Source organism: Rhineura floridana, chromosome 1 (assembly GCF_030035675.1).
Source record: "Rhineura floridana isolate rRhiFlo1 chromosome 1, rRhiFlo1.hap2, whole genome shotgun sequence".
In the NCBI taxonomy this organism is placed as follows: Eukaryota; Metazoa; Chordata; class Lepidosauria; order Squamata; family Rhineuridae; genus Rhineura; species Rhineura floridana.
This window is the reverse complement of record NC_084480.1, coordinates 88,397,232-88,541,410: the sequence shown is the minus strand read 5'-3', so window position 1 is coordinate 88,541,410 and position 144,179 is coordinate 88,397,232. Positions and strand designations below refer to the sequence as shown.

General features: G+C 41.4%; 1 protein-coding gene and 1 long non-coding RNA gene across 6 annotated transcripts; one reads left to right on the top strand and one right to left on the bottom strand.

Moving 5' to 3' along the window:
* Positions 1 to 23,452: 23,452 nt before the first annotated feature.
* SYK (spleen associated tyrosine kinase) lies at positions 23,453 to 82,546 on the top strand. 4 transcript variants are annotated; one of them, XM_061625877.1, is made up of 15 exons: positions 23,453 to 23,872; positions 49,027 to 49,084; positions 51,475 to 51,925; positions 52,449 to 52,609; positions 54,227 to 54,365; positions 57,637 to 57,718; positions 60,969 to 61,009; positions 64,356 to 64,424; positions 69,788 to 69,899; positions 73,381 to 73,552; positions 74,789 to 74,998; positions 76,320 to 76,506; positions 77,027 to 77,167; positions 77,867 to 77,979; positions 79,171 to 82,545. In XM_061625877.1, the coding sequence occupies exons 3-15, from the start codon at positions 51,518 to 51,520 to the stop codon at positions 79,241 to 79,243; spliced, it is 1,908 nt and encodes a 635-aa protein (XP_061481861.1). In that variant the 5' UTR covers positions 23,453 to 23,872; positions 49,027 to 49,084; positions 51,475 to 51,517; the 3' UTR covers positions 79,244 to 82,545. The 4 variants fall into 4 exon arrangements, with proteins under 4 accessions (XP_061481861.1, XP_061481852.1, XP_061481877.1 ...); XM_061625868.1 differs by having other exon boundaries at positions 49,027 to 49,203; XM_061625893.1 differs by lacking the exon at positions 64,356 to 64,424 and having other exon boundaries at positions 49,027 to 49,203; positions 79,171 to 82,546.
* Positions 76,354 to 115,896, bottom strand: LOC133384040 (uncharacterized). Of its 2 annotated transcripts, none has more exons than XR_009762454.1 (3): positions 115,827 to 115,896; positions 103,081 to 103,279; positions 76,354 to 78,772 (listed from the first exon to the last, which is right to left on the bottom strand). It is a non-coding gene; the product is annotated as an uncharacterized LOC133384040 (long non-coding RNA). The 2 variants fall into 2 exon arrangements; XR_009762455.1 differs by lacking the exon at positions 76,354 to 78,772 and adding an exon at positions 101,091 to 101,495.
* Positions 115,897 to 144,179: the final 28,283 nt, after the last annotated feature.

Here is a 144,179-nt window from a genome sequence, read left to right as displayed (position 1 = left end):
TCTGAGGAGACAAGGAAAGACAAAGATGGAGCAAAAATAAAAATTACTCCAAAGGACTTTGCTGTCTATGAGCCTGGTCAAGATCCTCAAATTTACCTCAGCACCTTTGAAAAAGCAGCTCAATTGTGGGGGCTACCTGAAGATAAATACATGCAGTATTTATCAAATCTGATTAAAGGGGAATTGGCTGAGGTATACCAATATTTCCCCTCAGACAGGCCCGTCACCTATGCTGAATTCAAAGAAGCAGTGTTTAAAAGATTCAGACTGGGGCCTGATTATTTTAGAAAGCTTTTCAGAAACTGCCAGATACAGACAGGGAGGTCTTTTGTGGAACTGGGAGCAAAGTTGATGGATATATTTGGAAAGTGGATGAGTAGTGCCAAAGCTCAGTCAGTGGAAGAGGTGAAAAGCCTCATGATACTGGATCAATTATACCATCAGTTACCACCAGAAATAAGGCTCCTGGTCAAAGACCGTTCCCCTACATCTGTGCAGGAGGCTGCAGAGATGGCGGATCACTTCGCCTCCAATAGAACTGGCTGGGTGGGGAAAACATCAAGAGAGTTTAAACCCAGACCATATAGTGCTGGCAGAAGGGATGTGGTACCACAGCGAGTGAGTCCTCCATTAAAATCTGAAGGGCACAGGACACCCCAGAGTGGATCTGTGTACCCTAAAAGTGAGGAGAAATTATGCTACAAATGTGGTAGACCGGGGCACCTACATTTTCAATGTGAGGTTGCCAACCCCATTAGTAATCCTGCTCAGACAAGGGCAGTGAAAACAGAGCCCAAGGCTTTAGAAGCAGCGAAAAAGGTTCAGTTTTGCCAGATAAACTGGACAGAAGTAACAGACCTTGATTCAAGTCTGAGAGAGGAAGTGAGTGTACAAGGGGCAAATTATTGGGCATTGCTTGACACTGGTGCCGCTCAGACGTTACTGAGGCCAGATTTAATAAAATCTGAAGAAATATTACCTCAGGAAACGGTGAATATCCAAGGAGTGAGGGGTCAACCAGAGAGTTTGCCTGTGGCCCTGGTGAAAATGGAATGGAGAGGCCGAAAGGGCCAATATAAAGTTGGTATTAATGCCCAGCAACAAGAACCAGTAATACTGGGAAGAGATGTTATGGGGGCACAGGGGAAAATATATGTAGTGACCAGACAGCAAATTGGCAGAGAAAAAGAAGCCATATTAAGGGGGGCTGAAACAAACAGGGTGGAATCTGTTAACCAGCCTCAGGTCACCATAGCAACCACTAGCAGGCCTGCTGAAGAAGACAAACTGTATCAAGTGGTCTCTGGGGAAGAAGCAGATCAATTCAGGGAAGAGCTGCATAAAGATATAAGTCTGAAGCAGATAAAGGAACAAGCGCTGACCCAACAGATTCCTTTCACTGACAAACTGAGGAATCAAGTTGTGTGTGAGAAAGGGATTTTATATAGACTGTGGATGCCTGCTGAGAGAAAGGATGAATGTGAGCCAGTGAAGCAATTGATAGTACCTAGCAAATACAGAACCAGATTGCTAGAGGTAGCCCACGATGTCCCATGTGCAGGACATCTGGGAGTAAAAAAGACCAAGAGGAGATTGGCTGCACATTATTATTGGCCAAATATCTCCAAGGATGTAAAACAACATTGTCTATCTTGTGGAATATGCCAAAAGGTGGGAAAGAGTGGAGTAAAGACCAAGGCACCCTTAAAGCCCCTTCCTATAATTGGACAACCCTTTTATAGAGTGGGAATAGATTTGGTGGGCCCTTTTTCCAAACCCACAAGGCATGGCAAGAAATATCTAGTGGTGGTGGTGGATTTTGCCACCAGGTACCCAGACGCAGAAGCACTGAGATCTGTAGAAGCCCCTGTAGTGGCAGAGGCTTTATTAAAAATCTTTATGAGGCTGGGTTTCCCTCATGAAGTGCTGACAGATCAAGGCAGTGTATTCATGGGAGAAGTGATGCAATGTATGTGGAAATGTTGTGGTCTAAAACATCTAAAGACCACTACTTACCATCCCGCCACTAATGGGCTAACTGATTCAATGGAGTTTTGAAGGGCATGATCAGAAGCTATGTTCAAGATCACCCACAAGACTGGGATGAACGGTTGGGATGCTTCTTATTTGCATACACAGAAGTCCCTCAGGAGTCAACAGGCTTCTCACCCTTTGAACTCATGTTCACTAGAAAAGTGAGGGGACCTTGGGAACTGCTAAAAAATTCATGGGAAGGAACTCTGGGAGAGTACAAAACTTCTGTAGTAGATTTTGTATTGGAATTCCGCAATAAATTAACATCAATGATGGAAGTAGTGAAAGAGAATTTGAGTCATGCACAGGAGAAGCAAAGTTACTGGTATGACAGAACAGCCAGAGAACGTGTGTATGATGTGGGAGATATGGTTATGGCGTTCATACCCAGGAAACATGACAAATTACAGGCTAACTGGGAAGGACCATATACCATCAGAGAAAGGCTTGACACGGTGACATATGTAATCACCACAGACCAATTAAACAAAAGCAAAGTGGTTCATGTAAATATGTTAAAGCCTTACCATACCAGGGATGCAAAGGTGTTGCAAGTTACCTTATTCCCTGAGGGAAGTGGGCCTGAACTTCCAGATTTGGTACAGGAAAGCAAAGACAAAGGAGGGGTAGATCAAGTGGAATGGTCAGAGGAGGTGAAGGAGGAAGTAAAAGAAGAGATTCTGAGAGTTTTGAAAACCTATAGGAATCTCTTTAGCAACAAACCTGGCCGAACCAGTATAGTTATACATTCCATTGATACTGGAGATCATGCCCCAATCAGATCTGTTCCGTACCGTGTGAATGGGAAAGTTTTGAATGAGATCAAAAAGGAGGTGGAAGAGATGCTGGAATTAGGAGTGATCAGGGAATCCATCAGTCCCTGGGCCTCAAGTATTGTCCTGGTTCCGAAAAAAGATGGAACGACAAGGTTTTGCATTGATTATCGGCTAATCAATAAAATTACTGTCCCAGATGCGTATCCTATGCCTAGGGTAGACGCTATGTTAGAGTTATTGGGGGCAGCAACCATTATCTCTACACTAGATCTCTGTAAAGGATTTTGGCAAATGGAACTAGACGAGAAATCCAGAGCCAAAACTGCCTTCAGTACACCAGATGGGTTATATGAGTTTGTGACCTTACCCATGGGACTAAGGAACTCACCAAGTTCATTTCAGAGGCTAATCAATACTGTGTTGCGAGGCATGTCAGATTTTGCAGTGGCCTATATCGATGACGTGGCCATTTTTAGCAAGTCGGTGCCTGAGCATGTCCAACACCTGACAACAGTATTGGAGGCCTTAAGAAAAGCAGGCCTCACAATAAAAGCTAAGAAATGCCAGTTTGGACTAAAGGAAGTAATCTATTTAGGACATAAGGTGGGGAGTGGGAAAATCATCCCCTTATGGAGCAAGGTGGAGGCAATACAAGCGTGGCCGATCCCCTTAACCAAAAAACAAGTAAGGGCATTTCTGGGTGTGGCTGGATTTTATAGGAAGTTTGTGAGAAATTTTGGGGAAATAGCAACCCCCTTGCATGAATTAACAAAGAAGAAGTGTTCTGAGCATGTGGTATGGACGGATGAATGTCAGAAGGCTTTTGATCTACTGAAGCAAGCCTTGTGCCAAGGACCCATATTAATAGCACCAGACTATGAGAAACCATTCATCGTGGCTACAGATGCGTCGGACCTGGCGCTGGGAGTCGTCTTGCTGCAGGAGAGAGAAGGCACCAGACATCCAGTGGCGTACCTGAGTCGTAAGCTGACGCCGAGGGAGAAAAACTATTTGTCGGTCCAGAAGGAGTGCCTAGCGGTCGTGTGGGGACTGAACAAGTTGCGCCCATACGTGTGGGGACGAAGATTCACAGTGACTACGGATCATCGGGCCTTGTTATGGTTGCAGACTATGAAAAACCATAACACTATGCTGCAGAGGTGGTCCTGGGCCCTACAGGACTATCAAGTGGACTTCCAGTTCATCAAAGGCAAGGACAATGTACTGGCCGATGGACGTTCCAGGCAAGTGGCTGGGACTGCAGTGACGTGACCAGACAGAGGAACAAAGAAAGACATTTTCCCCGTAGAGACTTTTATTTGTTAATGCGACGTATAAATCCTGGAACAGGAATAATACTCTGCCGTTGTTTAAGGGGGGGGGAAATGTGATGTTCCTATATATTAGTGTATATATGGTAAGTGCTGGTTGTTTAGAGTATACATGGTAAGTAGTGAAAGAGGAGGGGGAGTGAATGGGCAATAGAATGCTTGATGATTGGCTGAATGTTTAAAATGGCTGACAGTATAAATGAAAGGATGACAGGTAAATCTGGGTGAATGTGAGGTGGTAAATTGTGGAATAGGGGAGAAGAGAAAGAGTGGATTGCTTGGTGGGGTTTGAGAGAGTTGTTTGTCAGGAGAGAGTGAAGGAGGAGGGAGGTGGAGTTCGGATTAGTATTGAGTAAAACCATATGCTTATGTGCCTTAAGAAGAAATCCTGTTAATCTTGTTAGTTTTGTTATCTGTAATAAATACTTAATTTGGTTTACCAAAGGCCTGATCCTTGGCTGGGGTTTCACAGACCAGAAGAGAGGGTAAGGTAATGACCAAGGCTGAAGGGGAACTGTAACAAATGGTGGCAGCGGTGAAGAGAATAACAATACCAGTATTCAGAGTCTCTGGGAATACTAGTATTGGGACGTTACTGGTGGTTGCCTAGCAGGGGGATCTGTTGAGATCTGTGCTAGAGCGGATAGGTAAACCATAAGAGAGTGCGGTCCGGACTGGAGGAGTCCCTGGTGGTGCCTAGAGACAGGCAGTAACCACGAGCAGGTAGGAACCTGACAGGGAGAGCCAGGGAAGGAAGCATCACATTGGCTGCCGCCCATTAAACTTCTGTTAGTACCGACTGATCTAATCCCTGCCCTTTTTTAGCCAATAAGTGAAGTTAGGGTCATGATTGACAAGATTTGTTGACCTCCAGGCAATACCTAAACCCCATTTCAAGTTCTGAGAACAGTTTCCTTTCCTGCTTGTCTCACATCAGGAATTCAGTAAATATATAACTTCCAGAAGCATAAAGAATACTTTCTCTGTACAGGATTGGGACTTGCTTCTGAGTAAACATGCATAGGATTGCACTACAACAGAAGATCACAGCAGAATCTTGGTGGGCATACACAGTAAACAATTTTAGTTATAATTATAAATGTGTACAGGCAGGTTTTTTAAATTACTTGCAAAAATAGCATATTAAACATTTTATCTTTCAAATGATTTTTTGAACAGAAGTTTTAAAAAGTATACATGCTGCAGTGTTATACTTTTCTAATTAAGAAGTCAAACAAGTTTAAACTTTACTGGACTGTTGAAGAGGGCAGTTTATTCATAACCTGTTTTGAAAAATTTCCCGATGTGAAGCTTTTCTAGGAGTAAAGCTGCAATGCTAATTCCACATACCTGGAAGCTAACTCCATTGAATTCAGTACGACTTACTTTTGAATAGACATGGTTAGGATTGTGCTGAAAATCAGTGGGACTTTTGAGTGAACATAGACAAGGATTATGTTGTAAATCTTTTTCTCCCCCTCCAATCCTTTTTTTGAGTAGTTAAGCAGGGCTTGCTTAGGTGTCACTGCTTTTATTTGGCATGAAACTAATACTTAAAAAAATGTTCTGCAATGGCCAACTGGTTTTGACAATAAACTTTTATATGGGGTGTATGTATTTTTACATTTCCAGTGTATGTATGCATTAAATATTTCCAACAACCCTGTGAGATAGGATTGGAAACCAAGGCAGCTCACAACAAGAAATAAAGCCAGTTAAAATCCAGTAACCATAAAACAAATATAAAACAGTTGCAAAACAGCTTAATGTGGCATGATTCTGAATTTTGGATTGGGTGAGTGAAGTTTCTTATCACTGAATTACAGTCCTGTGCATGCTTCCCTGTGTGAGTAAGCCCCATTGAATACATTGGGACTTGCTTCGGAGTAAATATGCACAGGATTGCACTATAATTATTTTTACAGGTTGTGTAAATAATAAACATCTTTGACATTCATGCTTGTATAAATATTTCTTCATACTATGTCTTGATAAGTATCTGATTTCACACTATGGTTGCAAATTATTATTTACAAATTATTATTTCCTCTGCATTTTAAGTGTGCCCTTCTTCCCTGGGGTGGTCATGGTCTCCATGGTACTTTTTTTAAACAGGGCTGTAGCTCAGTGGTAGGCACATGCTTTACATGCAAAGGTCCAAAATTCAATTTCTGGAAGAGACTATTGCCTGGAATCCTGGAGAGCCAATGCTGGTCCATGTCATCAGTACTGAGCTAGATTTATTTTATTTTATTTTTATTTTATTAGATTTTTAAACCGCCCTATAGCTTTCTAGCTCTCAGGGCGGTGTACAAAAGGTAAAAACAGATTAAAATACAGTAAACATGATAACAATACACTGTAAAATATAGAAACAAAATCAAGACAAAGACAATTAAATTAAAATGCCTGGGCAAAGAGGTAGGTCTTTACCTGGCGCCGAGAAGATAATAAAGAAGGCGCCAGGCGTATCTCATCAGGGAGGGCGTTCCATAACTCGGGGGCCACCACTGAGAAGGCCCTAGCTCTGGTTATTACTCTCCGGGCCTCCATATGTGTTGGAACCCGGAGAAGGGCCTTCGATGTCAAACGTAGTGAACGGGCAGGTATATAGTGGGAGAGGCGTTCCACCAGGTATTGCGGTCCAATGCCGTTAAGGGCTTTATAGGTAAGAACCAACACTTTGAATCTGGCCCGAAAACATATTGGTAGCCAGTGCAGCTGGGCCAGGACAGGGGTTATATGATCATATTTTTTAATCCCAGTAAGAACTCTGGCCGCAGCATTCTGCACCAGCTGAAGTTTCCGAACCGTCTTCAGAGATAACCCTACGTAGAGTGCATTACAATAGTCCAATCTAGAGGTTACCAGAGCATGGATAACTGTGGCAAGGTTCTCCCTGCCCAGATAGGGTCGTAGTTGGGCTACCAGCCGAAGCTGGTAGAACGCGTTCCGTGCCACCGAGGCTACCTGAGCCTCCAGAGACAGGAGCGGATCTAATAAGACCCCCAAACTACGGACCTGCTCCTTTAGGGGGAGTGTAACCCCATCTAGGGCAGGTTGGACATCAGCCATCTGGGCAGAGAGCTCCCCTACCAACAGCATCTCAGTCTTGTCAGGATTGAGTCTCAGTTTATTAGCTCTCATCCAGTCCATTATCGCGGCTAGGCAGTGATTTAGTACATCAACAGCCTCACCTGAAGAAGATGAAAAGGAGAAGTAGAGCTGCGTATCATCAGCATATTGCTGGAAACGCACTCCAAATCTCCTTATGACCTCACCCAGCGGCTTCATATAGATATTAAAAAGCATGGGGGACAGAACCGAACCCTGCGGGACCCCATATTGAAGTACCCAGGGATTCGAGTAATGCTCCCCAAGCACCAGCTTCTGGAGACGATTCTCGAGGTAGGAGTACAGCCACTGCCAGGCAGTGCCTCCAACTCCCAAATCCGCAAGCCGCGGATCCAAGGAGGGTCCAAGGAGGGTTTTTTTAGGAGTGGTTTCACCACCGCCTGTTTCAGACTAAGTGGTACCACTCCCTCTCTGATACCAGATGGCCTGAGTTGGTATAAAAGAGGACAGAGACCCAAGGGCCACAGTGACTCCAAAAATTATTTATGTATTTATGCATGATTGCAGGGGAGCAAATACCACTGAACTCAGTAAGCATGCAAATGATCAAACCTGCCCTCCTCCCCCCTCCTCCTGCCTGCTCCCCTCCCCCTCCTCCCCTCTGCCCTTCCTCTTCCCCTCCCTCCTCTTTCCCTCCCCCTGCCCTTCCTCCTCATCCTCTCCCCATTCCCCCGTGGTCTGCTTCACCTATCCTAAGCATGATTGCACAGGAGTAAATCCCACTGAACTCAATAAGCATGCAAATGATCAATCCCTTTTCAGCAAACTTGCACAAAATCCCATTTCTAACCTCCTGGATTAAAAAGCAGAGAAATTCACTAATAGGCAAAAAAAACCCTTGCGGTTTAAGAATGTATCTATAACCAACAGATATTTCTATCAAACTTTAAAAAGCAGGAAAATTGGGCAGCTATAGTGAATGCACTAGGGGAGCAGGAGACCTGACCTCCTCTCTGAGATACTGTACTGCCCTACAAATTTGTAAAAATACAAACACAATTTGGGTTGGTCTTTCACTGTCCAATCCACTTCCTAAATTGCTTTGGGATATCTCCTCATTTCATATTTGAAGTAGCCACTATCGAACACACACAAAAAGCATATGTGGTGGGTATGTAATAAAATCCAGACTTTTTGGAAAGAAGTTTGTTTTAGTAACTAGATAAATAACATCAATAGTCATCCCAATAAGTCCAATAATTTTTCTTCTGGGTTTAATGAGTGATTTTGTAGCTGCAAAATTGTATGAACTTGTAATCAAATAGAAGCTGATAGAACTGAAACAGCTGGTAAGCAAAAGGCAGTGTAAGAGACCAAGTGAACATAGATACCTGCCTTACTTTTCTATCAGTATTGCCTAGAGAATGACTGGCAGAGGTTCTCCAGGCATTCAGATGGGCGTCTTAGCTCTTTCTGGATGAGATACTAGGGACTGAACCTAGAATTTCTGCATTCAAAGCATGTGTGCAACCACTGAGCTATAGCCTCTTCCCAAGTGTAGCTAAATAGCTGAATAAAATAAGGGAGGGTTTGGGGTTTGGTTTTCAATGACATTGACACATCTGGATATTGAGAAGGAAGGGAAAACATAAATAAGAAAAGACGCTACTATAGCACATGAAATTGCTCCCTGACCTTCTGGAATGCACATTATAATCAAAATTCTTCTTTGATTATGCTTGATGTTTGAGATGGGAAACAGACAAATGAGACCTGCAACAAAATGTTGGAGTGTCTCCTCTTCACCTCCAAACAGAAGCATATTGTTACAGTTCCAGCTATGCTCTCCTCCAGGATTCTATAAACTAGGGATGGGAAAACTATGGCCCTCCATAAACCCTGTCCATTGACCATGCTGGCAGTGGCTGATGTGAGCTGGAGTTCAACAACATCTGGAGGGCCGCAGGTTCCCCACTCCTGCTCTCAGCTATTAAAGCTTCAGACAAGACATTGCACTTTCCTATCCCTAATCCAGTTTTCTATTTTTTCTTTTCAATTGACGTTCTATATGCCAATGGGCTATGTTGGGGTGTTTTGCCCTCCCTTTTAAAAAAGGTTTCCTTGAGCATGCTGATCACTCTTATTACTCATTAGCACTGTTTTGGCCCCATTTCTGTGAACACTCACCACCTGAGACCACTATTAGAGGAAATGATAAAAAAATGTGGAATTATGGAATACAATTTATTAAACTGTTAATTTATTGAAATGTTTTCATAGTAAACTTAAGAAATTGTTGTTGGGGACGTAGCCCATAATGCTGATTCAGGCTGCAATCCTATGCACATTTATCTGCTGGATAAGTCCTACTGAACTCAGTGGGGTTTGCTATTGACTAGACAAGTATAGGATTGCACTGTCAGTTGCTTTCTGCCTCAATACATCTTTACCATCAACTCCTGACTCCTCCACGAAGAAAATATGAATTGTGAAACTTCACATAAAATAATTTTGTATGGCGATAGTAGCAGTGAACAATTTAAAAACCTGTATTCCAGGCAAGAAAATGTGATGTGCACAAGTTTATGAAAGCATCAAGCTGAAAAGGATTTTTAAGGCATGCCATTTTTATCCAGTGGCTTGTGATGACGTTTTCATACTGGCTAGAAATATAGTGTCGCATGTAGTGGTACTGGTGTGTGTGTGTGTGTGTGTGTGTGTGTGTGTGTGTGTGTGTGTGTGTGCGAGAGAGACAGAGAGAGAGAGAGAGAGAGACTGTACAACAAAACCATAAATGTTAAAATTGATGCTGCTTACAGCTTGCTAATGAAGATGTCCTAAGCAACACAGAAAAAGAGGAAGTCATTTGGAACTTTTCTTAAATTAGGGTGGGATCAATGCATTGCCCTGAAAGCTAAATATTAATGAGCAAGAATGCTATGTACAGATTGCTAATAAAAGAGGAAGAGGTTTTATTCACAGCAATCTGGAAATATTTATTTTTGCATAACCTTAAGCAAAGTGATTATATGTCATCTCACTTTATCTGTGAAGATGCCAGTATCACATGAATTCTTTGACTTATTATCAGCACTTCCCTCTCTTTATAAAAAACAAAACCCACATTTATTTATACATTTATTTATTTGACCTCCATGGTTAGCTTCAGCAGTAGAACTGCCTCCAATGCCTTCAGTTAATGTTTATACTTCATAACAGTACAATGGAGACATTTGATGTTACATGCATCTCATTTTCACAGCCCTGATATTCAACTTATCTTTTACTTCCTGTTTCATGAATCCCTTCTTGTCTGGCTTGTCCAATCCAGAGAAGTGGTATTGCACCCCTTCTTTGCTTGGTTTGTCTAAAGGCTCAGGATATCTGCATGACTGAAAATAACACAGAGCTACTTTAAACTGCACAAACCCATTTGCACCTCGCCATTATGTATCCACTGAATCTTAACTAACAAGTTAACTTAGCACACATCCCCAACAGCCTCATCCATTTCAAGGCATAACTCATGTTGGCAGATCCATCTCTGAATGATGAATGAGATGCTAAAAGTACAGGCAGCCTGCTGGGGGAATGCAGGAGTGTTCAGAAAGTTGTACAGTGAGGGGTGAGGGGTAGTAGAGGGAGAATTTGGACATTACATGAGATGTACAACTTGCACCAAAATTGACCAAACATTTAGCACATTTTTCTAGGGTGTCACATGTGATGGACGCAAGTCAACTTCCTTTCAGATCCAGGGGGAAAGGCAAATAATATCTGCTCAGTCTCTGATGGAGGGAAAAGCAACCTTGTGACTTCTTTTCAGGAATCCTAGAGTTTCCACCCCTCAGATATTCAAGGAAATTCCATGTAATTATAAAGTGTGATGGAGCATAAGTCTGCTGAAAAGAGGCCACTACAAAACTGACAAAAGCACTATAACAAAAATGGTTTACTAGACATCTACCTCCCATTTAAGTGGCTGAAATAGAGCTGCAATCAACTTTCTGGCATTTAAGTTTAGTATTTGCTTTGTGTTCCACTTCTGTTACTAAAGAGATTAGTTATCCAACCTGTCAATAGGTCCTTCCCAGATCTTACAAAGATAAATAAGAATGGTTTTGGGAAGGGGTAGAAAATATGAAAAGGCAGGTGGGCAGTAGTCTTGCGAAGAGAGAGAGTGGATTGAAGTTGTGGTTTAGGAATGGTTGAATTAGTGATGGCTTCAGCTCAGTAGAGAACCCAGTTGGGTAAAAAAAATTAGAGGATAACAGGAACAAGAGTGAAAATAGCTTTTAAAATATAAATTAAGTTTCAAATTCCTACCTTATTCCATATTGTGAGCTTTTTGAGGGTAAAGGTTCATCTTGTCTGTGTTTTGTGAAATAACACAATTTATCATTCAAATAATGTTTTCATTATAATTTATTAGTTCCTTTCCACAAAAAGTCTCCAAGTGACTTAAATTTCTAATACACAATACAAAATTGTCTACAAAATAGACAAAAAAACTAAATAAAATTGCAGTTGAAAGCAATCCCTAATTTCTCTAAAAATGAGTGCAATAATTCTACGGTTCTGAACTATTCCCAGTGAACTTTGAGACCTTTTAGCAGTAACTTAGAAGCCCAGAATGTAAACAATGTGCAAGTGTGAGGAAAATGGCAGCTATCCAATACCATCCACTGGAACACACCACAAAATCCATCACTTGCTGTCACTTACAATTCCCAATTAAAACCACTCAAATCCATCATCAATAATCTACAGCCCATCCTGGATGACACTTCCCACTCACAGGCCTTGGGTGGCAAGCTTATATTTACTTTCAGGCCAGAAAATATAGGTGACATAGGGGACAGATCCTGTGGCCTACTCAGATGCCAAGTCTATGCCCATATCTGCTCTGGCAACATTATTCCAGGACCCAATAATGACATCTATCATATCAGGGATTCAGTCACCTATACTTTCCAATGTGATATATGCCAGCATCTGCTAGCAGTGTCCTTCTGCATTCTACACAGGATGAACAGGCCAGTTTACATTGATACAAATCTAATATCAGAAATGACAATACCCAATATGAGTGGAGGGATATTTCAGTCTCTTTGGACATTCTGTAATTGACCTTATAGTCACCATTTTTGAACAAAGGAACTGAAAGGAGTCTGCAATAAGAAACTGCAGAATTACAAAAGTTCAGCGCTATCATTTTTTAAATTAATGTTATTACCCATGTATTAATTGGCTTATCAATGCCAGAGAGTCAACCATTAAAAACACAAAGGTTTTGTTTTGTAAATGGCCACTGTTAATAATATATCACCATTAATACTTTCTGCATTTCGTTTTTCTGACTCCCAGTTTACAATTCTGCCTCCACTTCTATACAGTATATTCCTATAGCTCAATCTAACACTTCTTGCATCTGACAAAATGGACTGTAGTCCATAAAAAAATGTGTTGTGTTACCTTTGTTAATCTTTAAAGTGCACAAGATTCTTTGTTGTTTTCATCCAACGCTAATCAACATTTATCAGACTGATATAAGCCACAGAAGGAACAGTCGCCGGAAACCCAATAACCCATACATTTCAGCAATTATAGCCATCACTTTATTAGGAGAAGAATATAACGTGACAACTTATGTGTCTGTAACCACTTTGGTTCTTTTCAGAGTAGAGAGGATGTGAGCCCTTTACATGTGGTTAAGCTAGCTGGACACTCTATGGGCTTGTAGTTTCCATTCTCATCATCAGCCCTTTAAGCAGTATAATGTCTGATTACAATAAAGATTATTTTTCATTTTAACTCTAGCATTCAAGTTGCTGCTCTAATTTTCTTTATATACTTTATTTGAAAAATGAGGAAAACTCACACATGGTCTTATACTTTCATACATATGCAATTTAATTCATGGGATGTAAAATTTATTTTTTGCTATATAAAGTACTCTCACTGCCTTTCCAAATAACATATTCTTTAAGGGGAGTTTCAATACCAACTTAAAATAACATTGCCAAACAGTTCAATGTAATGAGAGTCAGCCTGAATAAGCATAATATGTTATACGTTGCTTGTCAACCAAAATTTTAAAAAATGCTGTTTGAAAGAATCTTCTGAGATTTAAGTGGGCTGTCTGAAAGAAGAGTCTCAGAAGAAAGCTATTCATACAGAAGAGATCCTGTTCTAAATTCCAATCCTCTGTTACATTCCCTTCCCTACTTCTCTGTGCTATGTAAAGTTGTGAATCTAATGGCACAGTCTGAAAACATGCCTACATCATATTCAGAAGACTCTAATGGGCCATGAATGTTTATTTTTTTATATATAAATATATTTGTATACCGCTGTTTCATTTCAAAAGACATCAAAGCGGTTTACAACAAATAAAAACTGTACAGTAAAAACCATTGTAAAAATACAGTAAAAACAAAGGTCAGCTACTGCAAAAAAGACATCTTAACTGCCTTTTCAGAAGGCATTTCAAGGTTTAAACAGGAGGCGTCTGCAGAATCTCGGTTGGCAAAGCATTCCAGAGAATTGGGCAGATAACACTGAAGACTTGATTTCATGTCAGTGTTAAATAAGCCTTGTCAACTTGGTTGTTGTAGTGTTCAGCCTTTATGCTTTTTAGTCAAGTACCTCATCCCCCCCCAAATTCTCCTATTGACACCAAGGCCAGAGCTTGGAAAAGTTACTTTTTTGAACTACAACTCCCATCAGCCCCAGCCAGCATGGCCACTGGATTGGGCTGATGGGAGTTGTAGTTCAAAAAAGTAACTTTTCCAAGCTCTGATAACCATAATATTGCTCCCAAATCTCTCAAATATAGGGACCAGAAAGTCTTTTAAGCAGCTCAGGTATGATATTGTTGGAAATCTAAATTGGGGAAGGGCCATAGCTCAGTGACAGAGCACCTGCTTTGCATGCAGGAGGACACAGGTTCAATCCCCAGCATCTCCAGGGAGGAAAAAGAGAAATTCCTGTCTGAAACCCTGGAGGGCTGCTGCCAGTCAGTGTAGACAATACTGAGCCAGATGGACCAATGATCTGACTTGGTATAAAGCAGCTTCCTATGCCCTTCCTTTGCTCCTGTGGTAAAGTTCTCCTGGCAATTTCACCCTGAGAACAGCCACTCTTTGTTTTATGAAAGGGGCTACAGTTATAAGCGGCAAAATAGGATACCTGTCTTTAAGACATCAGGGATTTCTCCCCCCCCCACACACACACAGAGAGACATTGTTACTACTAATGTTAATAGTACCTTTAGGGAAATCCCCTGTTCTGCTTTACTAGAAGATTCCGCACATCCTCCGCATCATCAGAGAAAGGGCCTCAATGAGATACAGAATGCCATATTTTAGAACTTCTTCACATTCTGCAAAGTAGGCATGGGTGGCATGATACTGTGAGGGAAAACAATACATAATGGCATTCTTCTCCTTCCTCCTTTTCAGCAATGGCTTTCTTGATGTATTCTATGGTGGAATTGTATTCTGTGGCCGGGGCTATTCTTAACCTTCACCCCCCCAAAAAATAAATCCAAGTTCTCAGCATTATAATTCTGCATTCAACCTCAAGCGTTATAATTCTGCATTCAAAATAAATAATATTTATTTGTACAAAATGTGTAAATATATTTACATATGATTGCAATAGATGCAAACATTGTTGCAGACCACCCCAATATCTGAGTGGTGTGAGACTTCCAGGGTTTCCTGTGCTTATGCAGAGTTTGGTTTCCGTGGAACGGTCAGCAGAGGCTATAGTGTTTTATAGGATATATGTTTTTTATTTACACATATTTGCAACTTAAGCTTAAGATGGAGGGGTTCACAACATTAGCAGCATCAGGCTTGTAGAGAGGCACCCCAAAGCCACGGTGCAGACAGCAAGCCTCTTTGTGCCTCCCTAGTTCTCCATTTCTCCAAACTAGACTAAAAACATAATCCTCTCTTTGGCTCTAGGATGGGGGGGACGGAGAAGGAGGGTAGCTGCCCTGAAAAGAGTTCCAAAGCCACAGCATCTCTCTTTGACCCATCCCTTTGGATACGCAGATTGACTATTCAATAAGTCTATCAACTCACAGGCTAGCTTAATAAAGGAAACTAGTCTGACCAGCAGAGCAATTTTCTTCCTTTGCAAGTTGTATCTCTTACAGGCACACAATTATAAACTAGAAAGGATCTCACAGATATCATTCAAATCCACCCCCACAATCCTATAACAGTATTTAGTATTAGGATGTTTGCTTGCTTCGTTTTGTGAATACGGCAACAGCTGAGGCCTGACAAACCTTGCCACTGCTTAGTCTCCTCTGTAAATTAAGAGTGTGCCTTAGAATACACCACCCAGAACCCTTTGCAACTTAAAGACAGTTCATTATGGAAAGAGTTCTTTAAAGTATTTAAAGACTGAAAGAGAAGACCCAATGCATCCCTTTCAGCTCTGATGGAACTGTGCCAGAAGAGCTCCTATTTAGCAAGGATGTATCTTAATTTGAGCTAATCTTGTGGAATTTGAAGGAGTTCTCACTTTTCAACAAATGGATGGTATGATGGCAACAAAATCCAAATGTCAGTAAATTTAACACTGTGTACCCACTAAAAGACTTCACCTGAATTGGTCATGCTGAACAGGGTGAGGTCTCAATTACCTCAGAATCCTGAGGGGAAACATCTGTTTGTGGGCTGTCAATGAAATCTCTGTATAGCAGAGAAATAGGTAATGTTTGAAGAACTATACAGGGAATGCATTTTAGAAATGCATTTATATAGCAATTAAATTATAGAGCCTCAATGTCAACACAGTTTTAAACTCTAGAGATAAATTTTTTAATTGATATAAAGTTTAAATAGAGAGCCAGTATGGTGTAGTGGTTAGAGTGTTGGACTATGACCTGGGAGACCAGGGTTCAAATCCCCACAGCCATGAAGCTCACTGGGTGACCTTGGCCAGTCACTGCCTCTCAGCCTCAAAGGAAGGCAATGGTAAACCCCCTCTGGATACCGCTTACCATGAAAACCCTATTCATAGGGTCGCCATAAGTCGGGATCGACTTGAAGGCAATCCATTTCCATTTTAAATAGTTGCATTTGGTTATCGTAGGGATCATCCACACCAATGTTTTGTGTGCATTTGAAGTTGCTTGCATCTCATTTTCCCCCCAGCATCCACACATCTTCTTCATCCAATTAGGAGACTGCACTTTTCCAATTAATGCAGTTTCCCAACCTGTGGATAGTTTGATAAGGGAAGAAAATCCAATACAAAATCAAATGATAGCTTGGAATCACTGAAGAGCATTGTGTGAGTGGGTTGTTTTTTTTTCATGTGTGGTGATGTTTTGTTGAGTGCTGTCTATTACTACAGTACATCTTCTATTTCCATTTGCGCCTTGCCTGAGCGCAATTTAGCCATTTTGTTTCCATCAACCCTAAGGAAAGGATGCAGCATGGCTATTTCCGTTGGTGGTTACTGAAGGCACATTTGCGGTATTATTGTTTTATTTTTTTAAAACAACTGTTTTTCTGCAAAACCGCTCTTGTACAAAACAGCTGTATTAAAAATAAAAATTACCCTGCAGGTAGAATTGGCAGGTGTTGGGGGCATTTATTCTTTGTGGTGGTCAAAACAATGCTTATTTCCAAGCATGTCCCTTTCCAATTGCTGCATGCTAAGGGGATATTCACAGAACATAAACTAACTCTTTAATTAAATAATAATAATACAGAGGTTTTGCACGAGATTGCTTTTGCACAAAACCTCTGTATTAAAAAAATAATACAGGAATCAGAAGCTAAGCATGATTTGGGAGTAATAACACATAGGAATGAAGGCATGTTTGCAAATCCTAAATCAGTCTTTTTTTAAAAAAAGAAATTAATATAAGGTATTTTGTGTCTGTATGTTTTTATATATAGGAACTGATTGTGGCAATATGTAAACAGATGACAGATCCAAGAGGGGTCTTCTGCAAAAATCTGCTTTTGTCCCAGAAAGAGATACGATAGAAAATATTTTTGTGTATTTAATTAATTAATTAAAACATTTAGAAACTATACTGTGATAGGAAAATTTACCAAGGCAGTGTACTAACATAAAAGCATAGTACTACAATAATAACAGTAAAAAATTAACAACCTATCAGTGAAAACTGGTTGGCTAAAAAAAATCAAATTCCAAGGGCCTGCCTGAACAAAATCTTTTCAAAGGGCATCTGAAAGAAAACAGGAATAACTCCTGCCAAACATCTATTGACAAGGAATTCCACAGGGCAGCATCTGCCACAATTGATACCTTCTCCCTGGTAAAGTCCAACTGAACCTCAGGGCATGGGGGGACCAAAGGTGCCCTATTCAGAAGATCTCAGCGATTGAGGTGATGCATAAAGAATCAGGTGGTCCTTAAGATAATTTGGGCCCAAGTTATTTAGGGCTTTGTGAATTAACACAACACTGAATCTAGCAAATCAGCAACAGTGCAATGTTCTCACCAAAAGAGTAATATGTTGCCAGTAATTTGTTTTTATGAGCAGTCTAGCTGCTGCATTCTGCACTAGTTGCAGCTTCCAGACCAGATACAACAGCAGCCCCACATAAAGTGCATTACAGCAATTAAGCCTTGAGATTACCAATGGATGGACCACTGTGGTCAGGCTATCCTGGTCAGGGCCGGCGTAACACAGTAAGCAAGGTAAGCGTGGCAGGAGGGCCCCTAAGCCGGGGGGGGGGGTGGAATTAAAACGCCTGGAGAAAAAATTTAAACGCCTGGAAAAACGCTCTTCTCACGCGCCCTCCCTCGCTTCTGCCTGTCCGCTCGCAGTCGCTCTAGGTCCAGCGCTGCCAGCCCCCTCCGGCAGCTCCTGACATCAGCTTCGCCTCCTCCGGGGTCTGCCGAAGCCGATGGGGAGCGGAATGCCAGAGGCGCCTCATCCCAGCCCTAGCAGCGCATCCCCTCGGCGGCCGTCTGCAGCCTTGGGGCGTGCGGGTCTCTCGGTGTTTCTCACTCGGCAGAGGCTGCTTGCCGGCTGGTTTGCGCTTTGCGCGTAGGCAGGAACGGAGGCAACATCAGGAGACAAGGGATGGGGAAGGTTATGGGGGGGGGAAGAGACCTGTACCTTGGGGAGATCGGGGGCAGGGTATTGAGTAGGAAAAGGTTCAGATAAGGGCAACCAAAACGATCAGGGGGATGGAGGGACTCCCCTATGAGGAAAGGTTGCAGCATTGGGGGCTTTTTAGTTCAAAGAAAAGGTCAGTAAGAGGTGACATAATAGACGTGTATAAAATTATGCATGGCATAGAGAAGGGGACGTTTTTCTGCCTCTCTCATAAAACTAGAACTTGTGGACATCTAAAGAAGCTGAATGTTAGAAGATTCAGGACCAGTATTGTAGTGGCATATTCAGAGGTGTGGGGTCTCTTCATGTTAGTCACAACCACGCTCCCCCCCTTTTTTTTATGCTGCTGGGTTGAGAATAACATCCTTGTTAACACCTTCTCCCACAACAACAGAAGTCCCTAGGAGCCAATAAGCAAGAAAGAGTGTTAGCTACTGAGAAGAGTGTTCTCAGTGGCTGACTTACCTCCTTTCACTCTGATTGGCTACAATCAGCAGTAAAGGGCAAGGAAGCATGTTAGAAGACTCTTCTCACTGGCTAACACATTCCCCTTTCATGTTGGTTGGCTCATAGGATGCTGGAGACACAGGGACCCTGCTGGGAGCCTGCTCCCCAAAAGTAAGGGGTCTAAGACTCCCTGAGACCCTGGACAAATACACTTCTGTTTAGGACAGAAAAAAGAAAGTATTTCTACACACAGAGCATAGTTAAACTATGGCATTTGCTCCCACAGGAGGCAGTGATGGCCACCAACTTGGATGGCTTTAAAAGAGGATTAGACAAATACATGGAGGATGAGGCTACTTATGGCTACTAGCCATGGTGGCTATGTTCTGCCTCCATGGCCAGAGGCAGTATGCTTCTGAGGGGAGAGTGCTGTTGAACTCGGGTCCTGCTTGTGGGCTTCCTATGGGTATCTGGTTGGCCACTGTGAAAACAGGACGCTGGACTAGATAGGCCACTGGCCTGATCCATCAGGGCTCGGTTCTTATGTTCTCTCTATGTGTGGCTTTACTGACTTAAATTGCTCCCACCCACCTGAAGCTACTACAAGCAGCAGAAGGCGGATGGTGGTGGTAGACAAGTACCTGTAGTTTATTTGCCTCCCAGCCCCCATTAATAGGTTTAACAGAAAACCTGTCAACATAACCATCATCCAAGTGTATGCTCCAACAGCATAACACAGAAGAAGAGGAATTGGAGAGATTTTACACAGAAGTACAGGAAGAAATTGATCACACACCAAAACAAGATGTGCTGATAATCATGGGGGACTGGAAAGGAAAAGCAGACAAGAACTAGAAATTGTGGGGAAATGGGGCTTAGGAGATAGAAATGAGGCAGGAGAAACACTTATTGAGTTCTGTGAAGCCAATAATTTGTTTCTTGCAAACACCTTTTTGATCAACCAAAAAGACGACCGTACATGTGGACAACACCAAATGGTCAATATGGGAATCAAATTGATTATACAATTGGGAGCAGAAGATGGAGAAGTTCCATACTTTCTGCAAAAACAAGACCAGGAGCAGACTGTGGTACAGATCATGAACTGGTCATGTCAAAAATCAGAGTAAAGCTAAAGAACAGCAAAGCAATCATAATGTCAAAATACAATTTAAATAACATCCCAGAAGAATATAACAATCAAATAAAGAACAGTTTTGAGGCTTTAAACTTAGTTGTCAGAGAACCAGAAGAACTATGGACTGAAGTCAGAGACATTATCAGGGAAGAATGCAAAAAGACAATACCTCTAGTTAAAAAGAGAGAAAGACCTCAATGGATGACTGAAGAAACTCTTAAAATGGTTAAAGAGAGAAGGAAAGCAAAAGCAAAAGGAGATAGAAACATGGTTAGAACCCTAAATGCAACAATACAGCGACTAGTACATAGGGACAAAGAGAACTATTACAATAGTTACTGTATAGAAATAGAAGAGGACAACAAAAAGGTAAGAACAAGAGCCCTAATTCCAAAAGATAAGAGAAATGAAAGGGAAATTTAAACCGAGAGTAGGGGTGTTGAACAATCAACAGGGGAACACATTGACTGACCGAGATAAAAGGAAGATGGAAGCAATACACTGAAGAACTCTATACATAAAAGAGATGCAAGGATGACAGATTCATTCACGGAGGAACCATATGATCAAGAACCAGAAATTTTAGAATGTGAGTTGAAAGCTGCTCTTAAAATACTTGGAAGAAACAAATCACCAGGAATAGATGGCATACCAATAGAGTTGCTACAAGTCACTGAGACTGAATCTGTCCAAATTTTGACAAAAATTTGTCAACAAATATAGAAAACTAAACAATGGCCCACAGACTGGAAGCACTCAATATATATCCCAATTCCAAAGAAAGGGGATCCCAGGGAATGCAGTAATTATTGAAGTATTGCCTTAATGGCCCATGCAAGTAAACTAATGCTCCAGATTCTACAACAAACGCTCTTACCATATATGGAGCGACAAATGCCAGATGTCCAAGCTGGATTCAGAATGGGAAGAGGTACCAGAGATCATATTGCAAACATACATTGGAAAATGGAATGGACCAAAGAATTTCAGAAGTCACCCTGTGCCTTATAGATTACAGAAAAGCCTTTGACTGTATAGATCACAAAAAACTATGGAATGCTTTAAAAGAAACAGGGGTGCCACAGCATCTGTTTGTCCTGATGCGCAACCTATACTCTGGACAAGAGGCTACTGTAAGGACAGAATATGGAGAAACCCACTGGTTCTCAATAGCAAAGGGTGTGAAAATGATGTGTGTTCCCAATTAAACATTAGTGAACTAATTCATAAGTTCGCCAATGAATGAAAATTCATAAGTTCGCAAACATGAAAGCATGTATGGCTAAATTCATGTAACTATGTATCTTTTTGCTAAATAAAGGCAATACAAAAAGGTCGTTTCCTTTTTACTTTATTTTAGTATTCACACAAAACATTTTCCTACTCCACAATGATTTTCTTATTTGTCCTTATTTGCCTTGTTACATTTTTATAACATTTGAATTGAAAAATGAACCAAAAAAATTATAAAAGCTAAGGGCGCCGATTTATAATTTGCAGGGAGGTGCCGAACACGCCAGCACCGGCCCTAATCCTAGTCTAGAAATGGTTGCAGCAGGCATACCAGTCAAAGCTGGTAGAAGGCACTCATATCCACAGAGGCAATTTAGGAATATAGGAAACTGCTATGAACTGTGTCAGACTAAATAGTCCATCTAGCTCAGCACTGTCTACACTGACTGGCAATGGCTCTCCAGGGTTTCAGTCGAGTCACTCCCAGCTGTATCTGGAGATGCCAGGGATTGAACCTGGGACCTTCTACATGCAAGGCAGATGCTCTACTCCTGAGCTACAGCCCTTCTCATTGGGCCTCTAGAGACAAAGACGGATCAAGCATTATCCCAAACTGTGAACCTACTCCTTCAGATGGAGAACAACCCCATCCAGAACACGCAATTAACCTATATTCCCCCCAGCCCTCCAAAAAATCCACAAGCCTTCATTTTGCCAATTGTGAAAAATGCTGGTAATGTTTGCTCTTACACACTTTCTGGATATATTCAAGGTTTTTGTTTTTGTTTTAAATGGTGTGTGCACATTAGTAAAGAAATACCTCAGTTTGGGGAAAAAAGGTAATGGTCGACGCATACTAACTGAAGGAAGGAGACATGCACTCACCCCGTGGATACATCCAATCAAGATCCACCAACAAGCGTGGATGGGAAATGTTGGTTTAGGAAACAGAGGCAGAAAATTTAAAGAGCTCATCTGTGGACACCCTTGTACCAATGCCACATGAAAAAATTGGATCTGAGCTACCCATTGTGCAAGATAACATCCCCATATAGGCACAGCATTAGTCTCTTCATCCCAGTCTATTTCCTGTAGAGTTGTCCTCGTGGATCTCTTAACTTTCCAAATTACTAATTATTACACAATATCCAAGGGAGAAAGAAAGTGACTCATCCTGTTGGATGGAAATTCTACATGTGGGGAAATTTGACCATTGGCCATGCTGGCTTGGCTGATGAGAGCTGTAGTCCAACAACATGGGGGGGGGGCACAGGTTCATCACCTTTGTTCTAGATGGTGAATTACTCTATTTCTTTGTCAAAACAGAGCAAGTGAAATAATACGTTTTATTTGGAACAGCTTGTATTTATAAAATGGCTTGCACCCAGTGTGAATATAATCTGAAGTTGGTTGATTCATGCAGTGGTGTGATATGTCTAGCTGCTACAAACGCAACGTACTTCCAACTCATGCCTCTGCTTCCTCCATTCAGATATGGAGTGAGCCCATTCAGATATGGGCATAGTGAGCCCAAATAGGTTCACATCACATGCGTGTACCATCCCTTTATTACAGGCATGGAAGTCCACAGTAACGTCATTGGCCACATTTAAGAGCAGTGCTCTGAAAGGATTTGACTTGCCCAGGGTGATATTTGATGCACACTCCTTTTGAATACACATTGTGCATTGTTCCTGAAACTCTCTCCTGATAAAGACTGGGACATATGCTACTGGTCTTTATCGTGGCATTACTTCTGGTGGGAGAAAGTTCTACAGGCCTCATATGAACAGGCTGAAGCCTCCAGAAACATATGAACTAGATGTGAGCACGGGTGTCAAAATAAACAGTGCGTCAAAAATTCAAAACATTCACAACAGCAATCCTATGCATCTTTTCAGACGGAAGTCCCTCTGTGTTCAGTGGAGCTTTTAACTTCAGGGTAAGCATGCATAACATTTCAGACTAAGAGATTCAGTAAGCAATGACTGCTGCGTGTCCAAAAGCAGAACCTCAACAAGAAGCAGCTTTACTTGGCATGGAAATAAAAGTGATGCAAAGAGTGCCTGAGGCGCCAGGTAAATTCCTGCCCATCATGCAGCTGTATAAAGACACAGGAGCCGGGGAACTGGCGGCAACACGAGTGCGATATTCAAGCAGCTCCAGAAGCCGTCAGGGAGTCCAACCTTTCAGAACACCTCAGCCTCCCCAAACTCTCTATGGTCCCACGGTGCACGAAAAGCCCGAGTCAGTCAGTCAGGAGTCTCTCTCTCTCCTCTCTCTCTCTCTTCCCCCCGCCTCGATCCCTCGCCAGAAACGCTCTTAAGCAAATGAAAGCAAATGCACCTCTGCCCGACAATGAGGAAGTATTGCTCAGCTGAAACCCGGCGCTGAAGAAATAGCTGGGGCTGTGAAGCAGAAAATGAGGAAGCGAGCGCTCCAGTCATCCTGAACGGATCTGGGGCTTTAGCGGGGGCCCAGCAGGCGTGGCAGAGCAGAGAAGGGCGCCTGGGTTTCGGAACGAAGAGTTCAGCTTTCCGGCCCTGGAGCTGGCGCTGAAGCAGGAGAAGCGCCCGTTGCAGGATTTCACCCGGGTGGCGTGGCGGGCGCCCGTCTGGGAAGGCCCCTTTCCTCTGGCTGGGAAGGCCAGGGCTCAAAAGGAGAGGCCCCTGGTCGCACTTCCCGAGTTTTCCCTCCCGTCCGTGCCTCTCAGGTAAGAGATTCTTCTCCTTCAGCTCTAGGAGGAAAATACGCACAGTCCCCTCAACGAAAGTAGCCACTATTATTTGGGGCTGGTGAGCTTCAGGGCCCAGGAGGTTGCTAGTCTGAAGAAGTTTCAAAGTCACCCAGGGTCAGGATTCACTTTGTAACAAGTGGGGCGGGGGGAGGCAAGACCAAAGTGGTATAATCCTCATAGGAAATGATGCAGGGGATGGCAGAGCTTTAAGGTAGTTCAGGGAAAGAGGTCATCGCCAAGCATAAGGGTGACAAAAGGAAGGTTTCACGCGTAAGAGAGGGCATTGGGTAGGCTGTTCGCCCTGCATATCTTGGGCTGCCATTGATGGATTTATTTATCTTTCCTGTCATGACTGAAGTCAAGCACGGTTTTCTCCATCGCTGCTCTTCCTTACTAGAAAACGTTTGTCCCAGGATGCTGAAAATAATTACTAGATCCCAGTTCGTTATTTGCTTGGAAAGTTCAAACCACTGAAGGAAAGTTAACAGCTCCCTTAAAGCCAAAGTTGTTTTTATGCCCCTGAACCCTGAAATTACAAATTGGGACACCCTGATTCGTATCTATCCATGAACAGGGGACTCTCCCTTTCAAGCACAATAATAAAGTTATTGAATCAAAATGATCAGGCTTGAGAAATGCTCATAAATACATGATGACATTGTAACATCATAAAAATAAGTAACAGGGGGTGCCCACCCCAAAATATGCTTTGGGCCAGGAGAAATCATGCACTCAAGCAAACGGGAGAATGCCCTCTATGAGATGCCAATGCATCCTGCCTGGCCTAGAGCTCCCTGTGGGCACATGGCACAGATAAGTGTATCTATGCATAACAAAAAATAGCCAAAGTATATAGAAAAAAAAGTAACGGGGGATGCCCAACCCAAAATATGCTCTGGGCGGGGATAAATCATATACCCAAGCAAAGGGAGATTGTTCTCTACAAGATGCCAATGCATCCCACTTGGCCCAGAACACCCTGTGGGAACATGGTGTTGATAAGGGCATATATGCACAACCAAAATAGCCAATGTATGTAGAAAAAAATAAGTAATTGTGGGTACCCACCCCAAAATGTGTTTTGGGCTAGGACAAATCATACACCCATGCAAATGAGAGAATGTTGTCTACGAGATGCCAGTGCATCCCACCTGGCTCGGAGCTCCATGTAGGTGCATGTATGTTCAAGGGCATCTATTCACAACAAAAAGAACCAAAATATATAGAAGAAAAATAAGTAACTGGCAGTGTCCACCACAAAATATGCCATGGGACAGTGTATATCATATACCCACTCATCCAGAGAAGTTTCCTTTGTGAGACTCCATTGGATCCCACATGGGCCAGAGCTTCCTGTGTGTGTATGATCTGGTCAACAACATCTATGTTTAACAAAAATAGCCAAAATATGTAGAAAAAATAACTGTGGGTGCCCACTCCAAGAGATGTTTTGGGACAGTGCAAATCATATATCCACACACAAGGGAGAGTGCGAGATGCCTTTGGATCAGAGTTTCCTGTGGACACATGACGCAGGCAAATGTGTTATGTGCACACAAAGAATAGCCAAAACATGTTTTGGGGAAAAAGAAATGGGGTGCTCATCCCAAAATACGCTCTGGGCTAGCAAAAATAATACACTGACACATACAGGAGAGTGTTCTCTACAAGATACCATTGGATCCTGCCTACCCAGAAATTCCTGTGGGGTGCATAGCACAATCAAGTGCATCTATGCACACCAATAATAGCCAAAAATGTGTTAAAAAATAAGGAACTAGTGGGTATTACCTGGACACTTGCTTTGGGCTACCACAAATTATGCATCCACCTGTTTGTGAAAGTGCCCTCTACAAGATTATGTTGAATCCTGCCTAGCCCAGAACTTCTGGCACATGGACACATGGCACAATAAAAAAGAATGCACAACAATTCACAAATGGGAGAAGGTGCTATTAGTTACTATTGTGGTACTGGAAACTTGCAGAGAGCGGTTCTAAGGTCCTGGGAATGGCAAATGGGTATTGGAGACCCTCCTTTTATAAAGTGAGCAGTTAGCACACAAACCTTCTGTTCCTCGTGGTCCTTGTATCATTGAGAACTGAATACACTTAAGAATTTGGCATCCCAAGGGTTAACAAGAATAACAAAGCTAAAGTACACTTTACTGTATCAAAAGAAAATTAGTATATGTTTGTGTGTGTTTCATTTATACCAGTTCCTGGGAATCTCAGGTGATAAGAGTACTGTTGCACTCATGTCCTACTTGCAGGCTTCTCATTGGGGCATCTGATTGGCCATAATGAGAACAGGAAGCTAGACTACCATTGGCCTTGATCCAGCTTCACAGTTATTTTTATGTTCTTATTTTAAAATAAAAATGGAATGTATAACACATCTGCTGTGAACATTCAAATATTTTTTCTGATTATTTCTTTTAATGTTTCACCAATCATAATAACTATATTAATGACTTCCTAGCATTCAAGTAAAATTGAAAACAAGGCATGTAGAGAAATAATATCAAGTAGACAACATTGTTCTCAAACTATGAATGTTTGATCTCTGGTGACATGGCAAAGAGACAGTTGACAGGGTCAACAGACAAAGATTTAGTTAAGATTGTGCACAAATGGTATTATTCTCCATTAAGATGCCACAATATTAATCCACAAATTTGCCCATGTTACTGGAGGAGATGTGATAATCTAGGGTCATTTTTCCAAATGTGGTGGACCTGTGACATAGTCAAACAATTTTGGAACAGGTTTTTAGGAACACAAGAGCAATAACTGAACATCTAAAACTGGCATTATTGACACTCTTTATTGATGAACAAAAAGATTTGAAACATAAGGAACTGATTACCTTTCTACTTGTGACATCATGCCAAACAATAGCCTACCACTGGAAAAATGCAAATAATCTTATTCTGGAACCATGGATGCAAAACATTTGGTACACAGTTTTAATGGAAAAACTTAATCACATACTAAAATCACACAAAATACAAGTGGACATGGATAAATTTATTAGTACCTGGTATTGCTTTATTCAGTATGTAAGCAACCAGGACCCCCTGAAGAATCCACCAGCCACACATGGACTGTTATGGATTGGCCTTCTAAGATGAAATGTGAAATGGAAAAAGAAATATGATATTTATTCTTATTTTTTTCTACATATTTTGGCTATTTGTAGTGTGCAAAAATGCATATGAACATGCCATGAGCCCACAAGAAGCCCTAGAATGGGTGAGATACATTGATATAGAGGACACTTCTGTAGATGTGTGTGTATGATTTGTGATGGCCCAAAGCACATTTTAGGGTAGGCATATTAAGTTACTTATTTGTTCAACATACTGTGGTGTTTTGTTGTGCATAGATACCCTTATCTGTGCCATGTGCCCACAGGGAGCTCTGGGCCAAGTGGAATACATTGGCATCTTGTAGAGGACCTTCTCCCATTTGTTTGGGTGTACGATTTCTTCTGGCCCAGAGCACACTTTGGGGTGCCCCCTGGTTGCTTATTTTTTATGATTTTCTGGTGTCATAATACATTTATGAGCATTTCTTAAGCCTGATCATTTTGATTCAGTAACATTACTGTTGTGCTTGAAGGGGAGAGTCCCCCTGTCGTGGAGATACATGATACAGGATGTCCCAATGAGTATTTTCAGGTTCAGGAATGTATAAACTTTACTAGAGTTCCAGGAGGTATGAATTTTCCTTCTTTTTCGGTGTTTTGAACTTTCAAGCAAATAACTGGAAACTAGTAACCAACTTCAGCACCGTGTTTTTCCTTTGAATGTAGCTAATGCAGGTGCAGGAGCCCTATGGGGACTATGGATGGGATATGCTGCGGAGAGGGATGAGCAAGGCAGATGCACCCTTCATCTATAGAAGTAAAATGTGCACCTGACTACATCAGATGAGTGGAGATTGGTTTGCTTTTATAAACACATTGACAGATTTTTGGGAAAGGCTCATATCGCACATATTATTTCTTCGAGGCTCTCAGACAACCTTGCATGGGGTTATCCATTTTATCATTGCAATAATTCTCTAAAGTAGAGGAGGCTGCCAGAGAGTTATTTGTGGAAAGCCACCCCTGTGAGCTTCTTGGCTCAGCAGAAATTTCCTGAACTTGGAGATTTGTCCCTCTTTACCACCTTGACTATCAGATGGAGCAATCAAATAATCTTTCTTATTTAAGTAAAACATATGCTATGATCCTATATACACTCCACTCTTACAGGGCTGGTGACAGGCATGACTGGGCCCTTGGACACCAGCCTGCCCCGGGCCCACAGCGCCCGCTCGCACCTCCCTCCCTCACTGTGGTAAATGCTGGCCATGCTGTGCGTGCATGCCCACCATCAACCAAGATGGAAGCTGAGGCTTCCCTAAGGGGCTGATGCCTCTGCCCCCATCTTAGTTGATGGCAGGCATGTGCACAGCCATGCCAGGATTCACTCCAACGGGAGAGGTAGGTGGGATGTGCAGGCGGGTGTTGTGGGCCTGCATGGTTGTAGTGGAGTGCCTGGGAGCCCCCTGTTGTGTGATCCGTGGCAGGGTCAGGAGCCAACGCTGCTACGGATTGGGAACACTACCCGCACACGCTAATGAGGGGCCCTTCAGGGGCCCTCGCACCTGCGGTGCCGGCCCTGCTCTCTTACATGGAAGTAGAGAACTCAGTGGGACTTTCTTTGGCCCAAATAGGCATTCCTGAATTGGGCTGTCAAGGCTGCTATCAGCACACTAACTTCAGAATTAGTGGGATTAGGACCATGTTTTAAAGGCGATTTAAATCTGTTGTCCAAGTACATGTATGGTGGGGCATATGATCTTCTACTGTTATACTCTTATATTAAATTAGGAACAAATCTTAACTTTACATTGCTATGGGCTTGATAGAGATGGATCTAAATTTCTGTAATAACAAAAAAGGACTGCTTCCCTCCCCCCCCCATTTCCATCCAAAGTAATGATGATACTATACAAATAAAGAACCTCCTTATAGCCATTCCTTTTTCTCTGTGCCAGTCTGTGGCCATTCCTTGTTGTTGTTCCTCATTGTAGTTCCCTGTAGCGAAATCTCAATAAAAGATATGCAAATACTTGGAAAGATTTCATAATTTATTCTCTTGGTTTTGGTCTCAACACCACCGCAGATTATTCATTTTGAAAGAAATAATATTTTGTTTTAGTAACGGTACGGTAATTCCCTTGCTGACACCAGAATCTTCTTCAAACTGGATGCATTGCAAAGTCAAAAAAAGGGAAGGAAAGCTGAGCATGACACCCAAAGCCTGCAGTTTGTAACAATCTTAAAATGGAGTGCAGGAGGTGTTGTGCAGACTTTGGTTAAGATTGCTGGATGCAAAACAGATTTCAGATTTCACTACTAAGACAAAGAAACATCATGGTTGTACCTCCTTAGCTTACTTGCATTGAATTATCAAATAAAATAATTTTTAAAAGGTCAGTTTGAGTTTGTCACACTCCATGATGATATCCATAACCTGTGCTACACAGTCAGTGTAGTCCTGGTGATTTCAGTTTGGTTAAACTGGGTTATATCGGTGTAGTCCAGTTTGGTTTGCATTTAGGACTGTGTGCCAATATTAATACTCCTTTCAAGTTACTGTGCTACAAAGATTTTATGAAAGCCTGAAAGATGACATTGATGGGACTTACTTTCTCATAATATATGTAATGGCTTTGAATACTGAGTGTTACCAAAAAAAAAGTACCAGCAAATTACTAGGCTTTTTACTTTTGTTTTTTTGTACAGCAGAATGAGATTTGTTCCATTGCAACAGAAATATTGTGAAATTTATCCTGTGCTGCTTAACAAAACTTTAAGAAAGCTGTTTCGTTTAAGCTGGCATGAATCCCAGAGATAACAGGTACAATATGGAAAGGAAAGGATAGAATTAGCATTGTACTAGGAAGATACTTATTATAAAATTACACAATTTATAATAGTAACTACAGAAACATTTTAAACACTGCATTTACAGACCTTAATGAAGATATGTAGCATACTTAATAGTTCTAGGGCTGCCAAGACTTATTTCTATACAAAATATACTCTTCTAAAGGAAATTATTTGAGAGGTCTAGACACAAGCTAGCATGAGAGAAAGGCCACTGACAGGTAGCACACCAAATTTTAGGGATGCTATATTATAGATCCACAAATGAACAAATTCATCACCTACAGAATTTCATTTCAGAATTTCTTCAGATTAGGAACCATACAGCTCCAGCCTGCACAGTACTTCACATGGCTGTCTGCTAGCATGACCAGAAGACATATAGTTAGCTTCTGTCTGCTTTCTCTCTGCTTTCTCACAGCCTGTGCATGTCCAGCAAAAATTATTAGCACATAAACCCAATGGAACTTAAACAAGTTGAAACTAATGTTCACTTCCATTGCCATTGGTATGGCTTAATTAAACTCAACTGCTGTCAACATACTTTACTTTTTCTTTGGAAAATCCTCAAGTGTATCTTTCCCCCTCAGCACTGAGAACCAAACCACACCTGACACAGGGGATCTGTGACCAGATCTCTTGATATTGTGAGGTTTTAACTTTAAAATAATTGCAGGAGAGTATGAATTCATTTTTATAAAGGGGTTTATATCCCACCCTTACTGTTGTGTTGTAGTGATGTTCTAATTTTTATGGAGAATGATGGTTATTATACAGCCACGAGTGTGGCTGTATACTATAGCCAGTGGGGATTTTTCATATTCTGCAATGTTAAATTGAAAATACCCCCCATGCCATTCTGAGGCTTCTCATAAGCTCATTTCAAAACAAAAACTTACAAAACTTATAGTCCTGAACGCAGAAACGCTTGCTTAATAACGCTGTCAATTTTCATGGCGATATACAAAACAGTCACAGAGAATAGACAGTTCAAAGTGTAAAAAGAGAGAAAAAACCTCAGAGCCCTTTTGGACTTTTTTCTCTGAGAGTTCTCATAATCTGTTGAAATTCATTAAAAATGAGCCATATTCACAGAGTACCTGAAATCCTAATACTGACTTTGCTCCATACTCTGATCTTCATCTTCTGCAGTTGAAAAGTTGAAAAAATGCCTGGCTGATTTTTAATTAATTTAATAAATTTTGGCTGGAACCCATTGATAACGCGAAGCATGCTCAGTAAGAACCAACTGTCAGAGTTCTAAAAGCCTCACAGCTGCTGAGCTTAGCTAATCAGGGGGCCACACCCACACCAGACTTTGATTTCATGTGAGACAGTCGTGGCTTCCCTCAAAGAATCATGGGAAGTGTAGTTTGTGAAGGGTGCTAAGAGACTCCTATTCCCCTGAGAGAATGGTTTAACAGTCAGCCACTCTGACTGAAGGTCTGTGAGGGGAACAGGGCATCTCCTAGCAACTCTCAGCACCCTTCACTAACTACACTTCCCAGGATTCTTTGAGAGAAGCCATGACTGTCCAAAGTGAAATAAAGGCCTGGTGTGGATGTGGCCAGGGAAAGCTTTGGTTTAAATTTGGGTGGGAGGCTACATGTGCCTGTTGTAGAATAAAAAGGTGGGGGAAAGCCTGAAAAAGAATGATTCTGTTTAGAAGGTTTTCCTTTTGGAAAGGAAAGGGGCTTCCCTTCTGCCCAGTGCCCACCCACCCAATCTCCTCCCCTCCCACTCCCTGCCCCTTCTCTGTGTCAGTGTTGGACTACGACCTGGGAGACCAGGGTTCAAATCTCCACACAGCCATGAAGCTGACTGGGTGACCTTGGGCCAGTCACTGCCTCTCAGCCTCAGAGGAAGGAAATGGTGAAATCACCTCTGAATACCGTTTACCATGAAAACCCTATTCAAAGGGTCGCCATAGGTGGGGATTGACTTGAAGGCAGTCCATTTCCATTTTCAAACATGATTGCATAGAAATAAATCCCATGGAACTCAAAAAGTATGCAAATGATCAAACCCACCCTCCCTCCTATCCCCTCCTCTTGCCCCTCTCCTCTCCCTTCCTTTGCCCCTCCCCTCCCCCTTCCTTTGCCCCTCCCCTCCCCATCCTCTTCCAATCCCCTCCATCCCCCTCCTCCCCTCCCCCTCCCCTCCCTCCTCCCTATGGTCAGTTTTACCTATCTTAAACATGATTGCACAGAAGTAAATACCATTGAACTCTATAAGCATGCAAATGATCAAACCTGCCCTCCCCTCCCCCTTCCTTTGCCCCTCTCCAATACGCTCCTTCCCACTCCCACTCCTCCTTCCCCATGGTCAGTTTTACCTACCCTAACTAAGATTGCATAGGAGTAAATCTCATTGAAAATAAGCATGCAAATGATCAGACCTGCTTTCTCCCTCTCCTCTCCCTTCCTCCTCCCCTGCCCACTCCAGCCCTCCCTCCCTCCCCCCCCCGGTCAGTTTTACCTATCCTAAGCATGACTGCACGGGAGTAAATCGCACTGAATTTAATTAACATGCAAATGATCAAACCTGTCCTTCTCCCCTCCCCATCCTGCCTGCTCCCCTCCCAGTCCTCCCCTCTGCATTTCCTCCCCTCCCTCCTCCTCCTCCTCCTCCTCCTCCTCTCCCCCTCCCCATCCTCTGTGGTCAGTTTCACCTATCCTAAACATGATTGCAGGGGAGTAAATCCCATTGAACTCAATAAGCATGCAAATGATCCATCCATTCTCAGCAAACTTGCACAGGATACCATTTCTTACCTCCCAGATTAAAAAGCAGGGAAATTCACTAATAGGTAAAAAACCTTGCGGTTTAAGAATGTACCTATAGTCCACAGATATTTCTACCTAACTTTAAAAAGCAGGGAAATTGGGCAGCTATAGTGAATGCACCAGGGGAGCAGGAGACCTGAACTCCTCTCTGAGATACTGTACTGCCCTACAAAGTTGTCAAAATGCAAACACCATTTGGGTTGGTCTTTCACAGTCCAATCCACTTCCTGTGTAGCTTGCAAGAATTTGGTAACGTGTGCCTCTGAGCATATGGTGAGTCGTGGCAACACCTGTAATCAGCCCAAATGATAGAAAGAAGATATGTCCTGTGCTGATCTTGTTTTAGCCGGGAGGAAGCAACATTATTAAGACAGTTGATATAGTTCAGATGGTCACTTTAAATATGTCTGATTTACTTTGCAATTTTAGTGCAGTTTTCTATAGGAAATCATTTTCTTTTGCTTTTGTTTCTATGAATATGTGAAGTACAGCAACACTTTGCAAAATTTATACTAAAAAAACTCCAAATATAATTGTGGAATAATGGCATTGACTTCTGCAAAATAGTCTCCAGTGGACCTCAGAAGTGTCTCAATTTCCACAAGATAAAACAGTGGGAGGTGAAATATATTCTAGCAAAATTCTAGGTGTTTGTAATTGATCGTGTTTGTAATTGTAATTGATCATGAACACCTTGCCTTAAATAAAGTGGTTTAAACATAGCCGGCTAAAAACATGCATCCTCTTTTTTCCAACAACTAGAGTCATTGCTAAAGTAGCAGCATATTGTAATCAGTCTGATTTTACATTAAACTGCAGTTTCAGGTCCAACTGTTAATGCACCCAAAATAGAAATAGACCATAACCTCCAGTTTGAAACAAAAAAGGCTATCTATCTTCACCATCATATGACATTGACCAATAAAAAGGCTTTGAAATTAATAAAAATAGATTTGACACAGATTTCTAGGATGAATAATGAGGGAAATAAAATTTTCTAGTTTAGATTCTCTGTAGAAACATTAATAACACAGGAAAGAAGCAAAGTAAGAAGAACACCAGCAAACATACAAAAATATAATTCTCTATCTTTGGAGATGGCAGGTGTTGCCACCACTCACCATATGCTCAGAGGCACATGTTACCAAATTCTTCCAAGCTACACAGGAAGTGGATTGGACTGTGAAAGACCAACCCAAATGGTGTTTGCATTTTGACAAATTTGTAGGGCAGTACAATATCTCAGAGAGGATTTCAGGTCTCCTGCTCCCCTGGTGCATTCAGTATAGCTGCCCAATTTCCCTGCTTTTTAAAGTTTGATAGAATAGCTGTGGGCTATATTAACATTCTTAAACTGCAAGGTTTTTTGCCTATTGGTGAATTGTATTAGACTTGTTTGTTTTCTGCGAACCACTTTGAGCAGAAATACATGGTCATAGGGGTGCATTTTCAGAGAAATACAGGAAGTGTCAGCATTGACAAATACTACCTGATACTTGTAAGACTGGAACAAGAGTATATTTAATTAACAGGCAGACTAAATGTAATAAAGGCTTGAATATAAATGTGTTTGCATTCAGCACTAAGACTCAAGTACTGTATCCACTTCTTTCAACTACACTTTAAGAAAAATATAGATAAACTGAGGAGGGCAAGAAGATGGGAGTGGTATGTAACAGGAAAGAAGTCCTATGAGGAAAGGTTAAAGGAACTGAGTATGTTTAGCCTGTAGAAGAGAAGACTGAGGGATGAGGCATGATAGATAGCACTTTTTAAATGCCTAAAGGGTTTGCACGCAGAACAGGGCAAAGTTCTCCGCTGCTGCAGAAGGCAGGACTAGACTGAATGCGCTTAAGTTACAGGAGGGTAGATTTTGGCTAAACATTAGGAGGAATGTCTTCACAGAAAGATCAGTTCAGTAATGGGATCAATTAGCTGGATAGCATGGGAGGCTCTCCCTTGCTGAACGTTTTCAACCAGAGGGCAAAACAGCCAATGTGTTGGGAGTGCCCCAGCTCTGAATTTCTTACAGAGAGCCTAAGAAGTAGGTGGCTACAAGACTCCCTTAATTCTGTAGCACAGCCTTCCCCAACCAGATGCCCTCCAGATGTTTTAGAACACAATTCTCACCATCCCTGGCCATTTGCCATGCTGGCTGGGGCTAGGATGGGGTTCGTTGCCTAGTTCTGACCCATTTGTATTCCAATAGTCTGTCGTTCCATCCCGATCTGCCCCTTTTTTTGTTCCAGCTTGCTTTGGTGCTTGCTGATTCGATCCACTGAGGATTTTTGGGGTTGTGAAAATAAATTGTGTAATTTTTAATGTAAATGCCTATGTAAATGATCATGGTGTTCCACATGGTTTATTTTTTCCTATTTATCATACCTCTACACTGTTGCGAATGCATCAATTTAGATGCAATTATGAAGATAATTATGCAAAATTGGGGAAGAAATCCATACCAATTACAGCCGTGGCCCACCGCAAAACATCTGTGCAGATTGCAGCTGCAGCCTCCCACAAGAAACCAGTGTTGGTTCAAAAAGATACCAGACTGTCAAATTCAGTCGGAATCAGGTACCAAGTCCGATTTAGTGGATATTCTCCCCCATCCCTAGCTGGGACTGATAGGAGTCTGTGAGAAAAAGGAAAGGAAAAAGCAGAGATTTCATTTCTACCTGTTTTATAGGCAAATTGCTTTCTCACAATTTACTAGGTTCTGATATGTAATAAATTTGCCTAATTTATGCCAATAAACTGCAGCTCAGACATTTGGTTCAAAGTTCTGTGGTTCTAGATCTAGTATTTACCTTTATGCACCTTAGCATAAGAGTTAACCTATAATCTGGACAGTGTGGGAAGAAGCTTTTTTGCTCTATTTTTTTCTGCGTTGTTACTACTGAGTTGCTTTTACTTTGGCACAGCAAGTGTGTGTACATCCTTATAGTAACCTCTTCCAGCCCAATGTCACTGGACTAATCTTGCCACTGCTCCCCCCACCCAATAATATACAATGATTGGGAAGGCTGTTGGTGGTGCTGTCGGGCAAAGAGAAACCTCCACTGTGTATCATAAAGCACTCAAGTCCTCATTTACCCATCCTTTGCTTTGCTTCTTTCTAAACATAAGAGAGTGAGTGTTTCCAAGATAACTTTTGTGGCACATTAATACTATGGGTCAGTGAAAATTGCAGATGTGCAATTAATAACAGGTGACATGCACAACCTATACTGAAAAGGCTGCTATTCCCTTGCTATTCTGCTGTCTTATGAAATTTCTAGCTCTGCGTATGCCACCTCAGCTTCTTTGGCCCCCAAAGACCTACAGGATGCCAGGCAACACATTTAGCCCTCTGTCTGCTTTAACAGACCAAGCAAGCATAATGACTCTTGTGCCATGCATTCTTGCATGGAGACTGGGGTGTAAACTGCAATACAGTGTAAACTAATAGGGACATAGGACGCTGCCTTAGATTGCAATCCAATACACACTGAACCCAGTGGAGCTTACTTCTGAGTAGACATGTATTGAATTGCAGCCTTATACTGAGTCAGAGCATTGATCCATCTAGCTCAGTATTGTCTGCATTGGCAGTGGTTCTCCAGGGTTTCAGATAGGAGCTTTTCCCAGTTCTACTTGCTTGGGTTAGCCAGGGTATGGTGCAAATATGGAAAATGTACCTCCAAATTCCATAATTTTGTATGGCTGGCATTCAAAGATACACTGTTGGAGTGCTCAAGGGCTCTGGCATTCTTGGTGGCCTTTTATGTTGAATGACAAATCCCCATAGCTCAAGTTGCTTTTGAAATGTATTGCCCCCAGTTTCTAAATAAGTTTGCCATGTAGCCTGGTGTCTGGTATTTCAAGGGCTGCCTGGAACGATGTCCAATTTCCATATGTCTAATACTGGACTTATGGAATTATTATTATTATTATTTATTAAACTTATTAGTTGCTTTTTTCATAATGAACCCAAAGCGACATACAATGAAAAGATTAAAACTAATATAAAACTAACAAAAATAAAAAGTGTTAGGGATAAGACGAGGTGGTTGGTTGGTCTTTCCTTAAGGCAAACATAAGCCAGCAGCTGAGCTGGCACTGCTGCACCACAAACTGAAGGTTTTGGATGGTTTTGCTGTCGCCCATCAATGCTGCAAAGCCAAGTTTGTGCATGATAGTTTTTAATTGGGAGATGCTATGCTGCTTGTCTTCCCAAAGTGTATTACATCCCTGTGGGATATTCAAGTTTATCTTTCTCGTAGGATGTCTTCTCCCCCCTCCCCCTCTTTCTTTCTCCTCCCCCTTTGTGTTAGATCCAGAAAGTCTTCATCTCCTTTTGAGGCCTACACCATATTTCAAATTGAATGCATTGCTGTGTCCTGTAATAAGTCCTGGGTGAAAACTCGTGTGTGTGTGTGTTTTGGGCCTGTTTTTCTTTTCTGTTTGTGAAAACAGAATGGTTGCAGCCAGGTCTGTGCAAACTAATTTGATCATTAAGGCCTGCCCCTCAGCTTTGGAAGAAAAAAAAAGGCTGTGTCTGTGTGTTTAAATGCAGGGCAAGTGGGTGCAATAATGGCAATTCTGTATGTTTTTTTTAAGCTAAGAAGGCTGTGCTGTTTGACAGAAACTGAATTTGTAGTATGGTGGTTCTGTTAGAATAGGTCTAGAAATGGAAATATTTTGTGTATAACCTTTCCCAACTTGGTGCCCTCCAGATGTTTTGGACTATAACTTGCATCAGCACAGCTGTGCTGGCTGGGACTGTTGGGAGTTATAGTCCATAACATCTGGAGAATGCCAGATTGGAGAAAGCTGCTGTGTTGTATATATAAAAAAGTAATGGTAATCGTAGGGAATAGTGCATTTTAAGTTTCTGCTTCAGAGTTGAAAAACTCAAAAATTGATATGCATAATTAGGCTGGAGTGTCATTATTTAACTCCTTAATGCCAGGCTTGTGTTCTCTACCTTGCCCCCCACCCCTGGTTGCAGTAGACTGTCCCTAGGTTAAAAATAGGGTTGCCATATTCCAATTCCACAAATCTGGGCAGGCTGATTTGCATTTTATGCAAATTATAAATTAGTTGCATAATTTGCATATTATGCAAATCATGTCCTGATTAGGCAAATTAATCATATTAAAAGTTGCATTGTCCAGTTTTGTTTTGTGCCTAGCAATTACCATCAAAAACTGAGGGAGGATTTGAAGATTTTAAAAAATCCTTCATTTTCAACCTTAAATGCCTATTATGGAATATTTATTTATTGAGGATTTATATCCTGCCTTTCCACTGTTAAAAACGGAGTTCAGGGCAGCTTACAAACATAGTAAAAACAATAAAAATGCACAATCAATGTAAAAACAATGAAAACAAAACAAACATAAAACAAGTCAATGCAGCACTATAAAAATCATACAACTTTTAACGCAGATAGAAATCAAGGTTTCAATATTATCAGTTCTGTCAATCATCTTATCTAAAGGGAGCATGTCTGAGCATGTAAGAAGTGTCTTTAGTACACCGATTCTCACATATCCGATCAGAGAGAGGGGAAATGGAGCCTTCTATGATAAAGGCTGGAACATGATGGAGCCCTGGGTGCTGGCACCTCTTTTTTAAAAGAAAATAAAAATGCAGTGAATTCTAGAGACCTGGCAAGCTGTGGTAGCGTTAGACAGGGTAGCTGTTCCATTCCTATTAGTCTTAAGGGGGGGAAGGTTACACCCTCCACTGCACTGAATATATGCATAGAGAGAGGGAGCGCCTCTGTGTGTATGTATATATATATACGCATGTGTCGGTATACGTACACACACACACACACATCCATCCCTGGGGAGATGGAAGTAGGGTGATCTTTGGTGGAGAGATGCCTGCCAGTCATATTGAAGAAGGGTATGTAACAAAAAATACTTTTTAGCCTTTTCTGAATTGCTGAACAGAGGCTCTGTCAGGCAACAGGGTGAGTGAGGCTGCATTCCAATGCAACTTTACTTAGCAGTAAGCACCATTTAACAAGGTGGGTGCAGGGCTGAAAAATGCAAATGCTAGTATTACAGCCTTTTCTGTAGAGAGGTTTGCTTTTATATCTTGTAACTGTTCAGGGGAGGGAGTGTTTGGTGGAATCAAACCCTTTTGTTCCATCCTCCATGATGACAGGCAGACCCTCCCATTGCATTCACCACTTAAGACACATATCCTAAGAAACAGGCAACTGAGATGAAAGCTGCTTCTCCTTGCTGATGCAACCAGAAAGTGTATGGGTAAGGGGTGGAGCTGCATGTGTTGATCAAGTGGGCATGTGCAGTTTTCTAACCTGCTAGATTCTGCAGATGCAGCACGCAAGCAGACTAAAATTCTTCATTTTTCCAGGACAACTGTGGTGTCCCTCATTGGCTAAGAACAATGGAAGGCGGGAATTAGGGTTGCCAGGTCAGAAGCATCCCAAACCCTGAAATTTCAGGGCCAGGCCGGAGGGGGTACTCCCGAGTGATGTCAGGGGGTGTGCCTGAGTGATGTCGCAGGGATGAGCCCTAGTGCTGTCATTAAGCATGATACATTAAGCATCAATCACAGTTGTTTAGAGCATACAATGAAAAAAAAACATTTCTCAGATTGGAAATTAAGATAGAAATCTTAGCTAAAATATAGAGCACGGCTGTTGCTGCTGAACTGCCTTCAAGTCGATTCCGACTTATGGCGACCCTATGAATAGGGTTTTCATGGTAAGCATTATTCAGAGGGGGTTTACCATTGCCTTCCTCTGAGGATGAGAGACAGTGACTGGCCCAAGGTTACCCAGTGCGCTTCATGGCTGTGTGGGGATTTGAACCCTGGTCTCCCAGGTCGTAGTCCAACATGTTAACCCAGCCTTTCCCAACCAGTGTGCTTCCAGATGTTGTTGGGCCACAATTCCCATCTTTCCTGGCCATTGGCAATGCTGACTGAGGCTGATGGGAGTTGTGGTCCAACACCATCTGGTTGGGAAAGGCTGCCTTAACCACTACACCACACTGGCTCTCGTAGGGAACATTTAATCTAGCCCATATGCTTTCAGCAAGAAGGGTTTAAGTGCCCCCAGGCCAGTCACCAGAAGGCCATTGTAGGAAGAAAGGAGCCTAGTATTGTGGAGATGTTAGATGGGAACACTCAGGAGTAAAGATGGATGCCCCCGAAGGCTGCAATTCTAAACACACTTACTAATGGACTAAGCACCATAGAACTCAACAAGACTTACTTCTGAGTAGATATAGTATGGATTGTGCTGTTGGTAAACCTTGACTATGGATCCTCTGCAAAGACATCCATATCCAATCAGGGTTGGCAACCCCCTGCCTGCAGTGCCCTGCCCCTATCTTTTAACATGGCTGATCCAAAATTCTTAACAGATTTTACCCTTCAGAAAGAGGTCTGAGAAATGAGTAAGAGTAAGAAGATTCTCTACTCTTTCTGTCTACCCTGTGGGCTGCTATAAACTCACTTTGACAGCCAACCCAATTCCAGTGAGCAATAATGGACAGTGAGAAAACACACATGGTTTGGTCTACTTTCATAGGCAGCAGCTTGGGAACAACAGTTATAACAACACTTCCAAATATGTGAATTCTCTTTTACCACTATTGGGCAAGAAACAAGCTGTCATGCAACCAACAAGGTGCATCATCAATCGGTTTAAGGGGGTTGACCTGAGCACATGGAACCACAGCTGTTGCTTCTATGGCTGTAACGGAGTGAGGTTAAAGATAAGTGAAATGCAAATAGAAAAAACAACAACACAAAAGGCAGTAACACTTTCCTAAATGCAATACCATACCAACCACAACAAGATTCATATGAGTAAGGCAGAAAACTCAGCATCCCACAACCAGTCAGGATTCATAACCAAAAACCCAAACTAAAAAAATTGTAGCAGCCAGTCAGCCAAGGTCACAGAAATCTCCACGCAGCACACCCTGACCTGGGGACTGCAGTTAATGCAGAATGCTGCAGCACAATTGCTGACATGAGTGAGATCCTATCAGCACATTACACCTCTGCTCTGAAATCTGCATTGGTTGCTGATTTGCTACCAGGCTGAGTTCAAGCTGTGCTTTCCATGTTATGGGTGCCACATAGTACTTGTTCTGCTCTTGTAAGAAATCAGTCTTTTTGCGTGGCATCACCTATGCTTTGGAACTCCTTGCCTATTGACATTAGGCAGACGCCTCTTTTCAGCACCTGCTAAAATCAGTTTTCTTGAGGCAAGCCTCTCCAGGCATGTAGAAGCTATTGTGTTTTTAAATCTGTTTTTAACTCATTGTTGGTTTTATTATTTTGAATGTTTTTAAATATCTGTCCTTAACAATTTTGCCAATAATTTTGTTTTAATTACTTCTGTAAAACGCTTTGAGATTTTTTTTACAATAAAGCAGTATATAAATATTGTAAATAAAAATACATAAATAAATGTTGGAGTCACTGTGGCTCTTGAGACTCTTCCCACTTTTAGGAACCAATGAATCTGCATTATACTGACTCAGGCCATTTCGTACCATCTAGCTCAGTACTCATGACATGGACTAGCATTGGCTGTCCAGGATTCCACGCAATAGTCTTTTCCAGGAATTGAATTTTGGACCTTGCATGCAAAGCATATGCCCTACCAATGAGCTACAACCCTCCCCCTGTTTAAAAAAGTATCTTTTAAAATGGTTCTTTGCAATTCACTCTTGAATGCACATCATACCTAGGGCAGATCCATACCATTCATTTATAGCACATTCAACACACATTTGAAGCACATGAATCCCACCACAGAATCATGGGAATTTTAGTTTGTTAAGGGTGGTGAGAACTATAACTGTGAGGGGGAAACTACACTTCCCAGGATTCTTTAAGGGAAGTCATGCGCTTTAACTGTGAGTTGGATGTGCTTTAAATGTGTTGATCCTTAATCAACTTTGCCTGCATGTAAATCATTTTAATTAATTTTTCAAAATGGAAATGAGCTATAAAGTGTACTGGGTGACCATGTGCTACTCACCATCTCTCAGCCTATCCTCCCCTCAGGATGAAAACAATGGGGTACCATGACCACCCCAAGGAAGAAGGGCACACTTAAAATGTAGAGGAAAAAATCATCTACAACCATAGTGTGAAATCAAATACTTATTGGGATACAGTATGAAGAAATATTTATATAAACATGACTATCAAATATGTTTATTAATTACACAATCTGTAAAGGTATTTATAGTGCAATCCAATGTTTGTTTACTCGGAAGCAAGTCCCAAAGTATTCAATGGGGCTTACTCTAACTGGGAAGTGTGCAGAGAACTACAGCCTCAAGTGATAAGGAACTTGTTCTTTCAACAAGCCTTTTAAGTTGAGACCTTATCCCAGTCTGAGTCTGTGTTGGAATTGCTTTTTAATATGTTTTTAAGCCTTTTCTTTTTTTTCTTTTTTTTAAATGTTTTTTAAAGCTTTTAAAAATGTTTTCAAAGATTTTTAATATATTTTAAAGTCTGTTTTTTATGATATTTTAAAGTGCTTTTAGTGCTTTTGTTTGCCGCCCTGGGCTCCTACTGAGAGGAAGGGCGGGATATAAATCAAATAATAAATAAACAAACTTCATTCACCCAACCCAAAATTCAGAATCATGCCTCTTTAGGCTGTTTTCCAACTGTTTATTCTTGCTTTATTGTTATTGGATTTTAAAGCGATTTATTTCTTATTGTGAGTTGCCTTGGTTTCCAATCACCAACCCTACCTCACAGGGTTGTAGGAAAGACTCCATACACACACTGCAGATGTATAAATACATACAGCCCATATAATGACCAGTTGGTCATTGCAGAAAAATCAGTATTAGTTTTTTAAAAATCAGTATTAGTTTCCTACATAATAAAAACTGTAATACCTAAGTAAGCCCTGCCTAATTGCTTTAAAATAGGACTGCAGCAGGACAGAAAGATTTAGAACACAAACACAATTCTTTTTTACATTCACTCAAAAGTCCCATTAATTTACAGCACATTCATAACCACGTCTACTCAAAAGTTGCTTTTACCCCCACAAAAGCAAGTATTGGGAAGGTTTTCAAAACACTGCCCAGGATCTGACTCCTGCACACAAGAGGGGAAAAAAACTGAAATGTATATACTTACCCAATTTATGAGATTTTCAGATAAACGGGGGGAAACCACCATTTTCTGGCATTGCAGTGAGGTTTTCTAGACACTGCCACAGGTCAACCAAACGCAACCCTGGCTTCACTTATTGGCTGCAATCCTGAATGGGCGGGGTTGGAGCTACGAAGTGCTATACCGGACAGATTTGTTAAAAAAAAAGATTAAAAGTAGGGGGCGGCTGACGTTTTGATGTATATCTCCAGAACCGGACCACCTAGAAACTTAATTATTTTTTTAAATTAAAGCTGAGAATCCAGGCCACCTAATGGGCTAAGTGGGCACCAGTTGGCATGGAAAGAATCCAGGTAAAACCCGGCTAACCGGGCAATATGGCAACCCTAGTTAAAAGGCGCTAGCTTTTAGGCCTAAACAGATAGATATCAAAACCCTTTTTTAGGGTGTGCAGTTTGTCTGGTACCTGTTTCTTCCTGTACCAGTTACCACCCCTTCCTTAGTTTCTTGGAATTGTTTTGTTTTGGGTTAAGTATAGGGTTGCTGGGTCAGAAGCATCCCAAACCTTGAGATTTCAGGGGAGGCCTGAGTGATGATACGTTAAGCATCAGCCACAGTTGCTTGGAGCATACAGTTCAAACAAAATCATTTCTGTGATTGGAAATTAAGATAGAAATCTTAGCTCAGAGTTGGAGCCTGGGTAGGGAACATTTAATCTAGCCTATTTGCTTCTGGCAAGAAGGGTTTAAGTGCCCTCAGGCCAGGCCAGTCACCAGAAGGCCACTGTAGGAAGAAAGGAGCCTAGTGTTGCAGAAATGTTACATGGGAGCACTCGGGAGTAAAGATGGATCCCCTGAAGGCTGCAATTCTAAGCACACTAAGGCACTAAGCCCCCTAGAACTCAATAGTAAGGACTTACTTCTGAGTAGATATCCATATCCAAGCAGGGTTGGCAACCCTCTGCCTGGAATGCCCTGCCCGTCTTTTAATATGGCTGCTCCAAACTTCCTTACAGATTTGACCCTTCACTTCAGAAAGAGGTCTGAGAAATGTGTAAGAGTAAGAAAATTCTCTACCCTTTTCTGCAGGGCCAGCTCCAGGAATGCCGAGGCTCTTGGGCATCAGCTTGCCCTGGGCCCCGGCGTGTGCTCACATTCGCGTTTGTGTTCATGCTCGCGCACACGGGCAGCCCACCCCACCTACCTGACTCCTGTCTTTTACTATTGCCATTAACCAAGATGGTGGCCACGGTTTCCCTAAGGGGATGAATCCTCTGCCACCATCTTTGTTGATGGCATGCATGCGTGCTACTTGCGCGCATCTCTGCCATCAACTAAGATGGCAGCAGGGGCTTCAGTACCTTAGGGAAACCGTGGCCGCCATCTTTGTTAAGGGCAACGGTAAAAGACAGCAGACAGGTAAGTGGGGAGACGTGGGGGGACGGCAGATCATGGAAGGGGAGCAGAAGGGCGGCTGAGGGGCCCCCTGTAGCTCCAGGGGCCATCGGGCCAGTGCCCAACCTGGCCGCCCTTTAGAACTGGCCCTGCTTTTCTGTCTACCCTATGGGCTGCTATAATTGATAATAATTGACAGAGGGAAAACACACATGGTTTGGTCTACTTTCACAGGCAGCAGCTTGGGAACAACAATTGCAGCCAAACTTCCCAGTATGTGAGTTCTCTTTTACCTCTATTGGGCAGGAAACAAACTGCCATGCAGACGACAAGGTGCATCATCAGTGGGTTTTAAGGGGGTTCAGCAGAGCACATGGAACCGCTGTTGTTGCTTCTATGGATGTAAGGGAGTGAGGTTAAAGGTAAATGAAATGCAAATTGAAAAAGAATAACAAAAGACAGTGATGATTTCCTAAATGCAATACCATACCAATCACAAGATTCTTATGAGTAAGGCAGAAAACTCAGCATCCCACAACCAGTCAAGATTCCTAACCAAAAATAAAAAAATCCTGGCAGCTAGTCAGCCAAGGTCACAGAAATCCCCATGCAGCACAACCTGATCCGAGACTGCAGTTAATGCAGAATGCTGTGGCACAATTGCTGACATGAGTGAGACCCTGTTAGCACATAATACCTCTGTTCTGAAATCTGCACTGGTTGCTGATTTGCTACCAGGCCAAGTTCAAGCTCTGCTTTCATTCATTCATTCATTCATTCATTCATTCAATTTGTTAGACGCTCATCTGGCTGGTTACCCAGCCACTCTGAGTGACGTACAATACAGCATATATACAATACAGCATATAAATAATAATAATAATAATAACATGCTTTTCATGTTATGGCTGCCACATAGTATTTGTTCTGCTCTTGTAAGAAATCAGTCCTTTGGTGTGGCAGCACTTGTGCTTTGGAACTCTCTGCCTATTGACATTAGGCAGTCGCCTTCATTGTACTCTTTTTGGCACCTCTTAAAAACATTTTTGTTTAGGCAAGCCTCTCCAGGCATGTAGCAGCTATTGTGTATTTTATCTGTTTTTAATTCATTGTTGGTTTTATTATTTTAAAGGTTTTAAAATACCAGTCTTTAACTGGTTTTGCCAATAGTTTTTTTTTAATTCCTTCTGTAAACCGCTTTGAGATTTTTTACAATAGTCTTTTCCAGAGATTGAATTTTGGACCTTTGCATGCAAAGCATGTGCCCTACCACTGGGCTATAGCCCTCCTTCCCCTGTTTAAAAAAGTATATTTTAAAATTGTTCTTTTCAATTCACTAATGAATTCACATCATACCTAGGGCAGATCAACACCATTCATTTAAAGCACATTCAACACACATTTGAAGCACATGAAGCACACCACAGAATCATGGGAACTGCACTTTGTTAAGACTGGTGAAAACTATAACTGTGGGGGGGAGGAATGACACTTCCCAGGATTCTTTAGGGAAAGTCATGTGTTTTGAATGCGAGTTGGATGTGCTTGAAATGTATTGTATGGATCTACTTAATAAACTTTGCCTTCACGTAAATAGTCTTAATTTCTAAAATGGAAATGAGCTATGAAGTTTACTGGGTGACCATGGGTTCCTCACCATTAGGGTTGCCAGGTTCAGGGCCTGAGACTGATCCTGTATCTTTAGGAGAAGAGAAAGAATTCTCCCTTCCCTCTGCACAACTTTTAAAGATACAGAAGACCTCTTGGAGGCCGGGCCTGGCAACCCTACTCACCATCTCTCAGTCTATCTGCCCCTCAGGATGAAAACAACAGAGGGTAACCATGACCACCCCAAGGAAGAAGGGCACACTTAAAATGTAGAGCAAATAATAGTATACAACCATTGTGTGAAATCAGATGCTTATAGGGACATAGTATGAAGTACTATTTATATGACCGTCAAAGATGTTTATTATTTATACAACCTGTAAAGCTATTTATAGTGCAATCCTATGCATGTTTACTCAAAGCAAGTCCCAATGTATTCAATGGGCTTACTCAAACAGGGAAGTATGCACATGACTGTGTGGAAGGATACACAATTGCAATCTCAAGTGATAAGGTACTTCACTCACTCAACCCAAAATCATTCCACTTTAAGCTGTTTTGCAACTGTTTATACTTGCTTTTATGGTTACTGGATTTTAAAGGGATTTATTCCTTATTGTGAGCTGCCTTGGTTTCCAGTCAGCAATTCTCCCTCACAGGGTTGTTGGAAAGACACCATACATACACACACAAAGGAGATGTAAAAATACATACACCCCATATAATAGTTTGTCAAAACCAGTTGGTGATTGCAGAACATAAAAAAAAATCAGTATTAGTTTCCTACATAATAAAGGCTGTGATGCCTAAGTGAGCTCTGCCTAATTGCTTAAAAAATAGGATTGGAGAACACAAACACAATTCTTTGCTATGTTCACACAAAAGTCCCATTAATTTACAGCACAATCATAACCATGTCTACTCAAAAGTAAGTCCTATTGAATGTAATGGGGTTTATTCCAAGTATGTGGTATTAGCATTGCAGCTTTACTACCAGAAAAGTATATATTGGATTAAAGCTTCATATTGGGAAGGATTTCAAAACACTGCCCTCCTCAACAGCCCAGGAAAACTCAAACTTGTTTTTGTCTCTTTGGTGCAGGAGTCAAAGGTTGAAAGGTATATACTTAATTTATGAGATTTTCAGATTAGCAGGAAAAAACAACAGTTTTCTTGCCTTGCAGTGAGGTCTAACTATTGCCTGGCGGTGAGCCAATCACAACCCTGACTTCACTTATTGGCTAAAAACCTGAAAGGGTAGAGTTAGAGCAGCCAGCTACAAGCTCATTAAACAGAGGGGGGGGAGCTGATGTTTTGGTGTATATCTTGTGAACCAGACCACCTAGAAACTTAATTTTTGTTTTAACATGAAAGCGGGGAGTCCAGAGTTTAAGGTGAGTCACCTAGAGAGAACCCCAAAAATCCAGAGTCTCTGGGTGAAAACCAGAAACCTGGCAATCCTAGTTAAAGAGTGTGATGTGTAGTGGTTACAGTATTATGAGATTTATTTTATGCCAGTGTGATGTAGTGGTTAGAATGTTGGACTAGGACCTGGGAGACCAGGGTTCAAATCCTCCTTCCATCAAGAATTTCACTAGCCAACTTGGGCCAGTCACAGTCTCTCAGCCTGTCCTACTTTGTTTATTTGTTCTGGGGATGTGTAGGTGTTTTGCTTCTTTTTGGGGTGATGGGGGAAAACCTCTGAGCATTCACAGTTTTTCTTCTATGAAATGGGTATTTAGTGGTTCATGCAAGAGTTTCCTAGATTTCCAAATGTTACCCCCAGACCAAAAAGGTTGGGGGTACCTCCTCTACAATGTGTTGCAAAACATAAATAGTAATCAATTAAATTGATAGAATACAATTACAAGATACTAAGTAAGATTGAAGTAAAACTGCTGATTATAACAAAAAGGCAATTACAAATAATAATGAAAAAGGCATTTACAAATAATTTAAATTTTGCAACGCAACACATCTTGGAGGAAAGTTGACAGAATATTCTGTACATTGTATTGTAAAAAGGGTTTAATTATATGGAACTGAAGTCCTGTTGCTAGCATCTCCCATCTTTTGTGATTTAAATATTTACCTTTTTAAATAAAATAATCCTTAAAAAGAAATTGGTTATGGAGTTTGAAGAAAGTCAGAATGATTCTTGGAGATAACTGAGTAATTTGTGTTTTGGGCAAGTTTCTGAATTTTATTATCTTTTGGTTGCTTGGCTCAAAATTATAATGAAATCATATCAGTCACCATAGAATAATTGCTTTGCTGTAAAAACTTTTTAAAAAAAATTAGGAAATGAAAAAAGCTACAGTATGATGAACAACATGTCTGGATTTCCAATAAAGCCAACATTTCACCCTTAATGTGGCTTATCATTTAATTTGGGCACAATCCAGCTATTTTAATTGTCACGGATTTCAATTGGGGGGGAGGAATACATGCAAGTGCTTATTTGGGGCTGTATTATGCCTTTAATTTCTATTTATTAATTAAATATATTAACCTTCCCCTCTTAAACTCAAAATAATTTACATATAAAAATACAAAAATCTGAAGTAAAAACACATGCAAAACAAAAGCCCCAAACCACAGGCAGCACAATTAAATATCTTACCTCTGATGTTAATAGCACCTGAAGCAAACCTCTCTTCCAAATGATCTTAGGCAATGGAGAGTAACATAATAATAATAATATTTATTGACTGTCCTTCACCCAAATGTCCCAACATGGGTCACCACAATTTAAAAATACATAGTTAAAAGCAGTTAAAAACCACCTAAAATCACAACACAAAAAATAGGGTGGATCCTAAAAATATACATCTTTTATATATACCTTCTCTTTACCCTGGCCTTTGACACCTGTGAAGTCAAAGGGAGGAGATGCTCTTGAATGTACACAGAACATGGGATTTTAGGGTTTAAAAGTGATCAGAGGACCCAGTAAATGATGCTCATTCCTGGCTTGCTATCTGCTTCAGGAAACATTGTCCTGTGCTGCACTCCAGTTCAGTATGGATGGGCAAACCTGCTTTTGAGGACTTCTATTCTTCCTTTTCAGGTGCTGTTTTTACTTCATCTCTTGTGTGCTTTGCAGATCATTGTCCTTTTGGCTTCTCTGCATGGAACAAAAGGGAGCTTTTACCTTCTTACTGCAGCTGAGGTCCTCCCTTCTTTGTTTTCTGGTGCTGTGCTACCCTGCAGTTCAATTCAGCTGGGCAAAATTTGGGTTCTGCAACTGAGGGCCTCTCTTCTTACTTTTCAGGTTATGTACTGTACTTTGGTTTAATTCTGCTCTGCTTTGAGGATCAATCAACCAGAAGGTGAGAAACAGCTCACAGAGGCAAGAAGAAGCTATATGCACCATTATTTCAAAATGACTGGTGACACAATGAAGAAGTTAAAGACTGAATTGTGAAAGTTGATGACATAACTGCCAAGTGTAGGTATTGTAATGTTAGCTTCACCTTCATATATGTTGGCATCAAAGTAGTCCAGAAGCATCTGGAAAGTAAAGGACACACTAAAATCACAAGAATGGTGAGGCAGAGTGCTGCCATGTCTTCCTTCTTTTCAAAGACTAACAATCCTGAGGCTGTGAAGGGTGCTGCTGCAGAGGTTGGCAGCATATATCATGCTTTTATGCACCAGCACAGCTACATGAGCACAGATTGTGGGATAAAACTTGATTCTGCATTGTTCAAGGACTTTGCTATTGCTAGAAAAGTGTACTGTGGAAGAACCAAGGCAGAGTGCGTTATTGAAAATGTGTTTGGACCCAAATCAATAGAAAATGTTGCATGACACTGGATGGGTGTTCCACTAAACGAAGTTCCTTTTTTGATTGCCATGGATGCCTCCAACAAAGGAAAACAGTAAAATATTTCCTATGGCTGTGCATTACTTTGATGCTGACCTTGGAGTCCAAGAGAGATTGATAGACTTCTATGAGTTACCATCAAAGACTGCTGTTGCCAGCCTTCTGAAGACTTTGACTGATCTGGGGTTATCCACTGAAAATATGAGTAGATCCATTGAATCAATGGGAACTTGATAAGTCAACACTTATGCAAGTTCCAGTTGCTTCAGTTGGTCTAGTCTAGTTGGGACCAACAGTTGGATTGGATTGGTTAAGTAACCTCCTTCTGTTCTCTAACATAGTGGCTGTGAAATAAAAACAAGTTTGTTTCTAACCTGGCACTGTTGGTTCTTCTTTTCTCTACCTTTACCTTAATGCTAGAAGTGATTTTGTAATCGTGAATGATCCCCTCACTTCAGCTGGACCTGGGAACACCCTCTTTTAGCTAATATTTCTATCTTAATTTCCAACCAAAAGAAATAATTTTCTCATTTGTTAGACGTTGTGTTTTTTGTTTGAATTTTATTTATTAATTTTTTATCTGCTCCAAGCAACTGTGGTTAATGCTTAATGTATCATGCTGAAAGACATCACCAGGCCCCACCCCGTGACACCACTAGGCCTCGCACCTGAAATCTCAGTGCCTGGGATGCTCCAGACCTATCTTGGGTTTTGCTGATGGAAAGGTGCTTCAAGAATCAATAATTCTGTGCTTGTCTCTCTTCTGTTCATTCTTCTGCACACTGATTAAATGTTGTTTTGGTTAAAATATTGAATGTCCACTAGCCACAGAAGGAAACAGAAAGGCAGGGTAGATGCTTTCAGTTAGAAAAGTACATATACTTAAATGCTGAAGAGCTGAGCGTTTGTGGCTTCCTGTGTAAGATGAAACTAATTTTGTAAAGGATAATCAAAGAGCATTACAGTCTAGAAAAACCTACACCAAAAAGAGTAGGAGATGGAGAAGAGATGCAACAAAGCCTATAAAAAGTTATTTGGCCTAAGCGTAGTCCATGGCTACAGTACGATAAGCAAACATGATGTTTGCTTATAATTCATCAGCAGTTAGAAAGATGAAAAGGGCAGTTGAATTTGTGGAAGCAAGCTTAACAAACCAATGTCATGTATGTTTGAGTTGTATGTATGCAGTGGTGTAGGCAAAAGCTATAAGCTTGTGTTCTTATGCAAATAATGGACCGAGTAATGGCTAAGCGTGTGAGCCAGGAAATCCCTCATTCAAACCGACTCAGCTATGAATGTGCTAGGTGGCCTTACAAAAGACACAGGCTCTCAGCTCAGCCACACACCTGCAATATAGGAATGATAATATATTTAATTTATTGGAATACGTCCCCATATGCAGCAAACCTAGCCCAATCATCACTGCTTCCTGTCTTAAATTAGAGTAAGACTAAGGCTGCTAGCACTGATTTAACCTTTGTGTTTTCATGTTTAAGTCTCACCTTTGTTACCATCAAGAGTTTAATTTGGTACCTTAACAGAAGAAAAAAGTGACTGTCTTTAAGCTGAAGGTTGTACTTTTCCATTGTTTTCCACCAATAACAGGGATTATATTCTAGTCTAGTTCAGTTCATGGCCGTAGGAACAATCATATTTGTCGGGGAACAATCAGAATGGGTTCAATTCACAGATTGAGAGGTGTGATAGCCACCAAAATACTGCTTCCCTGCTGTTCAGTATTGCATCCCACTGGAAGCTCTGTGTGGTGTGTATCCCATATTAAAGCCTCAAATGAGGGCCTTAAGGTGATTAATATATTATTGTATTACAATGTTCCTGGTTTTGTTTTATCCTTAGCTTTTCCTCAAAGATATTTTCCTTCTTTTCTTCCAGTTACAAAGTAACTACTATAAAGAATTAAGAAGCAAAATAAAAAATGGCAAGTGTTAATCCTATTAGCCACCTCACCTATTTCTTTGGCAACATCACCCGTGAAGAAGCTGAAGGTCACCTGATGCAAGGCGGGCTGAGCAATGGACTGTACCTACTGCGACAAAGCCGCAACTATCTAGGTGGCTTTGCTTTGTCCCTGGTTCATGATAATAAAGTTTATCATTACACCATTGAGAGGGAAATAAGCGGCTCTTATTCCATAACAGGAGGAAAATCCCACAGGAGTCCTGTAGATATCATTAACTACCACTCAGATGAAGTTGATGGTCTTGTTTGCCTGCTCAAAAAACCGTGTAATCGACCACCAGGAGTAGAACCAAAAACAAGTCAGTTTGAGGACTTAAAGGAGAATCTAATTAGGGATTATGTCAAACGAAAATGGAACTTGCATGTAAGTTTAGTTTTCTTTCTGCATTTTTCTCTCCTGGTGTGGAAGAGAATAAGGAAGAAGTGAAACATCACACTTTTGCAGTAGCACCCAAGCGCTTTTCAGCATAAATGGCAAAATTCCCTGCCTAACAAGGAGTGCCCTCTTCCTGGCACCCTCTCACTTTCATTCTGGGAATAAACATTAGCCTATTTGAACTTCTCCATTTTCAACATCTATGTAGCAACCAGATTTCCTGTCTCAAAAGCTCTAGCTGCATCACTGTTTAGGGTGTATTTCTGGGTGACATGTTTTCTTGCATGTGTCTTTTTGTGAAATCTCTTGTTTGACATAATTTATCTTTGCCTTTTTTAGTGTACCTTTTGAAGAACTGTGACCTATTCTACTACAAATTGCCCTGATTTGTTTTCTATACCTGCCAACCCCCCACAAGGATACTTTATGATATGACAACTATTCAGCGCTCAGCTTCTAGAACTGTTTGTATTATATTCTTATACCTGTCCCCCATGTTTCCATTGTGTAGGGGCATGCCCTTGAGCAAGCTATCATTAGTCAGAAACCACAGTTAGAGAAATTGATTGCTACAACAGCACACTTGACTATGCCCTGGTTCCATGGGATAATATCTAGGGAGGAATCGGAGCATCGTGTTCTTCTGGGGACAAAGACCAATGGGAAATTTTTGTAAGTAAATAGGTTTTTCCTGCAATTTCTAGAGGTTAATGCTGATGGAAGGGTAGTAGGGAACCTGAATAATACAATCATGCAATCATTATTTCTAACCATTCTAAAGTTCATCAAGTATTTTTATGTTTACTCATGTACATTATCCTTCTATTGCAGTCTTATTTGTACAAACATTTTAAGTTCTTTGTGGAATATTGAATCTGCTCAACTTTCCCCTTGTTATAAGTAAATGAATGTATTTTCAAAGCAGCATTGTTGAACTAATAGCAGATTATACTTTAACTTTTATTAACCAATTTTATTACCAGTTTTCTAAAAGAGGCAACGGTAATCTGTTGTTCTTCAGTATACCAAAAACATTAACACTGTTTCAAATGCTTTCCTCAGTTTTATTTTCTCAAGTGCTGTATCCTGTTGTTGGATGCATTTATTCAAGCCCAGTAACCTGTAAGCTTTGAAGCACTGTTGATCAGCTGATTGCCAGGGCTTCAGAGCACAGCTCTGTGAAAGACTCGATGGTCAGCTGATAGTCACTAAAACAACTGATTGGTTATAAAATCTGTATTGTGGATTCAACAATCCCAAATTAATAAAAGCTGAGAGAACCTGCCTAAGTCTGAACCTGCCTAATGGACCTGAATCTCTTTTGTGCTGGAACAAATTAAGTGACTTTTCCCTCCAATGTTTCATTTACATTTTGGTGTGTTTTTTTCCTCTTTTATTTGACTATGCCATGTGATAACATTTGTAATACATTTATGCCTTTATTTCTGTTAGCAGCTCGTACCTTACTTATTTATAGGATAGACCAAGAAGTGCATAGTGAGCTAGTAATTCAGGAACTGGAAAATCCAACTCATCCATGTAGCTTGAACTTGGAAAGATCACATTAGTTGTTAGTTCTGCCTTTCTCTCTCTCTCTTTTCAGGCTTCAGTATTAAAGAAATATGATATGCCAGTAGATTTCCTCCTCCTACCACACATCATCTGTCCCTCATATTGGAGTCCATCTGCTTTTTAAAATGAAGGACTACTGTAGGAAAAAATATCCTGAAAGTTAAGGACATGATGTTTTCTGTAAAGAATAAAATCAAACCATATTTTTTGGAATCGTTGCATGCAAGGAAGTGAGAACTTGTAGATGTTAGTGCCTGGTACAAAGAATGCTATGGAGCTAGACAAGTTTCACTTTTTGACAGGAATATTCTGAACTAATAAATGATATGCATGCTGAAAAGTATGGCTTACTGCATCAGAACGGAAGAACCCAGTTATCTTTTTATGAAATGGACTATTGTAGCAGTCAATTCAAAGGGCTGTTTTTCCAGATGCTGCCCATTCTGTGGAATCTCAGTTGGGAAAAAAAGCTGTATAAAGGCCCTTCGTTGCTAGTTTGGGAGGTAGTACACACAATTATCTCCAGCAGCCATTACACAAGTTGTAAATTGTTGTTAATGTAAGTAATTCTGAAGAACATAGAAAACATGGTGTGAATTGGGAACTTTACACAGCTAATAACGAATAGTGGAGAAGAATTAGCCTCATATTTATTTACGTAAGAATGATGCTCCCTAGTTTGAAAATTATTTACTTATCTATCTCTTTTCTTTGCAGAATTAGGGAAAAAGAGAACCAGGGATCTTATGCTCTCTGTCTGCTCAGTGAAGGAAGAGTAATACATTATCGCATTGAGAAGGACAAGAAGGGAAAACTCTCGATCCCAGAAGGAAAGAAGTTTGATACACTCTGCCAGGTTTGTCAGGTGTCACTCACCCAACTGTCTATTATGCCTGCATATTGACAGCATAGATAGTATAAGTTCTGCTGGTCTATAGTTTAAATATATTTTGTAAAATCACACATTTTCCTGAGCTCCGCTGTGGGTAAAAATGGGTGTGTGTGTGCTTCTGTTTTAACCTTTAAATACCTGCTGAAAACCTTTCTGTTCCACTAGGCTCATGCAAACAATGAATGTGTCTTTTTGCAGTACTTGACTTTTGTTTTTACTGTATTTTTAAATGTTTTTTACTGTACATTTTTATTCATTGTAAACCGCTTTGATTTTTTTTTAAAAAAATGAAATAGCGGTATACAAATGTGTTCATAAAATAAATGAATGCTTACTAAAGTTAATATAATTTATTTAGATCTCACTTCTTAGATAAATTAGGTTAATTTGTGTTATTTTCGTTGAGCAAACTGCAGGAATCTCAAAATCTAATTTACTTATGAAAACAGCAAGATTATATAAAAACAGTTAAATTCTTTGCCATTTTGTTATGCCCTCTGAAACACAACATGCCATAAGGGACTATAAATTTAGGATTGCATTCTGAGACATCTGTTGTTGCCTTTAAATGTTTTTTCAATGTTTTGAGTCAATATAATATACAAAAGATTCTAAAATTGGCAAAAAGTTGCTCTTTTTTAACTATATATTAAATATGGTTTTGTTAACAACTATGAAACCAAGATTTTTAGGAATCTTTCCATGTACTCCACATTAAATCAGTGTACTAAGAATTGGGCTTATATCCAGGAAACTTGCATTTAAATCCCACTGACTCCTTGTGTAGGATCTGCCAAGTCATTTTCTCAGGAGAATTTCTGTGACATTCATGTGTGTCTCTGAGATTACCACCACCTGATTCCCAAATGCCTGAATCAGGAAATCCCCAGGAAGCCCGCCTCAGCCTGGGTCAGATATGCCCTCTGAACCACAAGCTTCAGTTTCACCACCTTTTCCCCAAAAGGTGACCACTGGTGTAATCTTTCTGTAAAATTGCTATATGTATAGAATAGCACCTTAGTATGATAACACTCTTGACCAAGCTGACACGTGGGATTTTGAGTCAAACAAATAAACTTTATTGTATACAAGATGTTAAATATGATATTAAATGAGTAAGTTGTTATTGTCGTTTCCTACCTACCTATCCTACCCCACTAATCCCAGTGAAATCCTCCTCCAAACCCACAGCCCTTCTAACTAGGTGTTCACTTTTTGATCCCTAATCCTATCTACCTCTAACTGTCAGACCCAACGGTTTTTCTCTTTAAAAATCCCCTCAGAACTCTCACTCACACATCCCTTTCCACCTGTCAATCATACCTCATCTGTTACATTTTCTTACCTGAACACTTTCAAAACAGTTTTAAACATATAAATAATACTGATTTTGCTACAGAATTCCCTACAAAATTTTGTTTCCTATGAAGGAGTAGCAACAGTAAATGCACGAGTGATTTGTACATTCAGTTTTCGTAACACCAGTGCAACATAGAAACAGGAAGTTGTTTCTCTTCCCCCAGTGGAATATGGGAACTGTAGCCACTTTTTGGAGCATAAATATCTCTCTCCTGCCGGAGGTGTGCAAGTTCTTCCTCACATATTAAAATGGAAGCACCAAAAGAGGAAGTACAAGTTAGTTGCAGTTTTGCAATTACTGCTTGTTTTTAATTAAAGAAGCCATTCTCTGTCTTGATTCCCTATTATTAAAAATGGCATCAATTAATGAAATGTCTAATATTGCACTTTGTGAATAGTAGTGGCCTTAACCATGAGCTTCCAAGAGGTAACAATCAGTAAAACAGTATTTTGCTCTATAAATCTGGTTCCTTAATTCGAACTTGTGGAATAGTGAAAGAAATGATATCTGCACATGTCAATGGGAATGTTCATAAGTTATAGGACTCTGGGTATTGAAGATAGTTTCCATGGTTGAGTCCTAATGAATCCTAGCACATGTGCTCCATGTTGTCTGTGGTTGGGCTGAGTATTTTGTTTAGACATACGATGTGTGTGTGCATGTTAGTGATTTGGATTTGTGAAGTGGCACTGGCATGATAATGATTGAACTTTGAATTCAAAGGACATCACCTGCTTTTGCATCATTGTATGCCAAATTTAACATATGTGTTGAAGTTAAATGTGGCATTTTTCCTGTATGGAGATATTCAGTAGCTCTATTCATGTGTTACTGTGGGGAGGATATATCTGCGTTAACAGTGTAGGGCTTATTATTTTATATTGTTTCTTTAATTTATATCAAGCCTTTCGCCAACCCAAACCCAACCCTTGCCGTTGAGTCTTATTCCTACAACAACTGCGTGCTGCACACATCTTTCTACAGAGCAATTCCAGTGCATGAATTTTCATATGTAGGGGCTCCATGCAATTAGGATACCACGTTGTGCTCACACATTTGAATTTTTCTGCAGACAATGCACACAACACATGTTTGTTGCAGAAACAAGACCTGGGACAGGACTAAAACTGAAATCCCACTCCATCATCAATACAAGTATGCCCTAAATATGAGTAATGTGTGAACAGGGCTACTGTGAATGTCATCATGTATGAAATACAGCATGAGATATTATTTCACTCTTGAGTATAGACAGAATTATTAGCTAATGAGTGCAGTCGTTAGCCAATTGTGTACTCACTGCAAAATAAACTCTTTTCCTTCACATCTAAAAGGCCTCAATTCACGTAAAAGTCTTCTGTGGCTCATGGTGAAATCAAACTGATTCTTGCCCACCCCTATGCTAGACAGTCTTTTGGTCACTACAAAATTGTCTGTTGCGTCTTAATAATAAAGAAGCTCTTTATTTTGGCAGTGGCTAAATTATTGATTTCTCTCCTCCCCCTGCTCCCCATCATTGGCTCAAAGTATCCCTTCTTTCCTGATAAGTAGAGAGCTAACTGGAGCATGTGTCTTAAAGGATAGGTCAGTGATAAATTGATGGCTAATGAGAAAGTGGGGCTTAAGTAAAACACTGCATGCAGCCTGGGAACAGTAGTGTTGGTTTCAGTAGAAAAAACCCAAGGAAAATATTGGAGGCTGAGGACCACAGAATCCAAAGAGGTTGGCCTGATCCAGAGCAGGTGGCTGAATGTTACATATTAACTAGACATTATTAGCCAAATTTTTGGCTGTAAGCCACTAGTAACAGTTGATTAACTTGTTCTTTTTTTCTTCTAGTCTAATCTTTCCTATTTTGTTTGCTTCTAATGATAGCTAGTGGAACATTATTCCTACAAAGCAGATGGACTTCAAAGAATCATCACAGATCCAGTTCCAAATCCTCACCCAACAAATGGTGAGTTACTGGGTATAACATTTAAAAGGTGAATCATTATGTGCATCATTTAACCCTATAGGTTAGATCTAAGGCATTTCTCTGGCATTTTTTATAGACTACAGCTTTTTGGCGTTCCGCTAATACGGTGCCAGCGGGGCAATCAGCTGGGGGGGGGGCTGGAGCTTCCCGCACTCCAGCTGATCATGCTGAAGGAGGGGAAGATCAACTGTAGTGTGCTACAGCTGATCTTCTCCTCTTCTGGCGCAATCGGACTCCCGCTTGAGCTGATCGCGCCGGAGGAGGGGAAGATCTGATCTCTTCCTCCTCTGGTGCGATCAGCGGGTTAGGTTCCAGATCCCCATGCTACAGCTGATCTGCTTTTTGGCTTTTTTTGCTTTTCGGTGGGAGTCTGGAACCTAACCTGCTGTATGAGTGGGGCCCTTCTGTATTTCCTTTTACCACTTCAAGCAAGTTCCTAACACTGAGAAGTGAATAGAGCCTATTGATCTATCACCTCTTATGTCACTTGAAAATTCATATTAAACTATTTCATGCAACATGTCTCAAATTGGAGTGTTCAGTTGATTATAAAACTACTTTTCAAACTTTCCTAATGAAACAAAGCAGAACATGAGTTGAGACCTATCCCAGTCTGCATCTGTGTTATAATTGCTTTTAATGTTTTCTTTAATAATGTTTTTAACCTTTTTTAAAAAGATGTTTTTAAAGTTTTTTTTTAAATGTTTTTAACATTGTTTTCTTTTAATGTATTTTAAGGTCTTTTTATGATGTTTTAAAGTGTTTTTAGTATTTTTCGTTGCTGCCCTGGGCTCCTGCTGGGAGGAGGAGTGGGATATAAATAAATAAACATGCAATAGTGTGTCAATCTAAGCCTTCCAGACCATACAGCTTGATTTGTTTTATCCCAAAATTAGATTAGGTGAAAATATTTGACTATCAGTATTTTATGTATCTGGAAACTCCTTAAAATTTCAATGAAATGGCACTAGCCAAATTCTCTTGGGAAGTGTTCTGATACCATGCACTTGGATCCTATAAACACTCCAGACTGCAAGAACTAAAGAATGTAATTTCTTCTCACTTTCACAGTGAAGTGTCTAAAAATGCTTGGCAAATCAAGGTTTCATCAGGTAACAAAATATTAAGAGTTGCAGGTTCCTGTCTGATTCCACTAGGAACACTATTCCAAATTACTGGTGCCACTGACTACGCTAAAAGCCTTAGTTCCTATAGAAGCTAAACAAGTATGAGATAAGTGTGGGACAGTCAGGAAGACTCCTCCAGATGATTGCAGTGAACTGGCCAGTGCATAAGAGTCAAGGCCTTCAGCTAACCTGGTCATAGCCTGTTTATGCACCAACAGCAATACTTTGAATTTAGCTCCTTAATATACTGGTAGCCAGTGCAGAGATTTCAGCACATACTGAGTTTCTCAGTAATAATCAGTGGATTGGAAAGGGGTCTTAAATTGTTTATTGAATTGGACCCAGTTTTCAGGCCCAGCATGCCACTGGCTCATTTTGCGCTCGCTACCATTTCCTTCACTTTATTTCACCCAAGCTAACTTGGAGGCAGGAACGGATAATGGCAGATAGGGATTTGGAACCTTTTTGGCCAATTGCAGGCCAGCTTTGACAGGTGGGCAAGACAACCCACCTGTCAGTTACTTGACATCATGATGACATCACACTATTAACATGTGCGTAGTCCTGCCTATCTGTTAAAAATCCCTTGCACGTGGTTCTCAAGCACGTGGTTCTCTAACAGCCAGCTAGCTGTCAGTTGCTTGGGAGCCACAACACAAGGGTTGTTGCCAGCCCTGCACTCGGCACTTTGGGAAGCAATGAGCAAAAAGCTGGCAAAGTGCTTCTTTCTCCCCTCCCCATCAGCTAATGGGAAGGGGGAAAGAAGCCTGCCTTTTGTAGACATCAGCTGCACATGGGAAAAGTCCCTCTGCCTGCAAAAAAAAGGGCTGCTTGCTTTGACTGCCTGTGCCTGTTCCCAGCAGACTATAGATGCTGCTACAATATGCCATAATATTTAAATGAAGGCTCTGCATATGAACCCTCAAAATGTTTTTTCAAACATTTTCCTTGAAGTTGGGAATTATAGCTCTAGTAAAAGATTCTATTTCACTAGAAATGACAATAATGCTGGGAAAAACCGAAGGGAGTAGAAGAAGAGGAAGACCAAACCAGAGAGTGATTGATTCCATAAAGGAAGCCACACACCTGAACTTACAAAATCTGAACAGGGTGGTTCATGACAGATGCTCTTGGAGGTCGCTGATTCATAGGGTTGCCGTAAGTCGTAATCGACTTGAAGGAACATAACAACAACAAAAATATTCTGTTATATAATAGTTACCATTACATAATAGAAACAAAGCATGTATATAATAAAAATGTATGAGGGACAGAGGGTGCAACTTCTTACTTGCTTCTCCTTGCTCCCTAATTATCATGAGGGAAGGCAATCCATTTAACAGTTTTGATGTCAACCATGCAACATTCTTGGACCAGAAAAACTGATAAATCTCTTTATGAAGGGAAAGTATTTCCACTCATTCTGAATCATCACTGAAGTACTGATTCTGTTCTAGATCCCATATGAAGATCAAAGCATACTTGCTCTAGTTTGAGCATAACCTGTCCAACTTTTCTTTTTTCTTGAAAAAAGTGCTTGACAAAATGACACGTGACAGTTTTGCTTGCAGCTGGAGGTTGCCCAACCCTACATTGCTAGCTTACGTGGAGCAGTACAAAGCAGTACAACGGTGTTAAGTAGCCTCCTGTGTTAAGCAAGTGAGGCAGAACTATCTTGAAAACATCTAAATTCCCTTCTAGTGCTGTGGTTTGCAACAGGGCTGCCATATCAAGCCTTAGGGGCTACTAACAACAGAGCATAGACTCTTTTTAGCAGTTTGCTGCAACCTCAGAGTCACTCCCTGAGAAATACAGCTCCTTTGGGGAAGGCCTGTAGCTCAGTGGTAGAGCATCTGCTTTAAATGCAAAAAGTCCCTGATTCAGTCCCTGGCATCTGCAGGTAGGGCTAGGAGAGATCCCTATCTGAAACTCTGGAGAGCCACGTAACAACATTTCTCAGTGGGATCATGCCAGAACTGGACTGATGTTTACACATTTATTTCCTAGATAATGTACTTCTCCTGTCTTTTTTCCTATAAACAAATTTTGATAGAAACAGCAATTGATATTTTTGTAGTAATTAGTTTATGTCATTCTCTTAGGCATATTCTTCCCACCATGTCATACGTTTCTTGGCAACAAGGTAAAAAAATTATACTGGTGAAAAGCAGTAATGGTGGTTTTATTATATTATTTATAGTCTAAAGAGTATTAATTTTACTTTTTTAGTTCTTAATATATGAGTATTTGCTATAATGTTCAGAATTTTTTGTTGACATTGACACTGAATTTTTTTGACATTACATGGAGTTTTTTCTCTTATTTATAGATAGTTTTGTGTAAAAATAACTACTGCAATACTGTGTGTGGCAATGCAGATACTGGTTATAGGTGGAATCCAAGTGGTGTTGCTCTACTGATGGAAGGCATGCATTAGTGAAACGGGGAGGAAGGCAATTTTTGATGATTATTTCTCCCCCTGTAGCTTTCTACACCCTCTGAAATCGGCTTGGGAGGGTCCGCCACCCTCCAGAGCAGATTTGGGGCAGGGTGGCTGCAGGGAGAAGAGGACTCACCAAAACCACCTCCTTCCCAATTCTGTTGACAAATGGCTTACATTAGTGGAGCGACACCACTTGAATTCCACTCTCTTTCCGCTGCATACAGATTATGCTATATCCTCTGTCACCATCTTCCAAATTCTGGGCAGAGAAAACACTGATTATAAATTTAGAATAACTTTAAGATATTCTGTATATTTTTGCCTGCTCTACAATCATTGTTCTTCTAAAAATCAGTTACACAAGGAATTTGAATGTATTGCAAGGGACTAGAGTAGGAGTAGGAGAAAGCAAGACTGGATGAAAAAAATAGTGGGAACTGCACTTGATTGGTATAGGAGCCAGGTTATTATAGAGGGCCATTACATGGGAAGTGAGAAAGGAAACAGAACACCAAGGAATGAAAACTCTTGGTCTCAAGCACTGAGGTCTTCTGAAAATTCCTATCCTGTTTTGAAAGACTAGACTTTTTTCCTTGTCATTCATATCAGTGCTGAAGAAGGCGTGGCATCGGCATCAAATTGAATGGTGATGGTGTTTTAAAGTTGTGTACTTACTCAAATTACCATACCGGTTCTCTCTTCTTTAGGCCCAATTCACCCATACAAACAACTGCATGGGTGACTGCTTGAAACACAGTTGTGCTTCTGGCATCCTTGACAAACTATATATACTATACAAACCTTCACTTGTTGCAGTTTGCCATGTTTTTATGTTGTAAGTTGTATGTTGTTTTATATGTTTTTATGTTGTACGTCACCCAGAGTGGCTGGTAAACCAGCCAGATGGGTGACTAATATATTTAATTAATAAATAAATAAATGATATGCATGTGCATGGGAAAGAGGAAACTCTTTGTACAAACAGCTTGCCACATGGAGCAGTTTCTGCTTGGTATGAAGCAATCACTAACAGGCTTGCATGGATGAAATGGGCTAAAGAGAATGTTCTTTTTAAAAGTAAGGATTCAGTTTAGCTGACTGTCTGGTGGTACATATTTAAAACATAAAGGATGTGTACAGGGCAAACAGTCTAAGTATTAATTCTCCTTCTGCAATTCAGATATATAAAATAAGATAAAATGGATACTTCATTAGATATCTCTTATATAAATGTTTACTAGATATATATCCCTAGGGATGCTTTTCTCACCTGTTGAATTTTAAAATATGCAACTAGGTGAATTTATTAGAAAGCAAAAAATGTTAATGAAAAATGCACCCCATAGTTTTGTTAGAGGCAAAAAATGTTAGAGCTTTGAAAACAAAGAATATGTAAGAGAAATGGGCTTTCTCATCATATTGCTTCACAGCAGACTTAAGCTGCAAAGCCTAAGTCCTACTTGTCCACAAGTATCTGAAATATGTGCATTCTTTTCTGCCATTGTGGTTTTCATACAAATGTGATTTCTCAGAATGTACCTGTGTATTTTAAAAGTAAACTGGGAAATCTGCCTCTAAAGGTCATGCAAAAACAGCCGTCTCCTTAACTTATGTACAGTAGGGCCCCGCTTTACAGCGCTTCGCTTTACAGCATTCCGCTAATACAGCGGTTGTCAATTGCAGAAAGGCCCTGCTCCTACGGCGCTTGTTCCGCTTTTACGGAGGTTTTTGCTCGTCGCGCACCATTTTTGCACAACATGCACCATTACCTTCAATACGTTCCGCTTTACAGCGGTTTTCGCTTTACAGAAGGGGTCCAGAACGTAACCCGCTGTATGAGTGGGGCTCTACTGTACAACGTTCAGAGGATGCAGTTCTGCTCCTATTGATTTTGATGGAACTGGATTACAGCCAGAATAAGCACTGGAGTATCTGAGTCTCTAGAAAAGCTAGCTATTTAAATGCACCACTGCCAGTATGCACAATTTTCTGGTTGGAGGATCTTAGTAGATGGATCTTCTATTAAGATCATTCCATAGATTGTTTAAACCTAAATTATAAGATTAATAGTGCAATCCTATACATGTCTACTAAACTCCATTTGAGTTCAGTGGGAGTTACTTCCTGGTAAGCTTATAGTGGATTACATCCTTAACCTACCACCACCACCACGAAAAAGCCATCCTCTCCTATATTTATTTAAGGAAGATTTAGGAAAAACATTTTCATTACATGGTCCTATTTCACAATTATCATAATAAACAATTATATCCTCATTTTCTTCCTGCCAAATCAAGTATTTGAAAAAATAAACTGGAATAGTATATACTTTTGGAGCAAGAAGCAAGAGTGTTTTAGAGCAATAACAATTCAGACATAATGGTAAATGATGGTTTGTTTTGGAAGTGAAGCTTGGGGTTGTGTGCTTTCCCCTCCCTTCTTTTTCCTCCAGTGTGGCCCAAAGGACGAATTCTGTAGCTTTCACTTCCATTTTTAATCACATTTTAGTGTTCATCAGAACCTAAACTGTGGTAAATTTAAGATTCATTGGAACAAGGCAGCTTCCTAAACCAAAATGTGAGGTTGGCTTGTTTCAGTAAACTGTTCAGTACTTAAGACTAATTGTTGTTTGCCTGGCTGGCACTTACTAATCAAAAATGGAAATGAAAACTTCAGATGCCCTTGCCGCCATACCAGAATGATAAAACGTAACTTATCATTGCATCCAGAAGCAGCCAATGATTCCTAAATGGTTGATTGATAAATGATTGATCCAGGACTGTAGATCAATGAACAATAGTTCTTAAGGGTGAGGGACAAAAGGTCTTAAGGAACAGTTCAATTCAATGCTCAAAGGTAAGGGCCCTGAATGTGAATCATGGAGAAAAATGCAAAAGTCCACAATTGAGTCCAATTTTCAGTAGAGAGTTTGGAAAGCAGTGTTGTAGACAAGAAAATAGGTGTGTGTGTGTGTGTGTGTGTTAAATATTTCTTTTATTTTTCTGATACACTTATTTATCCTTTTGATATCCTTTATGGTTTCTAGACTTGGTCAACAGGTGGAATTATCACCAGAATCAAATCATACACTTTCCCAAAGCCAGGAAGCAAAAAGGTGCATAAACATGGTGTTTTGTAAATGTGTGGAAGGACTTACCCTCACTCAGTTCACTTACCACTCTTTTTGATGGTTTGATCCATGCCTTGCTGCTAATCCTCTGTGCATATCTAGCAACTTCTAGAGCTTTTACCTCTGGTCTTAGTTTATAGAATTAACCCATGGCTAAAATTTAGCAAAAACAAATTAACATGATTGAATTTTATTTGTTGCTGACATGCAGTGCTGTAATATTCATAATATTAATAATTATGAGATTTAGTAGAAGGAATTGGAAAAATAAGCTATCATATGGTTAGAAATAGATCCAGTTTGTCACAAAAATATGTATTTTTTACTTTTAAAACTATCTTTGTGTTTCAGTAAAACAAATGTTTTAAATATAGCCTGTTTTAATTTTTTTGTATTTGTGTATGAGAGTTATTTATCTCACACAAATTATCTGAAATAGGGAAAAACTGGGAAAAACTGTCATTGCTTCTTTAGAGAAGATGGTTTGTCCCTCTCATCACCTACCCCCACCCAGAATTACTGCCGCTATTGTACCATATGATGAATGATGTCATACTTGTGTTCTGAAGTTAAGTAGGAGACAAATCCTCTTACACATTAATTTCTTCATTTTAAGAATATTGCAATATATTGTTTTCTGAACTTGTATTTTAAGCAAAAAGTCCTTTTGGATAAACATGCAATAGCAAACTGTGCTTTACAGCTTGCAGTACACTTCTTTAGAGGTATAAAAGCTTAGTTGGCATTCTTTTATAGGTTTGTGAGTTGAGGAATGGACAACTGGTGGATAAAACGTGGTTAGATAAGCCTAGGAACAGATTTGCTGTTCATTGTGGTCACTTTCCCCAACCCTACAGCACATGAAGATTATTTTATCTTCCCACCAGATAGTATCTCACTTTCTGTATGCATGGGGACTAATTAATTAATTAACTAATTATAGTTAAGAGAAAAAATCTAAACCACAAAATTCTCAAAGTGGTATACATGTAAAGCAGCACAGAATCCTCTCACTTTGTGGCCCAGTCACAGAAGCGCTCCTACCCACAGACAAAGTAGGGGTTTCTCCATACTGAGATTCCCATCAGTATGCAGAAGAGTACGCTTGTAAATTTAAAGTGGGGAGATCAGTGCTGCCCAGTGAGTCTTGAGCATGCTCCAAGAGCCACAGAATGCTAAAGGCAGTTGAACATCAGTTGTCAAAAAGGTCCAAGTTTATGTGTGTGGAGGCTGCCTGCTCAAGTCCCTACTAGCTTCTATCATCTTGGAGGGGACCCTGGAAGGTCAGAGGATGTCTAGACCCTAATTCCAGTCCAGGCTGCTGTATGTTTTTTATGACTCTTGCCTCGAGAAACAAAAAGGATTATTAGGATTATAGCCAAGAGGAGAGGGGAGCTCAGGTCTGGGAACCAGACATCAGTATCTGGCTCTCAGGTCTCTTCCCACACTGTGCCCCCTCCCCAAGCCTAACCCTTCACTGCCCTTGCTCCACACCCTCCTAGAGTACTTTATGCCTGGCTGAAATGTGTCCTTCAACTGTTATAATGCCTCTTTCTTGCCTGGATGGGGTGGTGGTGGTGGAAAATATGTGCATGTGTGTAGAAACCTCTAACCTTTGCATGGCTGGAATGCATCCTGTTAATCACACTCATCACAAGACTTTCAGCTGCAAAGAGGGTAGAGTTTAAAGCTGGCTCAGTCAGGGATCTGCTGTAGCCAGCTCCCCTCAGCCCAGCGTATATACCACTGGGATTGCTCCCTAAGATTATAGTTAAAATAATTAAGGCTGTAATTCAATACACACTTACCTGGGAGTAAGTCCTATTGAACCCAATGGAGCTTACTTCTAAGTAGGTATGTATTGGATTGCATCCTAACTATTTTAACTAAGGTAACTAAGGCTATTAGTTGTTTGTGCTTACTCACATAGGCTATTTTAGGAGAAATGAATGGAAGTGAGATTGCTGTCCCCTTTGTATGTTATATTAAAAGGACTAATAAAAATACTTCCTAAAAGCAAACTGGCACATGCCAGCTTCTTTTCCTACAACATGGGCCAGTTCAAATAGCACCTTTTAGCTAGTCATAATGAATTCTGATACGAACAAACGTTCACAGCAGTTTTCAGACAATTGAATGTGGTTTAGTCCTGCTTAGTTGCTGGGACTACGTCTCTCAGTTTCTTGTTGGTGGAGGGATCAGTGGCTTAGGGAAAAAATTAAAAATTTGGAGGGGGCAGGAAGTAAAGTTATCCCTCACTTCCTTTCTCCATGTTTATCTGCTTTATTCAAAGTCAAGATTTTGCATCTTCCCTAGCAAGTGCTACAAAACCCAACTACAAAATGTATGTGTCAGCTGGGAAGCACATCTCCATGTTTTACTCACGTCTTATCCCCTATAAAATACATCGCACCAATGACACATAAATTCCTGCTTCCATGTATTTAATGGCACAACTAATAATGCATGCATACAGTCTTTATAATGGATGCAGCCTATGTGCATTTGTGCTGTAGCATTTAGAATTGTGGAGCAAGACTTACTAATGAGTAAAAATGTTGCTTATTTGGAAGAGAGAATACCAAATTTGTCTACCTTTAGTAGAGCAGTGGTAAATTCAGAAGTGTGGGGTCCCTTAATGAATTGATAGTCATGCCATGCCCCCTCACAACCACATCCCCTTGCTTGCTCGACCTCCATCATCTCTACACTCCTCAGCCCTGTGTGCCTTCTCCCACAACAACAGACATTCCTAGGAGCCAATCAGTATGAAAGAAGAGCGTGTTAGCTACTGAGAGGAGTCTTCTCAGTGGCTGACTCACCTTTTACTCTGACTGGCTTCAATCAACAGGAAAGCACAAGAAATCATATTAGAAGATTCTTCTCATGGCTAACACACTCCACTTTTATCCTGATTGGCTCCTAGGACACTGGAAACATAGGGACCTGGTTGGAATCCTGCTCCCAAACAAATAAGGGATCTAAGCCCCCTCCCCAAGACCCTGGATGACTACATCCCTATCTATCTCACTGATGAATTGATTTCCTCTGAATTAGTTTTTTCTCAAACACTGTTTTCCTTCATCAAAGCACCCTAATACGGTTAAGTGGCAAAGTTGCAGGAATCCAAACAAGCTAATAGACAAAACCAAAATTCTTTTCAGGATCTCACTTCCTCAGTAGTTTAAGCTTAGCAACATAGGTCTTGCAATCATTCAGCTGTGAACCTATTAAAATTCACTAATAGGAAAAAACCTTGCAGTTTAAGAACGTACCTGTAGCCCACAGATATTTCTATCCAACTTTAAAAAGCAGGGAAATTGGGGAGCTATAGTGAATGCACCAGGGGAGCAGGAGACCTAACCTCCTCTCGTAGATACTGTACTGCCCTACAAATGTATAAAAATGCAAGCACAATTTGGGTTGGTCTTTCACAGTCCAATCCACTTCCTGTGTAGCTTGGAAGAATCTGATAACATGTTCTGAGCATATGGTGAGTGATGGCAACACCTGCAATCAGCCCAAATCATAGAAAGAAGACATGCTGTGCTGATCTTTTTTTAGCAGGGAGGAAGCAACAATATTAAAATAGTTGATATTGTTCAGATAGTCACTTTAAATATGTTTGATTTATTTTGCAATTTTAGTGAAGTTTCCTATAGTAAATCATTTTCTTTTGCTTCTGTTTCTGTGAATATGTGAAGTACAGCACACTAAAAAACACTCCAAAAACAATTGTGGAATGCTGGTACAGTAGGGCCCCGCTTATACAGTGGGTTCCGTTCCAGACCCCCGCTGTAAAGCGGAACCCCATTGACTTGAATGGGCCGTGTCGCGTGAATATGATGCCAAAACGGCGCAAAAGGGGGAAAAAACCCTTTAAAATTGAAAATGAAAGGCGCCGCATCAGCGGAACGCCGTAAAGCGGGGCCCCACTGTACTGACTATTCTGCAGAATAGTTTCCAGTGGACATGAGAAGTGCCTCAGTTTGCAGAAGATAAAACAGTGGGAGGTGAAATATATTCTAGCAATATTCTAGGTGTGCTCTATGTTTTTAAATGATCATTTCCTTAAGTAGAATGGTTTAAGCATAGCAGGCTGAAAACATGCATCTTGGGCAGGCCAAGTTTGTTTTTTCCAACATCTAGAGTCATTGCTTAAGTAGCACCATATTGTAATCAGTCTGATTTTACATCAGACTGCAGTTTTAAATTTAACTGTTAATGCAACCAAAATAGAAACAGAACATAACCTCCAGTTTAAAACACAAAAGGCTGTCTTCACCATCATATGACATTGACCAATAAAAAGACTTTGAAATTAATAAAAATAAATTTGACACAGATTTCTAGGATGAATAATGAGAGAAATATAATTTTCTGGGTTAGATTCTCTGTAGAAACAGTAGTAACATCAGAACGAAGCAAAGTAAGAAGTACACCAACAAACATACAAAAGTGTAATTCTTCATCTTTGGAGATGGCAGGTGTTGCCAGTACTCACCATGTGCTCAAAGGCACATGTTACCAAATTCCTCCAAGCTACACAGAAAGTGGATTGGACTGTGAAAGACCAACCCAAATGGTGTTTGCATTGTTACAAATATGTAGGGCAGTACAATATCTCAGAGAGGAGGTCAGGTCTCCTGCTCCGCTGGTGCCCAATTTCCCTGCTTTTTGAAGTTTGATAGAAATATCTGGTGGCTATAGACATGTTCTTAAACCACAAAGTTTTTTGCCTATCCATTAATAGTCATTTTATTGACTCATGCTGAAAATAAAGACAAGAGCTAGGATCGTAGATGAGGGACTTGTCAGTGCAATAGGGAGCATCTAATAAATGGTTAGTGGGATAAACCTATGTCTACCACTTTAATTTCAAATCCTGATAGATGTGCAAAGCTCGGTTCCCTCTCAGACTTACTGATTCAGTGTTTTTTTGGGGGGGACATGTTTATATGATTCAGAGACCATAAATAAGAAGCCGTGGAAAGCATAATACAGATTGGAAGAAAAAGACTGTGCAGCTTCAGTTTGAGTGGATAGATACAAGATTCTGCAACAAGAATAACACTTCTGTAGAATTAGAATTTGAACACAAAACCATTAGTTAATTTCCTCATCAGGATATGCTCTGAAATATGTCTCAGAATTCTTTATGCTTTAGCAGCATGTGTCTTATCTTGCTGGCATATATATTTAAGAAATAACCTGAAAATTTAGGTAAGCTTTGCTCTCTTCGTTATGTGTGCTTTCACTGCTGACATCTTTCATTGCTTAATTCTTGTCATATAATTCTGTCCTTAATACTCCAAAAACATGCTAATAGAAAAATGTATGTGCCATAGCCACCTTTACCTGTTCCTGGCCGGAATGATGATTCTGCATTACCTTCATCATCATCATCATCATCTATCGCCTCTCCATACAACCCTTATGTGCCATCACAGATAAATCAAGGTAGGCAACGATATCATTTCTCTTTTGATAACAGTTGTTACCCAAGTTAGACCAAAGCACTTGTTTTATCTCACTAGAAATTCAAATATTTCTTGCCTTCACTGTAGATATCCCAAACCCTCAAAATGAGATTTAAGATTTGGAAAGTTAGGCAGATGTATTTTGGTCACATCATTCCCTTGTATACTTTGGATTTTAAAATGGGATTTGCCTTTACTATGGGTTGAGATAGACTTGGATTTGATGTGTTCATTATTGCTTGCTAGGATTATTTATTTTTATTTATTTATAAAAATATTTGTATACCACTATTTCGTTAAAAACATCAAAGTGGTTTACAACACATGAAATACAACCACCATATAGAATAAAAAATGTTAAATATACAATAAAAACAAAGGTCAACTGTTGCAAAAAAAGCATTTCTTAATTGCCTGCATAAGCCTAGTGGAACAGAAAGGTTTTCAGCAGGCACTTAAAAGTTAAAAGTACCCTCGGCTCTTACTGGCAGGAGGGGCAAGATATAAATCTAATAAACAAATACAGAAATAAAGTCAGTGCTTTACAGTATTACAGTGCTTTACTTCCACTTTGAACCTGTTAACGTCTTGATCCTCCCCCTTTTTTTTGAAGGCTACAGCCCAGTTAGGTCCCAGTTTTTGATAAGATACCCCAAGTTCTGGCCAGTATGGCATAGTGGTTAATGGTGGACTAGGACTTGGGAGATTAGGGTTCAAGTCCTCACTGAGCCGTGAGGCTATACTAGTGATCTTGGGCCAGTCAGTCTCTCCACTCAGCCTACCTAACTGTTCTGCGGATAAATAGGGAGGGTTAGAGCCATGTACGCCATCTTGAGCTCCTTGGGGGAAAGATGGGATATAAATGTAACAATAAATAAATTCCCCTTCTCCAAATAGACTTGCTATATCACAGAAAGATGCCACACCAAACATGAATCATATGCCTTATGATAAGGAAGCCTTGTGTTTTGTCTGTTCTTTCTGTTCTGTCCCACAATATGCCCAAACACTAGCTGGAAACAATATCCAAGAACATAGTAGCAGATTTTTTAAAAGTCAAGTTCACAGGAGTGTCATCTGTTCCTTCTTATTTTGAGTTGGACAGATTTTTATGTAGAAATGTTGAGGTGCTAAACATGGAAACTGACAAAACCCTGAGTAATTGTGATAACTCATAATGCAGAAGCCTTTAAAAATATCACCTGGAAATGCTTTGTCTATTTATAACACACATATTTGTCAAACACTTATTAATTTTATATTTAGAAAATTTGTAAACCGCTTGATCAAAAAGCTCTCCAGCAGTTTACAAATAAAAATGAAATGCTATAACGTGAAAGCCCTACTACTTTCAGATGCTGATAATGCTGGAGAGGAATGGTAATCTGACCAAAAATTCATGCAATTCACCCAGTAATTCAAGGAGAAACTGTTCTGTGAAACTGTCTTCTTCCAACTTTTTATCCAGTGTTGTTTTGTCAAATCTTTTTTGTCGATTTATCAGCACATTTATATGCAGCTTCGCTTACCTGCGCGAAGCTCTGGGGAGCGGTAGCACAGTTGCGGTCGAGGGTGAAGTCGCAGTAGCCATTTTGAAGGGAATGTCGCGCGTCGCATTGGGATGACGCGCGACGTTCCGCACGGAGGGGGCGGAGCTACGGGCCTATTTAAGCCCGCTCAGCCCTCTCTGACTTCCTCTTGGCTCGTGACGCACGTCCCGCCCTCCCTCTTTTACAGTGTGACCATGGTCGCTTCGGGGCCAAGTAGGAATTTTTATCCTGCCCACCCTTGTTGGCGGGCAGGTTTTTTGCCTGCTCCACACTTTGGGGGATGGAGGGAACTGGGTTAGAGGATGTCGTGATTAATAGGCTGTGTTTTGGCTAATTTGGTTCAAATCAAATTATTAACGTGGACATATTTTGGACACGGATTCGGTAAAGTGCGGGAGGGGAAATAGGTAATGACAGCTAGGTGGCCCCCTTAGGCACCTTTCAAGGTGATTGGTGGTTCCGGAGGCCTGTCTCTCAGGGTTATACGGCCCGAGGGCAGGATATGGACTGCTTTTGGGGCCAACTTACCTCATCCACCTGAGGGTTCTATGGCCCCGGGGGGTGGTGACGTGGGAAGGCCTCCCTACTCACCTACAAGGTGTGGCCGGGGCAAGGGGTAAGCAAAAGGGGGCTTGCCATTTGCCCCAGCAGGGGCTGGTCGCCCGAGAGCTGTAGGGCAAGCTGCTTGCCTATAGTTAGTTCCCGCACTTAGGTTTCACCTCTGCAGGTCGCTTTAAACGTTCTTGTTTATAATTTAATAAAGTGGCCCTTTATTCAACCATAGCTGCTGTTGTCTGCGTATTATTTCACCCATCGACTGCAATTGAGAGTAAGTCCCTTTGAACTCAATGGGGCTTACACCTGATTACACATGCATAGGATTGGACTCCTTATCTATGATTTACTGTATTTTCCCCATTTCCCCCCCCCCAAAAAAAAGATAACAAGGGGCCACCTTTAAACTTTTGACTCTACTTTCAAGTAAAGCATCTTTGGGAGTTTGCAAAACACTCTTAATTTTTTTAAAGTCCAAATGTAAAAAATGTTTTCCTTAGCTTTTCAGGGTTAAAAATAGGATTGTATGGAACTACACACTGACTTTATATTTTTAAAATGTCTGCTTCAGTCACTGCCCTTTCTTTAACTTTCCACCTCTCAAATAAGAAGAGTTACTAGAGGAATGAGCTACTTACTTTCTAAAAGTGTGTGCTTTTCTGTATATATTCAGCTGCTGTCCACTATAATGGCACCTATAGTGAGTAGCAAAGGAGGAAGCCATTTTGAATTTCCACCTCAGTCCAGGGCTTTCTAGGAAAAACAAACTGCTGGCTACTCTGAATTACCTGCACCCCAAAACCAGCTAATTTTTAAGTGGATAAAATGGCTGAGAAATAGTCCCTGTCAATTTAATACAGGCTTTGTCACTGGTAAGGGTCCTTTCCCATGGAAAGGCATTCCTTTTTTCTTCTAAGGTTTTGTTCATGTGATTTTCCAAAAGTAATGAATGATCCAGAAATGTTCTTAATACATACAATTTATTGGGGAGTATAAAAAGAACTATTTAACAAAGCAAATCCGTAAGATTGGCATATAATAATCAGGACAGAAACAAATACATTGCAATACATTACATTTGGGATGAAGGTGGGGTTGGGTGGGAGGCAGATGGCAATGGAAGTGCAACTAAACTTAATCTGGGAGGCCTTGCTAGAAAAGGCTTTGCTGCAGAAGTGGATCTCAAGAAGAGAAGAAGAGGGAAGAAGCTTACTAAATAGCGGTAGAGATGGTTGCTAGCATATGGCACTGTATAGAAAGAGAAATGAAGCAGATTTAACATTTGACAGTTCCTGTGTGAACAGCAATATTCATATGATTAAAAAGTAAAATATGTCCTGTTGTTCAAATGTATAGGTGATCAGAGGTTGCCCATGGACACTGAGGTCTATGAGAGTCCATATGCAGACCCAGAAGAGGTAAAAGCTAAAAATGTTACCCTTGACCGAAATTTGCTGACCCTAGAAGAGGAAGAACTTGGTTCTGGTAATTTTGGCACTGTAAAAAAAGGCACCTATGAAATGAAAAAGTAAGTGTCAAAATGATGTCATTTCTCCCATCTTGACTTAAATTATTTTCCTTGTCGTATGCCTTCAATGCTGCTATTTTTAAGCCCTTGATCTGACATCCTTTACCTTAGCCAGCAGCAGCTTGTGTGTGTGCGGCAGCAGCAGCAGCAGCATCCTGATGTTGGCAGTTCTGCTGTTTGCTGCGATAGGATGGGGTGAGGTGACAACAAAGGTTACTTGAGGTTGGTGGTGTTGGGAACCCACAGGTATACATACTGATGCCATCATCCCAGAGCTACACAAGGATTTGAGACTTTGACATGAATATCCCCATTGAAGTGTTTATACCAGCAGCGACAACCCGCCTTCAAGAATCACCCTATCCCCCCCATTGGTGGGAAAGAAATTAATTACTCCTTCCCCCATGTTGCTGCTATAATCAATTTACCAGCCCCCACACAACAGTTCCCTGAAATAAACTTTTAAAAAGCCAGCATACCAGGAGACTGGATTACATCACCTGTCCTGACCACACTTCAGGGTTGTCATGCTCTACTACTACTCCTACAGTATTAACAAAGGGCTGCATTTGCATCTGTATTAGCAAGGTAATTTTTTGTAATAGTCAGAAAAAATATGAACCTTTGCTGTTGCGGCAGCTACCTTTTGCTTTTTGATGGACACACTATACAGCTGCACTAAAATCCTAGATTTCTCAATTATTTTATCTCAGCAACAATCACTACTTTACCAGGAAATGATGCAAAAAAGTTTCTAAATGAACCAGGAAGTACCATAAAAACAAATCAGGCAGTCCCTTCTCTATCTAGAGAAAAAAAATGAATTATGTCCCCATTCCCATAAAAAGACGAAAAGATAGCTTCAAAATTAACCAGGATGTTCCTTCTATATTGTCTGACTTCTCTATGCATATGTAACTCTAAGCTTCTCTAACACATTTGGCAGTCAGAGTTCTGATATCATCTGATAAAAATACTGGAAGGCGGGAGCAGGCTGATTTATATCTCTCAGAACATTTACTTTGAAGTGTGCCTACGTATTTTGGTTCACATCCTTCACTCTAGGAGGGCTAGAGACAAAGTGCATGAATTAAGTAACATCACTTGTCCCTCCTTTGAGACGATGCACACAATCACACTTAGAAGTAGGAATTGGATAAAATCAGCACATGCCAAACAGGGAAGAATACTTGGAGCACTGCATATAATGTAAGTCTCCTGGTGATTTCTTTTCAGGGGAAAGAAGACAGTGGCTGTGAAAATTCTCAAGAATGAAGGCAATGATCCCTCCATAAAAGATGAACTGCTAAGAGAAGCAAATGTAATGCAACAGCTGGATAACCCTTATATTGTCCGAATGATTGGCATATGCGAAGCTGAGTCCTGGATGTTAGTAATGGAGATGGCTGAACTTGGCCCCTTGAATAAATATCTGATAAAACACAGGTAAATTGGCCAGTAGTATCATTTATTGAATTGTTGAACTTTAATAAGCAAAAGGGAGGAACTATAACTTTAACATGAGTGCTAGAAATTTGAAATATTGATGATCGTTTTCCAAACCTTCATTTTTTTTTCTGAGAGCACACTTACGATTAGCTTGTACAGATGATTTTAACGTCCTGCCATGTTAATGAAATTCAGTCAGAAAGTTAAGCTCTTTCCATAAATGAAACTAAAATATAAACTCCAGAGAAGGGAAAGGATTGGAAGAATACAGATAGCAAAAAGAGTCAGGCAAGGAAGGACCTGAACCTTCCTAGATATGTCCAAGATGATGTTTTCTCTTGTACACCACCTGCCACTGCTAGGCTCACAAGCTTCCCTGGGGGTCATTGGATTTGGCTGCCGCCTTGCTGGATTTAGTATCTGACAAGTGAACATCTGCACTGATAAGTGCACATTTGTCTATTAGCCATGTATATACATAGGAGAAAGCTGTAACTGGTTTTCTGGGAGTTTAACACCCGTTGCCCACAATGCTTTGTTTATGCTAGCTGATTAGGGTCACGTTATGAAAAACTGCTGAGCCAAACTATAAGCATGACTGATAGGGATTTTTCTTTTTCTTAAAATACTTTATTGTGCATTACATACCTAATACATCATATTATATTTATAACATGTTTAATACAATTAGACTAAATACATTAATTTTGATCTGGAATATCAAAATTATGTACAAAAATTATTATTTAAAACCTTCTGAACCTTAGGCAAAACACAGAAAACCTTAACACTTTTTTAATCATTCTAAGGAGAACTAAATAACGTATTTAACTGAATTTTAGCAATATGGGATGACAGTAAAATCTTCAGAATGAATCATTACATGATAGATGTAGTCTAAAAAACTGGATAAATTTGTACAGTACCTAGTTATTATTTGTTCTCCAGTATGGGGCCCCTTTCTTGTAAAATGCAAGCACATGGTGGATTTGTAACATACTCATATATTTACTTATATTTGATACCACCACCCCAGTAAGTTCCTCACATTAAAAACAGGATTCCAATGCAGACTGGAATGAAAAGGACACATGTCCTCAACTTCTTTTCTGGAGAGTTTTCTAACCCTGGGGAGCACATTTTTCGTTCATATGGGGGCCTGTCAGGCACAGGAAAGGACAGGCAAGTCCACTTGCTTAGGATTGGATTTTACACAAAATCTGGTAACAACTGGTTAAAATACAATAAAAAATGGAATGGAATAATGAGGAATGAAAATATACTACAAATTGCTAAAGGTTCAATTCTGTTTTTTCAGAGATGTTACAGAAAAGAATATTATAGAACTGGTTCATCAAGTTTCCATGGGGATGAAATATTTGGAAGAAAACAACTTTGTGCACAGAGATTTAGCGGCAAGAAATGTACTACTGGTTACACAACATTATGCCAAAATCAGTGACTTTGGACTTTCAAAAGCTCTCGGCTCTAATGATTATTATAAGGTAATATTTCACCCTGTAACTTGTCTTGACTGAGATTTCTTGTCATGATGTCACTGTGGCCTTCTACAATGTGCAAACACTGTCACTGTAGTTTAAAATTTGCAAGCCACCCAACAATACAAAACATGATCAGAGCAACACAAATGCCAGTGCAAGGCGACTTTTCTGCACTCTAATAAAAAGTAAGCCATCAGTGCTGGGTACTTAGCAAAATGAGACTAAGATCTGCAGGTACAGCTATGCTATCCCTGTTCTGCTCAATAGATTCTAGCAGGTTGCACATAAGCATGCTTGCTCACAGCATGATGCTGTACTGGAAAAATTGGACCCACCAGTTGCTAACCTTCCCCCATCCTCACTGTAGATGCATGGACCATCCCCCTAAGCTGTCAGAAGAGGGTGGACATTTAAAACCTTTTTTTAAAAAAAGAGTTACACCAAGTAAAATTGTTTCCTCCTATTGCTGTTGTTGTTATATATGGCTAAATGTTCTCTTCTTTTATGTGTGGAATTGTTTCAGGCAGAACATTATGGGAAATGGCCAGTCAAGTGGTACGCTCCAGAATGCATGAACTTCTTCAAATTTTCAAGCAAGAGTGATGTTTGGAGTTTTGGTGTATTAATGTGGGAGGCTTTTTCCTATGGACAAAAGCCGTACAAGGTATATATATATTGTGTCCTATTGTTAAACATCCATTTTTAATAAAGATTCAAGTCTTTATGAGTGCTTATGTATTCCAAACTATACCACGGGCACATAAAATATTGCTAGCAGACTCAAGGTCACTCCAATGCATGGTCAACTATGAAAAATCTACAGAAACAAACTAGGACTCCCAAAACAGCTGCATCACAACTCAGTGACATGGAACGGTGAAAGACTGAGAGGAGAAATAAAGGGATAACTGGGTGGTAGAGTGAATGGAGTGGGTGGAATAGAAGGACAGAGACATATAGATATATCTAAAATGTAGAGCCATCTCGTTGTATGGATAGGTTGCTTCTTCTCAGTCCACTAACCATCTGTTTTTAAACGTCCCCAGGGACGGAAGAGAGAGCTGCCCGTAGACTTCAGTGGAGAACTTAGAGAATTTAATATAGGTGGGATTCAGCACAAGTATGTCTACCTCACTCAAAACCCAAAATGCAGATCCAGCATGTTCAGCGGGTACAGAATGCTGACCGACTATTGTAGGAATGGGAAAGAGAACTGGGCAGTGGGAGGGTGGGAGTGGAGACCGGAATAGAGATGCTGGAACCAAGAAGAGACGCACTGCACACTCATTGTTGCTGCAGAGCCTCACTTTTCTCTAAGTAATTCAGTTTGACAAAAGATAAATCCTTTCTCACTCTGTCACAGGGTATGAAAGGTGGGGAAGTTGCTCAGATGATTGAAAGAGGAGAGCGAATGGAATGTCCAGCATCCTGCCCACCTGAGATCTATGAGTTAATGAAATTGTGTTGGACGTATGAGTGAGTATCATCATATTAGTGTTCCTTCTGATAAAAATAATGGATTGTCATTTTTCCTCTCTGCTCTTGCATTTTCTAAATTTTAAATTATGGGAAAAAATATGCAATCTGTCCTAAAGGAACATTTTGAGCCAGTTGTTCAGTTAGCACAGCAAGAAAATGGCAAGTAAAGCCCTGCAAGCCAAACTGGGGTGTAGATGACTGGGATCTGGCTTTTAGAGGAGTTGTTGCACAGCATCTGAGAACCACTTTGCACAGCTACATAGCAGCTGCCAGTTTCCAGTTCAGTATTTTCCAGAATTAGGCTAGCAAAAGCCTGTGGATCAGAACACTGGACAAACACAGCTATGCATCTTTTGAGAATTCATTAAAAAAGCATATATCTAATATGCCTTTTTAAAAAGTATTTATGGTTTGTACATCTGAAAAGCAACGTGAATGAAAATAAATACAAATGCATAGCTTCCACAGAAGAAGATTGGTGTTCTTCACCCTCAGCACATGTCACAAACGGGATTGGTCCTTCCTTCAGTGATAAGTGCCCCAATTTTTTGCACCCTTAGAAGACAGCCTCTTAGCAGACATTCTAGGATACATGTGAACCTAGTATGAACTAAACCCAGGCATAGTTTTTGGTCTAGGGAAGACCTGTTTATATCTCTGGGAGAAGTTGTTGAAAGCAAGGAAGTGCTGCTGGCTATTCCTCGAGCCCCAATCCTGGACTTCAAGGGAGACTCAACAGGTGGTTCATGCCTCCCAGCCTCCATGAGTTCACCCGAGAGCTCCGTTACTCCTGGGGGAGAGAGAGAATTTATATTCACATTGCATCTGGGAACTGCAGTTTTCCTTCAACTGCCTAACTTCTTCTCATAGCCTTTATCCCCTTGCTGTATCTGATGGAGATGGAGCAGTGTGACAGCTTCCCCTTTATTAGTTAGACTAGGGACTAAATATATTGTCCTTGCAAGCCTCCATCCAGTTCCTCCAGGATCTTCCTGACACTGCTGGTGAGCGCAATCTGTGGCATTACCTACATTTGATCAAAAACCACGTACAGCATCTCCAAAATATGCCTTTCTACTACACAGTTTTGGTTTTGAGGTAATAGATGGCTGGAAATTGCCAAACGGGCCCAAAATAATGAAGGGGGAATTGTGTGCGCCTATAAAAATGTTTGCCTTTCTTTTGCAGCGTTGAAAATCGGCCAGGATTTTGTGCAGTGGAGTTCAGGCTACGCAACTGCTACTATGACATTGCACAATAAGAGCATTGCATACTTAATACTGATGGTTGTAAAAGGAGATGCCACACAGGAAGCAGATAGCAAGGACGAAGATGCTCACCAGCCAAATATTTGTGAAAAGAGTTTTGCTGTGGAATTGCCTTTGCTGCTTTTCCACATTTAAAGGATCATTTTCAAAGTGGGGTTCCAGTTGTTCTTTGGATATTAGTTATGCTTTTAACCTATTGACTCTGGACTTGTATGGATTTTGTTGGGCATCTGGAAAACCAAGTGGACTGTCCCCAGATATTTTTCCTGTTCTCAGTAGAATACCTGTAATGCTGTTAAGAGATCTTTGGCACCTTATTTGCTTCTATTAAGTAAGATATATTGATACTGCCACATTCATAGCCTTTCCTTGGGACTGAACACAGAGATTGATTTTGGACCAGAACTGAGCCTGTTTTAAGTAGCAGAGCTCAACCTTGGTCTGTGTTTAATGAGTTACCAATGCAAAATACATAAGAAACACATAGTTTATGTGCTGAACAAGAGCCTTGCCTTGGCCTCCTTCATTGTTAAGTCCTACTTTACAGAGAAATCTAATTATTCCGCAGACTATTTTCCACAAGAGTAACTTAACCACATCCTCTACCTTGATCTGTATAACTAAGGCTGCAATAACTAAGGGCATTTACTTGAGGGCTGAATCCCAATGATTGACTTCTGAGTATACATTTTTGTTATGTCCTGGTATACTGTAAATCACTTTCATAGTAAGAATAAAATACATGAACTAGCACCAGCAGTGCAGCTCAGTTGTAACTAGTATTATCAGGCATTGTAACCACAAATCCAGTGTATTGGAATTGGTATCTTTTAGGGGTATTAGATGTGAAAATCCCATCATGTAGGCTGTTGAATAGTACTTCCATGGGAAGACACACCAATCGATGGGCATCATATTTTGAAAGCCCTTTACCATCACTAACATTTCCAGATGAGCCCTATACATCCAGGAGTTGCTGACATTGAGAGCCTGGATGTGATTGAATCCATGGATACAGCAAGACCCTTCAGGTTGAAGCACCCACTATGCAGAAATCCTTTTCCATGGCTCCCATGTGTATACTTTGTAGCATTTTAAATTGGCCCTCATAATCTGCATTGTTTATCTCTGCAATAGAGGCTGGCAGACAGAAGAAGCACCTCTGAATTTCCTTTCCACGACTAGGGCCCCTAGATTTACTGGATGGGAGACCAGAGCAAAGAAGTTCCTGGAATGCTTGACCGTAAGCAATGCCAGATCCATTCTGCAGCTTTCCACTGAGCTTACTGAAATGACTTCTTACCTTAATTGTGTCCCTGTGGTCCAGCAACTGAAATTATCAAGGGACTGCAGGAACTCCCCTATGAGGAAAGGTTACAACAGTTGGGGCTTTTTCATTTAGAAAAAAAGGTAAGGGAGAACACACATGATAGAGGTATGTAAGATCATGCATGGTGTGAAGAAAGTGGATACAGATGTTCTCTAGTATTATGAGAGAGGGAGAAAAACAGGGCCATCCAACAGTCTTAACACAGCACATAGTTGAACTATGGAATTCCCTTTCACAGTATGAACTGATGACCACCAACCTGAATGGCTTTAAAAGAGGATTAGAAAATTCATGGAAGATAAGGCTATGTTCGATCTCCACCATCAGATGCAGCATGCCAGTTGTTGGGAATCGCATGCAGGGAGAGTGCTGTTGCACTGCTTGCAGCCTTCCCATAGTCATCTGTTAGGCCACTGTAAGAACAGGATGCTGGACTAGCTTGGCCTTTGGTCTAATCCAGAAAATGGAAAGTCGTCTATTCAAGCACTGCTACAGAATGTAAGCTAATACTGAACAAGTAGATTCAGAAATCTTAGCAAAATGCCCTTTAAAATAGTGGTTTTTTTAAAAAATGAAGTTCTATTATTGTCTGTTTATGTACAGAAAATACTTCTCCTGTATTTCCTATTGTCTACATTTTGATTTTGAAAAACAAACATTGGTTTACCAAATTTTTCTGGCTGTTCGTTTTCTTTCATCTAATTTTTCTGCGCCCTTGTTCAGTGCCAATTTATACCACAGTAAATTCAATGGATGGTGATGAGGGTTGCATTAGGATCATGATATTTCATGTTTGCATGGTTGTGATAGCCCTGCCTGTAGTTTGTACAACTCCAGGACTAGAATGTCCCACAGCTGCCTCTACCTTTGTGGTTGGTTGATGAACCACTTCTAATGAGGTTTGTGGACTAGATCCAGAGGGGGAGCAGGAAAGTAGCTAAAATGCAGTCCTCAGGAAATGTCTTCTTCAGTACACCAAGATTATCCACCTGCATTGTGGTTCTGTGAGAGTTCAGAATAAGTTCAGCCTTTTGTGGCTGCAAAAATCTGCTCGACAGTGTGTAAACTCAGAAATTTAGAAACCAAAGATGTAACTGGAATCCTAGGTAGATCCCTGATACCAAGTGAGACCACTGGTCATAAGAACATAAGAACATAAGAACATAAGAAGAGCCTGCTGGATCAGGCCAGTGGCCCATCTAGTCCAGCATCCTGTTCTCACAGTGGCCAACCAGGTGCCTGGGGGAAGCCCGCAAGCAGGACCCGAGTGCAAGAACACTCTCCCCTCCTGAGGCTTCCGGCAACTGGTTTTCGGAAGCATGCTGCCTCTGACTAGGGTGGCACAGCACAGCCATCATGGCTAGTAGCCATTGATAGCCCTGTCCTCCATGAATTTGTCTAATCTTCTTTTAAAGCCATCCAAGCTGGTGGCCATTACTGCATCTTCTGGGAGCAAATTCCATAGTTTAACTATGCGCTGAGTAAAGAAGTACTTCCTTTTGTCTGTCCTGAATCTTCCAACATTCAGCTTCTTTGAATGTCCATGAGTTCTAGTATTATGAGAGAGGGAGAAGAACTTTTCTCTATCCACTTTCTCAATGCCATGCATAATTTTATACACTTCTATCATGTCTCCTCTGACCCGCCTTTTCTCCAAACTAAAAAGCCCCAAATGCTGCAACCTTTCCTCGTAAGGGAGTCGCTCCATCCCCTTGATCATTCTGGTTGCCCTCTTCTGAACCTTTTCCAACTCTAGAATACCCTTTTTGAGATGAGGCGACCAGAACTGTACACAGTATTCCAAATGCGGCCGCACCATAGATTTATACAACGGCATTATGATATCGGCTGTTTTATTTTCAATACCTTTCCTAATTATTGCTAGCATGGAATTTGCCTTTTTCACAGCTGCCGCACACTGGGTCGACATTTTCATCGTGCTGTCCACTACAACCCCGAGGTCTCTCTCCTGGTCGCTCACCGCCAGTTCAGACCCCATGAGCGTATATGTGAAATTAAGATTTTTTGCTCCAATATGCATAATTTTACACTTGTTTATATTGAATTGCATTTGCCATTTTTCCGCCCATTCACTCAGTTTGGAGAGGTCTTTTTGGAGCTCTTCGCAATCCCTTTTTGTTTTAACAACCCTGAACAATTTAGTGTCGTCAGCAAACTTGGCCACTTCACTGCTCACTCCTAATTCTAGGTCATTAATGAACAAGTTGAAAAGTACAGGTCCCAATACCAATCCTTGAGGGACTCCACTTTCTACAGCCCTCCATTGGGAGAACTGTCCGTTTATTCCTACTCTCTGCTTTCTGCTTCTTAACCAATTCCTTATCCACAAGAGGACCTCTCCTCTTATTCCATGACTGCTAAGCTTTCTCAGAAGCCTTTGGTGAGGTACCTTGTCAAACGCTTTTTGAAAGTCTAAGTACACTATGTCCACTGGATCACCTCTATCTATATGCTTGTTGACACTCTCAAAGAATTCTAATAGGTTACTGAGACAGGACTTTCCCTTGCAGAAGCCATGCTGGCTCTGCTTCAGCAAGGCTTGTTCGTCTATGTGCTTGGTTAATCTAGCTTTAATAATACTTTCTACCAGTTTTCCAGGGACAGAAGTTAAGCTAACTGGCCTGTAATTTCCGGGATCCCCTCTGGATCCCTTTTTGAAGATTGGTGTTACATTTGCCACTTTCCAGTCCTCAGGCACGGAGGAGGACCCGAGGGACAAGTTACATATTTTAGTTAGCAGATCAGCAATTTCACCTTTGAGTTCTTTGAGAACTCTTGGGTGGATGCCATCCGGGCCCGGTGATTTGTCAGTTTTTATATTGTCCATTAAGCTTAGAACTTCCTCTCTCGTTACCACTATTTGTCTTAGTTCCTCAGAATCCCTTCCTGCAAATGTTAGTTCAGGTTCAGGGATCTGCCCTATATCTTCCACTGTGAAGACAGATGCAAAGAATTCATTTAGCTTCTCTGCAATCTCCTTATCGTTCTTTAGTACACCTTTGACTCCCTTATCATCCAAGGGTCCAATTGTCTCCCTAGATGGTCTCCTGCTTTGACTGTATTTATATAATTTTTTGTGGTTGGTTTTTATGTTCTTAGCAATGTGGTCCATCTAGCTGAGTATTGTCTGTTGATTGACAGCATCTCCAGGGGTTCAGCCAGTAGCTAGTCTGTCTAGAGATGTGGTTGCATTATTCCTGTAAGATGTAAAACACCTTTATATTCTGCATGCCATCAGGCCTTTTAAGTTACTCATAGTATTTGAGGAGCATTATGGAAGACTAAGAGCTGCTCAGAAAGCTAGGCAAATGTTTGCCATCTCTTAAACAAAAGCAGAACAACCAGAAGAAACTCCTGACTCAATCCTGCTGCAGCTGCATCCAGTGCCACCTAGTGAGTAAACTATATAATGAATGTCTGCATAATAATTTACTCAAAAAGTAAACGTTTTGAGAGTTTACACATCTGCACTCCTTCCTTCCCACCCTTTGTTAAAACCTTCCTTGTCCCCCTCCCCCAGTTCTTTGCATGTAAGTTTTCTGCCTATGACTTCCTGCCCATTTCCACTTTCTGTACCTAGTCACCAAGGCCCAAAACTATCTCTGTGCCTTGACTGATTAAGCAAATGAGAACCAAGAAGTTAAGATTTTGAAGGATTGGTATGAATACTTTTAGTACTGTGATTGATCATGAGGATTTTCCTCCCTTCCCAGATCCCTTGAAGTTCAGTCTCCAAGTGGAGTAATGGGTGCATCTTGTCACTAGATGCAGCTTTTCCCAACCTTTGGGTCTCCAGATGGGCTACTGCACTAACACTGTGCCTTTTCATTGTTGGATCAAGGAGAGTTGCAGGAGTGTAAAAGGCTGCAGAAATATTATTTTAAATAGGACATCATGAACCCATGAATCTGAACTTAAAGTATTATTTTAAAACAATAATTAAAAGTATTTCATTCATCCAGGCCCTGCCTTTGAATTTCAGGAAATAGGACATTGCGAACTAGGGTTGCCAGGTCAGAAGCATTCCAAAACCTGAGATTTTAGGGGCGGGCCTAAGTGATGTCACGGGGCGGGCCCAAGTGATGTCATTAAGCATGATACATTAAGCATCAATCACAGTTGCTTGGAGCGTACAATTAAAAAAAATATCTGACTGGAAATTAAGCTAGACATCTTAGCTAAAAGATGGAGCCTGGGTAGGGAACATTTAATCTAGCCTACTTGCCAGGCCAGGCCAGTCACCAGAAGGTCACTGCAGGAAGAAAGGAGCCTAGTGTTGTGGAGATGTTAGATGGGAGCATTCGGGAGTAAAGATGGATGCCCCTGAAGGCTGCAATTCTAAACACACGTACTAAGGGACTAAGCCCCCATAGAACTCAACAGGACTTACTTCTGAGTAGATATAGTTTGGATTGTGCTGTTGGTAAAGCTTGACTAGGGATCCTCTGCAAAGACATCCATATCCAAGCAGGGTTGGCAACCCCATGCCTGGAATGCCCTGCCCTTATCTTGTAATGTGGCTGTTCCAAACTACTTTACAGATTTGACCCTTCACTTCAGAAAGAGGTCTGAGAAATGAGTAAGAGTAAGAAGATTCTCTACCCTTTCTGTCTGCATAGATGCCCTCATCCTTCCCCTCCACCCAGCAGAAGCTCTGGGCCAGGTGGGGCGCAGTGGCATCTCATAGAGGACACCCTCCCCTTTCATGGGGTGTATGATTTGTCCTGGACCAGAGCAGATTTTGGGGTGGGCACCCCAATTACTTATTTTTCCTGTATGTCTTTTTCTGCTTTGACTTTGTATAGATGTCTTCTTGTGTGCCCTGCGCCCAGCAGAAGCTCTGGGCCAGGCGGGACGCAGTGGCATCTTGTAGAGGACACCCTCACCTTTCCTGGGATATATGATTTGTCCTGTCTCAGAGCAGATTTTGGGGTGGGCACCCCCAGTTACTTTTTTTCCCTGTATGTTTTGGTCTGCTTTGATTTTGCATAGATGCCCTCCTCTGTGCCCTACGCCCAGCAGAAGCTTTGGGCCAGGTGGGATGCAGTGGCATCTCGTAGAGGACACCCTCCCCTTTCATGGGGTATATGATTTGTCCTGTCCCAGAGCAGAGTTTGGGGTGGGCACCCCCAGTTACTTATTTTTTATGATTTTATGACATTATGTATTTATGATAATATCAGAAGCCTGATGATTGTGATTGCATAAATGTATTGTTATTCTTGACGGGGAGAGTCCCCCAATCAATGTGATATATCATACAGGGTACCCCAACATATATTTTGGGGTTCAGAGACATGTTAAGTTTGGTTTGAAGTTGCTGTAGTTGTCAACTCTTCTTTTTTAGTGTTTTGAACTTTCAAGCAAATAAGGAACTGGGAACTAGGAACCAACTTCAGCGTCGTATCAGTTAAATAGATTAAACAGTTGTGGGGGGAGCAGCTGATGTTTTGGTGTATATCTCGGGAACCAGACCACCTAGAAACTTAATTTTCTTTTTTAAATTGAAGCTGAGAGTCCGGACATTAAGGGGTGTTAGCAAGAGCTGGAGGGGCCTCCCAAAATCTGGAGACTCTGGCCGAAAACCAGAGACCTGGTAACTCTATTGCAAACCCATGAACCCGAATTTGAAAGATTCCCATACTGTTCATGCAGTTCATAACACTGCTGATGTGAAGCCTCCTGTTCATTGTGATTTGTTGGTTTGTTTTTGCCAGGCCTCAGCATTTGCTACAAGTGAGAAAGCTGCTGCTCTACCACTGTGAAGCCTCTGTTTATTGCTGATCCCAGTGTTATGTGATCTTAAAAGACTGGGGAAAGAGAAGGAAAATTGGAAAAAGAGTAAGAAGGAAGGAGAGAGAGGGGAAAAATGTGGAGAGACAAAGAGGGAAAGTGAGAAGGAAAGAGGGTGAGAAGAAAAAAAGAAAGGGCAAGAAAAAGAATGAGGAAAGGGAGGCAGCTTCCAGGGCACAAATTATCACTTGATTTGAGAATATATGGGAGCTCATTCATATTAGGAAAAAGTATTTCAGGAGATGAGAAAAGTTACAGGACAGCATCTTCAATTAACTCCTTTAAAAGTGGTGTATCTATGGCAAACACATAATGAGGCTGTGCAGTGTAAAGATGTTATAACTTTCATGCTTGCAGAAAGAGATAATGTTGGTGAGAGCATAATGGTAGTTTCTGTGCTGAAGTGGGAATTGCAGAGCCCTGAGCAGTGAATCCATTCCCTGAAGTGTTTGGTAGCCATAAGACCTTTTGGCTTACGCGAGGACAGAATTCGTTAAAAAAAAAAAAGGGCAGGTTGTTTAGCAATAGCATAGGCTGGATTCAGACTTTTCTCTGGCTTTCCTGCAATTTGGGATGCTAAATTAAAGGGTCAGAGGCTTCCATTTGGGTTCAAATGAAGGGAATTCAGTTATCTATGCAGATTCAGGAGTAATGTTTAATTTTCCAGGGTAGCACTGTACTTCAACAATGAAGGGGTTTTTTTTAACTTGCACATGAGCATTATGGATGTGTTCTTTGTATTTGTGGAAGATGCCATTATAACCATTGAAGGGAGTTCTTTAGCATGTGTTTCTTTTGGGGGGGTTGTAAGTTCTGCAACATTAAATAAATAGATGGAAGGAGAAGATGAGAGAGAGAAAGCAAAAAGGATTCCAAAAGGAAAGCACATGAAATAGTAGTGAGAGGGGAAAGGTCACTGCCTTTCCCTTCCTCGGCCCACACATCCTCTCCACCAGTGGGGGAGGGGGAATTGATTGATGATATATTCTCCCCCAAATGCTCCACCTAGACAAGGGCTGTTTTAGGGCTGTTCCAGATGAGGCATTTGTTATGTGCTTGCCCTGCTGTATTCACTAAATTTTTCAGAGGGTCCTATTCTTAAATTGCTCCTGTTCTTAAAACAAGCAAGCATTCTTTAAATGGAGGCTATCACTGTCATGTCACAGATTAAAAATCCCCCCCAAAAAATCTGTGTGTGAAGCACAGGTCTGGGAGGGGGGCTGTGCACCCATTTGCTCCCACCCTGGCTAGAAAGCTGGGTTCTTGAGACAGCCTCTTATTTGAGGAAGTACATTTCTCTCTGTCTCTCAAGTTACAAGTCCTTAAGTTTCCTGTACAGGCAATCTCTCTCACTGTCTGTTTTGTAAGAGAACTTAGATTGGCTCCAATCAATATCACATGATATAGGCATCTCATATAGCAGGGATACCCCTGGGGAATCTCAAAGCTGGGGGTTAGATGTAGCCCTCCACATCTCTCTAGCTGGCCTTGGGCCTCTCCTTAAGCCACTTCCCTCACTGGCCCAGTTCTGCACCTTCCTCAGCTGCTTTTGTCTGACTGGAATGGGTCCTTGGACTGTGATAATTCATCTTGCTTGTTTATGGGTGGGGGATGGAGGTGCATGTGCACGCGTGTGCAGATCTCTGTCTTTTGTGTGGGTGGAATGTAACCTACAGTACAAAGATAAGAGTCACTTCTGTTGATCCACCTACATTTGCATCTGACCCTGCCCACCAGTAGCATGCAGCCCCTTGGAAAGTTGCCCATGAATAAGACTATGCAGCCCTTAGGCTGAAAAATGTTCTCCACCCTTGCCATATAGGTACATCGATGTAAGTGTGCATAAACATTCTCAAGCATGGCCTACAGTCTGAGCACATTTCCCCTTCATATTAATGGCCTTGTAGCCCAGGCTGGGGCCCCCATAGAGCTCCGAGTGCAGCAAAAGTGGCTCCTTCCACCACCGTCCCACACCTTGCTCCCATTAATAAATAAGCAAAACTCTTTTATGTATTCCTTATCATCTGTTACATACTGGATAGAACTGTGCCGAGTAACCCGTAAGAAATATATTTGACCAACAGATGGCAGCCTTTGAATATATATTACTACTCTACATTGAATTCCCAGTTTTGCTTTAAAAAACCACGTTGATTAGCAAGTTACAAACTTTCAGCAAACCATGAATGATTTTTAAAAGAAATGAAAGCTCGAATACACAGTTAATAAGCAGTTCTAAACATGCTTATTAAGGAACTAAGCCCCATAGAACTCAATAGGACCTACTTCTGAATAGATATGGTTGCAGCCATGTTAAGGACAAGGAAGGGCATTCTAGGCAAGCAGTTGGCAACTGCCTGTTAACATTGTGCTGTTGCTAAGACTTGACTGGGAAACTTCCACAAAGTTATCCATAGGCCACTGCAACTTTATGTGTTGGCTACTGTTCTATCAGTTTCTATTCAAAGAATTCGAACAATCACAATTACACAATTACCTCTAGTATTAAGGTAAAGGTAAAAAAGTGAGGAGAAATAAAACCAATAGCACCAGGTTAGAAACAAACAATGCCAGATCAGTCAGAGTCTTCAGAAGGCTATTGCTGATGGCAACAGCCCCAGACATATACCACTTTAAACAGTCGTCGTTGTTATGTGCCTTCAAGTTGATTACGACTTGTGGTGAACCTATGAATCAGCGACCTCCAACAGCATCTGTCATGAACCACCCTGTTCAGATCTTGTAAGTTAGGTCTGTGGCTTCCCTTATGGAATCAATCCATCTCTTGTTTGGCCTTCCTTTTTATCTACTTCCTTCTATTTTTCCCAGCATTATTGTCATTTCTAATGAATCATGAATCAATTATATCTATAATTATAATATAAATATAAAATAATATAAATAGATGTGTTAACTCTTACCTGGCCTTCAGAGGTCTGGACTATAGACAGGTTAGTTGCAGTGAGCGATCACTTAATCATTAAAGCCTCAGATCAAATCACATTGCTACTGTTTTAAGAGGCATGCTACTCCCATGACCATTCTAACAGTTTTTTTTAAAAAGAGTGACACTTTCTGAAGCTAACAGCATACTTTAAGGTCTGTGGGATGAGATAGGGAGCCATGGAAACAAAAGGTGATTCCACAGGCTCTCTGCAAAGACTTTCCTCTTCTCCCAGGCATTTTAGCATATGTTTTTAAATTGTTTTTTTAAAGAAGTGTTTTTAAATTTGTATATTTGTTTTAAATGTTTTTAATTGTTGTAAACCACCCAGAGAGCTTCGGCTATGAGGCGGTATAAAAATGTAATAAATAATAAATAATAATTAGTAATAAAGCTGAATGATGTATGTAAAGCATTTTCTCTCTTTCCCTTTTCTTATCTATTATTATTTTAGTACTACTTTATAATTTTCTTTCCCTTAATAAACATTATTTTTAAAATGTCATTAATAATAATGATAATTAATTAATTCTGCACAAGCCTCTATGCACTATCACAAAATTGCTTATGGGGGGGCATGGATGGTTTGAAATGGATTTACTTTGGAAGGAAGGAACTATTTGGAAGAAATGTCCCCTGCCAGCAACTAAGGCACTTGTGGAGCTTGCCTGCCCAAGGGAGCAGAGGAAGACAGAGGCCACCACCCAGCTGCTTTGTGTGCCATCCAGGCTCACCAAGCACAGATGGAGCAAGTAGCCACAAAGGGTGGGGGAAGCAGTTCTCCCGCTCAGTGCAAGCACACACACACACAAACCCTCTCAGCAAGCAACCATCGAGGCCCACCAAGCACAGACAGAGCAAGTAGCCACAAAGGGCGCCGGACAAGAAAGTATACACACATACACACATCGTCACTCACCTTCACAGTTCCACCTCCTCCCTTGTCGCCCTGCTGGTGCCGTATTAGCAGAACACCAAAAAGTGGGACCCTACTGTATGCATGTCTGGAAGCTAGGACACACATGCGCGGCTGGGCAAAAGCCAGAGATTCATGGACATGGGGGGATTCTGACCAGAGGTCAGGAAAGCAAGCGCAAAGCCGAAACATCTGGAGGCACACCGGTTGGGAAAGGCTGCACTACACTAAAGGTCCACTTCCTGTGTTGTGCGGGATGGACCTCCTGATAAGATGGTATCTGCAGGAGGCCCTCATCTGCAGAGTGCAGTGATTAACTGGATATATAAGGGATAAGATGGTCTTTCAGGTGTCCTGGTTCCAAGCTGTATAGTGCTTTGTACACCAAAACTAGAACCTTGAACTTAGCCTGGCAGCTAATAGGTAGCCAGTGCAATTTTTTCAGCAGCAGGGTGACAGATTGGCAATATCCTGCTCCAGTGAGCAGTCTCACTACCGCATTTTGCACTAGCTGCAGCTTCCGGACCAACCTCAAGGGCAAACCCACATATAGCGCATTACAGTAATCCAGCCTGGAGGTTACCAGCGGAATGGACCTCCTGATAAGATGGTATCTGCAGGAGGCTCTCACCTGCAGAGTGCAGGGATCAACTGGGTATATAAGGGATAAGACAGTCTTTCAGGTATCCTGGTCCAAAGCTGTATAGGGCTTTGTACACCAAAACTAGAACCTTGAACTTAGCCCATTAGCTAATAGGCAGCCAGTGCAATTCTTTCACCAGTGGGGTGATATGTTGGTGATACCCTGCCCCAGTGAGCAGTCTCACTGTCACATTTTGTACCAGCTGCAGCTTCTGGACCAACCTCAAGGGCAGCCTCACATACAGTGCATTACAGTAGACCAGCCTGGAGGTTACCAGTGCATGGACAACAGTGGTCATGCTATCCCGGTCCAGAAACGTCCGCAGCTGTCTTACCAGGCAAAGCTGGTAAAAGGCACTCCTAGCCACTGAGGTCACCTGGGCCTCTAGTGACAAAGATGGATCCAAAAGCACCCCCAGACTAAGAACAGTGTTCCAGAAAATGATGGTGCATAATCTCATAGCCTTATTTTCCACAGGCATTTAAAGCTGCACTTTCCAGTTGCTTGGCTACATGGCTCCAAAACTATGGTAGAAACTTCATTTTGTTAATTATATTTTTAAAAAGACCGTCCAACTTTGCCTAAATATTGTAAATATCACCTCTCTCACACACACACAAAGTGTATGTGAGTCCTCCAGCACTTGGGGCAGGGAATCTGAGCAACCGCCAAGGTGAGGTTAAGTTGGGTTGAGTTGGGCATCTAGGCAGATCAACATTCCCCCTTCCACTCCTTTCCCATATCCAATCCTAAACAAGATCCAGAAGTGACAGAGCAAGTACTCCATTTCCTTGTGGGGATTGGGGCACTCCAGGTGAGCACGCAGGCAAGCAAAGAAACAAACAAGCAGGCAGGAGATAACCAAACAGCCTCTCCCTGTGTGCACCAGGAGCATTCAGAGATTCCCCCGTTCCAGCCTGCAATTTTCAGGCTCTTAAGCTTGGCTCCATGTGCAACCTTAAGCTCACACAGAATGAATTGTATGAATTGCAAGACATATGTTGAATAAACATGCTTTGGATCCAGATACAAGGTGTGTAAATTGCATTGTGTAATCTTGCCTGTAGTTGTGCATGCAGTTCCCCGTGCAGTTGGAATATCTCTGTAAGCCTGTTCCCATGCATATATATAGCTTTCCAGGTGTATCAAGGAAAACATGGATACATTAGCTGCAAATGAAATGTTTTATATAGAAAATTGTAAGCAAAGCATTTGTACATGTTGTTGGGATAAGTTTATTCAACAAGATCTGAACATCAGGACAGGCACAGGGGGTGTGTTCTAAGACCCTGAATTAATTTCAGCCATTGAAATGGTCATTTGTGACTCATTTTTGCTCTTGTTCCTGATGTGGACAAAACGTGGTAGTGATAGGAAGACTGGGAAGAGGCAGCCATTGCAAAAAGCAAAGAGGAGAGTCCATGGCCAGTAGTAGGAGTGAAATATTATCCTTGGCACCGACTGCATAAACAAACATTGATTTGCCATGGAAAGCAGAGTTCTCAGAAAATGTTCTCTGATGTCTCATCTAGTGTGATAGCGATTTTGGACAATGTCCTATTATCTTCTAATTTACATGTACTTTGCTTGAAGTATTGTACAGGCAGAACATAATGTACTAAAACGAGCCATTCTAAGAATGGCTGCTCTGCATTCCCTGTTCAAGGAGCTCAGCCATAGTGTGCAAGGCAGATCTTTCTTTCTCTTTTTTATTGGCCCATGTGTTCCTGTTTTCTTTCGCTCATCTTTCCTGCTATTGCACAACATTTAAACTTAGTCAGATATAGACTTTCCACTACAGATCATCAGCATCACTCACCACTTTGTAGTCTGCAAAGTGGATGGAGAAAAAATGAAAGGAGTAGAGAGCATGGAATGAGTGGAAGAAAGAGGAGTTGCGTACACACCAACAGTTTCAATTCAGGCCCAATAAGCCCAGCTCCATGTTTTGAGGAGCCCTGGGCAAGCAGCCTTGGCTTTGATCAATAGGTTTTATTCAACATGCATTTGTATTTATGCAATTATGTGCTTGGAACTAGCCCATTTACCCACCAGGACTGGCAAAATAAACCACAAAAGGTGTGCCAGCGGGAAGAAGGCACCACGATGACAGGGCATCAGTGAGGATGGGGTGGGCACATCAGCAGAGTGGATCCACTGTTACCTCTGATGGAGCTGAATCACACTGACCTCACCACCATCACCACTGATCTCTTCCCCTCATGCAACCAGCTTCAGTATCCAGTGATATACCATGATTTGTTGGACTAGAAACATTAGATTTAAACTGGGAGTTTGTTGAGCCTCCATTGATGCCGACCTGGGCTACTTTGAGAGGAAGGGCACGATAGAAATTTAATTAATTAATACAGAAAGTATAAAGACCAGAGCAGAATAGTTACCGTTTTCAGAATGTGCCATAAGCCTCTGATTATAGTGCCATTAAAATATGGAATATATTAGTGCAAGCTGTCCAGCTGAGGGATTTATGAACAAAATTCAGAATGGATTACTCACCAATTTGAGTGACTCATATGACATCCAGTATCAGAAATAGCTAGTTAATCACACGTAGGCCACATCTAGACCTAATCCTATTACACTCTGGTGAATTACACTACATACACCTACACACTCACTAGGTAGGCCTGAACATCTGATATTTCCTGACATCTATTTCTGGTTTTTGGAGGAGTAGTGCCAGATATGAAAATAAATGAGTTAGAGCAATTGAAAATTATACGCTTACCTGTGTTATAGCTGCTTCAATCTCATCAGGATAATCAGACATACATAAGATTTTTTCCCATCCCATTCCCTGAACCTATATTATTTCCAACAGAGAAATATGGGGGACTTTCATTAGGCTAGACAGCCAGTGTGGTGTAGTGGTTAGAGTGTCGGACTAGGATCTGAGAGACCAGAGTTCAAATCTCACAGCTAGGAAGCCCAGTGGGTGACCTTGAACCAATTACTATATCTCAGCTTAACGTTCCTCACAAGGTTGTTGTGAGGATAAAATGGAGAAGGGGAGAAAGCATATATGCTACCTTCAGCTCCTTAAAAGGTGGATATAAATGTTAATAATAATAACAACAACCAAAATGTATCATTTAGTTTGTAACTCTTACAAAAAAAAATCTGAAATTTAATATTTCTTGTCAACACACCACAAAATGTGGTGATGACCACCAACTTACACGAATTTTAAGGGTTTAGACAAAATGTATACAATTGGATAGATGGTGTGGTGTCTTAGTAAAGTATTCAGGCATATCATTGCATCTCATCTCCAGCATGTTCTGAATGAAATTAATTATTTGGATCCATTCTAGCCTGGTTTTGGAACAAAAACTGCTTGGCTCACCCTGGTGGTTGACCTGCACCAGGAAGTGGATAGAGGAAGAGCTAATTTGCTGATTCTCCTGGATCTTTCAGTGGCTTTGATATGCGTGATACCACTTTTCAATGGTTCCAGTCCTACCTAGAAGGCTGAACCTCAAAGTGGTATGTGGGGACTGCTATTCTACAACAAGGCCTTTGACTTGTGAAGTACCACATAGTTCAATCTTGTTTCTCATGGTTCATACTTTCTTCATAAAACTTCTGAGTGAGATCTTCCAGCGGTTTGGGCTAAGATGTCACCAGTATGCAGGCCATAGCTCAGTGATACAGTGCATGCAGAAGGTTCCAGGTTCAGTCTCTGGCATCCCCAGGTAGGGCTGGGAAAGAGAATAGTCTAAAACCCAGGAGAACAGTCAGTTATTGACAACACTGAGCTAGGTAGGCCAGAGGTGAGACTCACAATAAGGCAGCTTCCTTTGTTTCTATGTTGTTCCCATCGTCTGATTCCAAGGAGGTACAGGCATACCCCGCTTAACGTTGCTTCGCTTAACGTTGCCTCGCTATAACGTACATGCTCCATACGTCCCCATACCCCGCTTAATGTTCGCGTGCTTTGCAATAACGTACATTTTATTGGCATGACGCCACTGCCATCTAGTGGTGATTGTGTGCAGTACAAGTGAAGACAATTGCTTCACTTAAAGTAGATTTTCATTTAAAGTATACTCTCCGGTCCCATTGTGAACGTTAAAGCGGGGTATGCCTGTAGTGGAAATTATACAGCCACAAGAGTGGCTGTATACTATAGCCAGCGTGGATTTTTCACATTCCGCAATGTTAAATTGAAAATACCCCCATGCCATTCTGATGTTTCCTTTTTTTTTTAATATAATTTTTTATTCAGATTTCTAAAACAAAACAAAAGAAAAAGAAAAAGAACAAATTAATAACTAATACAATAAAAATATTGACTTCCGATTTGTCTTAAATCAGCTATAGGTCTATAGTATATAACAAACCTGTCCCTTAATATATTACAAAATCACTTTCCTCCAGTGGTTATCTTGGTTAATCATTAAATCTCATTAACATCATATCATTTTATTCTTTCCACAAAAAGTCAAAGAGAGGTTTCCAGTTCTTGAGAAATATTTCTATCGATTTTTCTCCAAATAGACATGTCAATTAATCCATCTATTCAAGTCTAATAAATCCAGTAGTTTCAACAGCTATTCTTCCATTATCAGTGTTAGTTCCATCTTCCATCGTCTATCCTTGCACACATAATTCTGCTGTCATAGTCATATAGTAAGAGTCTAATAGGAATTTCCTTCATCACAAATATTTTCTTGCCATCAATTCTGACTGTGTTACTGAAATATTGTTGTAAAGTCATATCTCTGTTCTTTTTTACGGGGTGCACTAGCACATCTCTTGAGAGTTTTTCCATTGTCACATATCTGGAATTAATTCTATAAACTTTCTCTATCTCAGGTTCCATCAGATCATTCCAGTCCAGAAATTTTTTTGAAACATCGATAAATTTATCTCTGATATTTTCACCAATTCCTTCAGAGACAGCGCTGAATTCCAAGCAATAATCTTTGTTACTAGGATCCATCACAGCTATAAAGTCCAAATCTTTTTCAAATTCCACATTTGATATATCTATTCCAATCTCCAGGACTTGCACCTTCCCTTTAATTTTTCTTTCATTTCCTGTTGCTTGTCCAGTTATATCTTCTTTTCTCATAGAATCCTTTATTTCTTTCAGCTCCTGTTTCATTTTGCCAAATTCAATTTTCATCTCTTGTCTGCTCTGTCTCAATTCTTGTTTCGTTATCTTAATCTCATCCATTATTTTCTGAAACATGTTTAAAGAGAGAACCCCTTCCTGTACATCCAGGGTCTCGGCCGCTTTCTTGATTGTCATTCTTAAGACCAAAAAAACCCCCCTTCAATTTCCAATATAGCCACTGTTCTCAAGCAAAGAGCAATTTATTTATTTTTCCAGCAACAAAGGAGTTAATATTCCAAGCCTGTTGACATCATCTTCTAGACAGACTGCCTTATCTCTTATGTTACCAAGAGTGCAAAACAAACTTAGTTCCCAGCATCAAAATAATTAGTGGCATAAAGAATAAGCAGATTTGTCAAAATAAAGTGGACCAGAAAAAATAGTCCCAAACAAATAGTACTCAAATGTTCATATTAATCAGATATTTCTCTTCAAATTAGATGCCCCTCATCCGTTTATATCTTTATAATGCTCAATTCCATGCCAGCTTTTTGCAATAAAAACAAAGATAAGCTATTTTGATTTTCTTCTTCCTTAATTCCGTGTATAAAAGAGAAAGGTATAACTCACCCAGGGATTCTTTGTTGCTGATTCTATAACAAATCTCTTTTACTGTAACAATGGTAAGAGTGATAGTAGATAGTAGTAGACAGAAGGATGCTTGCCTGTTAAAATCCGTTTTTCTTTAAAGAAAAAAAACGTCTCGCTTAGTCAGTTTGAGCTTGCTTGAATTCCCTGACTCCGTCAGACGCTGCTGGCTACACCTTCGTTCATAGGTGATCCTAATGAATTCCAGTCCCCAACAAACACAACGAAGCTTCTGTGGGTGATCTCTTCGTTTCTCCCTTGCCTGGGAGAAAGTTTTTACCAGTCAAAAAATTCTTCTGACTGTTTTTAAAACTGAAAAAGCTTCCTCTGAGACGGGAACTCGTCTCAGAGGCAGTCACAGGCGGAGCAATCCTCCTGGGAAGTCGCCATTCTGATGCTTCCCATAAGAGCATTTCAAAACAAAACCTTACAAAACTTATAGTCCTGAACTCAGAAACGCTTGCTTAACAACCCTCTCAATTTACATGGCAATACACAAATCAGTCACAGAGAATAGAAAGTTCAAAGTCTAAAAAGAGAGAAAAAAACCCAGCGCCCTTTTGGACTTTTTTCTGTCAGAGTACTCATAATCTGTTGAAATTCAGTAAAAATCAGCCATGTCCACATAATACCTGTAATCCTATTACTGACCTTGCCCCATACTCTGACCTTCACCTTCTGCAGTTTAAAAGTTAAATGCCTGGCTGATTTTTAATTAATTTAAGAAATTTTGCATTGAACTGAATGATAGTGTCGGGCATGCTCAGTAAGAACCTACTGTCAGTGTTCTAAAAGCCAGATTCACAGCAGCCAGGCTTGCCTAATCAGGGGGCCACACCCACAGCAGAATTTGATTTCACGTGAGACAGTCATGGCTTCCCTCAGACTCAGAGAATCCTGGGAAGTGTAGTTTGTGAAGGGTGCTGAGAGGAGACTCCTATTCCACTGACAGAGCTCCAGTGGCCAGAATGGTTTAACAGTCAGCTACTCTGATTGAAGCTGTGTGAGGGGAACAGCACCCTTCACTAACTACACTTCCCAGGATTCTTTGAGAGAAGCCATGACTGTCCAAAGTGAAATAAAGGCCTGGATGTGGCCAGCAACAGCTTTGGTTTAAATTTGGGGTAGGAGGCTACATGTGCCCGCTGTAGAATAAAAAGGTGGGGGAAACACTGAAAAATGATATTGTTCACAATGTTTTCCTTTTGGAAAGGACAGGGGCTTCCCCTCTGCCCAGTGCCCATCCACCCAATCTCCTCCCCTCCCCTCCCCTCCCCTCCCTGCCCCTCCCCCAGGTCAGTGTTGGTCTATGACCTGGGAGACCAAGGTTCAAATCCCCACACAGTCATGAAGCTGACTGGGTGACCTTGGGCCAGTCACTGCCTCTCAGTCTCAGAGGAAGGCAATTGTAAAACCACCTCTGAATACCGTTTACCATGAAAATCCTATTCATAGGGTTGCCATAACTCGGGATCAACTTTAATCCAGCCCATTTCCATTTTCAAACATGATTGCACAGAAATAAATCCCACTGAACTCAAAAAGTATGCAAATGATCAAACCCACCCTTCCTTCTCATTCCTCCTGTCCCCTCTCTCTTGCCCCTTCCCTCCCCCTTCCTTTGCCCCTCCCTCCCCATCCCCTTCCAATCTCCTCCTTCCCTTTCCCGTCCTCCCCTTCCCCTTCCTCCTCCCAATGGTCAGTTTTACCTATCTTAGCATGATTGCACGGAAGTAAATACCATTGAACTCTATAAGCATGCAAATGATCAAACCTCCCCTCCCCCAGATTTCTATCTATTAAGAAGCAGGGAAATTGGGCAGCTATAGTGAATGCACCAGGGGAGCAGGAGACCTGATCTCCTCTCTGAGATATTGTACTGCCCTACACATTTGTCAAAATGCAAACACAATTTGGGTTGGTCTTTCACAGTCCAATCCACTTCCTGTGTAGCTTGGAAGAATTTGGTAACATGTGCCTCTGAGCATATGGTGATGATGATCTTTTTATTACAGTCAAAGACCAGCTACAATAAACTATAAACAACAACAAAAGGAATCAGAATTCACATAAGGTACATACAATGTTTAAAATATTTAAAAGTATTTAAAATATTTAAATGATTGAGTATTTCTTTAAAAGGAGCACACAGAGGGGAATCATGACACACATAATTTTCTCCAACGAATTGCAGCAGTTGTGTATTTAGCAACTACAAGGGTGACCTGAGGAGAAAAATCCCCTAACAAATAATCTGTATAAAATCTTTCTGGTTTACCCGGTAATGACTTTAAAATAGGCACAATTAATTGCTGCCTTAGATCATGATAGAAAGAGCAACGAAAAAGCACATGTTCATTGGTCTCAATCTCATCATCTCCACAAGGGCACAGCCTTTCGGAATAAGGTATTTTATTATACCTACCCTCTAGAAGAGCAGAGGGAAGTATATTTAACCTAACTAACGTAAAGGCTCTCCTATATTTAAGTAATTCCAACGTCGATAAATAGGACATCAAAGTACAAAATTTAGAATTATGTCTATGGTTCTTAATTTGTGTTAGATGGTGTTGAAAGTCATTGTCACTAATACGCTGTTTAATCGCAGCGCCTGCAAGATCTGGGCCCATCTGTAAAATAGTAGGAAGGGAAAAACCTAATTTAGATATTTTATCTAAGACAGAATTAACCCAAGAGGAATGAAAGGAATCTAGTAAAACATGCGGGGCCAATCCATTCAAATTGAATAACAAATTGAATAACAAATCAGCCCAAATAATAGGAAGAAGACATGTGCTGTGCTGATCTTGTTTTAGCAGGGAGGAAGCAACATTATTAAGACAGTTGATATAGTTCAGATGGTCACTTTAAATATGTCTGAATTACTTTGCAATTATAGTGAAGTTTCCTATAGGAAATAATTTTCTTTTGTTTCTGTTTCTGTGACTATGTGAAGTACAGCAACACTTTGCAAAATTTACACTAAAAAAACTCCAAAAATAATTGTGGAATAATGGCACTGACTATTCTGCAGAATAGTTTCCAGGGGGCATCAAGAGTGCCTGCGTTTGCACAATATAAAACAGTGGGAGGTGAAATATATTCTAGCAAAATTCTAGGTGTGCTCTATGTTTTTAATTGACCGTGCCCATCTTGCCTTAAATGAAGTGGTTTAAACACAGCAGGCTGAAAACATGCATCCTCTTTTTTTTAACAGCTAGAGTCATTGCTGAAGTAGCAACATATTGTAATCAGTCTGATTTTACATCAAACTGCAGTTTCAGATTAAACTGTTAATGCACTCAAAGTAGAAACAGAACATAACCTCCAATTTGAAACACAAAAGGCTGTCTTCACCATCATATGATAATGACCAATAAAAAGACTTGGAAATTAATAAAAATAAATTTGACATAGATTTCTAGGATGAATGAAGGAAATAAAATTACCTAGATTAGATTCTCTGTAGAAACATTAGTAACACAGGAAAGAAGCTAAGTAAGAACACCACCAACAAACGTACAAAAATATAATTCTCCATCTTTGGAGATGGCAGGTGTTGCCACCACTCACCATATGCTCAGAAGCATGTTACCAAATTCTTCCAAGCTACACAGCAAGTGGATTGGACTGTGAAAGACCGACCCAAACTGTGTTTGCATTTTGACAAATGTGTAGGGCAGTACAATAAGAGGAGGAGGTCAGGTCTCCTGCTCCCCTGGTGCATTCACTATAGCTGCCCAATTTCCCTGCTTTTTAAAGTTTGATAGAAATATATGTGGGCTAAAGGTATGTTCTTAAACTGCATGGTTTTTTGCCTATTACTGAATTATATTAGTAATAACGAAAGTACCCATTTTAGCTGTAATTCTACAAGCTATAAACTGCACTTCTAGCCTATCCCAAAGAAGACTGCTGTATTCAATGAGCATATTACCCTTCAAACATCCTATTAGATATGCCTTCTACAGGGCTCCATCCATCTCTGACAGGTCTCCAAACCTGATCTATAATGCCGTTAGATAATATTTTTATGCTGCCACAGAAGTAGAGATAAGCACAGGTACAGATGAATTAGACGCAAGGCTCAGATATGCTACTACTCTAGAATTGTTCTCTTTGGGAAAGGGCCATAGCTCAGTGGTAGCGCATCTGCTTTCAATGCAGAAAGTCCCAGATTCAATCCCTAGCCTCTTCAGGTAGGGCTGGGAGAGAACCCTGCCTGAAATTCTAGAAAGCCACTGGCAGTCAGTGTAGACAATACTAGATGGACCAATGTTCTGTTTCAGTATAACGCAGATTCTTGTTTTCTTGTGTTCCTAGGAACCAGAAACCTTAAGCTTGTGCCAACACATTCTACCAATAGAACATCACATCATCTGTATATTATATAGGATTGTACAAATTTCAAAACTCCTCATCAAATTGGTTTATTAAAGAAGTTTCACAAGGAAAGACACAGGCTAGCAAAAGAGTTACTTATGGTGATCTCATGCTGATTATCTCACAATGTTCCATTAATATATAACATCACAGAACCAAAGTTATTTTCATATATATTGTAAGTGGAAATGGGGAGGACACAATGTGTAAAGCCAATACACATTGGCTTTGTTCAACCCACCTCATTACAATGGAGTTTATTTGGTGAAGTTTGCCATGCAGCTATAACAATTCACGTCACCACACCTGTGCAATGAGGTTCAACTCAACAGCATCAAGTGGAGCAATTTGTTCTACAGTATCCTTTTCTGCAGTGTGCCTTATCTTGGCTTGTTTGCTATGCAGTGGACCAAACTCAATTTGGTGGGGGTGGTCGAATGGTCCTGAACTGGATTAGAGGACCTTCTGGTTCCTTTCTATGATTCTGTGGAAAAATCCAAACGTTACCTTCAAATGAAGTTGCTGGCAAGCCTAGCTAAATATAAGAATCATAAATGAGGAAACTGACTGACCAAAGCAAGATGGAATTCAGTACCTATGCAGGTCATGAATCATGATGGCTCTATATTGCCTCCTGGTTCAAAAGCAGTATGCCTCTGAATACCTGTTGTAGGGGAACACAAGTGGGCGAGGGCTATTGTGCTCATGCCCTGTTTGTGAGTTTGCCAAAGGACCCTAATTGGCCACTGTGAGAACAGAATGCTAGATTGAAGGGGTCTTTGATCTGATCCCCCAGTGTTCTTCTGATGTTATTGGGTACCACAGGCTGAGATGAGGCTGTGCTAGAACTGAACCTAGCTATAGCTATATAATATTTACCAAGCTTTCAGCAAATTGTTATGTCTCAGTTGCCCTGGTGGAGAAAATATATATATTCCTATCACTTATACCACAGTGACATCCTTCACAGGCATGAAGCCTTTAAAAAACAAAAAAGTTTCACAAACTGATTTGGGAATGTGAAGAACTGAACTAAAGACTGTTAACATGAGAAACTGAAGTTGACGGATTTGCCCATCTCTGTGTGTTATGTCTCCAGACCAGTTTTTAGGCCTAGAGCACTAGAGCCTGTAGATGTGAAGGACTATAAAGTTTACATGCTCAAATGCTTTAGGAATTATTAATAGCATCCAAATCTTAACAATGAACCATAAGAAAAAAAATCATCCTATCTATCTATCTATCTATCTATCTATCTATCTATCTATCTATCTATCTATCTATCTATCTATCTATCTATCTATCTATCTATCTATCTATCTATCTATCTATCTATCTATCTATCTGACAAAGAGGCATTTTGCTATAGCACAAAAAGAGATTTAGTCACAAATCATTTGGGAAGCTTCCTAAAAAAAACCAAACACCATTGACAAGTGAGAGAGAGAGAGAACATGATATTTAACACAACTGTTTTTTGTGGTGGAATACCAGAGGCTCGCATCTGGGACATCTGCCGGAAGCAAGGCACCATTTGTGGGGGTTTTCACAATTCATTTGCCCTCACAAAGCAGATGACTAAAGCCACAGCCTAGGACAGCGCTTCAGGTATGGTTAGATGGAGGGGAAAACACCCAAACCCAACTCATTCAAAGCTGATATCAATCAAGTCTTCTGTTTCCATCTGACATGGATTTTGCAAAAAACAGAGAATGCAGAACCAAAAAAGTATATAAAAATGGCATTGTTGTGAGATGTGTAGGTATGGTCTTATCCTTGTGGTGCATATGACCAGAACCACAGCATCTGCTACTCCTAATTATAGGAGAATTTTGATTCTGTAAGCAGGGGTGTGTGTGTGTTTTATTATATAGATAGATACAGAGAAAGATACATAAAAAGAAATGAACTATGTGAGACCACAGTGGTTCAACTGTCAAAAGTCCATCCCTGGGACCACCTTTCTTGGCTGCTAAAACTGGTTGGTGTGTGTATATGTGTTTTGTTTTGTTTTTTGACTTCATGGTTGCTTTATTTACAGTGCAATCCTACTCGACATGTCTACTCACCTACAAAGACCACTGATTTCAGTGAGGCTTACTCCCAATTAAACAGCCATCTGCCAGAGGGAGGGGGAACCTGTGCCCACCGCACCCCCAGTTATTGTTGGACTCCAAATCCCATCAGCTCCAAACACGATGGCCAGTTCTCAGGGAGGATGGGATTTCCCTGATCTCTCCCCTCAGTTCCAGTACAAATTTGTCAAGTCTGAAAAAAAGAAAATAATTGCCTTTGTGGAGATATTTCAAGGCAGGATGTTAAGAGAACATTTTGGCTGCTTGATCAAATCACTGAAATTCCAAGTAAAGTATGTTTTCACTGAAGGATCATATCAGCAATTCAGTTGAGGATACTTCAATGTACATGAGAGTACAATGTTTAAAGTGCAAATACTTTGATTTGACAACTGGGAAACATTTATGAGACAATATAGAGTGAAATCCTAGTTAGGCATAGACACAATAAAAGGGCTGATTATGACATATCCTGCATGTCACGATGTTCAGTTATTTCAAGGATGATGGAATAGTTATCTTACTTGAAGACATGGGGTATACATTTGAGACTATAAAGTATATTAGACTTCAAAAGGGAACTGCGAAGGTGTGACAAAGGAGAGACTGGGTATTGATTATAATAACAGAGTAATCTAGAGGTGGGAAACCTGTGGCCCTCCAGATGTTGGACTCCAATTCCCATCATCCCTAGCCAGTCTGGAGTATCCCTGGACTAATGTTTTATGAGGCAGGTGATGGGTATAGAGGTATAATTGTGGCATACTTTATAGAGAGTCTCAACAGAAAAAATCATGAAAAGGATACCCACCAGTTCGTTCTGATAAAAGAGGCTGTTTACATAGATAACACATGATGCCCTCCAAATGCTTTGGACTACAACTCCCATCAGCTCCAGCCATGATGCGATTCCAAACTTCTGGAGGGCACCACATTGGTTATTTCTGGATTACATAGACAGAGATATAGAATAACTATAAGAACATTATAAGAGTCCCACTGGAACAAACCAAACACCTGTCTAGTCCAGCGTCCTGTGTCCCCTAGTGACCAACTTCATGACTCTGGAAAGCTCAGAAGCAGGACATGAAAGCCCAGCAACTTGTAATTCAGAAACATACTGCCTCTGAATCTAGTGGTAGCATATAGCCATCTTTTAGACATTGATAAACTAGACTTAATGTTAAGATCAAGGTGGTACTATTATAAAAACATAACATTTTCATTTGTTACTCCTCCTCCTATGTCATTGGAGAGAGAGAGATGAAGATAAGCAAATAAAAGTAATAGTGTGGCTTTAGTTTATTCCAAGTCACATATATTGTTCAAGCCCAATTGTTATTAGAAATGGTGGTAATTGCCTTGGAGATTGAGGAACACTTCGATTTAAGGCCTCTACTTTCAGAAACATCTTCATCTCATAAAACACAATTCATCTCATAAAACACAATTCTTCTCATGTCAATGTTGATTTATACACCACCTTTGCACATATTCTACCCAAGTTGATTCATATCAAAATGACACAAATGTAGAGTACAAAAATCAGAAATAATTGCACCACAATCCTATGTATGTCAACTAAGAACTAAGTTCCACTGAATTTAATGGAAATTATTCCCAAGTAAGTGTGTATAGAATCACAGTCACAACCACAGCCTACAAGGGGGGGGGACCTGGTCCTCTCCAGATGTTGTTGGACTTCCATCATCCCCAACCAGCCTGGTTAATGGTCAGGGATGATGGGGGTTGCAGTCCAACAACATCTGGAGAGCTGCAAATTCCCCACTTCTGGTCTATAGTATCTCAATATAAAGAATATATTGCTTCATGATACATAAATACATAAAACATAAATATCAAAATGTTGAAAAACAGTCCATTAAACAATTCAACAAAACATAACTAAGCATAAAATCAATCATAATAATAATGGTAGAGCAATGCTTTACATGTAAAAGTTCCCAGGTTTATTTCCCAGCAGCTCCAGGTAGGGCTGGGGAAGACTCCCTTTCTGAAATCCTGGAAAGACGCTGCCAGTCAGTGTAGACAATACTGATCTAGATGGACCAGTGGTCTGACTCAGTTTAAGGCAGCTTCCAATGTTCCTAGTGAGACCAACCACATAACAAGTCAATTTATAATTACTAGATTGTAACAGCATTTCAAAACAATTCAAGTCTAAAACAAAAACAACAAATTCCAACAGACCAAGAAATACCCATTTAATACAGGTTACAATAAAATCAATAACTGTTTGCAAATCCACTATCACTTATACATATATATAAGCAGCCAATAAAGCTAGACAAATTATCGCTTAACCCTATGTACAATCTCCATTCATACTTCCATTCACACTTCCAAGCTGGTAAAATGTGTCCATCATATCTTAATCTCAGATGTAGTATATAGGTTGGGCTGTAGAATCATTTACCACCTTTGGAGTAGGCTATTAAACATTTTATTTCCATGACTTACCAGATTCTAATAAAAACAAGTATAACTGCATCAACACATTGCTGAGGGGTCACTTTGCACGTGAAAGTGAACCTGGGTTGAATTAGTCTTGTTTTGCAATTGGGATTATAATGATCGTTAGCAAATACAATCAGTCTTGCCATCTAGAGTCAGTGAAATTAATTAAGCTCCCCATTTGGTTAATATGCTTTCTAATTAACCTAGTCTGGAGAACAGCAAAACAATGTCCAAACTCAGACTCTGTGAGCATTTTTAAAATATTGCACCAAGGAAAAGACATGAGTCTCCATATAATTAGCATCTTTTCTGATGGCTAAATTGCAGGTCTTCTGAATAGTGGTAGCTGCGACAAGTTAAGTGTTATGATAATAGCATACGTAGGAAGGAACACCATCAAGTCTGGCACCCAGAGACATTAATTTCTCTAATTATGACTGTAATTGTGATATATTTACTTAGTGCTGCTCTGAATACAGTCTTGCATTTGGGGCCACAGCTCCTCTGCCTGCAGTCTTCCGCTCCCAGGGCTGGTTCACACGGGAGCTAAACTCCGTATTCACACATGTTGTTTTCCACAACCTTTTTTTCCCATTCAAGTAGTTGGCATTCCTACTGAAAGGTTTAGTATCTCTGTTTCCTTGTGGTCCTGCCCCCAAATCTGCATGTTTACTCCCTCCAGAGTATTGCTAATGGAGAAGGGGAGGGGTTTTTTGTTTCATTGTTCCTTGTCAATTGCACGCTGAAGCAAGAAGAGCGTGGTGGGGCAACCCCCCCTTTTAAGTACTTATGACATGCAATTTTTAGTGGAAGAGTGTTTGTGTATACGCGCACCTTCTGCAGCTTCAAGCGACTACCTGGTCTGTATTTACTCAGAAATAAGCCTCAACAGGGCTTACAGCTCCGCTCAGGGTTCATCGCTGATAACCATAGAGAGGTTCCTCCCGAAAGATAGACCATTGAAGCTGTTGTTATGCACTCTGGGCTCCCTTGAAGCTGGGAGAGTGTGGGGGTGCAGTGCAATTGACACAAAAAACTTATTTCACGCTGCGGTGTCCAGTAGGATTTACTCCCCTGCATACATGCACAGGCTGCTGCCTCGAATGACTACCCAGTTCCTCTCTCCCTCCCATAACTCACCTGCTTCCCCCAACTGCCCCCTTTACCCCCAGCCATTTCTACTTGCATAAGGAAGAGAGATGTTGTTGCATGCACGCTCACACATACACACGGGCTCTGTTTTCAAAAATGTACTTTTTCTCCATGGTTTTTTTCTTTTTATATCTAAGGCTGCAATCCAAAACATGTCTACTCAGAAGTAAGCCCCAAACCCCTCCAGTCATTACCACCGTTCTCTCTCCCCCCCCACCTTCCTACGTCCCTCAACCAAGAGGCCTTTCTGTTTCATTAACTGGAGCAGTTTCATTGTTTCTTGTCAATTGCAAGCCTCTCCCTGCACAGGAATGTGGTGGTGAAATTGACATGAAATGGACGGGGAGTGAGTGAAAGCAAGCTGATTCAGCAGCAGGCAAAGCCTCTCTTTTCCTGCCTAACAGCTGATGAGGATGGGAGAGTGTGCTAAAAATCAGGGAACGTGAGGAAGGGGAGATCAGGTTGTCTCCCTTCAGGCAGACAGATCTCTGTGTTTGAGCGCACACACTATAAGTTGTGTTCTTTTCCTCCCAGCCTGAAACAACCAAGACATTTATTTTGCTTACGCTTGGGCATATTTTGCACATCCACAAACCTGCGTTAACGGGGGGGGGAGGGCGGGGAAAGGAAGGCTAGAGTGGCCGGAAGTGGCTGGTTAAGGCAACAGAAGCAAAATGGAATTTTGGGGGAGTTTAGTGGGCAGAGAAAGGGGAGTATCTGCAAATTACAATCCACCCTCCCAGCAAGAAACATTGGAGTAAGGCAACTACATAGGAGGAACGCTGCGAAGCAGAGACTTTTTTCCTTACTTTTCGGATTTTCAGCGGGTTGGTTTGATTCACATTTAAAGGGAAATGCGACACGCCTTCTCTTTCCAAGAAATGTCATGTGATCACTGCAAATTAAACAGGGATGCAGGGAAGCTCGATCTCACCATGTGAACGAGCCCCCAGTTCAATGGAGGAGGCAAGTGAATATAGCCATCTCCTTGTGTATGCAGATTAGGATGGCCATGTGTCTTTACTGAGGGCAGCCCTCTATTTTGAGGGGTGTCAAAGAATAGTCCTATTATCTGAAGGCCTCTTTATTTGAAAGCCTCTCCAGCAGTAGAGTAGTCCTAAGTATGGGTACAGAGTTCAGTGGCCAGGAGTGAAGTAATGGCACACCAGTCAACCATATCAAGATCTCTGCATAACACTGGCCTGTATGGGAGTGTGGCAAGAAAGAAGCCGTTACTCAAAAAGTACCATCTGAAAGCATGTCTGGAGTTTGCCACAAAGCATGAGAGTACCCCAGCTGCAATGTGGGAAAAGGTTTTGTGGTCAGATGAGACTAAGGTAGAGCTTTTTGGCCAAAACTCAAAGCACTATGTGTGGCGCAAACCTTACACTGCCCATGCCTCAAGACACTCTATCCCAACAGTTCAGTATGGTGGTGGCAGCATCATGCTGTGGGGATGCTTCTCATCAGCAGGGACTGGACATTTTGTTAAAATCAAAGGAAGAATGGATGGAGCAAAGTACAGGGAAATACTGCAAGAGAACCTGCTTCAGTCCACTCAAAAACTGACGCTTGGGAGGAAATTCACTTTTCAGCAGGACAATGATCCCAATCACAAGGCCAAAGCAACACTGGAGTGGCTCAAGAACAAAAAGTTGAAAGTCCTACAGTGGCCCAGTCAAAGTCCTGATCTCAATCCCCTTGAGAATATGTGGCACTCTTTGAACACTGCGGTCCACAAGTGACATCCAACCAACCTGAATGACCTGGAGTGAATCTGCCAAGAAGAATGGGCCAAAATCCTTTTGACACTGTGTGCAAACCTGGTACATACCTACCCCAAGAGACTTAAAGCTGTTATTGCAGCAAAAGGTGGCCCCACTAAATATTAATGTGTGGGGATTGAATACTTATGCAGACAACATGTTTCAGTTTTTTATGTTTCTTACACACATTTCCCAACATAAAACAAATCTCATCTTACAATAATTGATTTTGAGTTTCAGTGTTTCAAACTAAAATATCATACAAGACAAAATTAGAATCCACCGTTTGTAATTCAGTAACATGAGAGCATTGGTCAGGGGCCTGATTACTTTTGCAAGGCACTGTGTATATGTGTGTGTGAGTGTGCGCACGCACACATGCGCACCATTTAACAGGGTGGGGCCAGGGCTGAAAAATGCAAATGCAAATGCTAATACCGCAGCCTTTGCTGCAAAGAGGTTTGCTTTCATATCTTGTATTTGTTCAGGAGAGGGAGTATCTGGTGGATTCAGACCGCTTTATTCCATAATCCATGATGGCAGGCGGCCCCTCCCATTGCATTCACCACTTAAGGCAGATACCCTGAGACACAGAGCAGTTCAGATGAAGGCTGGTTCTCCTTGCTGACTCAACCAGAAAGTCTCTGGATAAGGGGTAGAGCTGCATGTGTTGATCAAGTGAGCATGTTCAGTTTTCTAAATTGCTAGATTCTGCATACGCAGCAGGCAGACACACTAAAATTCTTGATTTTCCCAGGACAGCTGTGGTGGCCCTCATTGGCTACGAACAACAGAAGGCGGGAATAGGCTGATTTCTCTCAAAATGAGCAGAAAACTGTCTCCACGTTTTGCCTTGTATCTCTGAATCCACAAGAGCTAGAGACTTGCTTTTCTAAGAAGAAGAAGAAAGTTGGGAATCTGGGCCATTTCTAGGTGATCTGATTCAAAAGATATAAACCAAAATGTCACCACCACCCCTCAACTTCTGTTAGTACCAGCTGCTGTAATCCCTGCCCTTTCAAGTTTTTAGCCGATAAATGAAGTCAGGGTTGTGATTGACAAGATTTGTTGACCATCCCCAGGCAATAGCTAAACCCCCTTTCAAGTTCTGAGAAGAGTTTCCTTTTCCTGCTTGTCTCACATCAGGAATTATGCTTTCAGCAGCATAAAGAGTATTTTCTCTGTACAGGATTGGGACTTGCTTCTGAGTAAACATGCACAGGATTCCACTACAACAGAACATCACAACAGGATCTTGGTGGGCATACACAGTAAACAATTTCAGTTGTAATAAAAGTGTACATACAGGTTGTTATAATTACTTGCAAAAATGGCATATTATACATTTTATCTTTCAAATAATTTTTGAACAGAAGTTTTATCAAATGTACATGCTGCAGTGTTATGCTTTTCTAATTAAGGAATCAAACAAGTTTAAATTTTACTGGACTATTGAAAAGAGCAGTTTATTTGTGCTTGTGATGATCCAGCCAGCAACGTGTCCTCTTGACCCCTTCTTGGCTTATTAAAGCTTACCGAGGGGGTCTGACCGAGTGGATCCAGGGTGTGGTCAACGCATCATTGCGAGAGGGACTGGTTCCAGCCACCTTGAAAGAGGCAGTGATCTGACCACTCCTGAAAAAGCCCACCCTGGACCCATTGGTTTGTGACAACTACCTACCGGTTGCAAATACCCCCTTCTTAGGGAAGGTTATTGAGAGAGTTGTGGCACAGCAACTGCAAGTACTCTTGGATGAAAGAGATTATCTTGACCCATCCCAGTCTGGGTTCAGGCCTGGTTATGGGACTGAATTGGCCTTGGTCGCCCTGATGGATGACCTTTATCAGGAGAAGGACATGGGGAGTGCGACCCTGTTATTCTTACTTGATCTCTCAGTGGCTTTTGATACCATTGACCATGGCATCCTTCTGGGTCGTCTTGGTGAGCTGGGTTTTTATGATGTTTTAAAGTGTTTTTAGCGCTTTGTTTGCTGCCCTGGGCTCCTGCTGGGAGGAAGGGCGGGATACAAATTAAATAAATTATAATATTATTATTCATACCCTGTTTTGAAAACCTTTCCAATATGAAGCTTTTCTGGGAGTAGCTTCAATGCTAATTCGACATACCTGGGAGTTAACCCCACTGAATTCAGTAGGACTTACTTTTGAGTAGGCATGGTTAGGATTGTACTGAAAATCAAATGGACTTTTGAGTGAACATAGAAAAGGACTGTATTGTAAATCTTTCTCTCCTCCTCTGATCTGTTTTTTTTTTTAAGCAGTTAGGCAGGGCTTACTTAGGTGTTACTGCTTTTATTTGGCAGGAAATTAATATTTTTTTTAAAAAAAGTTTTGCAGTGGCCAACTGGTTTTGACAATAAACTATTATATGTGATGTATTTTTACATCTCGTGTGTGTGTATATTAAATATTTCCAACAACCCTGTGAGGTAGGGTTGGAAACCAAGGCAGCTCACAACAAGAAATAAAGCCATTTAAAATCCAGTAACCATAAAACAAGTATAAAACAGTTGCAAAACAGCTTAACGTGGCATGATTCTGAATTTTGGATTGGGTGAGTGAAGTTCCTTATCACTGAATTGCAGTCCTATGCATACTTCCCTGTCTGAATAAGTGCCATTTAATACATTGGGACTTGCTTCTGAGTAAACATGCATACGATTATACTATAGATATCTTTATAGGTTTTCTAAATAATAAACATCTTTGACATTAATGCTTATGTAAATATTTCTTCATACTATGTCTTGATACTGTATGTATCTGATTTCACACTATGGTTGTAAATTATTTACAAATTATTATTTTCTCTGCATTTTAAGTGTGCCCTTCTTCCTTGGGGTAGTCATGGTCCCCCTCTGTTGTTTTCACCCTGAGGGGCAGAATAGCCTGAGAGTTGGTGAATAGCCCATGGTCACCCAGTAAACTTTGTAGCTTATTTCATTTTAAAATTTAATTAAAATGATTTATATGCAGGCAAAGTTTATGAAGTAATGCAGATCCACATAATACATTTAAAGCACATCCAACTCACATTTAGTATTTGTGACTTCCCCCAAAGAATCCTGGGAAGTGTAGTTTACCCTTCACAGTTATAGTTTATAGAAGGAATTAAAACAATAAAATTATTGATGAAAACAGTTAAAGAGAGATATTTAAAACATTCAAAATAATAAAACCAACAATGAGTTAAAACAGATAAAAAACATAATAGCTTCTACATGCCTGGGTAGGCTTGCCTATACAAAAATGTTTTTAGCAGGTGCCAAAAAGAGTACAATGAAGCGCCTGCCTAATATAAATAGGCAGGGAGTTCCAAAGCGTAGGTACTGCCACACTAAAGGTTTGATTTCTTACAAGAGCAGAACAAGTACTATGTGGAACTTGTAACATGGAAAGCACACCTTGAACTTGGCCTAGCAACAAATCGGCAACCTGTACAGATTTCAGAGCAGAGGTATTATGTGCTGATAGGGTCTCACTCATGTCAGCAATAGTGCTGCAGCATTCTGAACTAACTGCAGCCCCCGGGTCAGGTTGTGTTGCATGGGGATTTCTGTAACCTTGGCTGACTGGTTGCCAGGATTTTTATAGTTTTGGTTAGGAACCCTGACTGGTTGTGGGATGCTGAGTTTTCTGTCTTACTCATGGAATCTTGTTCTGATTGGTATTGTATTGCATTTAGGAAATCATCACTGTCTTTTCTTTTTTTATTTGCATTTTATTTTATTTACCTCTGATTTTACTCTCTTACATCCATAGAAGCAGCAACAGTGGTTCCATGTGGTCAGCTCAACCCCCTTAAATCCACTGATGATGCACCTTGTTATTTGCATGATGATTTGTTTCTTGCCCAATAGTGGTAAAAGAGAATTCACATACTGGGAAGCGTGGCTTCAACTACTGTTGTTCCCAATCTATTGCCTGTGAAGGTAGACCAAACTATGTGTGTTTTCTGTCTGTCAGTTATTACTGAAATTGGGTTGGCTGTCGAAGTGAGTTTATAGCAGCCCACAGGGCAGGCAAGAAAAAGTAGAGAATCTTCTTAACTCTTACTCATTTCTCAAACTTCTCTCTGCAGTGTAGGGTCAAGTCTGTAAAGAAGTTTGGAGCAGTCATTTTAAAAGGCAGGCAGGGCATTCTGGGCAGGAGGTTGCCAACCCTGCTTTGATATGGATATTGTTGCAGAGGATCCCTAGTCAAGCCTTACCAACAGCACAATCCTAACAATATCAGAAGTAAGTCCTGTTCAGTTCTATGGGGCTTAGTCCCTCAGTAAGTGTGTTTAGAATTGCAGCCTTCAGGGGCATCCATCTTTACTCCTCCCATCTAACATTTCCACAATACTGTACTAGGCTTTCTTCCTACAATGGCCGTCTGGTGACTGGCTTGCCAGAAGCAAGTAGGCTAGATTAAACGTTCCAGACTCTTTAAGCAGATGAGAAGGAATGATCCGGGTGCTTCAGCTGGACCTAGAAACACCCTAATTTAGCTAAGTGTTCTATCTTAATTTCCAATCAAAGAACTTTTTTTGTTTGAGTGGTATGCTCCAAGCAACTGTAGTTGATGCTTAATGTATCATGCTTAATGACATCACTAGGGCCCGCCCCAAGTACCACTAAGGCCCACCCCTGACATCCCAGGATTTGGGATGCTTCTGACCTGGCAACCCTATGCATCAAGCAAATTATCCCTCAACCTGCTATTGCTAGGCTACCAGAAGCAAATAAGGGGCCACTACAAATGTCTTTCAGGCAAACTGTACCCATTCCAAGTTCTTTTCATAGCAGCTCATGGCAAACCATTAGCAAGACGCATTCTCCAAAATGTCCATAGCCCCCCACAAGGTCACATCTAGTTAGATTTGCAGTGGCATGAACACTGATTTGCAGCTTGCTGCCTGCTTTGCAGGAAGCATTCAGAGTGAATTGAAAGTGACAGCTGTGTACACCTTTGATTCATCTGTTTTCCTGTGCCACCTCAGTAACCCTGTGCAGCTGGTGCTTGATGGCGTAACACATGGAGAGATATGTAATTTCAAACCACTAGAAATATATTCATCATTCTTGTCTTCTTCCACTAATTTGTCTGCAGTCAGCCTTAATGATGTACCCATAAGATTTCCATTGTAACCAAAATAGCAACAAACAGCCTCCCAGAGATAAAACCCATTAAAGTTTTTGGTTAGTAAATAAAATAACTCGCCTGGAGCCTAAAGACGTAAGTTCAAGATAAATGTACTTGGGGAGGACCGTAGTTTTTGTAGCTTCACAACAGAAATGGCCCTCTCCCTGGCAGCCACTTAACTTCTGAAGCTGGGGCAACAGCAGCAGAACCTGATTAGATTATTCCAGCAGAGGCCTGTGCATCAGAGCAAGTGGGACACTGCCCCACCAAGCTCAGTCTGCCCTCACCCAGCCCCCATTTGCTTACATCCTTACTTACAACCAGTCTAGGGGGATGGCACTGGCTGTCAGCTCTTCCTTCTTCATCTCAGTGCTGTGTTTGTATAATTCAGCAGGGAGGAGGATGGGAACAAAACCAGAATTACTTGGCTCTGTCTATTATTGGCTCTGGCTCCATCTACTATTGGCCTTCCTGCCTCCTGCCCCACCAGTCCCCATAGACCCCAGTGTTCACTGGATGATCCCAATGTTCAGGCAAGTTCATACAGAAGAAGGCAATCCTTTGTCAACTTGGGGACTTGTATTCAGGGCTTTATATGTCAGCATTTTGAAGTGTACCCAGAAGTAAACTGGGAGCCAGTGAAAATATTTCAGTACCTATGAAATAGGATCACCACAGTAGGTACCAGTTAATTATCCAGCCACCTTATTTGTGAACCACCTGTTGCAATTTCTTAACAGTTTTCCCAGGCAGTCTCATCTATAATGCATTGCTGTAGTTTGAAGGACCTTACCAGAGTCCTTGAACAATTATGTGGAAAACGCTGTGACCTGTGATTTCTGCACTCTATTTCTTAGAGTAAATAAAGCAGTACTACCCTTGTATCACATTAACCTTGAGCATTTGTTGCCTCCGTGAGGATACAGAAGCATGTATTCAGATCTTAATTGAAATCTGCGTTAATTGTAAATAACCCCCTTTATTTATTTCATTTCAGTTATGAATCACTTCCCATGAAACACCCCAAAACTATTAAAAATAAAAATAGCAACAGTAAAACATATATATTAACACAATTTCACATCCAATACAGATACAAAATCTTCACTTAAATGGCCTATTGAAAAAAAGGTCTTCAATAGGCATCAAAAAAGACAACAGAGATTATTTTTGTCTGATATGTAACAGGAAGAAGCTCTAAAGCGCAGGTGTTGATTGACACACTACAGGCCCAATTCCTGCATTGTATGGAATGGAACACCTGATGAGATGGTATCTGCAGGAGGTCCTCTCATGAAAAGCGCAGTGATGGGTATATAATAGATGAGATTGTCTCTTAGGCATCCTGGTCCCAAACTGAATTTAGCCTGGTAGCCAACTAGCATCCAGTGTCAACTACTGCCTATGCCTATAATCCCTTGAAATCTCAATGAGATTTAGGCTCCGCCCCTATTTAGAAGGCCTTCCTCCTCTCCCCATTCCTGCTCTCATGATGAAAACAAAGTCAAGAAAACAGGAAGCAGACACCTTTAATTTTCCCCTTCATATTTGTGGAAATGAAATAGACTGCCTTCAAGTCAATCTCGACTTATGGCTACCCTATGAATAGGGTTTTCATGTTAAGGAGTATTCAGAGAGAGATTTACCATTACCTCCCTCTGAATCCTCCCCATCTGGCTAGGGCCTGCTCAGCTTGCTACAGCTACACAAGGCAGCCCCTTCCTTGTCCACAACTGCCAGCTGGGGGGCAACTGGGCTCCTTGGGACTATGCACCTTGCCCATGGCTGCACAGGTGGCAGGGCACATAACCCCTGAGCCACTCACTGTGGGGGTGATCTTTAGCTGGCCCTTGACACCCAGGAGACACAAGCTGGGGTTTGAACTCACAGACTCTGGACTCCCAGCCAGGCCCTCCTCCCCACTGTCTAGAGCAAAAAAAAAAAGGTTACCAGTGCAATTCTATGCATGTCTACTCAGAAGTAACCCCCACTGAACTCAATGGGACATACTCCCAGGTAAGCATATATAAGATTGTGGCAAGTGCCTAAAATCCTATGCACACAACATGGAACTTTGTCCCATTGTGCTGAATAGAGCTTACTTCTGAGTAGCCTCTAAGATTGCACTACAAGATGCTTTGTATTTTTATGCTTTAAACTGAACATTAAATTAGGTCTTAAAGTAGACACACTCACTGTTCTGCCAGTTCCAGTGCATCTCCACCTCTCTCTTCTGAAAATGGGGTCCCACAATGCTAGTTAAACCCCACCCCTTTTTACTGTAAAACCTGGCAGTATCAGCTTCTTTTAATTCAGCTTCAACTAGATTTTGCACCTGAGCAGCAAATCAACCCATTCCCCTCCAGGTGTGGCTAATGGAAATGCTTTGCTCTGGTGATTAGTGTGTTCACAGCCTTATTCAGCTCTGATTGTATATTTTAATCCAGGCCTCTTTTGCTTAATTTGCTTCTCAGGGAGATAGAGACCAATTTATCTTTTCTCTACTTTCCAATAAACCCTTGCACTACTTTTATTCTATATACAGTTCCTAACTAAAAGGGAAAAAAGGGGGGGATTCCTGCTTTTTAAGCAGTGTACACAAATTAAATATTCATATCCCTTAAAAGCAATTAAATTTACTGTCAAGTAATTTGCAACTCTAAACAGCAAATGTACAAAAATAATTAGCCTGGTTGAAAATCAGTTATTTTTCTTATAAGCTCATAAGCCCTTTTAATTAAAATCACAATATTTTTTTAATTGCCAAAGGGAATATTTTGCTTATAATAGAGGAAGATTTCTAAGTTTTAATTTAAGTTTCACGCTAATATTCTTGTAATTGAGAAACACCCTCTGGGGCCATAAGTATCCATCTAGCAAAATAACATGCTTCCCATTTGCACTAAGGAATAAAAATGGACTGTCCTGAAAAAAGAGGAAAATAAAAGTAACCATAATGGATTGTGTTAATACTTATCTTGAGGATGTACATGGAAGGTTGTGTGTGTTCATTTAGAATGTTTTGTTATTTAGTTAAAAGTTGCTTTGTTATAGTTCAGCCATTTGTTTTGAGTAACTGTATTTTTAATCATTAGTTTGGATATGTTTTGTTCAGAATCAGAACCTACAACTAAAATCCTTACAGTTTGTTCATAAATAATTGCAATGAAGTCACCAGTTGCAAACCAACATTCCATGGGGCCCTTCCATACACTTCATGTCCTAATATGGATCTTAGAATTTTTCTTATGGGCTAACACAGCTACCTTGACTTTAAGTACAAGATGTTATGCAAACTGAACAGCTACATTCAAACTTTGGGATTTTCCCATTATTGTGTTGCTATCTTTTCTTCTTTCTCTTTCTTTTTTTCTTTTTGTTTTTAAGAGAACTGAATAAGTTTGATCAGGTAATATGTTTACTTTCAGCTAGTCTTTAAAGATGATTGAACTCTATATAGGTAGCATGGCACTGCAACAAGATTTTTAAAATAATGTATAGGGAGGAAGTTAGATTTATTTGGTGAAGATTTGATTCATATGTGATGAGCCTGCCTTGACTACTTCATCCTGACTTCTGGGGTCCATTTGGACCCCCATGTGCAGTTTTCATTGTGTAATTTACACATAGGTAGACCTACAGGGGTGTCTTTCTAGGACATTGTCACAAATTTTAACCTGCATAATGTCTCCAAATTTCAGCCAGTTACCAAATACAGTTTTCCTTCTGGGGGGAAAAATCACTGGGGGCCAAAAATACCCCAACAAAAAGCCCTGAGGGGCAAATCTCTGCCTTTTATTATGTAATTTACACATGAGTAAGCCTACAGGGTTGTGCTTCTAGGACAGTGTCACAAACTGTCTTTGCACAACTTTCCTAAATTTCAGCCAGTTATCACTTACCATTTTTCTTCTTGGAAACCAAAAAACATCTGGAGTCCAAAAATACCCTAGATGCCCTGGGGGCAGGTTTCTGGCTTTTATTATGTAATTTACAAATGACTAGACCTACAGGGTTGTCCTTCTAGGACATTGACACAAACTGTCACCCATACAACACGCCCAAATTTCAGCAAGTTACCATTTTCCATTTTCCTTCCAGAAATGAAGACATCACTGGAGTCCAAAACTACCCGAGCACAAAGCCCTGGGAGGACATTTCTGCCTTTTACTGTATATTTTATACATGAGTAGACCTATGGGGTTGTCCTTCTTGGGCATTGTCCCCAACTGTCACCCATACAGCATCCCCATATTTCAGCCAGTTGTTGTTGTTTATTACCTGCCTTTCATCCTGAGGTCCCAGGGCGGGTTACAACAATTTTAAAACACATAATTAAAACAGTTAAAAACAACCTAAACCCCTACCATTTTCCTTCCGGGAAAAAACAAAACTACCAAAAATACCCCAGTTCATTCAATATGCATGGAGAAGGAGCCAATGTACACTGCTCAGAAAAAATAAGTGCTTTTTGATTCATGGTGCTTTGGTAGTGTCAAGCACACTTATGGTGACCAAAAACAAAAGGGGTATAAAGTGACCCCATCCTTCCATTGGAAATCTCATTGAGGTCCAAATATACCCCCAGTCAGGCAAGTGTGGTTTTTTTCAGGATAAAGGTTAAGGACTGCAGTTACTGGCAGGTATAATCTTTCCTGTTCTGGACCAATGCATAGCTTGGAATATGTAAACCCGCCTTATATCAAGTCAATCCATCTAGTCCAGTATTGTTGTGTCCACTGTAACTGACCACCACTCCCCATTGCCCCTCAGGCAGCAGCATTTCCTGTCATCTGCTATGTGATCTTTTTAAATGGAGTTACAAATTACAAAACCTGGAACCTTCTGCATGCAAAGCATGGACTCTGTCCCTGAACTATGGCCCTTCTATTAAAGAGTATTGCAATACCTTGCCATTAAGAATTTGTGTTTTTTAAAAATACGCTAATCATAGCTAGGCTTGAGTTATAAAAAAATTGTAAACAAAAATATGAAGCCTTCACTAATTAAGACTTCGGATATAGACTGATCTGTAACAGTTTAGAGCAGGGATGGGGAACTTATGTAGTCCAGTGGACTGCAATGTCTATCAACCCCAACCAGCATGGCCTGGAGGGCCAAAGATTCCCCATCCCTGGTTTAGAGAGAGACTGGTCTAGTTTGCACTGAGGAAGTAAACCTGTGTCTTCATTGTACCCCATCAGTCTGCACTTGACGGAATATTCCCTATTGAAAAAGCATTCCTATCCATAGAAAAGGAGAAGCCAATGTTAAAACCCTCTCCCCTTACATCTGGGTTCTTTGTTTTTTATGTGCAGTGTATTTCGTGTATGGAGGAGCATTCAAACATGGGAGCCAACTTCCACTGCAGCCTGAAGTTGTATGTGCTGGATACAGGTATCTTCTTCATCAATGGGAACGAGGCCAATGGCATAAACTTCTTTGGAGAAGCTATAAAAAACATTTGTGGTCAGTGGGGTAGGGTAGAGTGGGGCTGCTTGCCTGGCTTCCCAATGCCAAGGTTGCTGCCAGTTACCAAGAGGGGGAGGAGGAAAGTGACAGGGAGGTCTGTGCAGTGTGGGCACAGTGCCAGGAGTATCTGATTGGCCACACCACTGTGCTCACCCTCCTCTCTTGGTAATCAGCAGGGACCTCGGTATTGGGAAGCCAGATGAGCAGTGCAGCCCCACCTTGCCCTGCTGACTGCTACTGATAGAAACTTTTTCTAATATATATGGGGAGCCACATAGAATATAGGGCTCAAAACTATACTTTCCAATTTGTTAGCTATCTGTTGCTGTTGCTTTACAGAGAGTAAATGAGCTTTGTGTCTATATGTGCTGGCTTCTATGTGGAATATGTAGATTAAAAAAAACTTTTAAAAGCATTGAGTTTGCTTTTTGAGAGCTTTGGGAATTGTGTACTTAACAACTTGGGAAATAACATAAATAGGCAAGCTTTGCTGAAAAATGCAGAAGGGTGAATAAGTCCTTTTTTCAAGATGCAGGCAGAATTATGCATCAGAAAATTTGGCAACCTACATTTTCAGGTTCAGCACACTTTTTTCATCAAGAAATGCTAGACTCCGCTAACTCCTCAAAAAAAGCCATCGACAAGTTTCCCGAAGGGTTTGGGAGGATTTTGAACAGTCTATTAAGCCTCCTGATGATTCCTTTGAATCTCTACAATATTTTGTTATGTCAACATTGACGTGGTCATTAAGCTCTGTGGTTATTGTTCTGTTTTGTTGTGTTCTGTTTGTGGAATCATATAATATAAAGTACATAGTGTTTGTTCCTAGTTACAAAACATAATTGTGGTTACTTATTTTGAGAACTGTTCTTCCATGTTGTGCCATGCACCTTCTAATTTGTCTCTCCTCAGGCTGTTAAAACCTCAAAGGTCAGAGCCAAGATGTTAAATGCCCAGTTCCTAACTTTAAAAAAAGCCCTAGGCGTTCACATTTTGATGGAGGGCAACCAAAGAGTCTTGGATCTGTTCAGATTTGACCACATGTTAAAAAACACGTTTCAGTCAGAAAAGACTGAGATGGGTTTTACACCCATCGGTATAATTAGGAATGGCCCAGGTCATTTTGCTGCTTGAGCCCTAGGACAAGGTGGCACCCTATTCATTCCACTTATGGAAGCTAACCAGACTGGCAGCTAAATTGTACTTAAATGCTGTTGACAGCCTCACCCCTCACCCTCTACCTCCCAGTTAAGTCACAACCACACAACCAACAAGAAGTCAGGTGGGTGATGCCACCCCACCGCACAGTCTGCTATAGCATGCACACAAGCAACAGACACGCACACAAGCCACATTTTGTTGCAGTCCCTCGTCTTGTCAAGCTGGATGATGAGGCATGAGATAACAACAGTGGGCTGTGCTAACCAAAAAGGATGTGTCATCTCAGGGTGCATCTATCACTTCTCCCAATGGAGGGATGTAGAAAGTGGAGTCCCCCAAGGATCAGTATTGGGACAATCTAGAGTTAGGGGTGAGCGGTGGCATGGCCAAGTTTGCAGATAATACTAAATTGTTCAAGGTTGTTAAAACAAAAAGGGATTGCAAAGAGCTCCAAAAGGACTTCTCTAAACTGAATGAAAATGGCAAATGCAAGTCAATGTAAACAAGTGTAAAGTGGGCATATTCGAGCAAAAAATTTTTTTTTAATTTCACATGTATGCTCTTGGGGTCTGAACTGGCAGTCACTGACCAGAAACGAGGCCTTGAAATCATGGCAGATTGCTCGATGAAGGTGTCGACTCAATGTGCAGCAGCTGTGAAAAACGAAAATTCCATGCTAGGGATCATTAGGAAACGTATTGAAAATAAAACTGCCAATATCATAATGCCATTAGACAAATCTATGGTGTGACTGCATTTGGAATACTGTGCATAGTTCTGGTCACCTCGTCTCAAAAGGGATATTGTAGAGTTGGAAAAGGTTCAGGATGGGAAGGGCAACCAAAATGATCAAGGGGATGGAGCAACTCTACTATGGGAAAAGGTTGCAGTATTTGGGGCTTTTTAGTTTAGAGAACAGGCGAGTAAGAGGTCGCATGACAGAAGTGTATAAAATTATGCATTGCATCGAGAAAGTGGATAGAGACAAATTCATGGAGATTAAGGCTATCAGTGGCATTGGCTACTAGCCATGATAGTTATGCTTCTGAATAGCAGTTGCTGGAAACGAAACTGCAGGAGGGGAGAGCACTCTTGCACTCAGGTCCTGTCTGTGGGCTTTCTATGGGCATCTGGTTGGCCACTGTAAGGACAGGATGCTGGACCAGATGGGCCATTGGCTTGATCCAGCAGGCTCTTCTTATGTTCTTATGTTCAGGTGAGGTGGAGAGAGAGCATGCATGGTGGGCAGAAGTAATATTGGCAAGAGACATTCTCTCCAATCTTCTATCTGCTTTATAGGTGCTTGGTGGCCACACTGCTGAGTGATTTCCTGGACAAAAGATGCTTTTACTTTGGTGAGACTGAAGTGTTTTATCTAGTGCTGTTGTTTTTCTTTTTTTAGTTTCATTGGTATTTATTATCTTTTTGTAAACTGCTTAAAGACTGTTATGATATTTTTAAAAAGTAAAGGTGTCCCCACACTTATAGTGCGAGTCATTTCTGACTCTTAGGGTGATGTCTTGCGACGTTTACTAGGCAGACCATAAGGGGTGGGATTGCCAGTTCCTTCCCTGGCCTTTCTTTATCCCCCAGCATATGCCGGGTACTCATTTTACCGACCACGGATGGATGGAAGGCTGAGTGGACCTCGACCCCTTTTACTGGAGATTCGACTTCCTCCTTCCATTGGAATCAAACTCTGGCCGTGAGCAGAGCTTCAGCTGCGTTACCGCTGCTTACCACTCTGCGCCACGGAGGATCTTGTTATGATATTAAGCAGTATATAAATATATGAAACAAAAACATCCTTTCTTTCACTACACTGGATTGTTTGAGGGTGAGCTGAAGATGGTATGATAGAGACATTTCTCATGACATGTAAACACTCATTCCTTCAGGTCTGCCAGCATCTCTGGTCAAACAGATCTAGACTTTTTTTGATGCACTAGAAACACTTGCAAAACAGATTCACAGGAAAGACAGTGGAGTGACTGTGCACTTCACAATTTAAAAAGGGCTCGGGGGGAGGGGAATATCATTTGTCTCCAGTCCTAAGAATTGCCCCTGCTCTTTTACCTCAAGGGCTAATGCTGAAGTAGGAGCAAGAGAAACAAAATGGCTGGCCAGCCACTCCTGGGAACATTCTTTGTGCATACAGAAATATCATAACTGAGTATTACAAAAATAGATAAGTGAAATAGAAGATTAAGCTTTGTAAGCCAGCAGTCTAACTGCATGTCCCTTCTGGGATAATCTTTTAATATTTCTGATAAGGGAATCCTTTTTTCCTTTCCACTTGAAATATGTCTGACTTCATAAATTGACATTGCTGAGGCCTCATCTCTCTAAAGGACACTTGGTGGCACTCATTCAACGTTGTTTTGCCTTCAACCATTGCAGCTTTGGCTCAGTCTATGAATGAAATCTTGATCGTTCCAAAGGTGTAAATAATTCTTAAGATTCGATGTGCTATGTTGATCTTACTACTCAGTATTTAATATGAAGCTAAAGGAAGTTCTGCAAGGCCATAGCTTCAATAAATAACACACACTTTAGGAAAAGGTTGCAAAATGTAACCTTTGGGTCAGTATTCAGGGCTAGGTTCAGCATCTAGGGTTATTTTCTTTTTGTATTCAGTTCTGGGTTGAGCATGCACCCAGGAAAACTTGGGACACCAATTTGGATCTCCCAACAGCAATCACCCACACATACATACCTGAGATATGACTAAACAGCAATATTTATTCAGGTTTACAAACAATAGCAGCATTAACGAAAGATAACAGACAAAATCACAGTTACTCCCAAATTCAAAGCTACTCCTCGCCAATCAAGGTCTAAACATGTCTTTGAAAGTCTGTGACCTTTGCTCTTACAGTAAATTCAAGGATGCAGTCAGTGAGATGGTGTCCTTTGCATATTCCACAAAGATGCACAAACTTGCATCATAAATGCTCCAGCAGGTACTAGCAGTGAATCTGGGTGTGTTGCAAATACCTTGGGCAACAGGTGGCAGCAGCAAATTTGTATTCCAATCAGCAGATGGCATACTCTTTCTAGTCTCTTCAGCATCAGCCAACTGGAAGTGCAAGTAACATCCCAGCTGCATTGTAGTAGTGATTTCAGCCAGGAAGAATGAGCCCACTTACTAGTAATTTCAGCATAGGATCTTTACTGTAAAGGTTAGCAAATCTCTGCTGCAAGCATTTGAAACAGCAATAGTTCAGCTCCAATCAGTTCTTCCATCTTCACTCCACAAGAGAAGACAGTGGTTTCTAGTCCCAGACTGTGAGCACACTAGTTGTGAGAGCAAAGTGTTTCCATTGGCCACATCTAGAGGGGCAACAAGTTGATCTGCTGATCAGTTGTGAAAACTATTTGAAGCTGATTTTTTTTTAAAATGCACTTGAGCTGATCCTATCCGGTTTTACAGTAAAAAGGGGTGTGGTTTGACTATCATCATGTGCCCCTGGCCTTGAAAACATAGATACCAGCAGAACAGTAAGTGTGTCTCTACCCTTAACTGTCTTTCTTGATCAGAGCTGCATGTCTGCACGCCCAGTTCCACTAGTCTTCAGTGTGAAGCAGGCTCTAAATTGTTTAATTATTGAGGGTAGCTGGAGAAGATAACTGACCCAGCACCCGTTTATTGGTTAAAATAGTGTATTACAACAGTTACAATTCCGTATATGTTGCAGCTCCACCAGCATGCAAATTAGGCTACATTAGAGTGATGCATCTTGGAGGTCTTACAAATAAGAGTGCACTACTAGCCTCCACCACCTGGTGGCTTCTGCTTTTTTCTACACTGCTTTACAGTTCCATATTATAAAAGTAATCCACTGAGCTAATGAGAACAATTTGCCCCAAAGGGTTGGCAAATTCCCATTGTGCATAGATCCATTCAGTACTATCAATTCTTCATTAAAAGAAAAGGCCCCAGAATGGTTTTGAGCATGGAAGTTTCGTTTGGAGCCACACTGCATCAGGACTTGCTTTGTACTATTTCTTTCCTATGTAGAGCTCATACAGCTCCATGGTATACCGTGGAGCTGAGAGTGATGAAGCAAGAGAGGAGGAGGCTTGAGTGCAGATGGAGGCGAACTCCTGACGAATGCAATTATGCTTTGGTAAGTGCCTCTTCTAAGCGGTATATAGTAGCGGTGAGGGCAGCAAAAAAGAGATATTTTGCTGCCACAATTAAGGCATCTCTCTCCTGCCCAGCGGAGCTTTTTAAAATTGTACGAGGGCTTTTACATTCTGGCCCTCGGGATATTATGGATTCATCTGTAGCCCGCTGTGATGAGTTCGCGAGGCACTTCCAGGATAAGATCACATGCATTCGCCGGGACTTAGACTCCAATGTTATGGCAGTGAGATCTAATGAAGCATCCAGATCACGGTCTTGTCCTTATTTATTGGATGAGTTTCAGTCTGTACAGCTTGAGGATGTTGACAAGATCCTTGGACTGGTGCGGGCGACCACATCTGTGCTGGACCCTTGCCCCTCTTGGCTGGTGAAAGCTGGCAGGACCGGAACCGCCGGCTGGGCCAAGGAGATAATAAACGCCTCTTTGAGAGAGGGAGTGGTCCCTGACTGCCTAAAAGAGGCGATAGTGAGACCGCTCCTGAAGAAACCCTCTTTGGACCCAGATAACCTGAACAACTATAGACCTATGGCGAATGTTCTGTTCTTGGGCAAGGTACTGGAACGGGTGGTTGCCGGCCAGCTCCAGGGGCTCTTGGATGACACTGATTATCTTGATCCATTTCAATCCGGTTATAGGCCCGGTTTTGGCACCGAAACAGCCTTGGTCGCCCTGTATGATGACCTTTGTCGGGAGAGGGACAGGGGGAGTGTGACTCTGTTGATTGTCCTTGATCTCTCAGCTGCTTTTGATACCATCAACCATGGTATCCTTCTGGGAAGACTCACGGAGTTGGGAGTTGGGGGTACTGCTTGGCAGTGGCTCCGCTCCTTCTTGGTGGGTCGTCACCAGAAGGTAGTGCTTGGGGAACATTGCTCGATACCCTGGACTCTCCATTGTGGAGTCCCACAGGGATCGGTACTGTCCCCCATGCTTTTCAACATCTACATGAAGCCGCTGGGTGCGGTCATCAGGAGTTTTGGGGCGCATTGTCATCAGTACGCTGATGACACGCAGCTCTATTTCTCCTTTTCATCCTCTTCAGGTGAGGCTGTTAACATGCTAAACCGTTGCCTGGCCGCGATAATGGACTGGATGGGAGCTAACAGACTGAAGCTCAATCCAGACAAGACCGAGACGCTGTCGGTGATTGCCTTCTCTGCCCAGATGGTGGATGTTCATCCTGTTCTTGATGGGGTTACACTCCCCTTGAAGGAACAGGTTCGTAGCTTGGGAGTTCTTTTCGATCCTTCCTTGTCTGTTGAGGCCCAGGTGGCCTCGGTGGCACGGAACGCTTTTTACCATCTTTGATTGGTAGCCCAGCTACGTCCCTATCTGGACAGTGACGACCTCGCCTCAGTTGTTCATGCTCTGGTAACTTCTAGATTGGATTACTGCAACGCGCTCTACGTTGGGCTGCCCTTGAAGACTGTTCGGAAACTACAGCTAGTCCAGAATGCAGCGGCCAGATTGTTGACGCGGACCAGAAGGTCCGCTCATATAACACCTGTTCTGGCCCATCTGCACTGGCTTCCTATTTGTTTCTGGGCTAGATTCAAAGTGCTGGTTTTGACCTATAAAGCCCTACACGGCATGGGACCCCAATACCTGGTGGAACGCCTCTCCCAATATGAACCTACCCGTACACTGCACTCAACATCTAAGGCCCTGCTCCGAGTACCATCCCATCGAGAAGCTCGGAGGGTGGTGACTAGAGCTAGGGCCTTTTCAGTGGTGGCCCCCGAACTGTGGAACAGTCTCCCCGATGAGGTGCGCCTGGCACCGACGCTACTATCTTTCTGGCGCCAGGTGAAAACCTTTTTATATTCCCAGGCATTTTAAAGTGTATTTTAACAGCATTTCTGTATTTTAGACGTTGTTTGGTTCTTTTGTTGTTTGTTTGTTTTGTTTCTTGATTTATTGTATTTATATATTGTGCTGGTTTTTATCTTTTTGTACACCGCCCAGAGAGCCTCCGGGCTTAGGGCGGTATATAAATTAAATAAAATAAATAATAAATAAATAAATTTATTAATGTTCAGGCTACATGTACATGCTTCTTGTGGTTGCTCTTCTATCAAGAACTAAAACATTTTTAATGTTTTAAAGGTGGTGAGATGAAATATCACAAGAATTGATGGTGTGGACATTTTGAAATATTGCAAGAATTCAAACACTGTGTGAATCCATAATGCTTATTAATTGTAGGAGAAATTCAAAAAGTAGGTCAACTCATCTATGGCCCACCTGCAGTACTTGTTCATGGTGAATCACTTATGTGACTGAATCAACATCAGCCAAGGTGGCTTTTACTCAGATCCCACTATACCAGATACCAGATGAATCAGCCCCCATAGTCTTTCCAACATAGCAGGCAGGCAGTAGTCATGAGTACAGAAAAGGTTAAGTTAATGATGGGCAACATGTAGATCAGGATCTACTGGCAAATCTCTGGGTGTCTTGCAATAGATCGGCACAGATTTCTGCCTCCCAGCTGTCGAACAAACTAACAACAAAATGACTATGCCGACACCTCCTCCAAATTCCACAGCTGAAATGAAGAAAGCTTGGAGAGGGATGTAAACAGAAGGAGATTTATAAGTAGATTTATGTCTGGAAGGACAAGGATTTCCATTCAGTTCTAGTACTTTAAAAAAAACACCAGGCTTTATAATTCAAAGTGTGTACCTTTTGTACCTTGCTCCCATTAGTGGAACTTGAAGTTCTAGTAAACAACAAAAAAGCCTGAAGTCTATCTGGCCCTTGAGTTAAGTCATGAGAGACATATTAATACACAAATGTAATGTCATTCTACCTGCAGTACATCTAATAAACTTATGGGGACAGCTCCCCATCCTGATGTGCCTTCTTGAGCTCCATGGAGGGAAGAACAGGATGCAAATATATACAAATGAATAAATGTCCCATACAAGGGAGGAGAAAATGAATTCACAAGGGACATTCTTCCCATGGATTCTTAGAAATGTTAGTGTTTACATCACTTGTGATTGTATTAGTGCAAGTGCTACCGTAATGCGCTTTCTCTAATCAGATAATATGTACTCTTAACGAGTACACACAGGGGAAATCCATGCATAAAGAACCAGAGTAAGAATCACTAAAACCACAGCCTTACAAAATGACTCCTGGGCTTTCTCCTTTCCTGGAGGTAGAGCTCCATTGTACACTGCTTTCCATTATTGTCTGCTCTAGTTGCACATGAAAGAATTTAAATTACTTCATTGAATGCCAACAAACCACACTGAGGTCATAACAAAAAAGTTAAGCAGGCCTAGAATGCAAACAAGCTGGCCAGTAGATGGCACCATTGAAGCAAATTATTTTAAAATGCCTTTTGGAGTTCCTTAAACATGAGAGAGGACAACTAAACCCTTTCCTAAAGTTATTATAAAAACATCTCACCCTGGCATTTTCCATGCTTGCAGCCAGATAGATGCTTAGTGTGATATGTTGTGGATATATTTCTATACTTCCAAAGGGTTAGAAAGGGCTTGATGACCTGAATCATGAAACAAGCATGGTTTGTATTCAAGGAGGACACTGAAAAGTAGGTCAGGCTGCTCCCAGGGCAAGCACTGAGAGAGAGAGAGAGAGAGAGAGAGAGAGAGAGAGAGGTTTCAGCCATAGTAAGTTTAGGCTTGGATAATTTACGAGCAATTGAGAGCCATTGGGCTATTGCTGTATTTAGGGGGAAATGGAGACTTTTCAGCATGGTCCACACCATATATTTAAAGAACATACAATGCACATGTTGTTGTTGTTGTTGTTATATGCCTTCAAGTCGATTTTGGCTTATGGTGACCCTATGAATCAGTGACCTCCAACAGCATCTGTCGTGAACCACCCTGTTCAGATCTTGCAAGCTCAGTTCTGTAGCTTCCTTTATGGAATCAATCCATCTCTTGTTTGGTCTTCTTTGTTTTCTACTTCCTTCTGTTTTCCCCAGCATTATTGTCTTTTCTAGTGAATCATGTCTTCTCATTATGTGTCCAAAGTATGATAACCTCAGTTTCATCATTTTAGCTTCTAGTGATAGTTCTGGTTTAATTTGTTCTAACACCCAATTATTTGTCTTTTTCACAGTCCATAGTATCCGCAAAGCTCTCCTCCAACACCACATTTCAAATGAGTTGATTTTTCTCTTATCCACTTTTTTCACTGTCCAACTTTCACATCCATACATAGAGATCAGGAATACCATGGTCTGAATGATCCTGACTTTAGTGTTCAGTGATACATCTTTGCATTTGAGGACCTTTTCTAGTTCTCTCATAGCTGCCCTCCCCAGTCCTAGCCTTCTTCTGATTTCTTGACTATTGTCTCCATTTTGGTTCATGACTGTGCCAAGGTATTGATAATCTTTGACAAATTCAGTGCCCTCGTTGTCAACTGTAACATTGAGGAGGTACAGAGCATGCTTATCAAATTTGCAGATGATACAAAATTGGGGGGCACAGCTAATACCATGGAAGACAGAAACAAAATTCAAAGGGACCTTGATAGGCTGGAGCATTGGGCTGAAAACAGAATGAAATTCAACAGGGATAAATTCTACACTTAGGAAAAAGAAACCAAATGCACAGTTATAAGATGGGAGATATTTGGCTCAGCAGTACGACATGTGAGAAGGATCTTGGAATTGTTGTTGATCAAAAGCTGAATATGAGCCAACAGTGCGATGTGGCTACAAAAAAGGCAAATGCTATATTAGTGTTAAGGATAAAATGGAATCCCCAGAACTGTAAAACTATAGTTCACTTGCCCTGAGCTAAACCAGCTTGGGCTTCATGGGAAATAGAACCAAAGTGGCCTTTATTTGTCTTTGATATAAAATGTCGGTTTATTTCCTGGTGACCTGACCCTTATCTACATTCCAGTGGCTCGCATAATAAAAGCCGGTTTAAGCTGGAAACTTCCCTACTATGCATTTCTGTATCACATTCATGCTGATAGCCTTGCTTATTGTTGCTAATGTAACTCGCATAGACATGTCAACTGCTTCTCCTATGTCCCCCATATCCTTGACTTGTGATATCCCTTTGATATGTAAGCAATAGTGATGTCATGTCTGCCTTCAGTTTAGGGGGCGCCCGGTTGCAGCTGGACCTCCCCTCAATAAGTTGCCTTTGTCTGTTCTTGCATAGTGCTTATCTCAAGGACATGCGAAATGTGCAGACATAGAGCCTGAGAGATAATCTTGATGTTTCCACTTTGTCCTTCCCCTGTACCCCCTTTTGTCTCGTTATGCATGTCCCATAGCTATGACAGTTAGCAATTGCTTCTTTTGTATTTTATGACGTGAACCCAATATTGTAAACTTCGGGGTAAGCCTATATAAACCCTTGATCACCAATAAACGAGGTTCCCATGCTGGCCTGCTTCGGCGAGTAAGTATTGGGTCCCCTTTGCAAAGGTTTTGTTTCGTGTTGTTTGATCTCTGATAGTGGGTTCATTTGCACTCAGCTCCGCACTCTTCCCGGGTGTAATAAGCCAGTTGAGGAGACAGGGCGGCTTGCGTGTTGGGTTTGGACCTAACAATTGGGGGCTCGTCCGGGATCCCTTGTGCGGACCCCCTTTTTGCCATTGCACCCCTTTATTGATAACAGGCGCCACGAGAGAATTTTCTCGGTTATCAATAGAAGCGGGCGGCTTTGACATTTTGGGGATAAAGCACAGTTGAGGAAAAACCCACTATCAGACGTCATGGGAAATAAAGGGAGCGTGCCGGTAAAGGACAGCCCTTTGGGAATCATGTGTATGTTGTGGCAGGAGGAGGAGTTGCCAGTGAGAAGGAGAGGCCTGAAAAAGAAAAAAATGATAGAGCTCTGTGAGGAAGAATGGCCGCGGATGACTGCAGTGTCGGTGCCGGGTGAACGGTGGCCGAGGGGTGGATCCTTCGAAACCGCTCCGCTGTTGGGAGTGCGAAGGCGGATTGGGGATACCCACCTGGATCAATTGGAATTTTGGCTCCTATGGAAAATAGGGTCACAAAAATGGGATAGTTTGACTCTGATGGCAGTAAGAACTTTGTCCATTGAGGAACCCCCTCCTCAGTATTTTAATGACGACACGTCAAGTAAAAGGACGGTCTTGAATCGTTCCATAATACCCTCTGCTCCGAACCCGCTACCAGCTCCCGGGAGCGGGGATCCCAATTCGGAGGAAAGGGCCTTTTCATGTGTATCAGATGACGATACAGATGAAAAAGGGATAGAGAAGGGGGCCTCAGGGGGTATGGACACGCGCCAGCGAAAAAAGAAAAGTCAGAAAAGAAAAGAGGCAGAAGCACTGGAGATGCCTTTACTTGTGCATGATCAGCCGTACGTGGATGGCCGCGGGGGTATCCAGCGTACTGAGGTGGTGGAACTGAAAAGTTGGCTGGAATGGGACTTAAAAGAGTGGAGTAAAATGGCTGGAACCTTTGGGGAACAGCCAAGGAGAATCAGGGAATTGTTAGCTAGGTTGTTTGAAAGCCACAATCCAACATACTCGGATGTGGAACATTTACTGAGGAGAGTGTTGACAGGTGAAGAACGTAGTAGATTGTGGACTTTGGAAACAGTGTGGGCTGCGGAGGCAGCAGCAAATAGAGCCTGGTCGGAACAAGCGCAAATGGCTGCGGCTTGGGTAGCGGGAGACTGGACGCAGCCTCGCCGTGCTCAACTGCAGGCCGATAGGGATAGAATTTTGATGCATTTAGAACGAATGTCACAGAAACCCCCCAATCAAGCTAAATTCATGGCGATAAAACAAGAAGCCACTGAACCTCCCAGAAAATTCTGGTCGCGCTTGTTAGAGGGAGCACGTAGTTATACCAATTTGAACCCTGAGAACATGCTAGACCACCCAACCCTCATAGCTAATTTTGTTCATCAAGCGCAGCCAGCGGTGAGGGATTACTTTTTGCATTTTAGACCCGGATGGGGGGGGGAAGCTGTGACAGCGATTCTGGAGGTAGCAGACTTTGTGTGGGACAAAGAGAAGGAGAAAAGCAGGAAGAAGGAGAAGAAGGAGGAATTTGAGATGCTGGCTCTTGCGGTAAGAGGCCAGCCTCTGAATAGAGGATATCGAGGCAGGGGAAGAGGTTTTCCAAGGGGGCCGAGAGCCGGAAATCAGAGAGGAAGGGGACAGATGAGAAATTCATGGCAAGGTGATAGAGCTTGCTTTCAATGTGGAGAATATACTCATTTTAAAAAGGACTGTCCGTGGAGGACAGGGGATGTCCAGTACACACCTAACAGCTCTTTATATCCAGATTACACAGGTACAAATGCAGATTACCCGCCTCCCCCTCCGCCCCCCGTCCAGCAAACGCCAGCAGCATGGGACCAGTACGGCGGACGACAAGGAAATCAGCAATGACTAAAATCTGATCGGGAGGGGTTGGGAGCGGGACTGATGAATCTTATGTCTTTAGCAGGTTTCTTTCTCTCTCTTTCTTCCCCCATCAAGGAACCCAAATTATCGTTAACTGTCCAGGGACAGACGGTATCTTTTTTAGTGGACACAGGAGCCACGTATTCCCTGATAAATGTAGCCCCTAGTAGTTGGTTAAGCAGAGAGGTGAAAATGACAATGGGGGTAGACGGAAGCCCTACACCCATGTGCATAACATTACCGTTGCAAGTTCAATATAATGACAAAATGTTTAATCATGTTTTTCTTTACTCTGCTACATGTCCTATCTCTTTAATGGGCCGTGATATGCTATGTAAACTGGAGGCTACCTTAACCTGTACCCCTGATGGGGTGGGCTTGCTGATGAGTGTATTAGGGGTGCCTGCAGGGAACACCATTAAACATAAACACTCAGGTCACTGTTTACCAGAAGATCTTGCCGATCTCCCACCTGATCTATGGGGCACAGAGGATACGGATGTGGGGCTGTTGCGATCAGTAAGCCCTGTCAGGATACAGGTAAAGCCCTTCCTCCCGCCACCGAACGTTGCCCAGTATCCTCTGTCACTAGAAGCAAGAGAAGGTATTCGCCCCATAATCGAGGGGTTTATTGCGAAAGGAGTCATCCGGCCGCAGCGGACCCCCTGCAACACGCCTATTTTGCCCATAAAGAAACCCCCGAAGAAGCCCGGGGATCCGGTCCGGTGGAGATTTTGTCAGGACTTGAGAGCGGTGAACAGGTATGTGATCCCTTTACATACGGTCGTTCCGGACCCAGTTACAATCATTAGCCAAATCCCATGGGACGCGAAGTGGTTCACCGTCATTGATCTGAAAAATGCCTTTTTTAGTATTGCTCTCCATCCAGATTCGCAGCATTTGTTCGGGTTCGAATGGGACCAGCGCTCTTTCGTTTGGACCCGAATCCCACAGGGATACTGTGATAGCCCCGGGGTGTTTAGCCAGTGTTTACGGGACGATCTCGAGGGGTTCACCCCAAAAGGGGGCTCGATCCTTGTTTTGTACGTTGATGACATTCTGATCGCAAATGGACACCAGGAGGCGCTGCGAGAAGACGGTAAGGCTTTCTTGCTATATTTGCATTCAAGGGGTCATAAAATAGACCCGAAGAAAATCCAATGGCTGTCAGAGAAGGTTAAATACTTGGGGTTTATATTGACGCCAGAGGGGCGACAAATGGATCCCAGGCGCGTTTCCACCATACAGAACTGTCCGCTCCCAAAAACAAAAAGACAGTTAAGAGGGTTTCTGGGGTTGATCGGGTTCTGCAGACCATGGCTGCCTTCTTGTGGAGAATTGAGCAAGCCGTTACACGCGCTTACTGCAAATAAAGCTCCTGATCTGATACAATGGAACCAGGACAATGAAAAGGCATTTGAATTGCTAAAACAGAGCGTAGCCACGTCTATGTCTTTGAAACCGCCAAATTACGGGAAGCCCTTTCATCTGTTCGTCCATGAAAGGTCGGGGGTGGCTAGCGGAGTTCTGACACAACTGTACGGCCCCAGTCATTTCCCAGTGGCGTTTTATTCTCAGCAAATAGACAACGTGGCTCGCGGAACCCCCACCTGTACACGAACGCTGACGGCAGCGGCTTTGCTTTTAGCTAAGGTGAAAGGATTGACTCTTGGCCATTCTACTACTGTCTGGACTTCGCATGCACTTTCGGCTTTGCTGCGAAAAGGTACCACGCAAGTGTTTTCAGCACAGAGGCAACAACAACGGGAAGCAGAACTGTTAGAGGATCCGAATGTGCGGTTTGAACGCTGTGGACCGTTGAACCCAGCCACCCTCCTGCCCGACTTGCCCCAGCCTTTCCCGGATCATGATTGCGTAGAAGTATTGCAATCTACCTTACAGATCAGACCGGAACTGTCTGACGAACCGCTGCCGGAATCAGACGTTATTCTCTTCACGGACGGCAGCTCCTACTACCAAGATGGGGTAAGATACACAGGTTTTGCAATAACAACGCAATGGGAAGTAGTAGAAGCGGCAGCACTCCCAGGACGGTGGGGAGCGCAAGCAGCAGAAATCTACGCGCTGGCCAGAGCGTGCCAATTGTCAGCAGGTAAAAAAGTAACTATCTTTACAGACAGCAGGTATGCTTTTGGGGTTATACATTGTCATATTCACCTGTGGAAATACAGGGGGTTCACAACTGCAGGGGGAAAACCAATTCAGCATCTGGAACTTGTACAAAAACTGTTACAAACTATTCTTGAACCTTTACAGCTAGCGGTGGTCCATTGTAAAGCACACACCAAGGAACAAGATCCTGTGACATTGGGAAATGCTCTGGCAGACCAAACAGCGCGCCAGGCGGCACTGTTTCCTAAAAGCATGCCAACTTTGGCGCTGGTAACCACTGCTTTTGTCCCGCCTGTATCTGTTTCAATACCCCCACAGGAATTGAAGCGATGGATGGAACTGGGAGCGATCCAGCAGCAACAGTTATGGATGATGCCTGATGGTCGAGCATGCCTTCCCAGGGCAACGTACCACACAGCAGCGAAATGGTTCCATGACCATGGGGGCCACTATGGTACACACGCGCTAGTGGACTCAATCACACGCTTCTGGTATGCCCCCGGAATGCAACCAGTATGTGGTGCAATAGTGAAAGCATGTCACATTTGTCAAGCAAACGGACCAGCTTTGCCAAATAGGGCCCCACAAGGGGGTAGACCCGTACCGGCTGCACCATTCATACATGTCCAAATTGACTTCGTTGACCTCCCTAAAGCGGAAGGAAAGAAGCATCTTTTGGTTATGGTTTGCCCCTTAACAGCATGGGTAGAGGCGTTCCCAACCGCAAACGCCACCGCCTCTACGGTGGCCAAATTGTTATTGAAAGAGATCATACCCAGGTTTGGGGTCCCAGAGATAATCGACTCAGACCGGGGAACACATTTCACGGGACAGATCCTGACAAAAGTTGAGGAAGGCTTGGGAATTAAACATCTATTTCACACTGTTTACCATCCACAATCGTCCGGGGTGACGGAGAGACAGAACCGGGAAATTAAGACAGCGTTGGCTAAGTATACCCAGGAAACAGGTTTAAGGTGGCCTCAGGTACTCCCTCTCATTCTCTTTCATTTGCGCACCCGCCCAACCCAAGCTTTGGGTCTTTCTCCATTTGAGTTAATTTATGGCAGGCCTCCGACAAAAGGGGGGAGCTTGCCAAATGTGGATGCTTCACTTTTAGGGGGGGACCACATAACTGTATCCCAGTATCTTTCTCTACAGAACAGACTCCGAGAACTGTGGAAAACTGCCGGGTCCACTAAGACGGTACCACTTGAGGACCAGGTGCACCCATATTGTCCTGGAGACTTCGTCTGGGCAAAGAAATTTGTGAGGGGCGACTCTTTACAGCCGAGATATACAGGACCACACCAAGTCCTTCTGACTACACAAGCCGCTGTCTTTCTGGAAGGACGAAAGTCGTGGATACACCACTCCCACGTAAAACCCGCTGTGGTAACAGAACCTCCACCTCCTATGGTTCCTAAGATACGTTTGCAGAGGAACAAAGAGACTGGTCGGTGGCAGGCGGCTCAGCTTCCTTTCCAGGATGCGGACATAGAGTAAAACCAGTGGTGCAGAAAATGCCACGACAGGGATGGAAAATACTCTCGGCCCACTTGTGGGCCGCGTGCGTTTTGGTCCATTATGCCTGGCCTTTGTGTTGCCCCCCCAATGTGAAAATCTGCAATGATAATGATTATTATTATATGAAAGACTATGGACGAACAATACCTAAAACACAGGACTGCCCGGACCCTTTTCTCTATGCAGTGGAAAGAATAAAAGAAGGAACATTGAGAGCTGATATTGCGGGACGCTCATGTCATAAAGCAGCCGTTGTGCTGCAGCACAATTAAAAAGGCAACTGGGTAGTACAATGCACCCGGGTGGAAATCGAATGGCCCATCAGACTCGCACTTCGGTGCAGACAATATCGCCCTATGCCTAATTATGGTTGTCCCCCTAACGTGGACATAACATCCATACGTTCAGAATATAACATGCTTACTTTCCAGGTTCATACTCATAGAGTTCAACCCAGAATGAATGAAAGAATGAAGTTTTGTGTGGGCATAGGTGTACCATCCTGCTATGCATGGCTGAAAGACAAGTTAGATTCTCAGAACCCGCCACAAAAGAAGGTAACCCAGGCTCCTAAAGGAATAAAAACGTTAGGCGGGTTTAAACAGAGAAATACAAACATAGGTGATGGGTGGGATGGAAATACTTTCGTTGCCTTGATGGAAGAAACAGCTCCTAAACAAGGCACTTGCTATGTTTGCGCACACACACCGCCCCATGGACAGGCTGGAGTCCCCCTCACTGGGGCCCCTTTGCCGCTGAAAGAATATCTCTCTTTTGCCTTACATTCCAGCTCACAGGAGTTAGAAGGGGGGTTGGTTTTAAGCGGGCCCATTGCTAGATCGATCTGTGTAGGCAGCGGGAGCCAGCCGACGGGGGGAATGATGTGTGATGGTTTGATCTATTCCACAAACCCGGGTAACTGGACATTTTTAAATGGGACCCGCAGAACAGAAAGCTTGACTTGGCTATCTATTTGGCAGCAATTGCTGCAACTGACTTTTGCGGACCATCATTTGGTGCCTTTCCTCACGGATCTAGTGGACCATCAAACCCCAGCTGGACTCTGGTGGCTTTGTGGACACTCAGCGGTAAGGAAACTACCAATATCAGGCTCTTGGACCTGTACGCTGGGAAGGGTAGTCCCAGGGCTTCGGGTTTCCCCCACGCTTCCCACCCTGCGCCGCCGTAATAAAAGAGGCACAGGGGAAGCAGTACTAAGAGGGTTATTTCCAATGTACGGAGCAGCCAAAACATACCAGGAGCTTGTGGAACTTTCACAAGCCTTTGAACGTTTTATGAATGACTCAGCTATGTCCTTTTCAGATCTTACTAATGAACAGGGACAAATTAGAACTGTAGTTTTGCAAAATCGATTAGCCCTGGACTTTTTATTAAGCTCTCACGGGGGGGTCTGTTCGCTGATAGGGAGTGAATGTTGTACCCATATCACAGATAGTAAGGCTGATGTCATTAAACACATAAATGATATTGGTAACATCTATCATGAGGTAGAACGCATAGGGAATTTCTCTTTGTTCTCAGGATTCTCTGACTGGTTCTCTGCATGGCCCGGGTGGCACAAGATCGTTTTTTATATAGTTATGGTACTGGCTATGGTTATTTTTGTGTGTTGCTGTCTGCAATGTATTCCTAATTTGATGCAATTAGCTTCAGTATGCTTCAGCAAGTTCATGTTGTCCTTTTCTCGGAAATCACAACCAACTTATATGGAAATGGCTCTGAGACCAATCTGGCAACCCAAGAATAATGCAGCTACCTGAGAGACAGAGAGTCTCTCAGGGCTGAAAGGGGGGATTGTTAAGGATAAAATGGAATCCCCAGAACTGTAAAACTATAGTTCACTTGCCCTGAGCTAAACCAGCTTGGGCTTCATGGGAAATAGAACCAAAGTGGCCTTTATTTGTCTTTGATATAAAATGTCGGTTTATTTCCTGGTGACCTGACCCTTATCTACATTCCAGTGGCTCGCATAATAAAAGCCGGTTTAAGCTGGAAACTTCCCTACTATGCATTTCTGTATCACATTCATGCTGATAGCCTTGCTTATTGTTGCTAATGTAACTCGCATAGACATGTCAACTGCTTCTCCTATGTCCCCCATATCCTTGACTTGTGATATCCCTTTGATATGTAAGCAATAGTGATGTCATGTCTGCCTTCAGTTTAGGGGGCGCCCGGTTGCAGCTGGACCTCCCCTCAATAAGTTGCCTTTGTCTGTTCTTGCATAGTGCTTATCTCAAGGACATGCGAAATGTGCAGACATAGAGCCTGAGAGATAATCTTGATGTTTCCACTTTGTCCTTCCCCTGTACCCCCTTTTGTCTCGTTATGCATGTCCCATAGCTATGACAGTTAGCAATTGCTTCTTTTGTATTTTATGACGTGAACCCAATATTGTAAACTTCGGGGTAAGCCTATATAAACCCTTGATCACCAATAAACGAGGTTCCCATGCTGGCCTGCTTCGGCGAGTAAGTATTGGGTCCCCTTTGCAAAGGTTTTGTTTCGTGTTGTTTGATCTCTGATAGTGGGTTCATTTGCACTCAGCTCCGCACTCTTCCCGGGTGTAATAAGCCAGTTGAGGAGACAGGGCGGCTTGCGTGTTGGGTTTGGACCTAACATTAGGCTACATTAACAGAAGTATAGTTTCCAAATCGTGTGAAGTATTAGTTCCCTTCTATTCAGCACTGGTTAGGCCTCATCTTGAGTACTGCGTCCAGTTCTGGTCTCTGCACTTCAAGAATGATACAGACAACCTGGAACAGGTTAAGAGGAGGGCAACAAGGATGATCAGGGGACTGGAAACCAAGCCCTATGAGGAGAGACTGAAAGAACTGGGCATGTTTAGCCTGGAGAAGAGAAGAATGAGGGGAGATATGATAGCACTCTTCAAGTACATGAAAGGTTGTCACACAGAGGAGGGCCGGGATCTCTTCTCAATCGTCCCAGAGTGCAGGACACAGAATAATGGGCTCAAGTTGCAGGAAGCCAGATTTCGACTGAACATCAGGAAAAACTTCCTAATTATTAGAGCCATATGACAATGGAACCAATTCCCTAGAGAGATAGTGGGCTCTCCAACACTCAAGAGGCAGTTGGACAGCCATCTGTAGGGAATGCTTTGATTTGGATTCCTGCATTGAGCAGGGGGTTGGACTTGATGGCCTTATAGGCCCCTTCCAACTCTACTATTCTATGATTCTATGATCCTGTAGCATTTTGGGACAACTCATTGGCCCCATGGCGACTGTGCTGTGTCCTTTGTCTACCATGCTCATTAACATCTAAATGAAGAGATAATCAAGGGGGTGGGAGCAAGGTGGCACCAATGTGCAGATGACATTCAACTCTACTTCTCCCTATCATCTTTTCAGGTGCAGGTGTGCCGGGACCAGGCCAGTATAGGGCAGCTATAATGGGCTGAATGAGGGCTAATAAACTGAAATTGAATCCTGACAAGATGGAAGTGCTTGTGAGTAGGTTGTGTTGGATGGGGTCAACTCCCCTTGAAGGAGCAAGGGTGTGGGGTTACTCCATACTTTAGCATTTTAACTAGAGACCCAGGTGGTATCAGTGGCATGGAGTGCCTTTTTACAGCTGTAACTGATTTCTATTCCTGGACAAAGATGGCCTGTAACATGAGCTACATGAGGTTGCTCCTAAAGATGATCCAGAAGCTGCAGTTAGTGCAGAACATGGCTGCCATATTGTTAAGTTGTTCAGGCAATTGGAGTTATTGTCATATTGATTCTGAAAGAAATGCACTGCCTATCTCTTTGCTTCTGAGCTGAATTCAAGGTGCCAATGATTATGTATAAAGCCTTTCATGACTTTGGAACTACAGACTTGAAGTGCTTCCCCCTGTAGCAACCTGCTCATTTGTTAAGATCTTTAGAGGAGGCCCTTCTCAGCACTCCACTACCAGGTGATATTTGTTATATGATAACATTAGAAGGGGCTTTTCTGATGATAGTGCCCTGCCTTTTGAATGCCCTCCTCACAGAGGCATGGTTGACACCATCACTCTGTACCTTCTAGCGCCTAACGTGTTTGCTTCGACTTTCACTGTCCATTAACTGCAAATGTAACTAACTTATGTATGCGATATTGACAGTATTGGCATAAAATTGTGATTATACTATGTTTTATTGCTCTCATGACCTTCTGATGGCAATTCTATTCTGTTCTATTTTTATGTTCAAGTTCATTTTATTGTATTTGACTAAAAGCCATCACAAACCAAATAAGAAAATAACAAAGTGCGGACAAATTCAGTTTAACAAATCCCCTGTACAATCCACTGCAATTGCACTCAAAGTAATTGCACAAATATGTTTTGCTGCCTTAGCAAACAAAGCTGTTTTGTATGTAACATATGGACAGTAACCAACATACTTTCACAAAGGTAGTCTCACCCCGTAAAGATGTCCAAATCTGTCCCAGAAATCTCTCCCTAGGGATTTGATATAACTGACAATATAGTAGGCAGTGTGAAATATCCTCTACCTCTCCCCCACCACAGATGCAGAGCCGTAGGTTTCTTGGGACACGCCTATATCTTCCATCCATAAAGGCTGAGGGCATAGTCTGAAAACGTAGTTCTGTGAATGCAATTCTCAGAGAGGCAAATGTAAGCATTTGTAGATATTGGGCTCTTTCATGTTTTGATTTCAACAAACAATACCAGTAAGAAAAATTTGAGGATTGATTAGGTCTAAATCCTGATTGTTATCCATCCTATATATCCAATCTCTCAATTTATTTTTAAATCCCGGGATGATAAAAAAAATCCAGTGGGAGGATTTTAGAGATCAGCAACCCTTGGCATAACTTGGCCCATCCACCCTTCCTCCACTGCTCTCTCAGACATAGCTTTGGAAGGCAGTCTTCCATCATGTCCAAAACCCTCTTATAATACAGAAGGGCTGCCTTCTGAGCCCTAGCTTTAACCAATGCCATGCCTGTCTCTGTCCTAAGAAATGGGGATGGGGTCCCTGGAGGTGCTGCCAATAAGTATCTCAGAAACTTATTTTAGCAAACCTCCATCTCCTTCAAGTTGTTCTGCCTTATCCCCCAAATCTCAATACCATATTGGATTTGAAGAGCCACTTTCCCAAGAACACTTTCAGTGCTGGATTTACCAACCTGCCTCCCCTAGAATAAAAAAAAATTGAGAATAGATTGGATTGTTTTCTGTGCTGTTATTTTAGCATTCTGTAAACGAATGTTCCAAGAATTTTTGTCATCAAAATATATTCCAAGATACCTAAAGGAGGAAACCTGTTCTATCTTGTTTCCACCTAGAACCCAATTATTCTTGGGGGGACGTCTGCCGGAAACCATCACTTTAGAATTAACACAATTAATTACAAGCTGTTCTATTTTACAATAATCATAAAGTTTTTCCAAGCTTCTCTTCAGCCCAAATTTGTTCATAGATAACAGTACCAAGTCAGCTACATATATTAGTATAGCAGTTTTACAGTTACCTATTGATGGAGGGAAATGCTCTGGGTGGTTTAACTCAGTTACCATGTCATTAATATAAAGATTAAATGGAGAGGTGCTAGCAAACAGTCTTGTTTAACTCCTTTGGTTGTACAGATTTCCTCTGTCAATCTTCCATCTGTGCTCTTACCCTCGTACATGTGTTTGTGTAAAGGTCCCAAATCAAAAACAACTGTCTCTTATCAATGTTAGTCCCTGCAAGTTTATCCCACAATTGGTTCCTATTGATTGAGTCAAAGGCTGAGGAAAAGTCTAAAAGCAGTATAAAGCCTCCTAGAAGGACCACTAGTATATTTATGTATTAAGTGATATAACACAAAGATCTGGTCTAATGTGCTATAGCCTTTCCTTGTTCCTGATGTAGAATATTATTTTCATCTGCCCAGTCTGTCAACTTTTGGAGGAGGAAGCAACTATATATCTTAGAGCTGACATCCAATAAACTAATTGGTCGATAATTCTGAGGTTTAGATTTATCTACTTTCTTATATATTGGAAATATTATACTCAATTTCCATCCCTCGGGGAAAAGCCCCATGGTATTAATACAGGAAAGTAATTTAGCCAAGAGAGGAGTCCACCATGCAGAGTTACTCTTAAAAACCTCAGGTGGGATCATATCCTCACCAGGTGCTTTACCTGCTGCTAGGGCATGAATAAGTTTGCTCACCTTGTTCTGTAACCGGGGGCCATTCTGGCAATGCTGCCAACAAATCCAGATTAGAAATTTGGCTGTTAATGCCAATGTCTTTATCACTTCCAAACATATAGTAGGTATGCCAAGTGTTTGCCAAAATGCATGCCTCCAACATTGGATTTGATCCCTTATCTGACATAGAGATCATATCCCAGAACTTTCTCTCATTCCTTTCCTGGGCTGCCAGTCCTAGCTCTTTCCATTGAACCACCATATGTCTCCTTTTCTTCTTTCTAAGAAGATCCTTATAGGCTAAACGGCAAGAAGCCAATACCTCCAAATTAGCTTCTAGCTTTAGCTGCCTTACCTTCCTGGTTAATTGAGCAAGTTTCTTTTTAGCTAGTCTGTATTCAGTATCATACCATCCTTCTTTATGGGGGGCCATTCTAGACTGATAGACTGTTCTTGTTAAGAGTGGCCTTAAGGCATTAAATATAGTCAAAATGCCTTCTATAGGATCTAAATGTCCTTCTTCAATATTATACCGCAATTCCAAAAGATAATGACTATTCAATTGATCCTGGACTGTATGACTGACAGAGGAAGACCATCTTAATAGTTTCCCACAATTAATTGTTCCCTCTGTTATATCAATAAGTATCGGACACAATAGGGGAACTTGTATAAATATAGTCCAAAGTATAGGTAGATGATCACTTTCTGGGCAATCTAAGATGTTATAGTTCACCTTGTAGGACAGTAGTTTAGATGAACAAAAAATATAATCAATAACACTGCCTGCCTGCTGTTAAGAAATGTGAAATATCCATTAGAGTTATCCTGTGGACTGCCATGAAGGCATATCAGCTGGAAACAGGACATTAGCTCCAATAACCTTCAGCCTTTTTCATTAGCTGTCTTATCCTGAGAGAGATGATCATATGGGAAAACATCACTACAGTCCAACCCAAAAACATTTTCCTTTTCATTAGGTCCTGAACCAACATGGGCATTAAAATCTCCACAGACCACTATGCTTGCTTCTGGATACTGTATCTCACAGAGGTTCAAAATTCTGCCAGTTCTTCACAGTTTTATCAGGTGGAAAATAAACATTAAGGCAAATTAAAGCACCCGGCTCACCCCCCTCCAATTTCCTCTTACCAATACTGATAATATAAAGTTTGATTTAGATTGGTAAATTACCTCAGCCACAACATCAAGTTTCACTGAAACTAATGTGGTCAAGCCTCCCCTAGCTCTACCTTTCTGATGAAATTTTATTGCAGGTAGCAGAAAAGAACTAAACCCTTGAAGCAAAAGAGTTGATGTATCCAATAGCCAAGTTTTTTAGAAACAGAGAATATCATATGGCAAAAGAAATCTACTAAACTTTTGAGCTATTCTGCCACCCAGCAATATTCCATGATATCACAGAAAGGGAAGAGTGTGGTTCTGTCCTGTCTAGTCAGGGGGATTGCCGAAGCAGACATTGGGTATAAAAGGGGGAACTCGAGTTTTTTCCCTGCTGTTCTTAAACCCATGTCCATCTCCTGGGTCTGGGAGATTATTTGATCTTTTGCTTGTGTCGTATCTAAACTCTATCCAAGCTGTAATTAGCTTGGATACGACTAACAATATTTCTAGTTGAAGTAAAAGTATTATGAGGGGCAGGCATGAAAGGTAAATCTCTAAGCATACGGCTGTCCCCATGACTCTGCCATGAAACAGGAATGTTATTTGGATAAGTTACGTATGAGGATATGCATTCCTTAAATATCCTGCATTTATAGGGGGGCTCTTTAAGAAAATAACCCCTTTTGTATTGATTAAGGAAATGACTAGGGACCTTCCTTTGTTGAACTACTTCCTGGTATGAATACATAAATTTAGAACTTTGTCCCAATATATGCTTACCCCACTTTAAAAGACTCATTACTGTTTTTAAAATAAGAGAGAAAAGTCCAAAAGGTTTGACAGTGTTCCAAGTCAATTCAATTATACCCCTTATTCTCCCATGTCCCCGGGGGTACAGACATGTGCAAGTCATTTCCCCCAAGTCCTTCCTAGGGATCCCGACTGCTGGTAATAGTTCTGCTAACACCTCTACACCTTTTTTCCATGAGCCATCTGTCTGCTTCAATGGCCAATTAAATATAGAGATACAGAAATTGATTTTATCCTGTTCTGTCTGGAGAGTCCCTGTTAGTTCATTATCTGTCTGAATCGGCTTCTTCCTCAGTTCCTCACACTCATTTTTGAATCTATTCTGCCCCATAACATTATCTGACCTATCGAATTCCAGTAGTGAGTCCTCTTGCCACTCATCCAAAAGGTTAGGGTCAGAAAGAGTAAGGTGGGAAAGTTCAATGACATCATCCTGAATTTCTTCCACATCTGCCATATCTGGCTGTATCATCCCTTGTCTTTCCCAGTCCGTCAAGAAGTCACCCACATGGTCCCCAAAATCCTGGTCATCGATGTGGGAAATATCAACCTGTAGCTCTGTTAAAACAGAGTTTTTATCGGCTTCTTGACTAAGCG

Bases quoted from the DNA above. Each gene is read 5' to 3' on its own strand.
- SYK (XM_061625884.1), top strand. From the start codon at position 51,518: ATGGCAAGTGTTAATCCTATTAGCCACCTCACCTATTTCTTTGGCAAC. The intron at 74,999-76,319 runs GTAAATTGGCCA...CTGTTTTTTCAG, and splicing joins AAATATCTGATAAAACACAG to AGATGTTACAGAAAAGAATA. The intron at 77,168-77,866 runs GTATATATATAT...ACTCTGTCACAG, and splicing joins ATGGACAAAAGCCGTACAAG to GGTATGAAAGGTGGGGAAGT.